This window comes from Gallinula chloropus (assembly GCF_964237585.1).
Source record: "Gallinula chloropus genome assembly, chromosome: 4".
Taxonomy (NCBI): Eukaryota; Metazoa; Chordata; class Aves; order Gruiformes; family Rallidae; genus Gallinula; species Gallinula chloropus.
In genome coordinates, this window is record NC_140088.1 from 47929964 (window position 1) to 48074142 (window position 144179).

At 41.4% G+C, this 144179-nt stretch overlaps 1 protein-coding gene across 1 annotated transcript; it reads right to left on the bottom strand.

The window, feature by feature from the left end:
• Positions 1–27282: 27282 nt before the first annotated feature.
• Positions 27283–116244, bottom strand: LOC311191690 (bifunctional heparan sulfate N-deacetylase/N-sulfotransferase 4; the record flags this gene model as incomplete). The annotated part of the gene is made up of 13 exons (XM_084263952.1): positions 27283–27402; positions 27711–27813; positions 33876–33985; positions 35795–35965; positions 36940–37114; positions 38845–38968; positions 39859–39955; positions 41657–41839; positions 66497–66625; positions 68269–68454; positions 77001–77155; positions 82200–82287; positions 115264–116244. The coding sequence occupies 13 exons, from the start codon at positions 116242–116244 to the stop codon at positions 27283–27285; spliced, it is 2622 nt and encodes an 873-aa protein (XP_084120078.1).
• Between the last annotated feature and the right edge of the window lie 27935 nt (positions 116245–144179).

Sequence of the window (144179 nt, forward strand, 5' to 3'; positions counted from 1 at the left end):
AACATTTTAAGTTGTGTATTTGTTCATTCTGCATATAAGTGCTGTATATTAAAAAACAGTAGATGGTACCAAGTTCAACATGAGAAGTGAAGAAATTCAGCTTTAAGATTGCTCGAGCAGTTTGGTTTCCTTAGTTGTATGTATTAGGTTGCAATTCTGTAATTAAAGATTTTGTTGTGTGCAATGTGCTCAGAAGGAAGAGAGGCTGTGAGTGAGTGTAAAATTGCTCCAAAGGGAATCATTTCCCCAGCGACTTCCCTGTGGTGAATATCCTGACATACATGACACTGCACCACGGCAACTGAAGCATCACAACAGTATGTGACCTCCCTTGCAGGGGATGCTTGCTGTATGCACTGGCTACTTTCGTTTGACAATGATTGCTGTTACTCACACTGAACTGATGTTTGAAATTAGCTGATTCATTTTGAGAATCAAACAGGGATTTCATTCTTCAGTGAGTTTTGCTTCGTGTAGCTTGCGGCCCACAGTGCAGCCGCGGGTTGTGTGAGTGGGGATGTCTTCCACTTTATCTGGATGAAGAATTGCAAAAGCGATGCATAGCTTTGGTATGGGTATAGACACGGAAGTTTAGTTCAAACACCCCTCTACCCACTGCAGAACTGCTTGGAGCAAATATCTGCTGTGGGAAGTTTCTGTTCTTAATGCTAAAAGCCTGCAAGGTTGCCACTGGTTTTCTAAAGGGAAGTGCTGGGTAACCTCCACCCTGCATTACACCACCAGTCCCAGCCATAGTAAACTGCATAGTCGTAGTGAAGTGCACAGCTGATGCCACTGCTGGTCTGGCAGGGCAAGGGAGGATGTCCTCACAGTAACACTGACTAAGGCAATGGGCATTTCTGGTTTGCTGGTACTCACCCTGTGAAGCTGGTATTCATGTTGCTGTTGGTACCATTTTGTGAAAATGTATATATGAACGACATGAAACCGTGACAGGAGAGGTTCAGATTGGATGTCAGGAAGAGGCTCTTTAATGAGAGTGTGGTCAGGCACTGTTACAGGCTCCCCAGGGAAATGGTCACAGCACCAAGCTTGTCTGAGGTTAAAAAGCATCTGGATGATGCCCTCAGTCCCTTGCTCTGACTTGGCTGGCCCTGTATGGAGCCCAGAGTTGGACCCGATGGTCCTTACGGGTGCCAACTCAGGAGTTTCTATGATTAAGGATTTTAAGAATTCTGTCTTCTCATTAATAGTTTTCTACCTTGGGTGATGGTGCGCATGACCCTGTTATTTCAGCACTATAAAACTCATATTGGTGACAGCTCCTGTTCCCAGAAATTCTAGGCAGATGTGCAACCAGGGAAAGTGGAGCAAAACATGAAGCTACTGAGAAATCAGTGAAGGGGCTGGTTTTCTTGTCTTCTTCACAGCACTTATTTAGTAGAACAGCCTACTTCTACAGGGCATCATGCTCTGCTTAACCTAATGGCCAGCCATAATTTCTTTCCAGCTGTAATTCAGTGTCTTGGCTGCCTGTTGGCACTAAATTACATTAAGAATGGCCACAAACAACAGCATTGCTGCCAATTAATGTTGTAGTGATATCTGTAAAAAAAGCAAAAAAAGTAAGTCAGGTATGTCTGGACCAGGGATCATATGTGTGTGTCACCTGTGGCATGAGGATCGCTCTGGTGTCCATTGGTTTGCCCTCTGTGTGGGGTGGCTGAGAAATCAAGTGTAGAAATTATGGTGTAGGAAAGGTGGAAGAAAATCAGTTGATTTTTATCAGTGAAAGAGCAAAGAGCTGAGTGAGAGGGTAAAGCTGGAAGCAGTAATGTTACCTAAAAGGCTGTAATAAAATGGACAAAAGTCAGCTGTTACCTACAGATACTGGAGAACGGTGCAGAGTCATGAGCTTTTGTTATTGGGTGGAGGACTGGTAGCCATGCAGCTCCCTCTCAGAGGTCTTTGGGCCACACAGCTGCCATGCAGCCTCCCTCCTGTTCCCCCAGGCTCTCTGTGGGATCTTTGGAGAACTGAGAGCTGTACTAAGTCAGGGATCTGGCTGCCCAGGGATGTTGCTAAAAATCCTTTGCAGAGGGCTTACAAAAGCAGATTCAGGCTGACATCTGCTAGAGAAAACCACTGTATAGCTGGTCCTGCTTCTGCAGCAGATGGGTGCCTGGAGAGCCATGGAGGCCCCTTTCGGCACTGGGCTTCTGAGTCTTTGGTTGCACATGAGGAGGCTTGGTGACATTTTAATACCTTTTTTTTCCCCTTGTTCTGCACTGGATATTGCTTGCACATTAAGTTCGTTATAATATCAGTGATACAGTTTTCCTTTGCACTGCTGTAAATGTGAATGGTGTTGTGTTTCGCATCTCAGTGGCAATGAAAACCCATGATAGTCAATTCTGCATGTGTTAATATGTAAGGGCTGGAATGAAATTGTTACTAGGAGTCCCATATAAAACCAGGAAATTCAATGAATACAATAAATGCTGCACTCAATAAATCCACTAAGCCCTGCTGTGCTATTTCTACCCATAAATGCCATACTGAATACGTACTTGGAGCTCTGTTGAATTATACATCTCTGGTTAGCCACCCTGCACAGAGTCTTTCTCAGGCACATCCCTTTGTAGGCACAGCTCTATGCTTCTGCACATGCTGGACCTAAAACCTTCCTCTCTCTTGTGTGACACATTGGAAAATTTTATTTTTCTCTGTTATTTGAGATTGAGAAACATGCATGACCTGTAATCACTTCACCACCTTATGTTACTCTGCTGGGTTTAATGTTAAACTAGCCTATGTTTACAGCTTCCAGAATTTGCATCCTGACGAGCTATAGCTGCATGTCAGCGGCTTTTGGGGAGGATGGTAGAGGAGGTTAGCCAAAGTCCATAAACCACCACATTTCATACCTGGAGAATGTACAGAGCCTGCACATAACAAGATCTTAAGTCATAAGCTGTGCACATGGCTGCTTTCCCCTGGTCCCTTTTAAAATACATATATATATATATGACATACTCAGTAGCTCTTTGAGAGTCCCCTGGGTATTTTCCATCCCGCTCCTCTCATGAGAGAATATAGCTGAAAAAAAATGTGTGTCTCTAACAGAAAGGTAGCTCATAGCAGCACCTGGAAACTTTTACATTCCTGGGCACACTACACATGTAATTAATTCCCTGGGCTGAAAGGGGGAAGTTGGTTATCTGCACCGGGACTGGCTGAGGGGTTTTTTTTCTGGGTCTTTTAAAAAATAGTATCCCTAGTAGGGGAAGTGGAGGGTGTGTATACAGCTCTTCTTTGAAAGAGATGGCTGTTTTACAATGATTGGGCCACTAGCTTGGGAAGGGCAAATTTCTTTCAGAATTTAAGAGCCTGGATCTGCATATCCAGGGTGCTAATGGAGAAACTGAGGCAGATCACCCAGCAAACGGTGTAACAGGGTTTCAACAAGTATAATATTAAGAGGGTAGGTTTGTGGAAGTGTGGGTCTGTAAGTGCTAGGAGTGAGGCTAGTCTGAACGTCTGCATCTGTGTACTTGAGTCCCTGTGTGCTTGGGTGGCCTTTCAAGTCACTCCTGATGGCTTTCCCGTGGTATAACCCACTGCTGGAGGGAGAAGTAATCATTAGTATCTCTGAGCAGGAACGGGGCAGTAAAATGCATACCTGAATGTGGACCTGGTGGATTAATTTATGTCTGAATGCTGGGTTTAGGTAAAGGTACCACTGCCAAAAGTTTTCCCCCTCCTTTTGGTGGAGAGCCCAGAAGCTGTAACAGAGCTGAGCTCTGGTCCTAGAGACATGCCTGCTGTCAGTGGGGGGAGGAAGGCTCTATGTTTGTGCTTTGGTTGCAACCCCAACAACCAAACCGGTGATGAGACCAGAGGAGAAAGGTCTCCTTCTCTGTCCCGTTCCTCTTGCTGCTGCAAAATAAATGGACAGGGTGGCACTGTGGAGCTTCGCACCCTGAGAGCCCAATGGTGAGAGGGGAAGGTACATTTGGCTTTTCTGCTTAATTTACTGCTACCTCTCTTGGCCTTACATGAAATATATCTAAAATACTCTGTTCATTTGGAAAATAAAAGAAGGAAATGCATTTGAAGCTGAATAGATACGGTTAGGAAAGAAGGCATGGCTCCTTACTACTGAGAGCATTCAGGCTCTTAAAGGTAGAGATAGGAGAGCTGAGGTCCTTCAGTATGAGAGGATGGCTATCTCATTAGCAAGCTAAGATAGCATCATAATGATGTAAGCACAGGCAAGGGGACCAGAGGAAGAGTCCCACTCTTATGAGGGCATTTTTGGCCTTTTCCCTGGTCAATTCCTGCTGATTTCCCATTTCTAGTGGGAAAGGGCTCCAGCCAGCCCTGTGGGAGAAGCAGCCTTAAGTCCCTGAATTCATGGAGCGGTTCCTTTCTTTTCTGCCCATGTCTGTGCAGCCACAGAGTTTTGTCCCCAAGTATTTTAATGCGGCTGTGGCAGGAGAGACTTCCACCCCCTGTCGTCATCCCTGTCACTTTCCTGATGTATTGCAGCAAAGCTGTAACTCCTGTGGCTTGCTGCAGGCATCCTCTCAAGTGATAAGGGTTTAGCTAACTCAGTTGCCATCCCATAGCTTCAGAAAGGAGCAGAGATTTTCAGTCAACGTTACGTTCAGAGTTGAATCTCTTGTGCCATGTGTGTAGGTATATATCATGAGGATAATGATGTTGCTGAGTAGGAGCAACACTTGGTGATGCGTGTTGTTAACTATGATGGTTTTCTTGGAGCTGTGTGTGCTGTACTGGTGTTGTGTTCTCTGGGGCAGGGGGGATGAACATACCTATTTCCAGGTGTTCTGGTCTGGGCATAATCTTATATTTAAAGAAAGGAAAAAAATAATTCCGGGGCATGCCTGTGGTCATGGATCAGGCAAGTACTTTGCTGTAAACCTGTCAGTGTTATTTTGTGAGGAGAGATTTTCCACAGAGACAGACTGTATCTCATGCTTCAAACAAAGCTCGGAAAAGAAAAATCTGTTCAATATTCAGTCAGCTAAAATGAGCCATAGTATTTATTCCCAGAGCTGTGTCTTCCCTAAATATCAGATCTCTGTAAGTATCAAAGTTCCTTCTTACCAACATACTGTGCCTTTGACATCAATAAAAGACAGGCATCTATGGATAACTCTTCCAAAATGGTTTTATTGCCTTTTATTTTCTGTTTATACACCACCCAGGATCCTTGTATATAGTGTTGATGCCAGCACAAGGATACAAGAGCTTAGAGATCAATATGAAACACTTCTTCAGGTATATTGATTACCAGCTGCTAAGAAAGGGATGACAATAAATTTCTGTATCTATCTGTGAGCCTGTTAAAGGAAAGAAGTGGCCTGTTTTCCTTTTCTGTTCCTCTCTTCTGAGAAGATGCAAAAAAAGGTGACAAGTTTAGGGATGTTGGGTTGTCTTTTTGGTTTCAGAGAGTGGGTGAATCTAATGCATTTCTTATTTGAATAGTTGTTTTTTCTGTCTTTTGAAGAGAGACAACAAGGGTGACAGCTAAAAGGGGGGGGGGGAAAACCAAACCAAACCCACCAAGCAAACCCAACCCTGAAAACACGATTCCTGAAATTCTTTTATTAATCTAATCCATATTTAGTGTAGTATTGAATTATTGAAAGAATGAATTTAATTTCCATTGCTGTGGAAAGTGGGAGCTGCATACTGCAGCCTTCTGTAGCGTCAGGATGTAACCTTATTTCTGCAAACACTTGAGACCTTTACTTGGCATCATTTTTCACCTCTCAAAATGCAGAAGCTCTTTGAGTGCGGGCTTGCTGGGCATGCTCAGCATAATTCAGAATTAGGCAGGCAGGAAGGCCACACCTGCACAAGGATGCTCATCTCTGGTTTATCTCCTGAATTACACTGCATAACCTGGAATTGTTTCTATCACCAAACACCTCTCACGTTTTGGAGAAACTCTGTGATAAATGAAGGACAGAAATGAAAGAAGGAAAATTTTCCAAGTTTGGTATGTTTAATAAAACTTACAGTTAAATTTTTTCGGGGGGCAGGGGAGAGATGGGGGCTGACATCATAGGGTTGACACTGAAGCATTGCATTGCTTTACACAAACACTGCATCCTGAAGTCTCAGTGCTGCTCTCCCAGCGGAGTCAGGCCTATCTGCCTCTCCTTGCTCTTGGGTGAGACGTTTGTGGGGGAAAGTGACAATCGGAGTAGCATGCAAGCATGGCATCAGGTCCTTAATGCCTGCTCCCTTTCAGAGAAGGGAAAGGAAACAAGTGAGCTTACTAAAGGACATCTATAAAACAAAGCTTGTTCCTCAGATGTGCCACTTGCTTCTCAGCAAAGAACTACTGTATGATCTCTCAAGATTCAGAGTGTGCCACAGTTAACAAGCAGAGTTTCTGAAACCAGGCAGCTTTTGGAAAAGAGGCTCTTGGATGTGAGCTTGGTCTTTGCCCAGCAGAGGAGTCCACATCTGGGGACTGCCGCTCTGCAGCAATGCAAATAGTTAGGTTAGAGAGGAGATGAACCCCCCCCAAAAAAAAATGAACAACTTGCCTAGCAAGGTATCAGGAAGGAAAGAGCTGAAGCTTTGTGCCCTAGTTCCCCATGAAATATTGCCTGTCACTGATGAGTTCCCAACGGAAATGTGTGTGGCTGTGCTGCTTTTTTGCCAATTTACATCTGCTAAACTTTTTGCCATGACAGAGAAAATTATGCTCAGAAAAAAATAACTCACACCTTAGCCCTTGCGGCCCTCCACCCTCCATCAAATCCTCTGTGCCTCCATGGCTGGCATAACCATGGCCCTGTGGTCATGTAACAGGCTGGTCGATGATGGCTGTAAGGTGGCAAGAGAAGCAGCCGCTGGCTCCCCCTGCCTGGCAGAGCTTTGCTGGGGGGATAGGGGGGCCTTCAGTAAAATAAAAACAACCCTAAAAATCTGGGGGGGGTGTGGGGGAAAGAAGAGTTTTCTACATTTCCATAGGTAGCAGTGGAGGCTGCCTGTGGTGTTTTCTGTAAGCCTCTGTCAATCATCCTGTCTATTGAGTTGCATGGTCTTCTAATGTCTGGGGAAATCACCCTGTCTTGGTTTGCATGCATATCCTGAAAACAGTGAAGTGTTAGGAGGAATTTGGAAATCTGGGTGAATGAGAGGCTGCTGCCAAAGCTGAATGGATCACTTTATTTGACTGAGTTGAATTTTGGAATTAAAACTAGAACCAGCCAGGGCTGAGGAAGTGCGCTCCATCTGTCAAAATCATTACCCTTGCAGAGGGTAAAGCCTTCCCCAAATCAGCTTTATCCTTCAAAATGGAGGTATTCGTGAATGCCTCATGCTGTTTGGAGCATATGTATGTGTCTGGGTTACCACCTGTGTTAAAGCCCTTCCAGCATCTGCTTTGTGCAATCTGCCTGGATATCTGTGTTTTGCTTGTATTTGCTTTTAAAATGTGCATTATTCTCATAAATATCACCTGCTGTAATTTTACTTTGAGGGATGCTAGTGACAGTCTAGGAAGCAAGATAGGCAGAGGGGATGCAGTGTTGGGGGGGGGGGGCTCAGCTGGCTCGGGGACCTCCCCTGCTCTGCAGATCCTGGAGAAGTCTGGTAGTGGGAAGAGGTTCATGTTTGGGATAGGGTTTGGGAAAAATCACAGTATTCTTTTTGGATCCTGGGGAAATTTTCTGAGAGGTTTCATGCTCACAAAATACAGCCCTCCTCTGCTGGTGTCAAATAAGCTCTGAATAATGCTCCGTGTTCATTTTAATCCTCCCACCTTTGCTTTTTTATATGCTAAATAAAAAGGGTGGCTGCTTTTTCGTGCTGTAGGTGAGGTAGGATAATTCAGCACAGGCCCCCGGGCTGTTTAACCAGGAATGGAGAGCTCTGTGCCATGTCCCCAGCTCTTTGCAATCAGCCCCATCGGCGTACCCTGACTCTACGGGCAGGCATCCAATTCATCATAGTCTAATCACACAAGGACAAGGGTCTTGCTGCTCAAATAACAGTGAAGCAATGCTGTGCTGGTGGTGTAAATTATGCAGTCCAATCTTGGGAATGCTGAGGGAAAGACAGTCTATCAAAATGCCATTACACAGCGTGCACAACTTGCTGTGGCTGGTGGCTGGACAGACAGGTAGCTGCAGACTCTGTTTAATGACAAATTTAATGATAGAGTCCTGAAGAATTACTGTTGATTACTCTCCTCATATTTGTTTCAACCTTTCTCCCCATGGACACGGACAGGCATGCAGCAACCCTGTTTTAAATCACCTTCCAGCCCTATACAAAAAACCTCTGAGTGCCAGTGCGGCTTGGAAGGCGGGGGGAAGGAAAGTCTATATATTAAAGAGCTAGATCACCTCTTGGGAGAAGGGGATGCATGTGGGGAGTTGTAGGGGGCTGGGGATGACTGACGAGTGCAGAGGGGACCATCCCTTTGGGGTCTGGGTGGGGAAGGAAAGCAGTGCTCTGTCGCAGCCTGCCTTGCCTAGGGGCATCGCCGGGAACCTCCCTCTCTCCTGGCATGACAGCCTCGGCATGGGAGAGGCACACACTAAATCACTTAAGACCATTCTTCCAAGGAAAAAATCCAACAGATGTTGGAGCTCAGGCACGAACTGTATCTGCAAATACCCGAGTTTCCTATTAATTTGTGTACCGAATACTCTGCTTCCCAGGCAGCCCCTCAAATTGGCTTTGCAGAATCAAAACTCTTGGTTGCACCATCCCTGCCCAGGTTTTCACGCAAGGCAGGGCAAGTGAAGGAGAGTGGGATCGCTGGCTCAGGCCGCTGGTTTTCGAAATGTGTAATGGAAAAGCATATACACATATGTATGTATGCCAATAATGCCCATAGCATTCTGTCCATGAGAGAAAGGGGAATTTGAGATACTGCATTTTCAGTCATAATATAGCTATTAAAAATTAAAGCTTTGTTTAATCCTGTAGAATGACAAAATTTTTTTTCACTCGTGGGAGAATCTTCCTCGCATACCTGAAAGAAGGAACTCTTGTCTGCTCTGTGCAAAGAGCAGCTTTTGGTGAGACAGGAATGACAATCCAGCTTAAGCCTTAACCTCCTCTAGTCCTCTCCAAAAAAGGATAAGGGATGTGTATAATTAAGACAGTTTGATCCCAACAGGACTCTGGCCTAGATAGTAGACCACTTGAAATTATTTCATCTTCCATGATAGAGCCCCCTTGAAAATTTATCATCGCTGTTCCTGGTGTGAGGTGTTACTCTTTCACTGCCCCTTTGTATTCCCCAACCTGACTGCTTCAGATAGTAAAAATAAATCATCTGTGTTATCAAGGAATAAAAGCAACTGAGGTATTCTGGGAGCTGTTTCTACCCAGAATAGCATTACAGAATCATAGGGGTTGGAAGGGACCTGAGAAATCATTGGGTCCAACCTCCCTGCCAACGCAGCTCCCTAGCTCATATTACACAGATAGGCATCCAGACGGGTCTTGAGTATCTCCACAGAAGGAGACTCCACAACCTCCCTGGGCAGCCTGTCCCAGGGCTCTGATGCCCTCACTGTGTAAAAGTTATTCCACATGTTGGTACAGAATTTCCTGTGCTCTAACTTGAGGCCATTGCCCCTTGTCCTGTCTCCACAGACCACTGAGAGGCTGGCCAGGCTGGCCAGGCTGGCCATTTCCCTCTGTGCCCCATACTTGAGATATTTATAAACATTAACAAGGTCCCCCCTTAGTCTTCTTTTCTCTAGGCTGAACAGTCCCAGCTCACTCAGCCTTTCCTCATATGGGAGATGCTCCAGGCCCTTAATCATCTTTGTAGCCCTCCTCTGGACTCTCTCAAGGAGGACCCTGTCTTTTTTATACCAGTGAGCCCAGAACTGCACACAATACTCCAGGTGTGGCCTGTCCAGGGCAGAGTAGAGGGGGAGGATCACCTCCTTCAACCTGCTGGCCACACCCCTCCTGATGCACCCCAGGATCCCATTGGCTCTCTTAGCCCCCAGGGCACACTGCTGGTTCATGGCCAACCTGACATCAACCAGGACCCCCAGGTCCTCCTCCACAGAGCTCCTCTCCAGCAGGTCATGTTCCAGCCTGTACTGATTCAAGTAGTTATTCCCTCCTGGGTGCCAGACTCTACACTTGCTTTTATTAAACCTCATCTGGTTTCTCCCTGCCCAGCTCTCCAGCCTGTCTAGGTCTCACTGGATGGCAGTGCAGTGTTCCTGTGCGTCAGCCACTCCTCCCAGCTTTGTATCATTGGCATACTTGCTGAGGGTGGATGCTATTCCCTCATCGAGGTCATCAATGAAGATATTAAACAGGACTGGACCCAACACTGAGCCCTGGGGAATACCACTAGTCACAGGTCTCCAGTCAGACTCTGCTCTACTGATCACCATCCTCTGAGCTTGGTCTGACAGCCAGTTCTCAACCCACCCCACTCTCCTCTCATCTATCCCATAGTCTCTCAGCTTTGCTATCAGGATGTCATGGGAGAAAGTATCAAAAGCCTTACTGAAGTCAAGGTAGATGACATCCGCTGCTCTCCTTCCATCCACCCAGCTGGTGATGAGATCATAGAAGGCTATGAGATTGGTCGAGCACGATCTCCCTTTGGTGAATCCATGCTGACTACTCCTCAGGACATTCTTCTCTTCCAATTGCTTGGAGATGGCATCCAGAACAAGCTGTTCCATCATCTTTCCAGGGACAGAAGTGAGGCTGACTGGCCTATAGTTGCTAGGATCCTCCTTCTTGCCCTCTTTAATGTCCGGAGTGACACTGGCTATCCTCCAGTCTTCAGGTGCTACTCCTGTCCTCCAAGACCTGTCAAAGATGATAGAGAGGGGCTCAGCAATCACTTCCGCCAGCTCCCTCAGCACACGTGGATGTATCCCATCCAGGCCCATGGATTGGTGTGCATTAATCCCTTTGAGACGCTCCAGGACCACCCCCACCTCAACCAGAGGGAAGCTCTTTATTTCCCAAACTCTATTACTTTCTTACAGTGTCCAGGGGTCCTGAGGGGTCTTTGAAGTGAAGACAAAAGAAAAGAAGGTGTTCAGTATCTCCACCTTCTCATCATCCTCCACCACCAGGACACCCACCACATTCAGCAAGGGACCCACATTATCCCTGGTCATCCTCTTACTATTCGCTTATCTAAAAAACCCCTTTTTGTTATCCTTTGTCCCTTGCCAGTTCCATTTCCAGGTGGGCTTTAGCCTTCCTAGTCGTGTCCCTATAGGCCCTGACAACATTCCTATATTCTTCCCAGATGCTCAGACCCTTTTTCCACAATTCATAGACCTTCTGCTTCCCTTTGAGTTTACTCATTAGCTCCCTGCTCATCCATGCAGGTTTTCTGCCTCTCTTTCCTGATTTCTTGCTCAAAGGGATGCATCGTTCCTGTGCTTGGAAGAAGCGCTGTTTGAATGCTAGCCAGCTCTCACAGGCTCCCTTTCCTTCAAACAGCATAGCCCACAGGATAGCTCCTATTAGATTTTGGAGGAGATCAAAGTTAACTCTTCCAAAATTTAGGGTAGCTTTCCTACCTTTTGGCTTGCTTTTTCAACTCAGGATCTTGAACTCGACCATTTCATGGATGCTTTGTCCCAACCTGCCCCCGACCTTCACTTCCTTAATGAGCCCGTCCTTGTTAGTAAAAACAAGGTCCAGCACCTGCCCTCCCCTTGTAGGTTCCTGCACCATCTGTAGCAGGAAATTGCCTTCTACACACTGCAGAAATTGTCTGGACTGCATACGACTGGCCGTGTTGCTTGCCCAGCAAATATCTGGGTAATTGAAGTCCCCCATAAGGACCAGCACCTGGGATCTCGAGGCTACTTGTAGCTGCTTGTATTATCAACTTGCATTATCAAATCTCTCCTCCTGATCGGGGGGCCTGTAGTACACACCCACAAGAGTGTCATTCACATTAGCCTTGCCCCCACAATCTCTCAACTGATGGATCATCCTCCCCCAGGTGTAGTTCAATACATTCTAGCTGCTCTCTCGCATAAAGAGCAACTCCTACACCTCACCTCTCTAGCCTATCTTTCCTAAAGAGCACATAGCCATCCATGACAGTGTGCCAGTCATCCAGGCTGTCCCACCACGTCTCTCTGATCACAATGAGATTGTGTTATGATCCATTTTAGAACATTATTTCATTAATTCATTAATTTCAACACTGACCACAAATTCTACAAGCATGTGTAGAAGATGAAGGCTGGGTGGGTTGGGGGATGCGAGGTCGTCCATGTTGTTACAGGGATGTCTGACCCTGGGTGTGAGAGGGTAGAGTTGGGCCATATGTGATGTCAAAGATGGGTCTGAGATTTCTCGGTAGGATCCTACAGGTCCCTCAGCCTGTATTTCACTGAGCCCACCGGCCCAGTCATGCAGGGTGACTGGTAACTAGATGGATGCATTTAGGTAAAGTTATGCTGCTTTCCTTCTGGGATCTAATACAGTTACTTTGAGTTTATTGATAAGATACAATTTGGAACATAAATTTTTGAATAATGTCATCATCAGTGCTGACAGGGCTCGTATCTTTTGTCTCTGCTTTTTTTGTTTTTGAGGATCAGGCTTTTGCTGTAATGTTGTTTTATGTCTCTTTTTTAAATTTGCTCATTTTGCCTTTTTTTGTAAATGCTTTACAGATGTCTCTGTCATCATAATTTCATTCCTTCTGAAAAAGCTTTGTTTTCTGAGGAAGCTGCAGCGTGTCAGATTAAAGTGCAAATACCCACTTCAAGGCTCTAACAAGTTCTGTGCCACTAAGAGCCTTTGATTTCTGCATTTAATTATGTCTCATTGGATTAAAATAATCCTATTTCTCCTTGTTACTCAAACTTAGTTTTCCATACTCGTCTTGAACTTAATTAAAACTGCTAGACTGGAAGTGAAATTAAGGCCAACACACAGGGGACCTTTGCATCTGAAGGAATCTTATTTTTAACCTCCAAAACTCAGCATCTACGGAGCTCCTGGTGGGTGAACTTTTCTAATACTGTAAAATCTGACAGGAAAACAGTCCCATCTGCATTGCTGAAAGGTTGGCTAAGGTTCCCCAGAGACCTGTCCCAGATGGTCCCCACCTTTCACAGTGCCATGCATCATTCATCTGAGTTTTGCTCTTGAGGCTTGTAATTGCAGATGTGCCCCAGGGCTCACAAAATATCAGGGAACTGACACTGACTGAGGAGAGCCAGAAGCATCAAGATGCTGGGGTAGCAGAGCCTGGACCACCTGGTTACCCCATGGTGGAAGCTGGTGGCAATATGGCAGTCTTTGCTTGCCTCTGGCTTGAACTTTTAATTTTTTTTTTCCTCCCCAGTCCTTGGGCTGCCTCAGACATGCCTCTCAAATGACAACGATTGAAATTCTCAGATATGATTAGGAGGATTTTAGATAGCTCAAGGGAGACAACCTTTTCACAAGTTTGGCATGCTGGCAGATACACAAAAAGGGCAGTTGGGTTTTGACTTCCCTTTTTTGTTTTCTGGGAGCAAAAAATACATCTATTTATCAGGTTTTCATGCATCCCTGTGTAAAGAAATACTCATAACAAGTCTAAAAATATGAAAGTTTATTCTGGAAATCTGCTGTTAAACGTTTTGAAGGTGTTTAGAAGTGCAAAGAAAGAAAAAGTTCAATGCTACGCTAATTTCTAGCTAAAATTGGCTAAATTCTAGGTAATGTCTTGGCAACGCTTCCCCCACTTCCCCTTTTTCTTTTAATAGTATCATTTTGTGATTACTGATGAGTTTAGTTTTGATGTCTCTACCCCCCCCACCGTGAAAGCAGTGCTGTTAGCAGAAATGGAAGGAGCGGCAGCACTTGACCCTTTTCTAAGAGCCAGGTGCCTGGGAGAGAAGGGCAGATCTGCTGGAATTAATTGGTGTGGGGATAAAGAAAAAAAACCCAAACCACCAAACACCTTTGGACAAGTGAAAGAACCAGCATTGTGTTTTGGAGAGATCTCTGTGGTAGGGGTGGGGGGGAAATGGCAAGTATTTGGTATTTCTGCTGAATGTGAAATGCCTCAGTGGGCAAAAAAATGCCATCATATCATCAGAAACACTCGGCCAAATCCAAGCATTGCATAGCTCCATTGCAGTCCAATAAACTCACAGGCAGGGAAAATGTTGCCTGGTGCATTTCAGTGCTTTATGAAAAATATTGATGGTGACCCACCTGCATGATGCTATGAAATCCTTGGCACTACATGCAAAGTTGGCAAAGTTATCTGACCTGTGTGTCTTATAACTGTCCCAGTCTTCTGTTCAGCCTTGAGAAAAGAAGACTAAGAGAGGATCTTTTTAATGTTTATAAATATCTCAAGTGTGGGACACAGGGGGAAATGGCCAGCTTCTTTTATATGATCTGTGGAGACAGGACAAGGGGCAATGGCCTCAAGTTGGAGCACAGGAAGTTCCACACCAATATGCAGAAGAATATTTTTTGCGGTGTGGGTGACAGAGCCCTGGGACAGGCTGCCCTGAATATCTTCTCTGGAGATATGCAAGACCCATCTGAATGCTGACCTGTGTGACCTGTCCTAGGGAGCCTGCTCTGGCAGGGGGGTTGGACCCGATGATCTCTTGAGGTCCCTTCCAACCCCTACAATTCTTTTACAGTGGTTTTGTCCAGCCAATACACAATGTATGCTTGGGAAGGAGCCTGCCTATTTGAAAGAGACTTTAGGTTACCTTGCTAACTTGAACTAAAATTTTGCGAATGCTCTCTTCAGAAAAATAATACCTAATGTGGTGCAGTAAGTCGTTCAGGTCAGGGACTGTGAAACGATTTTTGGCAGAGCTATATGCGAGATGGTATTCTATGGTGTTAATTATTTGATTTAAATGCAGTTCTCCTGTTACCCACCAACACAAAGTGCTGTGAGGAGATGTAATGAAGAAATCGTACTTTTGGCATCATGTATTGTTACGATTTCAGTCGGCAGCTGCTTTGAGGCAAAATACCTTACTTTGAGGTCTCTGTTATTTCTGTCTAACTTATCTGAGAACTTCCAGCTTTTCTTTTATAAAGAAAACTCTTTATAAAATGTTATTCCAAGTATGTGCAGTTATATTCAGTTCTAATCACCTTATTTCAGTTTTACTCCATCTAGCTTTATTAAGCAGAGTGGGTCTATGACTCAAGACCCTTGAGACATCCTGGCTTCTTGGGATCAACGTCCAAAGGTTTTTTAGGGCATTACGCTTCTTATCCCTGAAGCGGTAATTTAGGAATTTTGAGATTAATGCAGCTTTTTCCTTTGATCTCTTATTTTCTCTTTCCTGTGATGCCAGAAGTGAGGATCTAGACATGGCCCTCCTCTACCCCTGCTGTACCCACTGTCACATGGTTGAGTTTTCAGGATGCTCCTCCAAAGCTCAGTCTGATTGCTACTGCCATCCTTGCTTGGGCAGCTAAGGGACAGCATTTAAACTCTGCCACCATAATAGGATTACACGGTTATACCCTAACTGATGCCAGCTTCAAAGAAACATTTTTGAAATCAGATTTGGATTCCCATGGGTTTTTATTATCTTGGTAAGCTGGTGCGTGCTGGTGCGATTCATCAAGCTAATTACAGTGAGGCACGCATAGTGTGGGCTTCACACTGGAAGGAGTAGGGCTTCTTGGACAAAAGCAGTTTTGGCTTTCCCAGAAGTCTGCAACAACAAAAAAAATTCCTCTTGCGAGCTGTCAGAAGGGTCAGGACCTTCAGGGCTGTGCCTTATCTGTGGGGGATGCACACAGTGGACCCCAGGAGCTCCCCCAGCAATGGGAATTCCCAGTCAAACTGCTCAGCTGGTTTCACTCCCCACAGGCTGGCTTGTGGCTGGGACTGGCTTAAGGTCAGACAGCTAATTTGTGTGCTGTTAAACTCCCTTTGCTGGGGACTTGCACTTCATGCTGCCACCGATTTTCTCCTCCTCTGTTGCTTGCTAAAATAATATTTTGCACTCACCTCTCAAATTAGACACAAGCTTGTTGACAAAGTTCATGAAGCCTGTTTGCTGCGAGGAGATATTTTTTAATCTGGGAAGTGCCACAGGCATCAGGCCTGCCAGCTGGCTTGAACGTGGCAACTGTGAGCCTTGCTTTTCCTGAGGTGGCTTGCTAGGACTCCAAACTTTCTCTTTGCTGTACATAAAATCCTCTCTCCAAGACATGCTTGCTGTTTCAGTATGTGTAAGTCCTTTCCTATTCATTACGGTTTCCAAAATGGTTTTGCTGGCTGATGTTATGGTCTGATCTTCATTATCACTTCTCTAGATATGGTGATGATTATTAGCAGCACAGTCCAAACTTGATCTCCTCGGTCTCCTGCTTGTATGGGAGACAACATTCTCTTGCAGCGCTTAGCTTCTGCAGGTAGGATGAGGTCCTGGGATAGGTTTCTGTGATCCACCACACCACAACCTCCCCTCCCCCACACTGGAGCGTTTTCCTTCCCCCTTTTATTTACACAGCAAAAAGGATGGGTGTTTGCCCCAGAGTTTAACTTGTCTTTTATTGGAAAAACGACAAAGCTACAAAGGAATAAATTATTGTGACACTTAATGAACAGGTGGCAAATGAAAAAGGCAGCCAAAATGAAGTGGAATTATCTGTGGGCAAACGAGTAATTTTTAATTGGCTCTTAGCTCTGTAATTTAAGGTGCAAGAGTGCAAAACTCATAACTGGAAGAAAACCAAAATATGGATGTACTTAAGGTTGGGCATTTATGAAAGTAGTTTCACTGCACATTACCAAATCTTATAATGTCTTTATTGTGTCACTGTCAAGTGCCCAGAATTCTTCTTTAATGAGTAAAATAACGTGTTTAATGTGCCAGTATTAAGTAGGTCCATGGGAAAGACAGGGTATTTCTACTTCAGTACTCAGTGTTTTGTCAAATGATGTCATATGAAAGACATGGAAATAGAGAGCAAAGAACAGGCTGTTGGCAAGCGCTTCACTTCATTCCCCTCAGAGCTTAATTCTCTGGGGTGTTCTTTCTGAAGGAGGAAAAAAAGTAATTACTCATTTAGAAAGGAACAGCGGAATGGCTACAGTGAAAATAGCCCATAAGGGTCAGTGTGCATGTGTATCAGCAATTCTCTGCAGAGAGGGAGGTGATAAGGTTCATAGCGTGAGGTTTTCTGACAGTTTCTAATAGCTCTAGTTTTCAGACAAGTCAGGGCTGTACAGTCAGTGAGGTCTTTGTGTAAATTTTATAAACACAGCTGAAACTTCCAAGTGGACATGCAGTTGTCTGTAAGGATTTCCCTTCAAAAGAAATGATTCTCCCTCCCCACCCACCCCACCTCCAACTCCGATTTACAAAATCCCCTTCAGAGCATTTGCCTGATTTCTGCTTCTGTTCTTAGCTTATGTACCAGCTCAGCCTGTGAAAGTCACAGGTGATACTACTGTGGGGAACCAGCTGCAGCAGCTCTGAGCTGTGTACCAGCATGGAGTGCAAACACCTTTGTTTTAGGGTTCAAAGGATGTACATGGCTTTCTCTTACCACTTGCAGTGGGAGAATGGGTTCAACCCTATCGTCCTTTTCCTGTCGCATCACTGCTTGGCCGCCATACACAACTCCTTTACCAGGCTGGAGAAGATCTGGTTATTAATTAATGCAATCTGGTTATTAATTAGTGTGTGATTCTGTGATTTTGGATGCTTTCTCCCGTTGCGCAATTCTCATCTGTGATTAGCGGTTGGCTCCGTGATCTGAATGTGCTAAGACTTAAGTAAAAGTACTTGGGGTTTTCTGAAAATATAGAGCTATTGTAGGAAAAAAAAAAAAAAGAAAAAAGAATCTATAGCTCTACAGAAATGGTGATTTAGGATCCACACTAAAACCTTCAGCTGCTGAGCAGGCTCCTGTGGTCATAAAAATTCTCCATTATACAGATGTTTTCCATGCCAGAGCAAAAACAGTGTTGCAAGATGTCACCAATCTAAAACAGATCTGTCAAAAATTTGTACCTTGGTGTGTTCCCACATGGGAGAAAAAAAAAATTGCTTCTCATGAAATGGGCTTCAGAAAGACCATGACAACACGATCAGTGTTATAACACTTATGCTATAGCTTCCTACAGTGATCCAGGCAGGCCTTGAAATATTTCTTCTTCAGCCAGATCTTCTAACTCAGAGGGGGGAAAAAAACCCCAGTGGTGGCTTCCAGGCTGTGCATCTGACCTTTGGGAAAATGAGTTTTAGCACTGAAGTGCTTGTCTATTCTGATCGTCTTGGCTTCACTTTGGATTGCCTCCCTGCATCTTCTTAAACTGGCAATGTTTTTATCTTGAGGTGCTGGATCATATCTTTTAAGAAGATTGAAGGGAATTAAGTCCCTGGGCTCAATTCCTTCCCCTTCCAAGCAGCTGACATATTTTAGTATGTTCTGCGTGGCAGTTACTGGAAATAGCTGAAGTCTGCAGAGTATGAACCAGGAACCATAAAAATGTTCATCCTGCTAAAGATGATAATTTATAATTTAACTGCAGCCTCCAACTTAATGGTGGCAGATTTACATGTGGTGCTATTCAAGTCTGCCTTGCTTTATATCTCTGTAGCTTCCCTGTTTTGGTACCAGACATCTTGATCAATGGAACCGGCGTGGCAATAATGCAGAAAAGCTAGCAACTTCACAGAAGATCTCAGCATGCCCCTAATGCGTGTTGTCTTAATTAACTTGGATATTTAAAAGTAATTAAAGTGGGCACAGTTTAAAGATGATGCTTAGTTGGGAGATTTGCATTTTTTTTACCTCTCTGAAAGCAAGGAGAAGAAGAAATTAGGGCAGAAAGAAGCACAGTTGGTATTGAAATTAACATGTAAAATAATAGACCTTGGTAGTGAGAAGTAGTCCCAAGGAGGGTGGTAGGTAGGAAGAAATGGAGGGGAAGCGGGCTATAATCTAGCAAGGAAGGTGGCCTTTTAGAAGGAGAGGAAACGAGCCATCTCAGGCAGAAAACTTTCTCCTTAAATTAAGAATTTGTGAGCCCTGTATATCCATACAATAAAGAAATATAAGCAAAAACTATTTCAATGTTTACTTTTATTTTCCTGGACCAAAAGCCCTTGCTTCAGTTCATGCTGTTTTTTATTGCCAAGTGCATTTTAGAAATCTGACGTAGCAGTAGATGTGATAGCTCCCGGAGACTTGGCAGTCCTTCAATCTCCTTCCCATTGCTGGGGGGGCTGAGCAGAAGTCTCCTTGCAATAGGGAGTCCACCTTCAGCCCATGGATTTAGGCATGGGCACAAGCAACTGCTCTAGTGACATTTACACCTGGGTGTACTGTATAGGGGCAATTGCTTGCTAACAGAGTACAGGCTGCCAAGTATAGCTGAGGCACTACAAGTAGAACTTCTTAGCCGTGAATTTGCAGTGTGCTCATTTAGATGTGCCCTCAGGGTGCTGGGAGGCATGGGTTGCCTCCTGCCCAGCCGTGAATGTGAGCGATGGCGAGTTTAGCTTTGGAGCTCGATCTGAACATCTCTCCACTTATGAAGTTACTTTGGACCCTAGTCACGATGGGGTCCCTGAAAGGTGATTCTTTGCCTTTTTTTAAAAAAAAAACACAACCAAAACCACATATTGCTTATGAAATTTTAAACACTTCACGTTGCAGAACAATTTTTCTTTGCTTACTTGGTGTGATTACACAAGGCTCTGCAGGAAGATGTGCTGTAACTACAGTGTCATTAAGTAACATTTCCATTGGTGGTTTATTCTTTCCTTCATGAGAATATTTAATTGTTGTTGATACTAATGGGAATTGTGTGTCTTTGGAGGGCATATAGATTAATAGTGAGCTGATTCCCTGGCCAATGCAAACACAGTGAAACAAACAAACAAAAAATTCTGTAAATAAATATCTGCCTTGCATTAAGTTCTGCAAAAACTCATCCCCTCATCTATCCAGTTCTTCCTTGTACTCCAACTCATACTATGAAGTTAAATTACCCAACAGGGAATGTGTCTTACAGATTAGTTCTGTAGACAGCAGAGCATACAACAGAGTTAGGAAAGTAGCAAGTACAAAGTCAATTGTATGGCATGCAATTATCTCCCAAATTATAAAGCGCATTTTTCAAACCCCCATAGCATTTTATAGAATTGCAAGTTAGATTAAGGAATCTCTCTCCACCCACTGCTGACCTTCCTCTGGCTGAAAATAACCTCGGAAAAAAAAAACCCCGTGGTGATTCTAACAACTGGCTCACAAAGATAGTTGACTTTCTGTGAAGAAAACAGATTTGTGTATTAACATGTCACATTCCTGTTCCCGAAGAAATAGGAGTACTATAAAAGTAGTCCATGTTTGGTTAGTTAGCTGTATCAGGAGAAACAGCTCTGTAATCCCCAACTGACAGATACGGGTTTATTTAGGTATTTTAAATGGGTTTCTCTCCACCCAACAGCTGCAGCTGACTGAAATGCAAATACAAATCTGGTTTTCCTAGGAAGTCTTTAATTCTCTGTGAGTGGAAATATGAGTATGAAATTAGCTTGACATGTAATTTAGTAATTCTCCATGTCAATTTCTAACTGGAATTTCAATGTTTATGTGTGTGACAAAGTGGTCTTCCTCTCCTCTCACAAACTGCATATAAAAAGAGTCCTTTTCCCAAATGGATGAGCTCAGAAGTTTTAGTGCTCAGAGATTTCTAGTGGTCTGGGAGGGAACAGACTGCAGAAGCTGGGAGAGGAGTTGCAAAGCCTAATGAATTTAATAGAAGCAGTAAATTTTTGGAAGAACTCTGCTATCCTTTTGCTAAATAAGACTTGGGCAGGAAACTTGACTGAGCCTGGAAAGATTTCTGGTTTAGGCAAAAATCACTCAGGTTCATTGCTGGGTTATAGATGTGATCTCCATGTGGCTTCCTTTCCAATCCTGGGAATATGAAGGAAATTAAATAAGTGGCAAACATAGGATAGGAATCTGTGAGTGTCAGAAAAAAAATGACAACCAAACACCAAAAAACTGGCTTACATATATTTTTTTCAGTAATATCTTCATTTAGATGTATATAGGCATTTGGTATCTAAAGCAAGACAGGAGAATGTCTGTGATGGCTTTTAAAAGTGTCGAACTGTCTTGACTCAATGGGTAACAGATAATTATGATAGAAAGCCAATTGCTTTTTGCTTTCCAAGGGCCTAAAACTCCTTAAAGTCCTATGTTACTTTTCAAAATTTCACCTACCATGTCTCCCTTGACTGAAAGCATCAAGCAGATCCTGAAAGATGGCAAAACAGACATGAAAATGTAATGTCACTTTTAATTTGCTTAAAGATAAAAGCTCTAGCAAAGCATAATTTGCTATTCTGCAAGGCTTGTACTAAGATTCCTTGACTCTAATATGATTTAACCTCATTCTGACATAGATCTGTAAAACAAATTAATATTTTATAATAAAAAGTAGAAGCATTATGATATTTGTGTGTGTTTGTGTGTGAGGAATCAGTATCATTCTGAGTGGTTTGAACCACCTTCCAGGCAATTTAGGTCCTTTTTAAGATTCCTCAAACAGCAGAGAAAAAAATTGGTGTGATAATTAAAGAGCTGTCCAAATATCCACGCCTCTTGCTGAGGCCAGGCAGGTAAGACTTTTCAAAGGCAGGTCCCTCAATGCATGTTATGCAGTGTAGCAAACACGTAAGCGTGAATTAATGTTCCCTGCCTGGGGAGTGGAGGAAGGCAAGGGAGGAGGCAGAGGACGAGGCTGATGGCACTCACAGTGCGAGTGCAGCTGGTGCTCTAAATCCCACAGCACCGAGGATGGGTAAAAGCCTCGAGGAGCTGCTGAGGCAGGAGAAGCTGAGTCAGTACATGGCTTGAATATATACGGTAGAGGTTATTGAAGAGCAAATTTTGCCTTAGAAAGTGGAAAAGAGAGATTTAAGGAAAGAAGAAAAGTGCTCTCCACAATACACCATCAGAAGTGTTTATTCTACAGCAGTGAGAAGAACTGATATTAAGGTGTGTGCACATCAAGTATTGAAAACAATTCCAGCAAATGCAGACTTTGACCTCCCACACCGCCCCCCCAAAAAACCCCACTTTGATCAAAATTCATTTTAATTCCTTTTTCTTCGGCACCAAGTATTTGCTCAACTGTATTTGCTGTCGTCATGTAGGAGAGGAAAGAGAAAAAAAAGAGCTTAGGTAAGACAGTGAAGTTTTTTCTTAGCTCTATCAAGAGGATGTCTTTTGTTTTGAAATACTAGGGAAATAATAAGTCTTATAAAAGTTATCCAGTCACTGGAGCGCTGAACACTTCAGAATCTGTGTCGCTTTCACATCCTTATTTATTTTGGTAGCTTTCCTAGCCTGGATAGTGATGGCGGAATCGAATCTACAGACAGGTCCACACCTTTGCAGTCACGCTAAAAGGATGAACTGGAAGGAAGAAAGAAGAAAATAAAGACTATGTAAGCAATGTTGTCTGACAGGAAAATTCCTATCCCGAGAATGTACGCTTAGACAAACAAAAAAGTTTCCAAAGCAGCAATCACTGGCAGATTTATGCAGAGATTTATAAACTAATGTAATGATGGACAGACTAAGGCTAATTTTCAGGATCTGATACCGGTGAGGACAAATACAGCGAGGTGGTTATATGAGATTTCAGCTCTCAGAAAGAGAGTATCTACTGGTAGAGAAGAGATAGTACTTCAATCCGACAGCTAGAACAGCAAAGCTAAAATTGTATATGCAAACAGAGCTTCTCCTGGCACCAACAGCTGGCTTAATCTTCCTTAACTACAATAAAATTAGACACTTAGTCTCTGCTGATTTATAGACCTATGTTGTACCTGTTTTACACAACTGTCACACGCTCACATGCTTATTATAAAAATCAATTTTAAACAGATTATAAACTTAATTTGCTACTGATGGAAACTAAATGACTAGTTTGGACTTGATGTCTGACTTTCATGTTGTCCCAGCTTAGGGAAAATGAGGGCCCTGCGCCTAGTTTATTCTCGGCCGCTCGTTTTGGAGGTGAATAGTGTTTCCTCATCTCATGTGCTTTTCAGCATGATGGCTCAAAATTTAATGCAAACGGGAAAGAAAAGGAGAAAATATTCAACTTTTGGTTTTCTATTCAGGGCATGTCCCTGCTGCCTTATTATCACATCGGAGAGTCTGGACCCATTGGCACTTTCATTGCACAACATTTTCCTCCCCCAGGAATTTATAATTTCACCATCTTAATTTGTTTTGGGGACACTTGACAGCCTGATTCCCTATCAGAGAGAAAATTTGTTTTATTAGAAAACATCCATGAGCAGTTAATCTGGCAACTTCATTTTAGACCTTGAGAGGTCAATGCATAATTCAGAAGTTTTTGGATTTTATTCTGACTGTTTCTCATTCAAAATCAGCCTTAATTATACCAGCTTAGTTTTCTGAGGACCAAAGTCCTGCTTTACTCATCAGATACACTACTATAGACACTGACACTTGTGTCAGACTGTAGGCTTTTCTATTTCTGGTAGCTGGTGAGGTGGAAGGTTGGGTGGAGAGGGACCTGCATGGTAGGGTGAGACCAGAGATGATGCAGCTGTGTAGGGTGCTGGAGGCACAGGACATCTTGCAGGTCCAACCATGGCAAAGCACTGACTGAGAGATCTGGGTGGAGGGAAATGATCCTTTCTTGGTAATAGAAATCAGCCTGGAGATGGATTTCCAGCTGTGATAGGGCTATGTGATGCTTGAACCACACGGATTGTGCCTAATGAAACCAACTCTTGGAGGCCAACTGGGGTCTGCTGGAATTAATAGAAAGACTCCCACTGGTCTCCACAGGCAGTAGAACAGGTCTTCAGTGCAGCAAGGTTGCTTTGAACCTCTGTAGGAATCTCTATTTCCAGGGGAATGGGAGCAAACTGCAGCTGCAGCTCTCCAGTAAGTAAAACTACTTATTTACAGCCTGCACCACATGGACGTAATGTGGAGATGAATCCTGTAGCTTGTATCTTTCCCAGCTACAGCTTCCTTGCCATGAATAAATGCTTCATTATTATTAGTTTTGTTTTGCTGGTCTTTAAGAATCCCAGCAATTACATAGCCAGTGATATGAAAGGCATAAAAGAAATTGAGATCATTTACAACTAGTCCACAAAGGCTTCTCTATAATATGGTGGTCCAGAGAAATTCTCTGTTGATGGGTCCTATTACAAGTGAAAGGAATAAAACTTTGAAATACTGTTATTTCATCTTTATATGACACATAATGAAGTCAATTGAAATGTCAGTTTTCAGTGGAATACGAGATCTCTCGGAAATGTGATGCCCATTCAAACTTAAAAAATAACAATGAGGTATAAAAATACCCAGAGTGTTTTAAGGACATGATTCTATTCCAGAGCTGAGAGTTGGAAACACGTTTTTTTTTTTTGGTTTTTTTTTTTTTTTTATTCTAAATGAAAACCTGAGAACAAGAAATAACTTTCCAGATTTTATGGTTTTGTCTCATTTCCTTGAAAAACTCCTGAAACCAATTTTATGTATTTAGCTTTTAATCAGGGAGTTATGAAGTCATATTTTAATCAATGATGAGCCAATTCTAATGCATTTTGACAGCTAAAACTTTATCAAGTTTTATCAAGAATTTAGATATTCTTCTCTGACCAAACCTTGCTTATCCAAAGCTTTTATCAGACTAGTCATCTTTGGCATTATCAGTGCTAAATAAGAATGGGAATTCACAACAAATTTGTAACTAATTTCCCTCCCTTGCAAAAAAAGCAAAAAAAGACCATGCAAGGTTCCCTTTATTTGGCATTTAGTTTGCCTTAGCTTGACTTGTCCTGGTCAAAGTATAAGAACTAGAAAAATTACTTTAGGAAAACAAAAAAAAAATCAAGACCTTCCCTCAGACCCTCCCAGCTCCCTCTCGTCTTCAACAAGAGGGAATAAAACACCATCTCCTTTTCTGCTCACCTAATTTTAGACCTATACAACTGAGCTCTTCCTCTGAACGAGTTGTCTATTATCCTTTTACAATTGACAGAGAGGAAGAGGCAAGATTAATCTCGCTCATTTAAGAAGTCTGCTTTGTGATGACATGAATGGTGTCCTAGAAGCACTATCTCACTTCATCACCTATAAAATAAAGCAGATATTTCACTTCTGTGAGATGAATCCCATTTCAATATTTAAAGGCAAACATGAGGTTGAGCGCTGGTTGTCTTTCAGGCTTTCCTGTCTGTTTGTGTACGTCCTTGTGTGCATAGGGTAGTGCAGCACTAGTGGGCTTGGGTTCTTGTGGCAGCCAGCAGCCACTGGACAGGGGGGACCTGACCATGTCCTATCCCCAGCCCTGCTGTGGGTCCTTCCACAGAAGGAGTAAGAGCTGAGGTGGAGAGCAGGAGCACAAGAGGCCATGTAGGGAATTGATGCTGGTTGAACCTCAGCCTCTCCGCTGTGGGCTCTGTGTGTGGGACCAAGGGCAGTGCCACCTCCTCGCATGGATGAGGGACCTGAAGCAGCACTGGGACATAGAAAAGGGGCTGGAATGGTGCAGGAGGAAGACACAGGCAGACATATTCAGACGGGCATTAGTGGAGGAAAGTGATGGAGGCCAAGTGAGAGGGAAAGTTGTGCTGGAGGATGCTCGCTGGCAAGTGCCACTGTCATCGAGCTGGGGAGCAGGATGAGTGGCACTAGAATAGCCCTGAGAAGCACTGGACTTGTCTATCCTAAGTAAGTTAGTGCCATGATCTTGGTGGACAGTCTCACGATTTAGGACTTCAGATATCTACACGTATCAACTGGTCTGAAGCCTAAATTTGTTGCAGTGTCCTTGATGTGCACTGACCTGTGCTCCCCAAGGCTAGCTCTCACTTGTCTGAATTCGTAGTGCAACCACAACCTCTGGTTCTGTCTCCTGAGCTAGGAGGTAACCATCACAGTCATGGGAAGGGAAAAGTCCAAAGCCTCTGCTGCACCTGAAATGGCTTGGGGCTCAGAGCTAAGACAGAGAAGTTTGGAAACATAAACCTACTGTTTCTGCTGCACAAAGAACATGTAGCAAAGCTTTGCCAGCTTTTGTTTTCTAGAGAAAAAGTGTTACAAGCCTTAAAATGCCTAAATGGTATTTATTCCCTCAACTTGAACTTCCCAGTGAATTTCTCCCCAGTCTTGTTTGACCTTGTCCACACAGATCTGAGAAGGCAGCACAGTTCCTAACATCTTATCTTTTGGTAAACCACCCATTCGTTTACCTATGGGCACAAAAAGCAGATATTTAAAACTAAGCATATGTCTGAGCTATATGCGCAGTAGGTATATATGCAGGCATAAAAATATATGAATCACATATGTCTATGTGTTATACAGTGGGTATGCTTGTCCTTTCAGCTCCATTGAAGTCTACAGAAAGAGTTTGATCTTCAGGAGACTAATTTTTTTCATCTTGGAGCTCTGTCACAGCTGCTGTTGGAACCCAACAGATACGATGAAAAACCTTATCAGGGTAGCAAAGTAACTGCATCCAAAAGACAGGTAACTTATTTCTCTGGGAGCTGGGAGGAGGGCCACCTCACTGCTTTGCATCTCAATAACCCACACAACTCCAGTAAACCAGGTGTGTGTTGTGGTGAAGGGGAAAAAACCCAAATGCAAACAACAGAAGAAGGAACACAGTTATTACAGGAGTCCCAGGGAAGATTAGGTGAGAATTTAGCCCACCTCTTTCTGTCGAGAAAGCAAGGATGGTCTGTTAGTATGTCATAACCATTAGGGATCTTGACTGGAAAGTGCTGAATATCCCGCTATAAATGATAGATAAACTTGCAAGGTCAGGTGAAAGACCAGCAAAAACAAATGTGGAAAAACCCCATCAGATGACCAACCTCACCGTCCAGCGAGAGATGTTCCCATCCTTTGCTTGTGTTCTGACAGACTGCAATGTGTCATATACACTGAAGTCAATCTGTCCTACACAGTTTCTGGTACTTCCCGGTGACCAGAGGAACTAGGCTATGCATGAATTCCGGTCTGGATAAAGAGTAATGCCATGTAGCTCTGTGCTATTTCCTGGAAGCTGACAAAAGGGGTTGATGCTAATAACTGTCAGCAGGTGCATATAAACAGTTGTCGGGTTTGGGGTTTTTATTCTTTTGTGTTGGTTTTGTTTGGTTTTCTCTTTTAATAGTGTTATTCATGAGGTCCTCTGCTGACGATCACAAGTGAGTCGGAGAAGCAAGGGGTTTGACGGTGAAGGAAATTGTTCTTATTTGGGTCCCTTGCCCTTAGAGGCTACCTGACCTTCTGCAGCTCCTGTCTCAGCCAAGAGGGCAGGGGCTGCCCCAGCCTGTGCAGCAGTTTGGACAACTCCACATTGTGGTCTCTGTAGTAGCTCGACAGAAATGCTCGAGACTGAGAAGGGAGAAAGAAAGAAAGAAAAAAAGAACAACAACATAACAACCAACAGTTAAGGAAGGAAACCCACCCAACCGCTGATTTCAGGAGGTGCTACTGCCCGTGCTGCTCCCAGGGGGCCTCTTAAGAGTGGGGGGGTACTCATCTCTTGTCATTGAAAACTCATTAAAAGTTGTGGATTTTAAAGCATATTAATCCAGTAGGGGGGAAAATACCCCAACAAACCAACCCGAGTTTTTAGTTTAGGACTCAAGCACTGGATAAATGTTAAAAAATGTTAAATTAAATCTCTAGAAAACCTTTACCTCTTGGTCCATTGGTGGGTATTTTCGACCTTTGCTTTTTCCCAGGCACTTTGTTTTCCCTCCTTCCAATAACTGGCACCAAAAGCCTTTCTGAGGGTCAAACCTATAGAGGATTATATGTTTTGAAAGATCTCACTACAGAAGAATCTCCCAGCTACTAAGACATCAGTGTTAGACAACAATTATCACTGCATGAATCTCTCTAGATGACTGAAATACAGAGGACAGAGTGGGAAACAACTTTCCTTTCCTGTGAAAACTCTGGGAATTTATATTTTCTGCAAATTTGCCTTGGGAGCGGCTTGAGGCAAGAAGTTTTCACATTGAACTTTACCTACACCAGATAAGTCTTACTTTACTTGTCCAGCATATAGGGTACAAGTTTAAAGTGTTAATCCATAGGATGCCAGTCAAAGTTCTGAGCCTCAGTCTGAAGGATCGTAGCTGGCCCCACTCCAAACTGTGACTCACGTTCTTTTGTCTGGTTTTGGTCAGAGAATTTATGCATATCAACCTGCTCCGTGTATCCCTACAGGATTCAAATGTTTTGACCAATTCACTTGAGCAAAGAATGGTTTGTTGAAAAAGTAATTACTAATTGTCTCTTCTTGGAAGTAGATGCGCTATATTCTTATATTCTCAAGCACATTGTCAGCAAAGCTCTCCATACGGCCAGTTGGAGCTGATGCTCTTATAGGTCAGCGCTGTCAAGGTGAGAGATGTCAAAAGGGGCAAGCAGATCTATTTGCTTCAACAAGGGTAGACTCAATCCCTAAGTCTATTTATACAGTAAAGTATGTGATTGTTGCGTGACTATGAAATGGTGAGAAATACAATCCTGAAATGGTTTATGTTGATTTCTGATTGAAATAAACAGTGTTCAGGTCTATTGAAAGAACTGCTGGTTGGTTGTTGATAATTTAACTGCACCCGAGAAGGTAGTTGTTCTGTATCATTAGATCTAAATATGGTTTTCATTCTGAAGATGGCATTTTAGCCTAAACACTGTCTTAGCAGTCTTATCTGAAACATGCAATTTGATCTTGATGTCCAGAATTCACAGATAAAGGAACTTTAGGGCTTTGAAACACGTAGTCACTAAGGAATGAACAACACTCAGCGTTAAGCTTTGGATTTATTGCTGTGTGGGACCTGCAGCATGCATAAAACATTGACAAGGTTCGTGTTTCTGCTATTCAGCAGATGTTTGAAAAGGATGAAGTATAATTGGCTGGAACACGGAGTTAATTAGTTACAGACTACTTTTTTGCCCCGGGTCTGTCCGCATGACACTGGTGCACCTGCAGTTTGCTGCTGTACATGAACAAACTAATTTCCGGAAAAGGGTGAACCTTCTTTGTATTCTTTTTTCTTGCCCAGCCTATTACTACAGGCCTGACCCTTGTTTCCTAAATTCTCTCAGTAGCCATTTCAATTAAAAATAAATAAATCATTGATTAAATGGCTATATCAATGATATATTCATTTCTACTTTGACCTTTTCCATCTGCTCCTTGCACAGTGAAATACTTTAGCTGGCTTGCACTGATTTCCCAAGAGAAGCAGCAATATAGTGTTCTGGGTAAAAGGAAAACTGCAAAATTACGCCCCAAATGATATTCCTGCCTCAGAAGGAGCATACTGAAAGTTACTGAGAGGATGTGCAGATTTGGGAAGGAGAAAAGACAACTGAATTCAACCCTCAGGAGTCTTGATAACATAACTGGGCACAATGGAAGTATTTATTTATAAATAGTGGTTGCCTTAAGGCAAACATTACAAGTGAGCTTTTTAAAGCAGTCAGCAGAAACCTTTCCTCCAGGCCCCATTGTCCTGTCTTTTCTTCCATCACAGAGTAAGGCTGTAGGAGGTGCAGGGTTAAACCTGAACACCCGTATGCTCACCACACCTCTCGGGAAGTCAGTCCCCTGATGCCCAAGGTGGGGAGGGCATCAGTGAGGGCCTGTCTGCACCCAAACCTAGACAAGAGAAAACATTTACTTCAAGAGTCCTCTGTCTTTTCCTTCCACTCCTGTTGTTTACATGTGGGAAAAAGAGGGAAATTTCCCTTGTGAGGCCAGACGTGGAGCTGCCTCTGTGGATAGACCATGATGTGGTGATCTGTGCTGGCGAAAGCGAAATTTTGGCTGCCCTTTACCAAAACCAGTGTCTGTTCTGCCTCCCTCCTTTCCTGCCTGGTGAGGAAAACAAAGGAAGAAGGGGACCACAGGCTCATGCTACCCTAGACCATGAGGATGTTGGGCACGAAATACATCTTCCTAGCGGTCAGTGGAGCTTTGGTAGGGCCATCCTGTGATTAAAAAGAAAAGCCTTTGGTAACTTTAGCCCCAAGTGACCTAGGTTTCTGTTTGTTAAGTTCAGACACTTAAAAAATTGGAACCCATGGACATTTCCTGTGAAAAAAAAGTGGTCAGTGGTTGGGAAACATCTCTTCAGTGCTATAGGGGGAACTTTATGAAGACAACTGACTCATTTCCCTCTCCTAGCACTTTGTGGGGGGATCCCAATGTCTTTCTATTGATGGCATTATGTGTAAAAGTCTTGCAACATTAGATGATTCTCCCCTTTCATTTTCAGTACTCGAATAAACAGATTAGGTCATAGAAAGGTTTGGCTTGGAAGGGACTGTCAAAGGTCATCTAGTCCAACCCCCCTGCAATGAACAGGGACATCTTCCACTCGATCAAGGTTGCTGAGCCCCATCTAACCTGACCTTGAATGTTTTCAGGGATCCATCTATCACCTCTCCGGGCAACCTGTGACAGTGTCTCACTACCCTCGTTGTAAAATATGTCTTCCTTCTGTGTAGTCTGAGCCTAAGTCCTCTTGAGCAGTGTGCATTATAAGCGATGACCTAGTTGTCTGTCTGAGCTGTGTCTCTCACTAACCTGCTGTGATGTGCCCTTCTCTCCAGATGCCAGGGCCTGCCTCTGCCTCCTGCCTGCTCTCTGATTAGTACCTTCCTTCTGCCTGGGTTGATTTTACTTTCCTGTAAGATGTTCACATAATTACTCAGGGTGATGAACTTGTTGCTAACTAGTGTTTGCCGTACTGGGTCCTTAGGCTGCTTTGCAACAACTTTAAAAATGTGTGGTGTACAGTTATTAGGCAGTAATGACTAGGAACGATCCCATGCAATCTTTTTTACTTTGACAGTTCTACCATAAAGCAACTACATTGTTTAATGCATTTTTCTCTCCTACCCTAAATCCATACAGAAGTGTGTGCTTCCAGCATATTTGCATTCTTGATGCCTTTAAACAGTAACTGCATAATTTTATGGATCTGTTTACAATTCATTTTTCCTGTCCAAACAAATAGGAGAAGCCAAATTTTTTCACTGTGTGTGTGTGACTCCACTGACTTTAATTTAGTTAGGGAAAGAAAGATGTGGGTGTGTATTTTTAAAAACCTAGCAGAAGGCGCTGCAGATGTGCAGCAGCAGTTGTTCAAACATCAGTAGTTCAGCTGTGTATTCAAACGACTCCTCTATTTCATACACTTTGGAAACCAATGACTTAAAAAATAACATTCTGACATCCAAGTTTTTTTTCTCTAGGAAATGATTTTGGCAGAGCAGCATTCTGAAGACTCAAAGAAGCACTCAAGTCTCACTTAATATTTGTTATATAAATGACCATAACCCACCCAGCACAGGAAACATTAAAGAATGGTCATAAGGAGAGAGGAGACAGTGTGGGGTAGGTGGAAATTCCGTGGTCTCATTTCCCCCACAGATTTCCTGGTATGAGACTGTAGGGAAGATGACACACAGGCTTTTCTAATTCCCACCCTCCCTGGGCAGGCTCATGCTCTCTGCTTGCACAGTGGCTTGGAAAAACCTCCACTGCAGTGCCAGGTTTCCAAGCCCACGTATGTCCCAGGGCTCTCCCAGCCCATCCCTTCTGGCTGTAATGTGCTGATGATGTTCGTTGTACGGAGAGGCTCAGTGCAAAAGCCTCTTACAATTTTCTGCTGTATTAGGTAGGAAGAGAGAAATCCAGCCCGCTCCTGTCCCTGCAGAGTCTCTGCCTTCCTCCAGGGAACTGGGAAATGTCAAAGAGAGAGTGCCACATGGGCCATCAATCCTCTTTAATGGGGAATACCTTGCAGCTCCAGGTAACAAGGATGAGAAATGTGATCCAGGCTTATCACAGCTGCTTTTGCAGGGGGTGTTGGTTTGGGCTCCTGTGGAGCACCTGCAGTTTTGGCACCCAGACTCCAGGCCATGAACAATCAAGCTCAGTTCTGAGGGTTAGGTGCTTTGAAGGCAAATACACGATTTTTCCTGTGCTCCAGGTGCTGTGTGCTTCAGCCCCATGCTTCCAGGTTAGGGATCTGACATTAGTAGTTTATAATTTTACCAAACTTTTAAGTTTAGAGACTAAATTCTTCTGTGCTGTATGTCTGGTTACTACTAGGTAAAAGGTTGGCAGAATTGGCTCAGCTATCTATGAAAATGGGATTAGGGAATGAGCTATTTCATAGAATCATCATAGAATCATAGAATGTTCTGGGTTGGAAGGGACCCCAAGGATCATAGAGCTCCAAGCCCCCTGCCACAGGCAGGGCCACCAACCTCCAGGCCTGGATCTACACAAGGTTGCCCAGGGCCCCATCCGACCTGGCCTTGAACACTTCCAGGGATGGGGAATCTACTACTTCTCTGGGCAGCCTGTTCCAGCACCTCACCACTCTCTCTATAAAGAACTTCCTCCTAATATCTAATCTAAACCTTCCTTCCTTTAGTTTGAATCCATTCCCCCTTGTCTTGCCATTGTCTATCCTTTTAAAAAGTTGATTCCCCTCCTGCTTTTAAGCTCCCTTCAGGGACTGGAAGGCTGCAATGAGGTCCCCCTGCAGCCTTCTCTTCTCCCGGCTGAACAAGCCCAGCTCCTTCAGCCTCTCTTCTTAAGGGAGGTGCTCCAGCCCTCTAATCATCTTCATAGCCTCCTCTGAACCCTCTCCAACAGTTCCACATCTTTCTTGTGTTGGGGCCTCCAGATCTGGACTCAGTAATCCAGATGGGGCCTCACGAGGGCAGAGTAGAGAGGGACAATCCCCTCCCTGTCCCTTCTGGGCACCCCTCTTCTAATGGAGCCCAGGATACCATTGGCCTTGTGAGCTGCAAGAGCACACTGCTGGCTCATGTTAATTTTCTCATCCACCATGACACCCAAGTCCTTCTCAGCAGGGCTACTCTCAAGGAGCTCTTCTCCCAGTCTGTATCTATGTCTGGGATTCTTCTGGCCCAAGTGCAACACCTTACACTTGGCAGTGTTGAATCTCATTAGGTTCACCCAGGCCCATCTTTCCAGCCTATCAAGATCCCTCTGGATGGCTTCCTTTCCTTCTGTTGTGTCAACCACACCACTCAGCTTGGTGTCATCCACAAACTTGCTGAGGGTGCACTCAATTCTATCATCTATGTCATTGATAAAGATGTTAAAGAGCACCGGTACCAAGACAGACCCCTGGGGTACCCCACTTGTTACCGGCCTCCACCTGGACAAAGACCCGTTGACCACCACCCTTTGGCTACGGTCCCTGCTGAAAGCAAATGATCCAAGCAAACATGCAAGCAGATGAATCCTATCATACTGAGTGCTTCTAACCCAGTTTCTGACATTAAACTCCAATATGAACATGATAAAAATGTCTGAGCCAAACTTTTCACATGTGACAGTAAGCGGTCTTCATCTTCTGGAGAGTGGTTCGACAGTCTGATGTGTGAATGTGCACTGAGCTCTTAGATGCACAATTCACATTAACTAAACAGTTTAAACAGTGCGTCGGTGGAAGCAAAACTAGGCATTCTGAGAAAACAACTCCTGGGCATCTCTGATCAAATGCTCACACTTAGCAGACTTTTAGTTTTTTACACAACTGTATGTTGTGAGAAGTTGAGTTTGCATGTGTAAACGCGTGCAATTGTGCAATTAAATTCTGTAATGTATTATATACATGCAAGTTAAGGGAAAAATGGATGAATGTAAAACATAACTTCAAGAAAACCCTAAGCTTTGCAAAATTATCATTGTTGTAATGTGGGTTTTGTTTCTTTGTCTGTAGTTAATGACCAAGTGTTCTTGGGAGGATGTACACTGTAATCCCATAGGGTAAATAATAAAGGAACAGACTTACGTTAGAGCTTCAGAGTAATTATAATGAGGAGAGACTCCAAGAAACTTCTGCACTTCATCCATCACAGTTGCTGGGTCACTTCTTAGCTGCTGTCCATCAATAATAAGCAACTGTAAGGGTAAATATGCTAATTATTCAGAAACAGGACTAAGATTAACAAAAGAATGACATTATTTCCCTTCTGTGACAACATGGATTTAAATTAGCACATGACTTTGTATGGTGCTAATAACAATCATATGGATGAGCTGCTTTTTAGGTTTACTTTTTAGTTTATTATGTTGAATTTGTATAGGTGGGCACCTTGTAACTCTGTGTATGCATGTTGTTCAAATGCAAGAGTTAAGACTCTCAAGCCAAACCCAGGTCTTCAAAAAAGAGATAAGGAAGGAATGTAAAAACATTGTTGAGGTTTGCCAGGTGTCTGTAGAAAATCTGGCATGGAAGAAGTAAAATAGTAACAAGCTGATATATATCTTAGAATTGACTGTTCAAAACCAATATAAATACGGGTTAAAAAAAAATGCGGAAGTTTATTCAAAGCTTACCACTAGCCTATGAACCATATAGACCTGCAAAACTGTTAGCAAAGGGTTTGGATTTTTGTTTTGTTTTTATTTAAAGATTGATGTGATGTAAAGGTACATTAACTTCCACAAGCAAATGTTAAGGCAATGTATCAAAAGTCTACCCGTGTACCAAGCAGTATTGCTAATAACTATGCTGGGCAGACATGTTTTATGTTTCTTGTGAAGGCTTACAATGAATTATTAAGATTTTGAGTGCACAGGCTGAGTGAATGCACGTTACTGGGTGCCCATTAGTAAGCACCGTGAGTGTGCTCTCTGTGTGTACCTTATTAAGAATGAGTGCATTTGGTTTTGTATCTTGTAAATTTAATCACTGTAACTGTGAAACACAAGTGGTTACCTGTTTCAAATGTGTCAATGTGCCCTGAATGTTTAATGAAGACTGCACTCCTCTTCACTGTGGCAGGGGGAGGAGAAAAATCTTCATGAGATGGAGGAGGCAGCCCAGGGTGAGGGCAGAGAATGAGCACAGGTAACAGAGCATGGAATTTTTGGCATGCTTTGCATGCTCCCAGTTTGCCAGAACAGCCCCTTCTCCTTCAGAGGAGTAAGTTGGGGCACGGTGGTGATAAGATGTGCCCTGTTTGCCCCTGGCACAATGCTGTGTGGGGACGGCCCTTGTTGCAAGTTCAGCAGCTTTAGGCAGCACTCCTTCCCCATTTACAAAAGAGTAGAAATGCCAGAGACAAAAGAAGGTAGTAAATGACTAACTGAGACTTTCTCCTTTCTCCTGGAAATGGGATTGACCTTCTCCTCCTCTTTGTAGTGCAGCTGAGACTGTATGAAAAGAAGATAGAGCTTCTATTTATTTTTGTTTGGGTTTTTTTTTCCGGGTCCCTGGCTAAATAGGCAACACTTGGTTCTACCTGCTTTCAGCAAAGTTCTGTGGCCACATAGAGCAGTCTCTGGAGACACCTGCTCATTGTGCTGCTCATTCAATACCCTTTTGCAACTTCTTACAGTAGGTAGACATAGGAACCGAGCTGTGGACCACATCCACAGGTTAAGAGTGCCCATGCATGTATTTTGCAGTACCAATATCTGTAAACAAGACCCAGAAGCCTTCACAACCTTGGATGATGCTGGAAGGAAACCCCAAAGTCCCCCTCAAACCCATGGGGCCACAGTTCATAGCATTTTCCCATCGCGTCTTTTCCATCAGAAGACAGAAAAATCATCACACTTTCACGAAATATCCTGGTCTTGTCAAATCTGCACTTTCTAACAGCTAAGAGTTCCAGTGGGAAATATCCCATCATCTCTAACAATGAGTGTACTCATTTTAGGATGTAAAGAGAGTTGGTGACCTTGGTGAAATTTGGAAATTACCTGTGAAGCAGGGTAATGAGTTAACCATCTCTCAATGTGGACAGCATACCATCCGGGTGTCAGGCATCTCTTCTGGAGGTTTCTTATCTCTGAGGGTGCCCAATGGCTGGATGTAATGACTTCATAAAAATTGAATTTCAGGGCAGTGGGGTCCTCATGGGATCGCTGATGCTGATGGGAGATATTTAGACAGATATCACGAGGATGCCGCAGAGTGACCTGTGAGCCTCACGGAGCTATCAGGATCCCACAGCAGCTCCTCAGCTCACCACCAGTGCTGCTTCTGCTGTGTAGGAGTTGGGACAAGGGGACGGGGAAAGAAGCAGGATAGAGCCACCACTGAATCAGTGATCCTTCTGGGACAGGATGGAGGGGAACCAAGGAGCTAAATTCTGCCACATTTGGCACAATTTTTCTTTTAAATGCTTTGCTTTGCATCCTGCATCAGTAGTAGCAAAGGTGCAAATGAGCCATTAAAAAGAGTGTAAACTGCAGCCCTAGGCCTTTTTTTTTTAATTCCTTGAAGAACTTGTAATCACAGCATCAGAAATAGTTTATGCTTATTGCAACATTATTAATTTGTGTCTGTTTTAACACTGCTCCTTATATTTCATTTATAGTTTAGATGAATGCTTAAATGTCTCTTTAAAAAAACCTATTTTTTTAAGTAGAGCAAGCTTTGTTATGGAAACAACTCTCCAGACACAGTGCTTTTAAACTCCTTGGAAACTCTAGAAGACATTGCATACATTTGTACCCCAGCATATACTGAAGGATGGGATGAGGTACCAGATTCTTAGCATCAAGAGCTCTGATTTTCTAGCTAGGCCATGCTCATTTTCCCCCACGCATCTCCCTGGGTGAGGAGCACTGCTTTTCCTCTATGCAGTGTCAGCTGTAATTGAGATTAAACTGTTTGTTTACAGCTGGTGGCAGCTCTGTGCTGAGAAGTTTCATCATGTATGACATTGGTGTCACAGATGGCAACTGCAAAAGCTGGCATTCAGCATTCTTCCACTTCTACAGAGTGCAAATGCTTTTGCAATAAATCCCATTCTTGCTCAAGGACACAAATTCCCACTGATGTTGGCCATCATTCCCTGGCATTGATTTCACTGTCCATTTCTCAATGGCAAGGTCCATACCTGGTACCAGGAATACGCCCGATCGGATGGGTCGATGAGGATGGTGATGATCTTGGCCTTGGGGATGAGGGAAGCAGCTCGCTTGGGAGCTTCCTCAGAATGGAAATAGTTGGCACTTTTCTCAAAGAGGAGGTTGGTGGTGATGTTGGAAGGAGTGGGGAAGAAATCCATGTACCTGGGAAGTGAAGAAACTTATTAGCAGTATCATAAAAGGGTCATATCCCTGTGCTTCCTAATTATCGTAGGTGAAAAGGTGAATTTTCAGACATAATTCTCATGAAGCAAAATTGAATTTCTTAGCTCACTCCAGAAATGGAGTAGGAAGAACACATCTTGGCTCTTACACGGCGCTGGTAATAGCTAAAGCCTCCATGGACTCAGGTTGATTAGGTTTTTCCTTTGATGGATGGGATTTTTGCTAATAAGTTTAATGTCAAAAGTGATATCTTCCATCAGTTTGGAGTGAGTTCAGTTTTAGCTGCAGAAAAAATGGGAAAAGTTTCAAAATGTCAACCATTTCCTTTTAACATTGTTGAAATATTTCATTTTGGAACAGACTTTTTCAGAATGCAAGATTTGAATTTTGGCTTTGGATGGTTTTTTCCACTTAAAATTGACTGGAATAAAAGTAAATAAAGCAAGGTTCAACTGAAAGGTTGAAGAATTCAAACAAAGAAAAGTGATTTGAGAGGCTGCCCAGAGAGGTGGTGGAGGCCCCATCCCTGGAGATACTCAAGGTGAGGCTTGATGGGGCTCTGAGCAACCTGATCTAGTGAATATGTCCCGATGTCCCTGCTTACTGCAGGGGGGGAAGATGGCCTTTAAAGGTCCCTTCCAACCTAACGTATTCTGTGATTGTATGAGTCTATGATTGTTTTAGAGACATTTTTCAGTCCCTTTAGTCTTGCTGAACACTCAGGGAACTTCCAGCTTTGACAGGACTGCTTTTGTGTCCTTTCTATGGAAATGAGGTATGCAAGGCCTCAACTTGCGCACAGGACCCTTCAGGCTTTTGAACCTGCAGGCCAATTTCAGTGAAGTGTGGCCAAAGAGGTCTCCAAGAGGCCAACCTCTTCCTCTACCTGTTGTACAGAGAGTTGCAGAGGTGACCTCCACTGATCACCACTCCTTCTTATCTGAGTGTAATACATCATGTACTCTACAGTAGCCATGGGCGAGGTCTTTGTACAGCGTGGAAAAACAAACACCCGGCATTTATTTCCCTTTGGTTTTTGTGACACCTTGAATCAAGAAGCTGGTCTTGTAGTTGCTGGGGCAGCCTGCTTTTATTGGTTAGCCTCATTTGCTCTGCATGCTCTCCACGGCCTGCGCAGGCAAGGAAAGCCTCTCTCAAGATTAATCTCTTCTGTGTAGTGTGATGTTTGTCTTATATTTCAGTGTTCACACAAGGATGCGAACTGCTGTTCCCCATGGAAACAAAAACATTACAAAAAAGCTTTTCTTAAGAAAAATAGTAAAAGGAATATTTAAAAATAGTGATAGGAATGCCAAATGAAATGCTTTACAGTGTATTTCCTTTTTCTCATGAAGAGATGACTCAAATCTTATTCAATGAGAAGCTGCTTTTGAAGAAAAAGAGTATAAATCAGAATAGATGCAGTTATGAAAAGATTGCTATTCAACATGAAGACCCATCATAACCGAGCTGTCTATTGTATTCATTTGTGGAAAAAATAAGGACATTATTACTATAATATCTAAACAAAATTAAGGACTTAATTAAATGCCCCATCATTATAAATTAGTTTCTCTTTCTGTCTGATAATGCCAAGCATAACAAATCCATCTAGTAATTATGTAGATGTCATACATGCTTCTGTAATTGTTCCATTGTGATTTACCACGTATCAATAATGAATGCTTCTTTTTTGTTATTCTTCTTACCAGTCAATTCCCTTGTGATAGTTGTTTCCGTTGAAGAACTGAACTTCTTCAAAAGTTTTTGGACTAGGGAGATTACTGATAATGGAAGGATGCATCAGAAGAAATAAATAAAGTGCTGTTGTTCCTGTGACAACAAAAGAGATGCCATTACGAAATACAAAAAAACCCTACCCTTTATTGATTCAAGAGAGTACTTTAAATTGATGCACGCTGAGATATACAAGAAAATTAGATTACCTTTTTTAAGAAAGTTGCCTATTGATAAAAGGCCTACATATGTAGAAGGGGCTTTCAGAGGGAGGGGGGAACCCAGGGGGTGTTGTGGAGTCTCCTTCTCTGGAGATGTTCAAGACCCATCTGGACGCCTCCCTGTGCGACCTGTCCTAAGGAACCAGCTTTGGCAGGGGTCTGGACTCGATGATCTCTTGAGGTCCCTTCCAACCCCTACAATTATGTGATTCTGCGACTATCTGTTGACTTCTCTGCTCATCAAACTTTTCCTATTTCCAAACTCTGAATTCTGCTCTCTGATGCAAGCTCGATATTGTTGCTGATGACCTTGCTTGCTGGGCTGGGTATTTAACCGTGGGGGAAATTTGGCCTGAACTTCTTTCTTTTCACATACATTGCACACAGCTCTTCAAAAGCACTAATTGTGAGAGAATGCATTTGTTGGTCCCAGAGCTGCACTTATGTCCTCTGTGTCCTTTTCCTGGGGGTCTGCTATTGTGGAACATTGTCGAGTTGAGTGCTAACGAACTTGTATGTAGTAAGTATGCTTTAAAATCCCACTTACAGTACTTTTTTATTCTTTGATTGACAAAAGCAACAATAATTTATATTCTGCAAGAAACAAAATTATGGAGAATGTATCTTTAAACTTTCTTTTCAATGATGTCTTGCTATGCGAGTAAACCATCTCTATAGTAGGGACATGGCTTCAGTTTGCAGGACACAAATACATAGATACAAACTGGGGGAGCTAGCTTCGATTACAAATTCATTGCTTCTTACCTGTTTTCTGGGGTCCTATCACAAGAAATTTGGGTAGGTGGTCACAAGTTTTGTCCCGGGACCAAATATCCCTATGTCGTTTATCATCACATGGATTCTGAAGAAGAAAAAGCGGTTGTGTACATCACACTGGGGTTATGTTATATCCTAAATGTTTGCATGCACATGAGCCTTTGAAGGATCTAAATGTTATGCATTCATGCCTGAGCCTTATAGTAACTAGTAAAATCCCACATTTCCTCATGAGAGTTTATTCCTGACAGATCTTGAGGACTCTGGTGTGGATCCATGGAAGTATTCATGTAAGTAGGGACCAAACTCCTGGGTATCCTTCAGGGTCAGTCCTTCTGGGAGTCCTAGAGAAGTCAGTAACTACACAGTTGTGTAAATCCTGGAAGGATTGGTGTCAAAATTCACACCCTGAAAGACTACTGCATTTCCTTCTCTCTGTTAGTCAGCCTGTTTCATAAATCCACATAGGTAGGTGTGTATGTGGTCCCTTTGACTAAAATTCAATGTGTATATAATTGTTTTGCATGATTGAGGATTAAGTTCATTCATTAGAAAGAAAGAAAAGAAGGAAAAAAACCCATGAAAACATTGATTTAATCAAGTCTTCATTTGAGGTTAAATGGAAACCTCTGTTTGAACAGCTTCAAGGCATGGTTTCTGATGCATAGAACTTAATGCCAATTTTAATTTACATAAAAACCTGAAAGGAAGGGCAAAATAGAAATGTGAGATATTATTCATCTCCTTATCTTTCTACTACTTACTAATGCAAAATTAAAATGTGTGAACAAAAGACCATGCAGACAAGGTTAGGATGACTGCTTTTTACAGCAGTTATCATATAGATACTGCTTTTGCATAGTATTGGCTGGTAATAGAAGACAGAGATTGCTAGTGAATAAAGTTAGGAAAAAATAATAGAGAAAATCATTAACTGATGTGAATCACTGTAGCTCCACTAAACTCATTGGAAACATTACAGAACTGGACTTCTTTTGCATCTGAGCCAAAAATAATAGGGAAACTTTCTGCTCCATTTTGCCACTGTAAGCCCAAAAATAACTGCGCAGATCTCCACTGTGTCCCTCTGGATTTATGCCTGCATAGTTAAAAGTGCAACGTGGCACATCACATTCTAAGTAAAAGAGCCAGATATGTGTAACAATGATTAGGGAATTACAGTGTTGAGATTGCAAGCAGCACTATTTTGCATTTGAGCTGGAGACAGAAAACAGACTGTGCAAAAACCCTTCTCCATTCTTGAAATAGCTGTCCACTCTGTGTTTGGGTCACTGACCCCTCCTGCCCTCCTTTTCCTTTGCTGTTTCATTGAAGGGGGTTCAGATGGTGGGGAATCCTCCTTGTAGCTCTAATGATCCACCATTAGAAGTTCCTCATTAAGGGGTGTGATGAATCTTCATCATTTGCCTTGAGATGGCTCTCACTGCTGGCTGGCTGTGGGCATCTTACCGACAGTGCAGTGCAATCAGTTAATGCAATGTGATGCATCAGCAAAACTGCAGATAGGAGGGACTGGAAAGGAAGCTTTTTCCCATGTAAATGGCAATTAGGTGCTTCTATCATCCCAGATTTGAGGGGAGTGGAAGTTAATCCATTTCTAGTCAAAAGCAGTGGTTTCTTGGAAAAAATTTCAATAATCTAAGAAGGCATGCAGGAAGAGATAACATATCTGAATATGAAGTGAGATTTTCTTTTTTTTACAGGAAAAGATTCTTATTTCCAACAAGTGGATTGTAATTGGAGGAAGGAGTGGCTATGACATTACCTGCCAAAGAGGGTCCATCTGCTCTGGGAAGAGCTCAAAATACTTCTGGGCCAGCTGAACTGGGGGCAGCGTCTGCAGTTTCAGGTTAGTTGAGCTCTTAACAAAGTTGGCTAGGTTTGCAAAGGTGTATAAACCCAGGCGGTCATTCCCGTAATTAGACAAATGGGTCATGAAGATGCTGATCTGAAAGGAAGAGAAACCTTTCAGTCACAGGACATCGAGATAGCAGTGTCTGGCTGGAAGGGCAGGCATGGGGTTCCCAGGAGATTTGCCAAACCCTCTCTCCCTGACCCAAACCAAAATAAATAATGTGAAGAATGTATTTCTCAGTATTTTCTTTATATGAGGTTGTCAGACTCAGTTCCATGGCCTGGTTTATGTGTAGATTGTCATTATTTAGTTTTATGAAGAGGCTATCAAACTAAGTGGTGTTGTCCATTTGACATGTGCATTGGCCTAAGATAGGATGCGCAATGACAGTGGAATTTAATTGCACTGTTATCATGAAATAACATCATAGTGGTAACCAAACAGCATATATTTTTCTTCTCTTTCATCGCCATCTCTGAAGTTGATGGTCAATGACATGCAGCAGATCACAAAAAGTACAGTTTAAGTAACGTTGCTACCACAATTAAACAGACCAGCATGTCAGGCGGCACACTTCTTAATAATGATGTCACACTTCAAAGAGGCCTTGACGTGAGGTAAAAAAATCAGGTATATAATTGTATAGTGTCGGTAACAGCAAACTCCAGAACATGGCGATGGGGAATTTAGCAGTTTGTTGTACTGCCATCATGCCAGAAATTTATGGAAAAGGAAAATAAAGCATTGTCTTTGTGGAAACCACTGACAGCAATCCATTCACCTTCAGGTTAGACTGGGGTGGGAAGAGGGATGACAGCTCAGCATTCTCTCCTAGACCTTTTGTGCCTGATTTTGGTTAGGTAGTGGGCTTGTAATGCCACGTGGTGGGGTTGGTGCCTGAAGACTGGCATGAGCAATAGATGCTCTGCCCAGCCACTTGCATTACCCGCATTACCCAGCAGGTCTGGGGGTGGAAGTGATGTGTATTTTGGGGTCTGGAGAGAGTAGTCATGAGCAGGGAGGACACCTGTTTCAGAGTTGAATCACCTGCTTTGCAGATAGGTATTTATGTCCAGGTCAGTCTCCCTTTGGATGATTTGGAATGGGAACTGGCAGCAGGGTTGGGGGCGAGCTTATAAAGTGATGTGCAGGCAGAGAGGAGGTGACACCTCCACCTTCCTCCTCTGGGGCTTGTGGATGGGGGTGTCTGGCACCCTGGATGTGAGCTTAGGTCAGTGAGCTTTTTCTCCTCCCTGCGTGTCAAGGGAAGCTGGTTGTAGCTGGAGTCGTGTCTTGCACAAGCCAGGCATGTTTAGGCTGCAGTCCTCTGAAGCCTGAAGTGTATGCTAAATATGCTGGAGATGTCAAGTTGTGTGCTGCAGGTGGCTGTCCTGGCACCTTGGTCTCTTAGTTAGAGCCTTGGGGACACCGTCTCAGTTGGGTGGTAACCAAATTGGTGAGAAGTTCTGTGTCTGTAAACTCAGCCTTCATAACTAAGATGACTGCAGAATGCTCAGGCATGTCTTAGGAAGGCAGTTATCACTGACCCACTGTGGGTCCTGAGCTTTCCAAAACAAACTACTGCTGTCACCTGAAGATGAACAATACCCTTTCTTAGGTTGCTTTTTTGTTGTCCCAGGCTTGAAGTAGAGCGGAAAAAATGTGGCTGACAAAAATACAGTGTCTGTAGCATACCATGCTGTTCTGACTTTCAGAATAACCACAGAATAACAAACTACAAGCTTTCTGCTTTTGCCATCTTGCTCTGCCAATGTGGCACTTCTTTAAGCATCAGCCCACAATGTTTAAAAACATGTCCATTAGCTTCTTAAATTATTGATAAGGCTTTTAGTACTCCTATAAGGTGAAGATGGATGGAGCTTAGGAGAAAGTGTCCCATATGGCAGATCTGCTGTGCACTTGCACTGTGCTTACTGTATTCCACAAAAGGTAATTTATTCTTCATTTTATTCTGCTCTGAGCCTCTGTTGAGCAAAGATTGACAACTGTACAAGATCTTTTTACTGTCAGCTTGACTTTGTGGATGCTGGTGCTTATGTGCTTTATGACTGAAGGTGTTTGACGTAACTGGAGCGAACACTAAAATTGCCCTGAACTTCGTGTGTTTCCACATGCAGCACCCCAGAAACTTAAAAGCAAGGTAATGAATCTTTGGGTTTCCAGTCTACTGACCTTCTCCCCGGTCTCCCCCCTAAAAAACCCCAACACAATTGGATCCTTTGTAGCTGACACTTCAACTGCTCAAAACGTGGTAAGTGCTTCCTACAAATGTTGAAAAGGAGAACACTTATAGGGAATGTTGATAGACAATATCATCTTGTCTCTGAAGTGTTTCTTGATAAGTGCTAAAGGGTCCGTCAGCAGCACTTAATATTGTTGCAGAACTTTAATAGAGTATATTAATATAAATAAAGTCTGTAAGTAATGAGTATTTACTCATTTTGGTGTTTTACACTTGAATTCAAACAAAATTTTTTAAATGCAAGAAGTTACTTGTAGGATACGGATATTAGCCTATTTAAAGAGTTTCATTATGCTGCTGTCCCATGCAAAAGATCCAATTGATCAGTCTTTATGGAATCAAAAGATCTTGACTATCACATTTGACTTGTTTTGCTCTGTTGACCTTTTTTTATACATGGGATAAAACTATACCTGATTTTTTTGCTGTCTGTCTCTAAATCAGTAGAAGCAGAAGGAGATGGGTATTAACTGTTCATGTTTACAGCATGGCTGGACACAAAAATGTGTTTTCATGATGATGCATCAATCCACAGAAAATGCAGTCATCTAGAAATGTGCTGAGTTAGTGTAATGCAGCTGCGTGCCTTGAGGCTGATGCTGGGATACACAACACTGTCCTGTGCTTTTTTTGGTGGGCACAAAAAGGCTTTGCAACCAGCCTCAAGTGTGAGAGGGAGGAAGCCAGTGAAAAACCAAGGACCTTCTCCTCCTGTAGTGCTCTGAGCAAAATTGATGAATAAAGGGTAAGGAGGCTTGCTTTCATGCTTTCTGTGACAAAAAGTAAGCCACAGCATACAGAGTGACACTAAACAGCAGGCAGTACTTCATCAAGGTGAGGATAATGCTTTTAGGAGGGAGGCCAGGATGCTGCTCTGTGCAATGGTGCGGTACAAAGGCAATAAATTGTTTCAAATTCCTGAGGCTGGGGAAAGGGCTCTGTCTGCATTGCATTACTCTTGAGGTTAAACTAGCATGAGCAATGTCTGTTACACAAATGCACGCTGAGTACAATCCCTCCCTGCCATTATACAATCTATAGCCATGGAAAACCAGGTTGGCTCTGTGTTATGTTGGTGCTGGTCGTCTTCCCCCATTGGTGCTGGAGCACAGGCACTTTGCAAGACAGCAGCGTTCAAATGATGCTGATGCAGTATCTTACCAGGCTTTGTCACTTCATCTCTCCCTCTATCCCCACTGCTGTGATCACTCATATTTTGAGAGAGGCAAAGGGGAAAGACTGCTGAAGTTGTAGGTAGGGAAGCTTGCTTTTAGCTTTCTTCTCACTTTTTGCCATCTGCACTCTCAGATCTCAGTCGCTGCCTCCCTCTTGTACACCATAATAGTTTTTCTCAAAATCCCTTTCCCTTTTCTGCAGCCAGTGTCCTTTTGCCACAGGAACACTGGTTTTAATTATTTTTTGTACCCCCTCATTTTATTGTAAGAAACATCTACAGATTTCAGCTATGGCTTTCAAAGACTTGCACAACAAAAGAGAATTCTGAGATTTATGTTTTGCTGGTGATAAACCCGAGGCACAGAGGGATGGTGTGATTTGCAAAGAATTAATCTGCAGGGGAGCTTGCTGCTGGTCTGGTCTGTCCTCCCTAGGGCGACCCATGCAGCGCTTCCAGGAGCATCTTATTTATATCTATATTAAATGGGAATGAATAGAGCTATGGCCCACGGACTGTGGAAACTCAGATCTTACCATTGTAATGTTGGGGTTTTTTTTCTCTTGGTTCGTGTTGCCTGCTTTGTATTAACATTTCAAAGATGTCCACAGTAGTCTGCAATTTCTCTGTTCTAAAGAAAGAGGTGGGAGGGGAATGGTGGTCCTAAATTTCTCAGGGTAACATGTGCAGTTAATATGCCATTCTGGCTGATAAATCATGTTATTTCCATTAGGCTGGGCAGGCAGGGGAACAGAAAGGTTCTGTCAGAGAAGGAAGGTTAAAATACCCTAACAGAAGCGATATCCTGCATGTGGCTATTTACTGGCTCCTCTGCTCCTAAACCATAATATTTAGTTACTGACAAGCCTAACAAACCTGTACTGGTCACACCTATGATATTAGACTGTTTGTAAATGACTGACAGCACCACCACACCATTTTATGACTTGGTTCTTGTTTTCCAGGGATTTATAAAATTAGTTATATCCAGAAATTAAAGACTAATTCTTTATATGTAACACTTGTATATGCATGCTGGTGTTAATATATAGAGTGAAATCTAGATTAGCTAGTAGAGAAAAAGAAAAGGTTTGGTTTTGAAATTATAGGAATTAAACCATGCTAGATCTGCTTGAAGCACCCTGAAATTGCATTCTGTGCTCAGAGTCTGTGCACTTTCTCTAGATGCACAGCCCTGCGTACCTCTTAATGCAGAATACAGAGGTTTATTTCCTCCTGCAAGTGCCAAACTCAGTACAGCCCTAACTAAAAGCATTCTGTTTTGAAGGTTAGCTGCCTGTCTCCAGAGGGCACTAGGATGCTAGTCTACTCTAAGACTGGAAATCTTATTTCTCTTTTTTTTTTTTGGAGGGGGGACAATCATCCCAGAAGACTACAAACCACTGTAGATCCTGTGATGCCAGTGTATCTTTAAAGGGAAGTTTGCAAAAAGTGTTGAACTCCAGTGGGATTTTCAGGCTGGCTGGGTGACCCACATCACGCTAGCATTAGTCAGGTAGCTAGGAAGATCCTGTTAGCCACTTTGCTGGGCTAAAATTCCTTACTGTATGTCCCCACCAGAATGCAAGTATTCTGAAGATCAAAGGGTAAAAGGACTTCTAAAGCCAGGACATAGTTCCTTTTAAAACTCCATCCTTTGTGCGCACAGGTGTTTGTTTACTGCAGCTTTGAGTGCTGGAGGGTTTCAGGCTTCTCTGCAAAGCTGTGCCTTTGGGTGAGTGAGGGTGAGTCCTACCCTCAGCTGATGTGAAGCCCTCCAGCCTGAGTGAAATCTGCGGCTGTGCTGATTTGTACAGGAGCTGATAGTAAATACGGCTGCTCCCTCTGTGTTCACCAGGAGCCACAGTCACCAGTGTTCTCACTGTCTATTCTAGTGAATTAAACTAATTATGAAATCAGCACAAAGTTTCTGGTTTCTCCTTGAGAATAATTTATGCCTACACACTAGAACAGAAATTCCTGGGAAAAAGGACTGTTTGTGCTCCAGCTTCCAGATGAAGGGTCACCCACCCAATCTCAGTGGTGTACCTGGCCAGTCTCAAGGATGGCTATCTAATACTGGGAATCAAATCGTGTTGATATTTGATACTATGTCTATGCAACAATCTAGCACTTGCAATGAAAAAATACATTTCAAAACTTAAGTAAAAATGGGCTCCACCTCATCCTCAGCCATTCAATAATTAAATAGGATCAGTGTTCCCATTTAGGTCCTTTTCTCCCACTTGTCCCCTGGCCCTACCCCATTGCTGGAAATTTTATCTTGCAAATTTAATTTGAGGTACAAGAAAGGAAGAACTAATGCATGCAAATAATCCAGGGGTGTAGCTCAATCTAGTGCAAAACAAAGAGACATTGGGAAATACATCATGAAGGCACCCTGTTCTTGTAGAAATGTGGTAGCATATTTACTGATCCTCTCTGCTCCTCTCTCACATGACTCTTTCCCAGAAAAATGAATTTTCCTATTCCATCTTTTTCCATTGTGCTCAGGAAAGGCTGTACCATTGCACCAAAAGCAAACTCGTGTAATTGGATCTAGATGGCAGCATGTTGTATTTCTGAATGTGTAAATGGGATGTCATGGCTGAGAAATGCAAAACTGTCAAGTGTCCATTTGCTAATACCAAGTAGCTCTATGCTAGGCTGACCACAGAAATACCTCTTTCAGTTTCAAGTGCTTAATATATTTCACATCCTGACAGCCTCCTGTTATGGATTACAGACTTTTCTTGTACCTTATGAGCCAGAGCCCCATTCACTGATAATGAATCCCAGAACACTCAGGCCCTTAATGCAGCTGTTTGTGCAGCAGCACAAAGAGGAAGCCAGGAATGAAATTTTTGTGTTGACAAAGCACTAATTTTAATAATGACAAATTGTTTCTCTAGAATTCAGCACTATTCATATTCATGACCCTTCTGCTACTGAAGCAAAATCATTTATATGCCTGAAAATAGCTTTTTACTTTTACTCTATTTCCACTCTGCACATCTTTTTATATTTTTACATTCTTGACAGGATAATCAAATATTTTCCAAACATGATATCTCTAAAGAAAGCAACAAAAGCAGTGTTTGGAAAGAAACGTTCTTGTCTTTGACTGAAGGGGAAACAAAAAGTGTTGAATGGTGTTATATTTCCCATACCCGTGCTCATTACAGTGTCTGTATTGCACCCAAAGTGCTCCCAGCGATGGGAGGGGATGAAGCTGTTGTGCGGGACGTGGCCTTGGGACAGCTATACAAATGCTGGTGTGGATCTGTGTTGTTTTAACATCCCCTATAAAAAGAGCAAAAATTGTTTCTCATTTACGCAGGAACTCTTTCTCCTTTTCCATTGTTTAGTTGGTATGTTTAAATGAATGACAGAAAAATCCTCTCCTTTGTCCCTTTCCCCATAAAAATAAACTTGCTATGTTTCTTTTTATTTTCTAATATCTACCCAAGTCTAACTTCTAAAAGAAAGGCTAAATCAAAAAAGGGTTGTTTTTTGTTACTATTAGGGCATATCTTCAGAGCCTGTGAAAAAAATAACTGCTGCTGATGATGACTTTATGCAGTCAGTGCGTAGCTGCATTAGGCTGGAGAAACCAAATGGAATTTATGTCTGTTCATTTGTCACACTTGTGTAAGTGATCAGCAGTACATCTAATTGTGGCCAAAGTTTAATGAATTCTGTGTAAATGCAGTGCTACCAGTTACATCTGTGAGCCCTGTGAAGCCTTTGCAGGAATTTGCAGCTATTCTATCCTCCTATTACACACAAATGTTTTTAAGTGGAATTTATGATATAGGAATTTGTTTTGTCACCATCTGTGTTTTCTTATTGAAAATACTTCCTTTAGACTATAAACTTCCTCTAAAAAAAACCAAACCCAAAACAACCGAAAGCCAAATAACTATTAAGTTCAGGCTCAAGAATAAACCCAACTTCAAATTACACAAATGAACCAGAGGAAAGTGGATTTGGATGCTGTTGTCTTAAGTCAGATGTGTATGCCAACCATTTCTGGCAGAATAATAAAAATATCATCAAAAATACAGCTCTGAATCTCAGAGGGTTCTGGTCTTCAGTTTTCAAAGATGATCAAAGGAGTTCATATAAGGAGATAGCCATCAATAACCCTTTTCCTTGATGGTATATGTTGCGTGGTCCTTGTTAACTTCAATCAAGCAACTACAAAATACTGGTTGAGCCTGTCACCCTCTTTAGTCATAATCAGTCAGATAAAAATCAGTTTGGCTTCAATTGTTCTGTGCCACTGAATAATATGAGTGTTCCTTGGCATCATTTTGTAATCCCAAATTACATCCCGCTCTGGCTGCATCTACAGGAAATGTTGAAGCTTTCTCTGTTGCTGCACTGAAATAATGACAGTTCTCCCTTTACTGTTCCTGATGTAACAAATGTTGTCCCAACAGTACTTCCATCACAGCAGGGGGACTGGCCAGAACTGACGGGTGAGGGACCACCATGGGACAGCATTAGTATGACATCCTTTGCAGTCTCTTTGGTTTACCATCTTACAAGCCTTGTATTTAGTACAGCATGGAAAAATGCAGAAAATTATCCTAAATAATACACTGTGCCATGCCTGTATAGACTGGTAAAGTAAAAGTTTTGCTTTTAGTTCTGTGGGAGTGAAATAATGGTGTCCCTCAGACACCTCATGCAGACAGACACTGAGGTGATGGAGCTTGTCCAGAGAGCAACGAAGCTGGTGAAGGGTCTGGAGCACAAGTCCTATGAGGAACAGCTGAGGTACCTGGGACTGATTAATCTGGAGAAAAGGAGGCTGAGGGGAGACCTCATTCCTCTCTACAACTACCCGAAAAGAGGTTGTAGCCAGGTGATCTCTTCTCCCAAGTTACAAGTGATATGACAAGAGGAAACAGCCTCAGGTTGTACCAGTAGATTAGGATGGATATTAAGAAATATTTCTTCACCAAAAGGGTTGTCAGTAACTGGAACAGACTTTCCAGGGGAGTGGTGGAGTAACCATCCCTGGAGGGAATTTCTAGATGTGCTGAGGGACATGGTTTAGTGGTAGACTTGGCAGTGCTAGGTTTATGGTTGGATCCAAAGTTCTTAAGAATATTTTATAACTGATTTAGAACTGATTCTGTGGAAATATGTTACTCAAATATAGTTTCTAAGGTCTGAGAAGGAGCAGGTCACCAACTGAAAGGGAAAGACACTGGGCGATTACAAGAAATCTTATGGCTGCCTCCAGTATGTCCTGTGCAGCATGATTGCCCAATCCTTGCCAGCACATCATTTTGCTGAATCTCAGGTCCAGGTGAATGCTGGATCTAGACCTCTCCATAGGCTGCCCAGGGAGGTGGTTGAGTCTCCTTCTCTGGAGATTCTCAAGTCTCGTCTGGATGCCTATCTATGTAATATGAGATAGGGAGCCTGCTTTGGCAGGGGGGTTGGACCCGATGATCTCTTGAGGTCCCTTCCAACCCCTAAGATTCTGTGATTCTGTGATTCTGTGAATTACTAGGAGATGGTGCTAATTAGTGCTGCCCAGCAGATGTGAGGAGGTGGAGGAAAGAGCCATGGCCAGCCCTGTTCTTTGTGTAGGGGCATGGTCTCAGGCTGGAGGAAAGCCCCAAGTTTGAGGCTTGAAAGCAGTTGCCATCTTCTTATGTAGCTTAATGTATCTTCAGCGGTCCCAGCAGAGAGCTGTTTAGGCACAACATGGGGACCAGCCCTACCTAACCCTGTGGAGATAGGGATGACTGTAGCCCCTTGCCCTGGGCTATTGCCCACTTGTCTGCATGAAGGTGGCTCTGCAGTAGAGGGTAGCTGACTGCATCTGTGCAGTTCCTGTTTTTATTTCTTAGTTGGCATTGCCCAGGTGACAGGGACTGTACACAGGCAAATATGTCACAAACTCTGCTTTGCAATGTGGAGCAGGGCTATGGTGGACAAGGGACATCAAGCAAGGGTTGTGAGAGTGACATTAAAACGCACAGGCTAGATCAAGTTCAGGATTGGATGTGGGTCAAATAATTTTGCTCAGCATTGCACAAGCATTCATGGGGTGCCAACATGATATTGGAGTGCCATGTTAGAGACATGACCATCAGCCAGGCTGAAGGCTCTGCTGTGTTTGCCCTCACTGGGTTTTCCCACTGCTTGGCCTTATTTCTGGGGAAGGGTCAGCTTTACTCTCTTATTTGTTCGTGCTTGTTCATAAATGCCTGATATCTAATTAATGGCATGTTTTAGTAGCATGTAGATATTACAGATAATTCAGGAGGGATCACTTTTTAATGTAGAGTAAATATCTTTGCAGCAAAACTAATTACTTTTCCACAGCTTCCAAAATATCTTATGGGGCCTCTTATTCATGTGAGTGGAAAATAGTCAGAAAATTTCTTCCTGTTTGGCTTTTATTTTAATGGAAATAAACAGCGCGCTCATTACTTTGAAGAAACCTAAATACGATGCTTATATTTTAAGCAACATTAAACCTTTTTTACATAGACCCCAGAGGAAGGGGTGAGATATAATCAAGAGAGAGTTTTCTCTACACACATAGAGAATGGCTGCAATTCGTGGATAAGAGGAGGAGACTCTGCCACTCAGGAGTCAGCAAAAGCACCTAGACAGCATTCAACCAGGGGAGATGGCAGTGGCCAGGTTGCCAAACATCTAATAACAGAAGTAATAAATATTTACGAGCACTGCATTTGAGCCAAGATGTGCACTTGGCTTGAGACTCACTGGGTACACACTGCAAGTCACCTGGGAATGTGCTGTCAGGTTTCTGTCAAGGGCAATGACCTGGGTTTAAGTTTTATCATTTCGCAGCTCAGAGATGTCCCTTGGTTACTTGGGCAGGTTTCAGGGAAGGAAGTGATTCCAGGCAGCATGGAACTAGTCCTGAAGTAAACATGGACTTTGAGGTTGGCAGGCTGACCACCTCAAGAAAGGAAACATTTGCTATAGCGCCACCGGTGCTTAGGAAATTGCTGGCAGGGGGCATGGAGGGAGAACTGTTGGTGTTAATACCCACAGAGAAAGCACAGTACTGCACAGGTCAGTACCACAGGCACAGAAGCAATCTGCCCTGTTCCATTCAATAGTTCAGTAGCGACCTGACCTGGGGACACTGCTGCTTTAACTGGATCTTCAGTCATTTTTTGGTCTTTTTACTCTTCCAGTCAATGAGTTAAAAATGTAACCGCCTAAGTCAGCTCAGCTCTGGGAGGAATGTGCTTGTGTATCAGCTAATGGCAAATACAGTGAAAATTGCTATTAATGTGGATAAGCATCCAAAAATTACTTTTTCTCTGACATTTCTCTATATAGGTGTGCTTAAGTAAGATCTGGTTTTGACTATGGTTTTGACTGATGGACTGAATGATGCGTATTATCATTAACGTGGCACTTAATAATCTCCAGGTAAGGAAAGTAGAAGTGTCTGAACCATACTGATATTCCCTATGGAAATGACTGCTCAGGATGCTGCACAGCATGCAGAATTGTAGGACAACTGTAAATCATCCTGTTTAAACTGGACCCTCTTACAAACACTGAATAAGAGTTCTCACCAGGTTACTTTTAAACTGCAAAGAGAGAAATGCCAGCCAAGTTGATATAGGTTGGAGATTCAGGAAATATATCATTTGTTTTTATAACTGTGCTGCTGTCATGTTGCTATTCTAGAAGTTTTATGAAGAGCTGACTGCTCCATGTTAAAGAGTATTCATAAATGATGATTAATTAATCCATTTTGGTGGCCTACTCTGAGCAAACAAACCCCAGAGTTAATTTAATTCTCCACTCCTGGTTTCAGAGGAAAAAAAAATACAGCATTTTCAGTTCACTAGAGGATATAATATTCTCAAATCAGCCACTTTCCAATTAATTTTGAATGGCGAACACAGCAAGGAAATTTTGTTCTTGTCCATTTACTTCTATTAAGGATTCATTTTCGATAATCAGAGAATTCTGAGTCAGCTCATTTTTACCTTAAAGGCTTGTTCCTGACACTTTAATAAATTATCATATGATGTGTGCTTGAAGGTAACAGATTTTTTTTCTCTTTACGCAACAACCCTCTTGTTGACACACAGTCATTTATTGCTATTTCTGGGAAGTAGTTCTGATGAAGTACCAAAATGCATGGTGTGGAGTATCAGCTTTCATAAAGAAGGAAAATTTCATGAAAGAAAGGAAGGAGATGTGTTATCCTCAAAATATTTTCTTCATGCTCTGTGTTTCAAGCTAATTAGGTTCTCAATATGGTGCTGAAGGCTTGAGTTTTCATGGAAAATATTTTCTCATAGTGGGACTTTGCAGCTGGGGTAGCAGTGTCGGACAAAAGAAAAAAGAATGCTTTACAAAGGGGGGAGAGAGGGGAAGATTCAAAAGCCTGCGCAAGCTTGGAGTGTATTTAATCACACACCTGGAGTTGGGAGATAAAAGTGGCTTCAACTTTTATATTTGTATTATAACATTTCTATCATGCTATCAGTGCTCACAGGGCTTCTGGTTGCAAAAGGAGATATTTTCGGGGAAGTGGTGATGGTGCTGTAGATACAGGTGGCTTTGTAGCATGCTGTCTTTCAGTACAAATGCATGTTGGTTGTATTAAACCTTAATACATGCTGTGTCAGGAAGAAAGTGTTTACAATACCAAAAGTGTATGGGATGTAAGTATTCTTCTGAATAGAGAAAAGATACTGCCTTCTTCCTCGAGCGAAAGCTAATGACTGTGTCCTGCTGTTACGCTGCCTGCCCAAGCAGCTCTGGCTGCAATGCCCTGAGATGGCAATATCCTCTTTACAGGGATGAGTGAGTGGCTACTCTTGTGCTTCTCTGTAACATTAATGTCATGCAATAAAATGGTTCTTTACAGTGTTCTGGCAGGTTAGCGGGTCCCTGTACAAAGAGGAGCAAGGCCCAACTCCCTCTCTCTTGTTGATTCGGTATATTTGTGTGACCATTAAGACAAATTCTGATGTAGCTGGTTAATAACAGAACTCCCTTTTAATTTTCTAGAACAAACATATCCCTCTTGTCATGTTGGAGAGGGACATGCACGTCCCTCTAGGCAGTAGCCTGCTAATTAGAGCTCAACAAGTATTGACATTTTTGCAGCGAGGAGGTTGCTTGCTTGCTTTCCTTTTCCCTGCTCCTGCAAAGTGCTGTGATGCTCTATTCACAGAGCCCTTAGAAGAACTGCATTATGAATTACTTTCAGATTGCAGTGTATTTCCTACAATGCCCAAGGTTATTTTTTATTCTTTCTACAGCTATGCTCAGAGAAACAAAGCAAATAAAAAGAAAAATATTAGTAACACTCAAGATGTTTCATAATAACACTCCCAAATCTCTCATGGAGATATAAATTAACCCCTCTCTGCATTTACTTTTAATATTCTGAAGCAGAAATGTATGATTCTCATATGGTTTTGTGATGAATGAGGGCAGGAAACAGGAACAATACATTCAAAGTAGGGCACATCGGGGACATGCAGAATCTAGATCTAACAGACTGGAATTGAACAATAAACCTTTAATTATGGTGAGAGGTTAAAAATGTAAATGCATCTAAGTGGCCTTCAAATCAAAAGTGTCCCACAATGCTCTCAAAGAATTTGACTATCTCTACAGCGTGTGATCATGCCTTGTTCCAAAGGGAGAATAATAATGTACCTTATTATGGACCGTCTGTAGCTTCTCCTGGGTTGGGTTCAAAGTTACCTTTCATTCACAAGTCTGATTTCACTCTCAACAACCAAATACCCACAAAAGAAGCTAATCTTCCTGAAATACATATACCACATTTCATCTCAGGTTAAAGCTTCTTAGGGATATTTGATTGAGTTTTAAAAAGTGTTTAGCTTTTCCTTTTTTGGTCTAGGGTTTTTTTTAACTTTAAAAAACGCTTGACCTGTCAGTTGCAAATACATCTTCTTTTGTTGGCTTTGCGAACAAAACCTGTTTTGTGTAGGGTATGTGTGTGTCTCTAGATACTATGTGGTGGTGTGGGTATTGATCTAGAGTAAGGAGGTTTATATATATATATATTTATACGTAAATAAAATGCAGGAATGGCTGGTACAAGTTCTTTATGGTGGAACTATGAAAAGGAGAGAGTGGGAGACTGAGCTAAAATACCCTGCAAGAAGAAGGGGAAGAGTTAGCCCAGCCAAGTTCACATGTGTAACAAGGAGGAAAATGAAGGAGGAATAGGAAAAGAGAAGCATCTTGCTAATTAAGACCAGATATAATTAACAATCTGATCCTTGGTAGAGATCTTTGATTGAGCCACCTCTGCAGGGATATCTGACCTTCTCAATTTAGGCAACAGAATCCTAATTCAGCAGCTGTGACCTGGGCAGAGATGAGAATGTCTTGAGGTCGTGAGGGTCTCATATTAGGTTTTGTTTCCTGCAAGCTTTCCCACTGCTTGGATGTGGCCAAACACTGGGTCATACTTTGCGAGCAAATTTGTCCTTGCGTATGAAGCAAGGTCTGCAACTACTTTGGCTGCAATGTTAACTTGACACTCTCTCTTTGGAGGAGTTGTGTCTGCAGGCCTGAAATGGGGCTAGAGTGGAGCAGGAAATGGGAAAGGTGCTGCAGGAAAGGGGGTGATGGTATTAAAGGTTAGCCATTAGCTCTGCAAGGTGAACAGATAATGAGAAAAGCATGCACCAGACTGGTAAGTAAATCCAATTAGCTGATGACTGAGCAAGTAGGTCTCCCTGGTTCTTATTTTGACTTTAGTGTTCGACTCAGGAGCCTTTTGTGCTGTCACTTTCTGGCTTAATAAAAAGCTCTCTGGTTTAAAGAGATTTTTTATCTTTTTTTTTTTTTCCAGGAGAAATGACTCTCTTGCTCTTGTTTGTAGGGTTGATAACATTTAGGGTTGTATTTATTAGTTTATCTTGGCTGTTAAACGTTTATGATTGTTTTTTATTGTCTGTGAAGCAGGAGAGTAAAGAGATGAACTAGAAAACAGATACTGGAAGACATTGTGGATGCTGAACATGTGATATATAGAACAATTTGTAAAGGTGTGCTTTAAATATGTCAGAGTATTTCTCGGGAGACTGAATGAAGGGCAATGGTCAGAGAATGTGGGCTGAACCCATTTAGTTTTGAGCCTGACATTTGGATGTGGAAAACCCTCCTTAAATTTGAACTCTGATGGAGTTCCCTAACTTTTCTTGTAAGAAACCAGCTTTTTTTGCCACTGAAAGTATTTCAGTTTGGGAACCATTTGTTCTGATTTTTTTTTTTTTTTTAGTTATAAATTTTTGTGGTTTAAATTTTGAAGACATGAAAGAGATTTTCTCTGTTCATCCTGTTTGCTCACTCAACCTCATGCTCCATGTTTGTTCATGTTTGTTTGGGGGATGACCTGATGGAGAAGAGCTCTGTGGAGAAGGACCTGGGGATCCTGGTTGATGACAGGTTGGCCATGAGCCAGCAGTGTGCCCTGGTGGCTAAAAGAGCCAATGGGATCCTGGGGTGCATCAGGAGGAGTGTGGCCAGCAGGTTGAAGGAGGTGATCCTCCCCCTCTACTCTGCCCTGGACAGGCCACACCTGGAGTATGGTGTCCAGTTCTGGGCTCACTGGTATAAAAAAGACAGGGGTCTCCTGGAGAGAGTCCAAAGGAGGGCTACAAAGATGATTAAGGGCCTGGAGCATCTCCCATATGAGGAAAGGCTGAGTGAGCTGGGACTGTTCAGCCTAAAGAAAAGAAGACTAAGGGGGGGACCTTGTTAATGTTTATAAATATCTCAAGTGTGGGGCACAGGGAGAAATGGCTAGCCCCTTTTCAGTGGTCTGTGGGGACAGGACAAGGGGCAATGGCCTCAAGTTGGAGCACAGAAGTTCCACACCAACATGCGGAAGAACTTTTACACAGTGAGGGTGACAGAGCCCTGGGACAGGCTGCCCAGGGAGGTTGTGGAGTCTCCTTCTCTGGAGATATTCAAGACCCGTCTGGACGCCTATCTGAGTGATATGTCCTGGGGAGCTGCTTTGGCAGGGGGGTTGGACCCAATGATCTCTCTAGGTCCCTTTCAACCCCTATGAATCTATGATTCTATGATTCTATGATAGCAGATGATGTGACCGTGAGTGTGCCTTAGCAAAATATGTTGCTCTGATTGGTACATCACAGTTTTTATGCCAAATATCTCTTTCAGAAGAAGCCTTAATGCAGGTTGATTTTAAAGCCATTTAACTTGTCTTTCTCCGCTGAGTATGACAAAAACAGAAGTAAGTGTAAAGTTGGTTAATGTTTGATAGGAATGTATTTTAAAAAGGCAATGAAAAGGACTGTGGTGCAGCACTGGTGAAGTGAAGAGGAAGGGTATTTTAAAAATATATCCTGGGAATGCGTAAAGTTATTCTAAAGGGCAATTAAGTAAATAATAATTTTAGTAGAATTAAAAAGAAAAAGATGAAAGTTACTGAAATATTGAACTACTTGAATGCCATTTTTCTTAATACTTATCTAACTCAATGAAACCGATGCTAAAATAACCCAAACCCAAATGTCTTTGAAAGCTCATCAAAGCAGTGCAAAAAGGTTGTAAAGAAATGGCAAGGTTTAGGATGAGAGAAAAGGGAATTATGCTGTTTTAAATGGTTTAAAAAGTAAACAAACTTTTAAGGTGACTTTGTTTTTTTCTGTTGAAGCACTGGAATGCCATACACCATAGAAAACCTAAATATTTTTTCACAAGGGACCAGGTTGCTACAAAGCTGGTTCAGAGATGGAGAATTTGTGTAGTTGGGTAGTGTTATATTCAGATTAAGAGCATTTATTCTTCTTGTCTGATACTCTTTAGTATTGAATTCCTGACTTTGAAAATATGTCTTGAGTAGCAATGCACTTTCTTAAGTAGTAATGATGTACTGTCTTATTTTAAGATCTAACTGCAATTAACACAGACATCTGAGCTGTTGCAGCACAGTGGTAAGAATTTTATTCTTAGTATTACAGAAAACCCTTACTTCACTGTCATAATTAGATTAGACCAAAAAGCAATTTTGTAAAACTTGTTTGAATTTTTGGTTGGTCAAAATTTTAGATGTCTGGGTTTTTAGGTTGATTGTTGGGGGGGGAGGGGTGTCCATCCTTATTTTCATTAACTGTGGTGGTTTTGCAGCTTTTTTTTCACCGCTGACATCAAAGTGCTGATGCCATGACTTCAAGGAGTTCTGTCCTAATTAGGATTTAGGGAATAACTGATTTTTGATGTTGTTTGTCAAACAAGAAAGTAAATGACAATAACATAACAGTGATTGAACAGTTAGCTTTGGTCTGACAAGGGAGAGAAACATATTTCATTTGAATGTTTCATTGCTTTTCTTGTATCAAACACTAAAGGAAAACCCCAACAACCACATTAACGTCTTGTTTTCCATTCCAAACAGTATATGTAGTTCTTATTTGCAAATAAATCTGAAGCTCCTTGTTATTGTTCTAAGCCTTCAAGTGAATGAAAGAATGGAGCTAGCTTGATACCTTTGGACAGAGTTGCACTATTTAGGTTTATTTCAAACCCAGTCTGTGCACTGAGACTTTTCTCACTGACTTTAATGAGCTTTGCTATGAAGTGTTTATGCAAAGAGTAAGTACCCTAAACTCTAGACTTGAGCAGCCTTCCACATTAGCTGGATCCTGGAAAGGTCTGTCTGGGTTTCTTGTAACCCTCATTAAAACTCAAAGGAATGTTGATTTCTGTCTGTCTTGGTGGAATTTATCCCTCATCTGCATACTACTAAATCATCTCTGCCAGACATGATTCATCTTTGAGATCCATAAATTAGAAAGTGAAAATATCTATGAGCCCCAGAGTACTCAAGTAGAAGCCATTTAAAAAAATAAACCCACTGGAAGATCCTCTTGACAATCTCTCTGCAAACTCTTTTTCCTAATGTAATGTCACTTGGGAATTTTCTAATTTAACCATCTATGTGGCATTACTTCATGGAAATGCAAACTTTTTTGGTATATGATTTTAATATATATTTGTAATACATTTGTGAAATTTGCTCCAACTTGTGTAGTGGATGGGGTTTCTATAACCCTTTTCTTTGTTGAGGTTTGGGGGTTCAGGGTGGGAGGGAGAATTTGCCAATAGCCTTCATTAGTGGCATATTTTAAAGTTAGGAAAAGCCAGCAGATATTCAGTTCTTGCCTTTTACAAGTTTTTGCATGAGGTAGATATCTTGAAAACTTCATTATCTTCCACTGCTATCTGTGCAGGACACACGTGAACTTCTCACATGTGAAGTACATGGAAAACCTACTCAAAGAAGGAATAGTGTTGCAGTCAATGTATTGCAACATCAAAGATCTGTTACTGCTCACCATTATCACTGAGTCTTAACCTAAATTCATTCTTCCTATTTGATATATTATTCCTATTGAGTAAACTTGCTCCCCCACATTTAATCATTCTTGAAATATGCTTCAGTAACTAAACTAATTGAAAAAAATGTTTAAACAAAACTTAAGTTGTCTTCCTACTTGCATTTGTCTGGGGGGATAGGATAAAAGATTACAAATGGATGTCATAATAGCCTAAGGAAACATGAACTTCTCTGGGCTATCTCTTACAACCCATCTTCACTGAAGAAACCCTGTTAAAAACACAACTACAGATCAGGTCATTGCTTTGTGCCTGGACACTTTGGTTTACATCATCTAGGCATTTTCCTGAATAAAGCAGGATTGTAGTGCAGATGCCAGGCAATGGCAAGCACCATTGTTTTTAACTCTGCTGTGGGACTCTGTTTCAGTTGATGTGACTGACCTGTTCAATATGTCAGTGACAATACAGAGAAAGCATATAGTGTTGAAAAGCAGGCAAAGTCCTCCTGGAAGCTGGTGTTGATATTGAGTTTGCGTCTGTTTTGCTTGTGCTGTATTCATGCTAAAGTTTATTCATCCTAAAGCTTATTCCTTCACTTACTGTGCATCTGTGTCTCTTCAGAACAGCTTGTGTCATCACTTCTTTGCAAACTTTCAGGTTTCTTTGTCCCTGACATCTTAAGCTAGAAGGCCAGAAATAGCTGGATTTTAGTTTGGTTTTAGATGGCTAAATAGCTGTAATCCCCAGCAAAAAATGGTGGTGTGCACTATGATGGAAACAGTCTGAAAAAGGCTGTTGAAGTGTGAGTATATAGGAAACCTGTAATGTTTCTGTTTACTGGAGACTGAAGCATGGTTTTTCACTTCTGGAATTCTTGCCTCAAAAGAGCTCTGAGCATGGACTGAACTGTTCTCAGTTATACTGTTGTCATAGAATCACAGAATACTTTGAGTTGGAAGGAACCTCAAAGATCATCTAGTTCCAGCACCCCTGCTGTGGGCAGGAATGCCTTCACTAGATCTGCCTTAAACACTTCCAGGGACGGGATTTCCACAGCCTCTCTGGACACCCTGTGCCAGTGCCTCACCACCCTCATAGTAAAGAATTTCTTCCCAAGATTCAATCTAAACCGTCTTTCAGCTTAAATCCATTGCCCCTTGTCCTATCCCTGCACTCCCTGCTGAGCAGTCCCTCTCCCACTTTCCTCTAGGATCACTTTAAGTATTGGTAGGCCGTTATTAGGTCTTTCTGGAGCCTTCTCCAGGCTGAACCAGCCCAACTGTCTCAGCCTGTCTTTGCAAGAGAGGTTAGGTCCTCCCTAATTCTTGAATATGTATGGTACTGGTTGGTGGAAAGGGGCAGCTGTTGGACTGGTAAGATGAAGGAAGCTGGTGCTGGATTGTGAAGGGAAAGATCAGCCAAACTGTGCAGCTGGTGTTTTTAGTTTTGATAATAGATTGACCTACATGTCCCTTCAAGGCAAACTGAAAATGCTCCCACCACATAGCATTTGGGACACCTTTGGGAAGGTGTCACTTAACTGCATATCTTGCTTATCTTTTTAAATCTGCATAACTTTTTGTTTAAAAAGTGTATTAGCAATTATTTATGGGTTGGTTTGTTTCCATGGGGAAAGCACCTAGGTTTTTCAAGCATTTAAGGCAAAAATGCTGTTATATATTGCATCTCACTTGGAAGTGTTGCCCAACTATCATGAGGCTCATCTGTGGAAGTGGACCAATGCAAAAACTGACAAAATGTAAAAAAAAAACCCAAAACCTAACAGAAATGAGACAGGCAAGGGCCACAAACAAAACTACTCAGATACCCTGACTTCTAGCATACTTAATGATCAAGTAGGTACCTTGTAAAATGATAACAAAGCGAATCTGCTGTAATTATAGAAGGCGTGCTGTGCCCAGATATTCGTTTTCCCTTTGTCGGTTGTGCTGTCGCTCCTGTGCTTTTCAAACAGGTGGGAATAGGGAAAGACACACTGCACCACAGGACAGCTAAGTAGCTGTGCAAGGAGATGTCTAACCCAGTCTTGGACTCTGGAATATGATCTTTTATGGTAATAACACTCATAATTTGTATGTAACTTCAATTGTCATGGTAGCCCAGCAGTGCTGTGAGCGAGTACACGCACATGTTCGCTGTCCGCAAGCAGAAACAGTGTTATACCATATTCATGCTCCAGAATAGCCCATGCGCCAGTGTTCCCCTTCACCCCCACTATATACAAATAATTTACACTAATACTGGCAGCAACTGCACAGCCCCACTTGGGATCAGAGCCTGATGAGCAGGAGACTGGGCAGTAGAATTAATAGGAGCTACTTTGCAGATCTCCTCCCTGAGAAGTTTTCCCCAGAAAAGAACTTGGCTGGTGTTTTTAAAAGTAAATGGAAAACATGTTTTTGTGAAACATCAGTAATGCAAAGGTAAACAATGGTACGGGCCATCCCTTTCTTGCAGATCTTGAAGTAGGATAAATGCAATGATATGTAAAGGAGCCTGCATGTTAGGGTGGACAGTGTATTCTGGTTAGGAGTTTATTGTATGGGTATGGTTTCTATCACAGAACATGGACTGCAGGAGGGATCTCACTCAATGTGACTCAGCAACAACAACATATTGAATTATGGTTTTGAAAAAGCCTTTACATTCCAGACAGTTCTTTTCCATAACCCATATGGAGAGCGTACGCTGGTTTACACTGTACTGCTTGTGGTAGGTTCCTGAACCGTGCTCTCAGCAAAGCCCTGAACTGCCCAGCTTGATACCCAAATGCTAAAGAAGCTTATTAATGAGAGGAAGTGTATGCAAAGCTTCTAGAATATAAGATGGGAAGACTGCTGCTAGATTGGAGCACACATCATGTTCAAAGCATGCTTCTGCATTCAACTGAACTGGTGACTAGCTGGTGGGATAGGCATACTGTTGAGCTCTTTAAGAAGATACCACTGTCAATCTGTAAACTTTTTGAAATTAACCACCAAGCCACCAGACTTTCACTTACACTGAATAGCAAAGGGGAAAACCTTCCTGTTCATTTATGTGCTGTCCAAATTTGATATTTAAAAAAGAAAGGAAAATGAGTGTGTGAATATAGATGATTTTGTTTCCTACTCACACCAGTTTCCTTCTGAGATAAGGCTAGAGTTTGCTTTTACTGTTGTGACTCAGTGCATATTTCATAGGGCAGTGTAACAGTCTGACTTGAATGATGGTGGGGTTTTGTGGTATATCTTACTTCAGCTCACACATGATTATATTATATTTCTTCCTGTCTGAATAAGCACTTATATTGAAACAGATTCATATTTAGCTCGGGGAAGTGCATTTCAGTATTTCACTTGTGTTGCTTAGCTCAGTAAAATATTGGTATCGATGATGTAAAGATAAAGAAGTGTGTGTGGGGGGCGGGAATCAAACAGTATAAGCACAGTCAAATGATTGATAAATTTTTAAAACGTTACAAAATTCAAGCACCTGAACTCATTTTCTTATTCCATTATTTTATCTTTAAGCATATTTTTAATCATTTAAAGCTGATCAATATGTCCATGTCTGGATGATGCACTCAGTCCCATGCTCTGCCTTGTCAAGCCCTGTGTGGAGCCAGGAGTTGGACTTGATGATCCTTATGGTCCCTTCCAATTCAGGAGATACTGTGATTTTATGATTAACAGTATACAAAAGCTCAGAAAGGTACTGTCTCTGCTGCATCACTCCTGAAAACCAAAAGGCAGGTGGTAGAACTGCTTCTCTCAAGTATTGTGTGTTACACTCAGTGGGGCACCAAGAGCATGCATATGTGCTGCAGGACCTGTCTAGGGAGGGGGTTGGTCTTTTCCCAGGGGAAGCAATTGGACCTGGCTGGTGGCAACCTCCTGCAGTACAACAGCTGAGGGTGTTGGAGATCCCATATGGAAGATGCTTCAGCATCTCCAAAGCTGGTCCTGCAGATGCCTCAGGAGCTGCCCTGGAGAGCCCAGGTTAATGAATTATGGACAGCATAATAAACAGTGGCACAGGTCTATCTGATTTCAGAGTTCAATAATGGCCTTTAAAAGGATTTTTAGACTAATTGGAGAGTTATCTTCCCCTTAGCCTCAGCCTGCCTTTGGAAAGAACATTTGGATGCACGCATTTAAAAGATCCAGAGGCTGAAATTTCTATTAAGCAGCTGTAAGCTTTTGCCTGTTTGCTTATTTGCTGTCAGTAAGAGAGAAAAAGCTGAAATTAGGGAAAAGGCAAGGGGTGGCCTGAGCCTGCTCACAGGTGATTGACTGAGGGATTGGGGCCTTTCTCATGGAGTAAGAACAAGCTCTGCTTAATACTTAAATCTGAGGAAATCTTCAGAACAGTGAAAGATCATAGAATCATAGAATGTTCTGGGTTGGAAGGGACCCCAAGGATCATAGAGCTCCAAGCCCCCTGCCACAGGCAGGGCCACCAACCTCCAGGCCTGGATCTACACAAGGTTGCCCAGGGCCCCATCCGACCTGGCCTTGAACACTTCCAGGGATGAGGCATCCACCACCTCTCTGGGCAGCCTGTTCCAGCACCTCACCACTCTCTCTATAAAGAACTTCCTCCTAATATCTAATCTAAACCTTCCTTCCTTTAGTTTGAATCCATTCCCCCTTGTCTTGCCATTGTCTATCCTTTTAAAAAGTTGATTCCCCTCCTGCTTTTAAGCTCCCTTCAGGGACTGGAAGGCTGCAATGAGGTCCCCCCGCAGCCTTCTCTTCTCCCGGCTGAACAAGCCCAGCTCCTTCAGCCTCTCTTCTTAAGGGAGGTGCTCCAGCCCTCTAATCATCTTCGTGGCCTCCTCTGAACCCTCTCCAACAGTTCCACATCTTTCTTGTATTGGGACCCCCAGATCTGGACCCAGTAATCCAGATGGGGCCTCACAAGGGCGGAGTAGAGAGGGATAATCCTCTCCCTGTCCCTGCTGGGCACCCTTCTTCTGATGGAACCCAGGCCTTGTGAGCTGCAAGAGCACTCTGCTGGCTCATGTTAAGTTTCTCATCCACCATGACACCCAGGTCAGGTGTCATGCAGCAGGGCTGCTTTCAAGGAGCTCTTCTCCCAGTCTGTAAATATGTCTAGGATTCTTCTGGCCCAAGTGCACAGGTACTGATCAAAGCATGATAAAGTTAAGGATAAATTCCAGCAGCATCCTAACACAGTGAAAAGCTAAGTTACACTTATGGAAACTATGGGAACAAAAGCCAGTGTGAGAGAATGGCAGTTTATGGAGAGACAGGATAAAGAACAGGGATATTTTTTACACTCAAATTAGGTATCACGTGTATGATACAGAAAAATTCCTAATAGAAACGTCCCATTTCTTTAAGCCCACTGAATCTTTGACTCAGACAGCAACTTGGCTCCCCAGCCAAAATTTTCACCTAATAATACCAAAATCTATGTTTAGTTCTCTAAATAAAAGTGACCTGGATTTGAGAGTTAGCTGCACCTGAAACTTCTTTAACTCTGCAGAGAAATCAATGAGCATTGCAATTTAAACCTGCTGAAAACTAGGCCACCTGGCAAGACACGAGACATTTATCTTGTGAGTAGTAAAGCTTGTTTGTGTGGGACTGGAAGGGAGGGCAATGGCAAAAAATTATTGATAAATTATTTTTTTGCACTTATCATTCTTCCTTCCAGTTCTAGGTTGCTGTCTTAAATGGCAGCAGACTTGTTCACAGTCAAGAGATTTGTGACTTCAAATTAGAGCACTTACAGTCAGGTAGCTTTCCTCCTTTGAGCCTTGGTAAGTCCAATCACATCTATGCACCCACCTGTATCACGTTGTCATGTCACGGACAGGGACACCCTCTGCTAGCCCAGGGTGCCCAAAGCCCCATCCAACCTAGCCTTGAACACTGCTTCTCTGGGCAACCTGTGCCTGGGCCTCACCCCTCACAGTGAAGGATTTCTTCTTTAATATAAAATTTAAATCTCCCCTCTTCTAGCTTTAACCCATCACCCCATCTTGTTCCTCCCTGTCCCTTGTAACCAGTCCCTTCCCATCTTTCCTGGACCCCCACTGGAAGGTGCTTTAAGGTGTCACTGGAGCCTTTTCTGAACCACCCCAATTCTCTCAGCCTGTCTCCACAGCAGCCCTTGGATCATCTTTGTGGCCTCCTCTGTGCTCCCTCCAACAGCTCAGTATCTTTCTGGGGATCCCAGAGCTGGATGCAATACGTATGTATCTGTGTATATATTAGTATAGCGCAGATCAGACCACTTTATTTGTTGAGAAAAAATCATCCTATAAGTCTGTGGCACTTCTGATTAAATTATTTATGTGTGTGTTGTTTGTATGTGCATGCATGCATATCTGTATAGTTCATGGTTCATGCAGTGTGACAAAGCAAAAGAAATGCAGCACTGAGTGAAGCAGAAATGTTCACAGGAAGGTTGTGTGCTGCTTGGAGTACTTTTTAGCTGCACAAAACCTATTTTTAAGAGCCAGTGGTGGGGGAACGGTCTCAGGCCTGAGCCCTGCTGTTTTAACTGAGTGATATGAGGAGTGCCTGAGGAGCCAAGCTTATGGATAAAGAGGACAAATGGAATAAAGTCACAGAGTCTTCTCTACCCTCACGGGCTTCTTTCCGTCTGGGTTAGACAAGACAGTACACTCTTCTTTCATGGGGACCCAGCTTCAGGTTGGGCAACATTATGGAGTGGAAATCAATGCATTTTCCTGTAACTTGTTGTGTATGAGCATAGATAGAAATTAGCAGAACACATTTTTCTCCTTTCCTCTTAAACTTAATTTCCCTCTAAGCAAGTGGTCTTGTTTCCTCCCCTCCTCCCAACAAGATCAAAGAGATCTGATCTCCTTCCCTTCCTCCCTCCTTCCTGTTACTGTGTCCAAAAAATAGTAAAAGAAGGTACCTACGGGATTCAGGAGAATGGTGAGGAAGAGTTCACCGCCACAGATACTTTTGTCCAGCTCCTGAGGACCCCCAGGATATTCCTTGTAAAAAATAGTGTGAGTGAAAAGGCCACAGGTCTGTCGGGGAAGCACCTGAGAACAAAACAACACCAGAGTTGTGACATTAACTTCTTTCTGCAAACTGACCCTGGCATAGCCACCCAAATCCCTCCAGTAATGCAACAAAACAGAACTGCCACCCTTTCTGTCTCCTGCGCTGGTTAATGGGCTCCTTTGTTTGTGTATGGGCTCCTTTACGCCTTCTCTGTTCTGGTCCCACAGATGTGGCAATTTCCAGATGCCAGCTCAGAAACATGCAGACATGCATGCTGAGCTTTCACACAGACTATTTTATTCAGCTCATACTCTCATAAGAAGTGCTTGTTTCCTGGCATTTGGAAGAGGAATAAGACAAAAAGCCAAACCTCTCCTCACGGTTTATTATGAGATAAATAGTCCTTCCTACCAGTCTTTGCTGTCTCAGGCAATTAATCTAACGTTCTTGTGACATTTAATTTGTATTCAAGGCTGTGGATGAGAAAAAGACCTGTTGCTTCACACTTTCCTCAGTTCTGTAAAGCATACTGAGTGCCCCTTCCCTCCTTGTGAAATGTGTGTGGTGCTGGTGGGATGATACTCAGCTGAGCTCAGCTCTCTGCATTGCATTAAATCAGGAAGCTGTGTGTTAAACCGCTGAGCTAGCAGGAGGGGACAGCAAACTCATCTTGGAGAATGAGATGGTTTAGTTAAGTTTGTACTACTATCAGAGGGCTCTGGTAAAGTAAAGATGACAACTCTTGGGGCTTAAGATTATCACTTAATGCATGCAGGGATATAATTCACCTGGGGAAGACCTTTTGTTTCCCCCCAGTCACTGCTTTTTTTTTTTTTTTTTTCAGTCAAAGCAACAAATCAAACCTACATTCAGCAGAGTATGTTAATACATGTGCAAATGCACTACTGAATTTGAGGCTATTTCAGTAGTAATTGGACTCGATGCAGTTGCTTCTCGGTTTTGATTAAGATGTTCCTTTTGGCTTTTTTAGGGGATCACAACTTTAACCTAATATACATAGGCAACATTCAAGTCAGCTGGGACTTTAGAACATCCTGAGATCTGTCCTTGAAATCTTCTGAGCTTCGTTTATGCCAACTCTGTGTTTCACCACCCTGTGTAGTTGCAGGACAAATAATTATAGACATGTTCCTGCCCTTTCTACATCTGAAGGGTGTACATGAGGAGCTTTCTCTCTCCTTACACAAACGTGTGGTCTGGAAGAGCTGGGCACATGTCTGGTCCCCAGCTCTGGGAGCTTTGGGAGTAAGCTCGGAATGAAACCTCAGCCAGTGTCATCCTGGCTGGAGGAAATTACTTACTTCTCCTCACCTTCCCAGGTGGTGGGTTTCTAATCCTTCATGCATGAAGACGAACTGGAGCTTGAAACCTAGGTCTTAGGCAGTTTAATTAATTTTGAAGCACTTGTTTATTGTTTTGTTGATAGTTGATGGGACTACAAGTGCATTTAGTTTCTGAAGATTAGTTAGCAGTTGCCTGGGTTTGTGTGACTTTTTTTTAAAACTGGCTGCATAACAAACGCACCACTTTGGCATCCTTACAAATCCTCGATCACAGAGAATTTTAATGATTGCTGTAAAACTTGAAGCATTTGGTAAAAATAGCAGACTTTTGTGTCACTTGAAGTACTATTGCTATGAAGCATGGAAATGCAGTGTACCATGATGCCACTGTGGATGAAGCCCCGTCTGTACCGTGCAGGCTTCAGGTGTGGGTATTCTTCTGTGCTGGTCACTTGGATGTGCCACACCTTCTTCCAGGCCTCGTAAAGCTGGATGTGAACTGGGTAGACCCCGGAGTGGTGTGGAGCGACTGCGTACCCCATGTCAGTTGGTATGCCGTGCTCCTGCAACACAGAAGAGGGAAAGAATATATTTAGAGTCAGGAAAAAAACCACACATGTAATTATTCAAAGATTATTTTTCCTGCAGACAGCAACATCGGAGAAGCTGTTGTCCTTGGACAGACTTGTGTCTATTTGTATGTAGCATATGCTAAAAATGGCGGGGAGATGAGGGGGACTGGAATTACAATTTGATAACTGCCCAGTGATAAATAATCCTCTTGGATTATGTTGTGTTACTGTTATATGAAATAGATTTGCCTGCCTGTTCATTACATATTGCATGTATTTTAATATGCATCCTACTTGCCTGGTTCTTTTTAAAGGTAATCTGGTAAACTGATGCTGCTTATTTACTAAACTATCAAACAGCATTAGAGCTGTAAACAGAAGGAAAAAATATTGCAGTGACATATGTGGGATTGTTTTTGTCTCCTATTTCTGGAATAAGAGCAAGACTGCTTCCTGATTTTTAAAAAAGTAAATAAATATCCCCCCCCTAGATTCTGAATCTTCTTAATCTATGGTATTAAGGTACTAGCAAAAGGAAAACAAAAAAACCAACCCCCAAAAAAGCTGGTCTTTGACAGACATCTCTTTCATTTCATAAATATTTAGCTCCATTTCTGAGGAATATATGTGCATTTTCATGAACATAATACATAGGTTATTTTGAAAATATCTTCCAATGTGCAGGCAGAAGGAATTAAAGAGGAAGCTGACTGTTAGTGTGCTGGGCATGTTCCTTTTACTTTTGATGCTCTTCTGTCTTTGTTCTGCTCCTCAACACTCCTGCTCTCCACCTAGCATGGGCTGCCTGAAAACCCCATCTGATGAGGAGGCCTAATAACCACATCTATAGACCGTGATGCATTTAAAAGAGAGCAAATCATTTGAAGTATGATGAAATGCATGTGAAAATGAGGTAATTAGTTTCATTGATCTGGATGACTGTTGAAAGATGCATTCAGTGTTTATCACCAGCTACTGGTAGAAAGTCTGTACCCTTCCTTATCTGCCAAGGACAATTTCCAGCAGGTTCAGCAAAAGCATTGCTCTCCCATGGCATCTCTGGGTTGCAAGGGGCTCCCATCGCTGTCGCTCTTGCCGGATCCCTTCCTCAAGTGCAGGTATTCACTGAATTCATTTTAGTCCCAGTACTACTACAGGATACCTCAGCTGTTTTCTGTTCACATAAAATTGATGTTCAGAGGGAAATAACTAAAATGTGAGATAATGTTTTTTTTCATGTTTGTTTTTTCGGGTTTTTTTGTCCATCCTTCTGCCCACATTATCAAAGAACTTTTTATCACTCTAATTCCGGGAATGACAGGTTCTCCTGGGCATCTGCAAGTGCTTTGCAAAGAAAGGGTATTGACTGTTTGACAAAAATGAAGCCAAATCCGTAGGGAACACTTGTTCATACATCACATAATGCAACCTCCTTATATTATCCCTTCCTTATTAGGAAGGATCTTAAGTTATTGGCTGATCTTGGGGGAAAAAAAAAAAAACAAACCAGTCTCACTATTTTGTAATTTCTGTGAGGGAAGTGTAATTTCTGCTTGTTTATGTTGTTACCTATCTGAAAGACATGAGTCAGTTTAAAGGTGAAATGAGGAATAGCCCTAATTTTAAATAGATTTTAAAATGTTAAATCAAACATTTCTCTGGTTTTTCCCATCAAGATATATAAAGGAAAAAGTTATATCTAAAGGTTTCTGAAAAAACTGACCATTTATTACTCTGCCTGAGTAGTATGATGCTCAGGCTGCCATAAACAGTGTGTTAATTTAAATATACAGTATTGACTTGAATCTACAAGCCTTCACCAAACCTGTGTTAGGGAGGTATATGGCCATGGAAATTTAAGGCAAATGTGTCCTGAGCTAGGTAATGAACACTGCTCTGAATCCTATGTCCAACAGTAAGTATCGGGATGAATACATGTAAAATCCTGTTTATCTACTTTCTATTTACTGCTGGTGTTGCCATAGCAACATAATGGTGAAATGGTAATCTGACATTCACCAATATAACATAAGGCAGCTTTTCATAAATTCTCAATATTAAAAGCTAATTAGCCTCTGAATAAATCCTGTAAACTATGTAGTTCATCACATAAATACATGTCAGTCAGATATTCGGTAGGACTTCAAGAAAAAACAACTAGCTAACAATCAGATTTTCTTTGGTCAATTCTATGTTCAGTTTACTTGGGTATATTAAATATTGCATGTCCTCTTTTTGGGATTTCTGTTGCTGTTTCCCTTTTTCTTCTCATTTTCTTAGTAAATTTAGCTTGGGATTGAAAATTTGTGTGTTATAGGAAGAGCATCCATTTGAATCCAAGCCACTGGGCAAAATGGGAGATGCCTGTAGTGAGCATATTTTCTTATATACTCTAAGGAACAATTTCCTACAAATTTTATTAGATTATTTTTACATTAAAAGCTTCCATTGATTTCTTTTTCCATTTCAAAACTTTTTCCAAAATTTTGTGCATGTGTTTGTCTACCTCTGAAATTTTCTGCACCTTTTTGGCACTGAGAACAGCAGTGTTATGTTCCTTTTCACGCTTAAGCTGGGACCCTAGAGCCATTAATTTTGGACAGGTTGATTTTGTATTCCTATTTTACTTGTGCCTTAAGAGACATTCAATTCTAATTTAAATTACAGTAAACTGAAGCTGCCGTGGTGCTTGAGTTCCATATTAAAGGGGAATCGCTGTTACAACCCATGAAATGGGGAGGGGGGAAAGACAATTAAAACAGTTGTTGGACTTTTGACAGAAAATTCCCCAAGTTGTTGCTACCTCCCATGTGTTGTTTTCCATCGTGTATTAGTCTGGGAACACACAAAATGACTTGTTTTAAAGGCTGGACCGGACTAGAGGAAGGTCTCCAGGACTAGACCTTATGTCCTCCAGTGAGTACGTGGTACGTGGATTAGAATGGTACCAGCTCAAAATTACCCACCCCCTGATGCCCATGTGTGGCCAGCACATCTGGCAGAGCCCTGGGAGTGAGTTGCTGTCTCATGCTCATGCACACGAGCCAGAGCGATGGGATTTGGAAACTCACAAGTCCTGCCAACACAGCCTGACTCCTCACCCTCCAAAGTTACCTCGCATGGAGCCCAGGCACAGGACGGTTACTTCGCTGAGTGATCTAAAAGGCTTGAGCAACCTGCCAGGGCTGCTTATCTCTCAATTATCAGCTTCATTCAAGCAAGTGAAGATTTGCTTGAAACTCCTAACCTCTTTTGACCTTCCTATTTGTACAGAAATGAGCGGTGTTTACCATGAGTCAGCATGTACGGCATGTACCTATTCCACATTTGCAAAAAGCCAACCCCTTCTGCTAAAGAAAGGGCAGGCAATGCAGAACAAGTGCTGCTCTCCAGCAGAAAGTATATTCTCAAGAAGTAAACTTGCATTCTGATATCAGTTCTTCTGCAAGCAGATGTTGGAAATTTGAACAAAAAGCTCCCTGTGAAAGATTGACTCTTTCTGTTACCAGTAGGTATTTTCACACAGTCAGATGAACTGCAGGATTTCCTTTGGAAAGACTTATGAGATGAAAAACCTAACAATGCAACGTCGGATAAGTTTGCTAAACTTTTTGACTTTGTCCAACAGTAGGTAATAGAGTAAATGTAGTACTTTTGAAGATGTTACCTTCTAAAGTTAAAAGCTTTATATAAGCTCCACATATTTTTAACAATGAGATCTATTTCTAATACTGCTCGTGTGGGTGAGATTTTCTGTAAGAGATATGTTACGTTGTCACTTTAAAATACTTAGTTTCTCTAATTTGGTAAGTGAATTTCCTGCACTCTTGCATGTTGGCATTCAGTGTTATGTTGTATTTTATCCTTTATGGACACAAGATTGTTTTGTTCCCAAGGGTTGAATTTCTGGATGATTTTTAGTGAGTAAATATTTCAGCCTTCAATTACTTTTAGTTTGATTCTAAACTTTAAAAATCTGTTTAAGAGCTAGATAAGGTAGTTCAACAAACAAAGTGATTGTGATTGAGATACAAGGGCTCTGTGTGTTCCTGTTTGCTCTCATTGTTGTTTTTTCATCTCCTTAGTGTGCTTCCTTACCCCCTTGGCTCTACAATGTGCCAGGCAGATGGTACAAGTGGTCTTAATGACAAGGGTTTTCCGGTGTTGGTGTAAGATCCGGGATTAACAGGGACACTGGAAAAGCCAGCTTTTAACCAGTCTTATATAAGAGTCTCCCAGACACTGTCATGTCTCCTGTTCTGGGCATATTTCACACTGTAGCAGGCTACAGGTAGGGGAGATGCTGCGGTTTAAGATCTTAATTTTCTGAGGATGTGGAATGAAGAAAGGCAGTCCAGCCCTGAGGAACCTATATGTGACTAGGAAACATGTAGTCTCTCCATGCATGTGGTACCAAATAACAGCTGAGAAAGTAGAGGCGATTGTAGAGATTTGCTGTCAAAGCACACTCCTGACATAGATAAAAACACTAATAAAGATAGACTATTTTGGAAAGACCTTAAATTTAGGCAGAGTAAATTCATCCTATCTGTACAGGACAATGTTATTGTGCAATGTTAGTGTGCAGACCACTTAGAGAAAATTTTAGAAGCAGTCTCTAGTGGGCATCTCTCCTTCCCAACATTAGCTACAGATATTAATAACAGGACAAATTAGACTCTCTTTTCATTGCACGTAGATAATTTGCCCTTGATCTGTGGTCACTGCTATTCATATTCTTGGTATTTTATTGGTATTTTAAAAGCTCCTGGTTTGTGTGTGGTTTGGGCAGCTGAAAAGTTGTAGGCAGAGGAAGAGCTAATGTCCCTCTGTAGTTGGTTTATAAACAGGAGGTTGAAGCCAAGGAGTGTTACTAGATGGGCTCTGAATCGATTTGTTTCTTTTGTACATGTGTATCTTTGAATCAATTTGTTTTGTGTATGTCTCACTTCTTCATATCAGATCACAGCTACCTTCTTACAGCTGAGGATAGTTTTTGCCCTATCTCTGCTGTGCTTTGGGCACATATTCTTGCAAACAAGCAAAGATAATCACCGAGCAAATAAATCAAGGGACAAAATAAAGAGCTATAGGCTTTGAATTAAATATATTCTACTTGGTTTTGTCAGATAAGAATGTACAAAAGGGGGAAGGAAGGATATCTTGTGATGAAAGGATGGCAGTGGAGACTTGGTTCATTTTATTTTTGGAATATATATTAATCAGAGACTTCTGCTTGCGCAATTTGTTTACTTTTTTATGTATTTGCATAAGATGGCAGTGGGATAGCAAATTTCTGGTAGATAAGTTGCAGACTGCCTAGAGTTAAAATCTTTGGCCTTTGCTTCTCTAAGGCTGGGGATATCATGACCACTTGAGAAGAGATTTGGCATTGAAGACTGTGGGAATGGTACTATGGATGGGGGCAGCTGTGGGGCTCACTGCTCAGGAACACGTGGGAAAAGATTTTGCCAGCCAAAACTTCCTGTGCTGCTGTTGGATCCAGAGCAGTGTGGCAATAACATTTGGGAAAGATGTAAGAAAGTCTCTTCCTCTCACCAACTGGATATGAAACAGCAGAAGTGATAAATATCTTAGTGGCACATACAATAATCTGTAGACAGTTAAACACAGCCTCCTGGTTCACAAGCAACTCATGTGTAAAGGAATCCTTTAAAGACTTTACTAAGCCCCTGGTAGACAGATGTGTATGTATCTGCACTGAAATCAAGGTGGTCCAATACCTAATCAGCAGTTTGTTGTATGCACACCAAACTGTATAGGTAGCCAAGTTCTACAGGTATTTTGCGATGCATCTGTTTGAAGCTGGCACAATTGTAAGCCCCCATTTTCTAGAGCATTATTATGAGGTATGTACATACCTATGTAAAATAGAATGAGGTCTTTTATCTAGTTGCCTGCTGTAACACCTGTATTTCTTACCTGTGTCCTGACTGTATGTGTACTTGAGCTCATACAAACCCAAGTTTGTGCATACAGGATAAATAACAAGAGCCAATAAAATTTATGCTTATGTACATTCATAGCTCCATGGGATAATAGCCATGAAATACTGTTTCAGGTGCAATGGCTTGTGTTTATTACATTTGACTTTAATCCACAATACTCAAGAGAAGGATATTCCTTTCATGACACCTTTTGCCCCAGTGAGCAATGCCAAGTCTGATACTCTCCATGGCGAAACTGCTGCCTGTGATGATATTTGGGTGTAGGTTTTCTCACAGTCTGATCTATTTTACCTTTTTTGTTGTTGTTGTTGCAATATTTAGGACCTTAAAAGCAGGCTGTTCCTCTCAGGCATACCAATGTGTTCTCTCACCTTGAAGACCCTGTTACCTTCCTACCTGTGCATAATGAAATGAACAAAGAAATCCCACATTAGGTGAAGGATGAATCTGATCATACTTCCAAATAATTATTGCAGCTTTCCTTGAAGAAACTGACAAAAAATGCCTTGTCTCTCAGCAGCTAGAACAGGAGGTGGGGAGATACAGTCAATAATTGGGAAACATAAGAGAAAATGGCATCAGCATCTGGCTTCATTCCCCTGAGTATGGTACTAAATAAAGGTACTAAGAGCACGACTAACGCATCATCCCCATTTTCTATGTATTGTTATGGATCTCTAATTTAAATTTGGATCCACATTGTGAAGTCAAAGAATAATGAAAAGAAGTTTGCTTTAACTTTGCGGGACTTACAGAATTGTAGCTGTATAACAAGGAGTTCCTTTCCTAATAAGATATGATGCTGAGGAGGAGAAAGCAGGGGAGGATTCAAAACTACTCTGAAGTCATGGCTGGGACCTCTATGATAGCTATCAGGAAGGTTGTCATATCAGGAAGATAAATTTCTCCCATAGAGAGGATTTCACAGGAAGCCTTTTGAAAAGAAATGTTCTCATAAGTAAATTGTACAGCTCATATAGATTCAAGGTTAAGAGGTTGGTACAACCCCTGTCCAAATCTTAGCAGGAAATAAAACTGTAATAACAGCAGCCTTTCACTGCCATCAGCTCCTTATTTATAGGCACCCTAAGGAATGTCTACCCTTCAGTGATGATAGGGACATGGGCTTTATCTTTTTGTAGCTGAAGTTGCAAACAGATTCTACTACAAGCCCTGTTTTCAGGCTGTGCTATAGATCTTACTTCTAAAGGTGGTTTGACTTGGAGGACTTCATGTTTCCTGGAACTACTAGGAAAATTTCCCCATAGGTTTAAATATGAACAGGCCATGTATTTTTGAGATACAGATTATTTTAAAAAAATTACTTTTGCATTATTTAAAAAAAAATACTTTTGCATTTAAAAAATTACTTTTGCATCTCCCCTATATTTGGGTCTCTGGGCCTGGCTACACCAAAGGCATGAACAGGCCATGCCAGACATGAAGGCTGATGGTAAAGCAGAACAGTAGAATGGAAAAGAAGTAATCCAAAATGCCTCTGTACCAACACCCAGCGAAACAGGGGATGGGAAGTGGGGATGGGAAGTCTGGCAAGAAGAGTAAACAGTTAAGCCATTTTTAATGAATTTTCTTTAAAGGTTGTTAGGAAACTTTTTTTTGTAAACAAGGGAATAAACTGCTTCCAACTGCTTGTTCAGGCATCTGCCTCTGCTTGGTTTCCTGATGTGCCTTGGCTCATGTGAGGGATGGAAAGAAGGGGCAGCTGCTGGCTGGCCTTTCTGAGCTGCAGTAGGGCTGAGATTTGAGTTCCCTGAACAGCGGCGAAAGCCCCGCTGTGTCACTCTGCTCTTTTGAGTGTCTCCGGTTGCTTGGTATTTCTACACCTTGTCAAAGACCACGTAGTGTCTTTTCCAAAGTGAGCATTTCTAGATTTAAGGTTTTCTTTGCCATGTTCTATAAGCAAGTAGAACTACACTGAAAGGTACCTGACCTCATACAATTACTCTGAATTCTTGGTGGTGCTAGGAGAATAGCTCTTGTAAGTTAACACAAATAAGCAAAAATGAAACATAATTATCTATAAATATTAGAAGCATTTTTTTTAATGTAAAAAGCATATTTTCAAGCAGGTCTTCTAAACAGAACCACAATGAAATCCAGCAGCTTCACTTATTTGCTACATAGCTTTAAGATTTCTCACAAACCATACACAACATTTAGGGTTCGCTGCAACTTTCTCCCTCCCCTATTGAGGATGTTTGCACCAGACTTCAGGAAGCTGATAAGCTGTGTACAAACTCCTTCTTAAAACTTAAAAGGCCAGCTAATATCTGCTGAGATTTCAGTGCTTCTGATCCCTGCAGTCTCATAAGGTTGTTTGGTTGAAGAGCTGATACCTATCCAGAAAGCCCGTGTCAGTGAAAAAGGCTATGACAAAATTCAGCCCAAGGTTGAGTTACAGAAAGGGGTTTTTGTGCTGAGTTTCCAGTCTTGCAGCATTATTTACAAATCTGCATGTATATACATGATAAACATAAAAACAGGTAGTAACGCATAGCTGTAATATGCAGTGGTGTCTTAGCGAACCTCTTGGTAGCTGTTACTCACTATTGCAAATTCTTTGTTGAGGATCATCTGCTCTACCAGTGATGACTCATTGTGGAAGAGGTGAGGCTGCATGTGACTCCACATATGGGGAAACCACCAAAACTCATCCACAGATTTCAACAGCAGGTCATCACCTTCATCTTCTTCCTCAGTGCCTGAGAAAGAAAGAAAAAAAGAAAAAGCGGCAATAGCAAAACAACAGCAGAAAATGCTTATAATTGTTTGGTGTTTTCTTAAACACAGAAGAGGCTGATATCAAATCTAATGCCCTTGACATGGGTGTCTCACCGCTGCTGCCATATCACAAAAGGAGCAAGGTAAATTACTACTGGTCGTGGCTATCCCTTTCTATTCCTGGCACGGTCTTAAATGACTTAACAAGAATTAGTCTCCAAGGGCTGATTGTGGTGCTACATAACACACATGTAACACATGGAGTGTTTAGAAGTTCAGGCTACCCGTGATGGTAAAAATTGGATGGACTTGCGTACCCACCCACTTTGGTCCTGCCAGACACTGTGCAGTAGTAGCTGGCTAAGGTGGCATCTCAGAGAGTCTTGCCAAGTACCCCGTTGTGAGCACTGGTAAAGTCGACTTCTGGTAAAGTGTGAAACAAGTTTGCAGCAGTCTTGAAACAGCATTAGGTGGAAAACATGATGCTGCAAAGGGTTCCAAATGTTGTTTCTTATGGTTCAGCGTTCAACTTTTGCCTGTTTTAATCTTTAAGAAGTCCTACATTAGTGAAGAGTATCTGCTTCAGCAGAAGCAGGTGTGTGTGATTATAATAAAGAAAACCTTCTGTTTTGAGAAAGGATACAATTCTGCTTCCACCATCTGCAGACATATTTTTTCAAATCGGAAAGGCAAAATTACATGTCAGTAACTTCACTCTCAGATTACTCAATGATTTTCAGTTGTTAGCAGCCTTCCTCCTTGTTCCTTTACATTTTAAATGCTTTTATTTAGTTTCAGCCAAAGAAATAATCATAAAATTCAGTCTACTGATGCAAACATAGATATCTTTTCCTTTTAGAAGCCTTTCAAAGTTTTGCAAAGCTCATTGGAAGAGAATGTTCCACGGATGTCACCATTTCCTTTTGTGGCACGAGGCAGGAACATACGGAGGTGGCTGTTCATTGCCTGCACTTCACCTCTTCATTTTTATTTTTCACTTCTGCAGTGTTTTTTGAAGAATGGCACTGCACAAAGAGAGCATTACTTTGAAACTTTCTCCTGGTGTAACTGAATCACTTTACTCCCCTTCTGTGCAGCACACTTCAAGTTCTAAGAAAGTTGCTCCTGCTGATGGGAGTGCTGCTGGAAAAAGAAAACAACCATGTTTTCTAGGTAATTATTGAAAAGAAAGGATTGATGGCTGCTCTTTCTGTGAATGTCTGCTCCTTCATGCAAAACTGCTGTGTACTGCACCTGTTGAATGACCGCTCATTTGGTTTTGGGGGTGTCTGTGGTTCACTTGCAGTCACCCAGGCACACACAAGGGAAATGAGATTGGGGGAAGAAACATAACATATAATCTTTCAGAATAGGACAGGAAAGAAAAGAACGGGAGTTTCTGAAGCTATTAAAGATCACTTTTGTAACCTAAAGGTAGGGATGAAGAAGAAAAAATGGGTATTTGAAATATATAAGGAGCTACAATGAAGATTTATGTCCAAGTGTAATTTAGTGCTTTTTTAACACTTGAGTGTGGTTCTTGAAATAATTTCATAGAATCATAGAATTGTTAGGGCAGAAGGGACCTTAAAGATCATCAAGTTCCAACACCCCGCCATGGGCAGGGACACCTCTCAGCAGACCAGGCAGCTCAAGACCCCATCTAACCCAGCCTTGAATGCTTCCAGGAATGGGGCTTCCTCCACCTCCCTGGGCAGCCTGTTCCAGTACCTCACCAACCTCGTTGTGAAGAAGTCTTTCCTAATATCCAATCTGAATCTACCCCCTTTCAATTAAAAAACATTCTCCCTTTCCCTATCACTTCATGCCCTTCTAAAAAGTCCATCTCCAGCTTTGTTGTACGCTCCTTCAAGTACTGGAAGGCCACTGTAAGCTCTCCCCAGAGCCTTCTCTTCTCCAGGCTTTCATTTTTTAAAACTATATTTTAAAAGCCAACCGTTTTGTACTAATTTCTTTGTAAATTTACATAAAACTAATCAAACTTTGCTTTTTTTTTTTTTTTATATTACAAAAATCATACAACTCCACCCTGTAATGGCAGAGCTCAAACAGAATGTTTGGAAGTTTAACATCTGACAGAGGTGTTTTTCAGGTTATTTACTTTCCAAGCCTTGAAAAAGAACATTGTTTGAGTTTATAAATTCTTAAGAAGCTTTTTGGCAAGTGCTTATATTGTTTAAATATTTTTGCCAAATTCCTTATGCAAAGTATTGGAGGCAAAACAAGGGATTTTGAGGTTTTATTTTCTTGTACAATCAATGTTCTCTATGTAATTTTCTACCTTTATTTTATTGTGAAATCTGAAAAATGCAGTAGATCACCTCCTTGACTGAAGGACATATATCCGCTTTGAGATGCAGCATCATGTGGGTAAGAATTCAAAGTTTGTTTGCACATCATAACCCCACATTTTTAACTAAAACCATAACTACTTACAGGTCTCTTCTGAGCCCAAAGCTGAAACTAAGTTTGAAGCTGCAACCAATAATCTTAGAAATCTTAAATGCAACTCCTGAGAACATCCGAATTTCTATTGCCACAGCTTGAGCAACTAGAAAGTGTTAGCTAAAACTGCGTGACTAATAGGGTCTACTCAAGTTTTTTTGCTGATAGCATTACATCTTCAGTGCATAGTTTTCCAGTGCCACGGAAGGGAATGTTGTTGTTGGTGGTGAGATGATGAGCAGTGAGGCTGATGTGTCAGCTGTTGTACTTGTGTGTACTCCTGTAGTTTTAAAATGATCCAAGTTTTGGAAAGAAGAGCAAAATCACACATTAAGGAAGTCAATAAGGCACAGCGTTTCCAGTGTGCTAATAAAACATGTTGAATATCTGATACTAAAAGCCTCTCTGGGTAAACAAGCCACATTTACTGTAATTAAAGAATACCTTTCCATGTTTTATTTACGATGAGTCAATAAAGTAAATATTGCATGGAGAATACTTTGAAACCTTTACACTAAGCTGATACAACAAAATTCCACTGCCAACCTGTAAAGTGTTTGTTCACTTAAAACCTCAGATGCATCATAGAGCACAGGCAGCAGCAGGTCCGTTAATGGAGGCAATGACATGCTTCAACTCATTAAGTAGTTGTGTGCTAGTTCTGTGCCTTGAGAGCCTTAGGAGGACAGGCACACTTGCATGTTCTCCTTTTTATTTTCTCTACAGCACTAAAAAATCTGAAATTGGTCAGTGTTGTATCGGCTGGGCAAGAAAACCTGTGACAGCAATGTGGAGGCTGTTGGAATGAACAAAGCAAAAACGTGTTGGCAGGTCAGGGGTTTGATTTTGCAGAAAGGCTGTGTGTTTTGTGCCAGCCACTCTTTGGTGCATCGTAGTATTTATAATAAATGATCTCCTTCTCCACCTCCTCTGCTCCTTGAATTACCTTTCTTCTCAGTGTACATGGCAATGATGGGTACCATACAGAGCTTTACTCTGTAGATGGCCACAGCTGAGCAGCATCCTACTTTAGAAAGGCTGAACCTTGGGCTGTTTTTGTTTATTTTGCTGGGTTATGTGTGTAGTCAATTAATCTCCAGAAGGAATAGCTACACAGATAGGTCAAGATGAAGTGAGAAGAATACTGAACTTCTGCCTCTGAAGCTGCTCTCTAATCACAGGTCTGCAACTGGCTTGTTATATGACTCCGGGCAAGTAATTCCATCTCTCTCTACCTCTCATTTTTCTCAGGCTCTCCAGCCTATATCTTTAGTCTGTAAGGTTTCCTGGGCAGCAGTTGCTTAGCATTATGTGCTTGCAAAAGCGGAAAACAGCCTGGACAGTGGTAATTTTGGTTTCCTTCCTGTTTCCATCCCACAAATTCTTCCTTGCCTCCCCATCTCCCAGTGACTTCTGTACTCTCCTAATGGGTACGGAAATGGAAACACAAGAGCTGGGTAAGCTCCTATGTTGAGTGTTCAAATACAAGCTTATCTCTTTGGTGTTCTAATGCTGGCAATGAAAAGGGGAGTAATGCACCTACACAGACAGGGGCGACCTGCCTTACTCCACAGCTACCTCGTGCCCTGTGACAGCATGGTTCCTAGTTTTTAAACCTACTTTCCATTCCTCTTGCTGCTGTACTGCCTCTGCTCCAGATAAGCTTCTCAGCTCCTCTAGCATCACTCAGCGAGTGTCACTAAATGTGGGTAGCTGGGTTGGCAACTGAGGATTTTGGTCTTCAAGGGTGGGAAAGGGTATGGAGTTTGGAAAGGAGAAAGGAGTCGCTGAATATGTCTTTTCTTGTATTAGTACTAAGGAGGAACATGACTCATTGGCAGCAGAGGGAAGCTTGAGTGAGGGTTCAGCAAAGTATTAAGGAGACGGCAGAGGAAGAAAACAGATCTTTAAAAAAGAAAAAGAGCAAAAGAGAGAAAGGGGTCATGAAGAGGAGATGTAAAAGCACCTAATCTTCAACTTCTGCAACTTGTTACTCTTTAGAGTGTGAAAGGAGCAGGGTTTCAATCCAGATTTCTTTTCATCTTGTTTTCCTTTTATCATCCCTCCTGACTTGCAGACCACTGATAGAGGTTACCTTCACAGTCATAACAAAAACTTGTGCATCCCATTCAAACACTTTTGCCTCTTCAGAGGTTGAGATGTGATTTTTTTCCCCAATCTTTTATTCTTCATCATACCTAACACTCTGGAGGAAAAAAAAACCCCAACAGCTTAGTATGTGTTCTGTGCTGTCCTGTCTTTTGTAGAATTAGAGATCTTAGCAGCTACTTCACCGCCTTTATAACCCTAAGATTTATGGCCACACATCTTTCAGAAAAGCAGGAAGGACATCTATGTGTTCCTGAGAAGCTCATCCATAGCATACCTTTGTCACTGTGGACACTGAATTAGACACAGGATGCTAAAACAGTGAGGCATGTATTTCCCGTTGCTCCACTTAGTCGATGTGTAATTAAAAAAGGGCACATTTAAAGCTAGTTTTCAAATCCTGTCACCTATTTAACTGCAGCTACCTCAGAGGATGAAGTTCCTTCTTACCTGTGTGGTAAAATTTTCCTGAAAATCCAAGGTTGAAGGTAAAATTTGCAACCTGAGTGCGCAGTAAATTTTGAGTCTCTAGTAAAGCCTGAAATAAATAAGAAATTAACATGCATTTAGAAAAATTAATATTAATTTTTGGAATGCCTCATTTAAAAATTTGTGTCTAGCTGAGGAGATACAAAAAAGAAGATCCTGTTAAATGCTTCACATCTTATTTTGGGATCATTCTTTTGTATAAGACTATTACAGTGATCTTTATTTGTTCCATCAGAGTTTGATGGTCAAGCATTGCTAGTAATAATACCTAAGTATCAAAGTTAGGTGATGGTTCTGTAATGTGGGCCAATATACTAAACACTGTCTGCAGCCATCTACAGCAGGATTTGAATCCGGCCATTCAGAGGCAGCAATATACTAAATCACCTAGGCTTTGGGTTATTAATGTAGCTTGATAAAATGTGCTTAAAACCCAAGGTAAAATTAGGAATGCTATTTGCTGTCCAGATGTAGAGGCATTGGGATTTACTTACCTGCACAAACCTTTTTGGTAGTGTCTGAATACTACATTCAGGCTTAAGTGTGAATAAGAAAAACTCTCATTTTGACATATGGTAGAAGTAATGTCCAGGTCAGAATCTAACCCCCTTTTTCTTTTTATTCTCTCCTCCAAGGAAAGGGCAATCACAATGAAATGGAAGAAAAAGGTATTGCTAATAGGAGAAATAGGCATAGCCTTGGTCATCTATCCATTTTTTTCCCCTGGATATATTTCCAACCACTAGAGGAAGAGAAAAGATGGTTCAGACTGTGTGAGCTATCAGCTCTTACTGTTGTCAGCTCTGTACTGCTTCTAAAGATAATTCTTGCTGCACAGATATCTGTCCACTTTCAGGCACCAGCCCACGTAATTTGGACGTGCTACATGAGAGGAATAGTGCATTTATCTCCCTATTGGTCTTGCCAACATTGAATATGTTTTAACCTCTATTTTCATCAGTTTTCTATGTCTCCATTATGTGGCTCTTGAGAACTTTCCCCATTATCTATTAATAACATTTCTATTGATTGAATGTTCATGTTCTTGCACAGTTCAAAGACAAAATGAACATAGTGGTTTACACACAGTCCATGTCCAGCTAACATTTCCTTTCATTTGAAAAAATTGCATTTTGTAAGGTCATTAGCAATTTCACTCAACATTTCAGGAAAATAGTGTTACTGTTTTGTGCAACCCACTCATCTAATTTAAACAACAACAACAAAACTCATGATCATAAACCAAAAGTATTGCCAGTCCAACGGAAATGATGAAATCAGGGTTTAAGCAGCTGAGATGCAGATGGATGGCTTGTGCAATCCTAGTCCAGAGCAGAATTAAACTAAGCAGGTCAGATTCTTGTGGCCCCATGATTTATTTTATTTCCTTTGCACTGCAGTGGGTTGGGAGGTGCTGTCAGCTACTCGTTGGCGTTGCTGTAGAGCATTTAACTACTTAGTTACTGAGTCCTTCCTAATTGCACAGATATTTGGGCACCATGCATGTTGGAGCACAAGCTTCTCCTGAAGCATCGCTAGCTAACAGACACCTGCTGAAGTGGCATCATTTGTGTGCCAGGCAGCTCAGGAGCCGAATACAAGCGATTGTCAGATGGTGTGCATCTGCCTCCATCTTTTCTTAACTAGAAACATTTGTCAAGTGCTGAAGATAGTGGTTATCAGCTACAATAGTCACCAAACAAATACCTTTCCTTGCTAAGGAATCTAATCACAGCGAATCTTGTGCTGTAGCATTAAATATTAAGATAGCAATATGGTTTCTGGCTTATCTTCCAGGCATTTCATAAGTTGATTATTTCAATCTTGTGACAAATGTGGGACTATATTTACATAACATGTAGCAACTAAATGTTCACTAAAGGGTAAAACCTAAGAGATCAAGACCAGTGATAGCTAAGACATTGAGGAAAATCTCCAGTTGGTAAAAACTGTTACTAAATTAACAGTATTAAAGTCACAACCATAGAATATGAGTCATTATAGTTTAGAACATAATTTTCCAAGCCATCTAGAGCATTTTATATGTGTTGAGATAGACTGATAGGCTGAGCAAAGTCAATTCAATTTTCCTTTGAGGAAAGAACATTTTGAGGAACTATCATCACTTAACATATAGTGTAAGAAGGTACACGAAACAAACACCATTATATCACTTGGTTTTCTCTCTGATGTGCTTCAGACTGAAGTCTCAGTAACATGACTGAACTGCAGGATAGGCAGAAACCTCCCAGCCCAGTGAGGTCTCATTAAAAACACAGACCAAGGATTAAGATGATCCTGTAACATGCAGTGTGTCAAGCATTTTTCTCTGTCTAAAGGGCAAATCTGTCACTCAAACTGGATTTGGCTTGGTCCTAAAGACTTTTTTTAAATTGCAATTTTCATATACGCATATTAATTTATATAATTTGCAGCTAAACTTAATTTTCAAGAGCTCGCTGAATTTTAATACTAAACAGATATTGTCAGATGAGTCAGTCCGAAGTTATTTGTTACTACTTAACTGTTTCTAGAGGGAGGGAAGAACATCTTCCACATCCCTAATACGTAAAAAAAATGTCTCTGGTTTGGTGATTAGGGTCTGCTTTCCCTATTTTTAATAACTATATATTAAAAAACATTTGCTAATATATCATAGAATGTATTAGGTTGCAAGGGACTTTTAAAGGCCATCTAGTCCAACCTCTCTTCAGTCAGCAGGGACATCTTCTCTAGATCAGGTTGCTCAGAGCCCCATCAAGCCTGACCTTGAGTATCTCCAGGGATGGGGCCTCCACCACCTCTCTGGACAATCTGTTCCAGTGATCTACCACCCTCATATTACAGATTTTTTTCCTAATATCCAACCTAAATCTCCTGTTTTCGAGTTTAAAACCATCATCCCTCATCCTATCACTACATGCCCTTGGGAACAGTTCTTCCCCAGCTTTCTTGTAGGCACCTTTCAGGTACTGGAAGGCCATTATAAGGTCTCCCTGGAGCCTTCTCTTCTCCAAGCTGAACCAGCCCAACACTGTCAGCCTGTCTTCATAGGACAGATACTCCAGCCCTCTGGACACACTCTGTCAAGCCCATGTCCTTCTTGTATTAAGGGCTCCAAAACTGGACACATTACTCCAGGTGCTCCCCAGAGTAGAGCATAGGGGCAGAATGACCTCTCTCAATCTGCTGGCCACACTTATTTTGATGCAGCCCAGGATGTGGCTGGCCTTCTGGGCTACAGATGCGCATTGGTGGCTCATGTCCAGCTTCTCATCCATGAGTTACTCCCAAGTCCTTTTCCTCAGGGCTGCTTTCCAGCACATGATCTCCTAACGTGTATGAATAACGGGGGTTGTCCCAATCCCGGTGCAGGACCCTGCAATTGGCTTTATTGAACCTCATGAGGTTCACCTGGGCCCACTTCTCCAGCCTGTCTACGTCCCTCTGGATGGCATCCTGTCCCTGCAGCACATTAACCTTACCTCATTAATGACTTATACTGCCTTCACTGATAATTTTGCATAGTAAATTATGAGAACTTTTGCCTCCTGTAGGCACAGATGTTAGCAGCACACAGCATAGAAAGATGCTGTCGCAGGAGAAGAGAAGACAACTTTCTTCCATCATCCTTCTTGTGCCCTTCTGGGTGGGTGTGCCCCTGCTTGCTTGCCTGTTTGTGAGGATAGCTGCAAACACTGCTGCTTGGGCAGTGCTCTGGCTCCTGGATGGTGCAGGGTGGAGGAGCTGAGCATCCCTGGCATCCAGTGCAGAAGCCACTCTAGGACTTGTGCAGTTTTTCACCCAAGGCAGAAAGTATTTTATTCTAAAGTTTTCTGCAAGATGGAGAAGGCCTATGGAATTTTAATAGCTGGAGATGCTACCCAAGGCCAGGTGTGAATTCAGTTACTCACTGATCTTGGGACTTTGCTGCCTTCACTGAGAAAAAATGGTAGGGACTGTCCACAGCCTTAGCAGAAGAGGAATGTGGATTTTCTTTTTAAATTATTTTTTTTAATTAAAAAAAATATTTTTAAATGAAGCATGACAAATCTTATTCTGTAGAGAAGATTTTTTCCCCCGGGTATTTCGTCTAACTACAGTATTTAAGTTCTATCTGCCAGTGTGTGTCTTTTCCTCAGAGTTGGTGGGATTATTTTTTTCCAAGTACTGGGGCTTACAAGAGCTTTAAGTGGAGGAAAGCTATTTGCATGGAAAATACAATTAGCATTCCCCATTGAACTCATAGGTAGGGGTGTGTGAAAACAACAGCTGGTACTGACTGTTGTTTTACTTTTGGACAGTTAAATAGGTCATGCTAAATAGTTACCTTTCTCCAAGGAAAGAGCTGTGTAGCACACCTGCATATGGACAAGCAGCCATGTCTCATGCCAGTCTAAATAAAATGCGTTGTTTTGTTGGGTTTTTTAGTGGCAATCCAAGCTGTTCTTTCAAATATAAAACCTTAATTGCCTGGAATCTCTCAAAACTCATGGGTTTAACTTTATTAATTGATTCTTTGCTTTGTCAATGGGGCTTTTCTCTGTGACATCCGCAAGATACGATTTTTCCCCTTTATACTGCATTTACATTCAGCAGCCTTTTACATTAATCCATATAATTACCTTTTGTAGATTTGAAGCTACCGTGACTTTATTCTTCATAATTGGTGCATCTATATACACAGAAGTGATATTTTCCCACTATGTCCTTGATAATTATAACTCTATTCTTCATTTACATAATAAACTTTTTTTGGCAATTTCTGCAGTAACATTTCATGCCTAATAGGAAGCAATTTGCTTTCCTTTATTAAGTACATTAAAACTTCATGCCCCAGACATCATTGACTGTAAACATTTGATTCTGCTCAAATTTAATGCACCAAGGCATTTTGCTCTGCCATATTAGGTTTATTTATGTGCTATGTTCTGGATTGTTAGCTGCTAATGAGACTTCAGCTCTTATTGCTCTAAGGCCTGAACAGTAACCTCATTTTAATGAGTTCATTATTTGCTGCTTTCTGAATGGAAGACAACAAATTTTCCTTTTAATTAAAGGTCAAAACACCTCTGGCTAAGGGAAGTGTAGAGGTTATCAAATCCTTAGAGAAGGTAAAAGAACGACTTTTTCTGATTTTGATGCTAAGCATGGGCAGGCCAGGCTGAGGTAGAAAGTGTTTCTCTGGGGACCAAAACTCCAAATCTAAGCTAACTCATAACAGTGCTACAACATGGTACTATTCTTCCCAAGACATTGTTTTAAAAAAATACACAACCCCCCAAAAAACCCTGAAAGTCAGCCAAAGAGATTTTACTCCTAACCCAAAGGTCTATGTGGATCAATACCTCTGCTAAAGCAGGAGCCTTTCTTTGCATGTCCAATGATTTATAGGGTGCAGAGGACAGATGCCAGATTAATTGAGCCAACAAAAACTAATCGCATATTTCTTATTGGGGAAAGTGAGGCAAATGGGATCAATATTGAGGGCTGTTTGTAGTGAGACAGAAGTATGTGCAAGCATGTCTTTTTGTGTGTATGTGCAAATATATGGGAATGGAATTGGTGTTCTCTCTCTTTGAAAAGAGAGTGGAAACTTCAGTCCAACTAAAAGAGAATTAATTACAGGATTTAATACACAGATCCTTGTCCTTTGCCTAGCATTTTATACCAGGTCACTGTCTTAAAGGCAGGCTAACTAACATTGGTTCTTATGCCTCTCATTCAAGAAGCTGCTCACATTGCTGGTAATAGTGTTGAAGACAGGAAGGGTATTTGAGAAAGAAGGGACCAATGTCTATGAGAACAGGTGGTGAAAACTCAAAAGTCTGTGAAACATAGACCATGCTGATCATGATAACTGAAACTGTCAAAATGTCCTTATGACTGCTCTAAACACTTCTGCAAAACCAAACCAAATTCCTGGCTCTTTGGGTAGTTCATGGACCTTCCCAGAAATTGCTGAATATGTCTGACAGCATCAGGAGAAGCCTTGGAGGGGTCCAATATTTTCAGGACTCAGCATTTACTCCAGTGTGAAGCAGGAAGCTCAATGTTTCATTCAGGCGCCTGATCCTACATGTGGTTTTCTAGAGTCAATAATGTGAATGTGAATTTTGAGAACCAGCAAAAACTCCAGATCTTGGAGATTCCTGTCGCTGTGGCAGGTGTCTTGGTGGTCCTGTTGCCCAGGGTCCCCAGCCTTTGGGGCACACCACTAGGTAGAGCTGCCCAAGGAAACATGATCCCAAATTACTATGTAGCCTGTCCATGAGGACTGCACAACATGGAGGGCAGATGAGAAAGGATATAATTCTTCATTTAGTTTGGAAGGAGATCAAAGAAAGGAGGGGAAGTTAGATATTTCTGCTTTTCAGTGTATTTATAATTTGCTGTCATTGTGAATTATTTTATTTCCACAGACTCATTCTAGGAAGTGCTTCTGGCATGGGAGGATGTGCCAGTGTCTGGCATCCCAGGCCTATATGGTCAAGGTTATATTGCCCCATCATCATGTGAGGGATGTGATGAAGAATCTTGTCAAAAATGGGCTAACTTGCCATTACTCAAAGTCATCATTCATTTATGAATGGATCCTAGTGCTGGGTAGTGATTCCACTGCTGTAGTTCTTTTTCTTGCCCATGTGCATAAAAAGTGTATCTGCTCCCTATACAAATGTTGCTATTTGTATGCACCGTAGATATAGAATATTTGCAAATGCGTAAATGAAGACAATCTTCACAGCAAATCTTTCTATATGTGATGTTTATATACACTGCTTCATAAACAGGATTTTTATGGGAGGGAGGAGTGATGGGGGGGTGGACAGACAGGTTGCCCGGAGGGGCTGAGGTATCTCTGCCCTTTGAGATTCGATCTGATCTAACTGTGAAGTTACCTCTGATTTGGGCTTAGACCAGATCATCCCTTCCAACCACAATTATTTTAAGAACTGATGAAAATTTTCCCCCTGTTTTTCACTTCAGTACAGTTTTCTCAGGTTTCTATGGTATGTCCTTGTTATGAATTTTGTTCATAACATCTGTACTTAATGCTTTTGCAGTTATATAGCCCCAAGGTCCATTCCCAAGCTGTTCTCTGCAGCAGTTTGTTGGTGGTCTGTGGAAAGTTGTAGGACTACAAAGTAGTAGTTGTGCTCTTGATTTCCAGCTGAAAATTTGTTGAGAAAAAGAAGCAAGGAATACTTTCAGTGATGTTTCTTTGCATTGCAAGCAGCTGCTGTCAGGATGTGATTTTTGCCTCTTCCTGCTCTTGCACCCTCCCTGAAATCTGCGCTAGGAAAAAAAAATCTGACAGTGCCTGGTTGGTTCTTGGCAATCTTTAAAGCCAATGCAATCTTCATAGAACTACTGTTTATTAAAAAAAAAAAAAAAAGATAATAGTGGAAATACCACAAGGATGATGTGAAAGAAACAGTCACTGTTTTTCTGATCAGAAAACTGAATTTAAAAGAAGTGATGTCTAGCCTGACATGTCTGACAGGGTCACTGCAAGACCAGGACACTCCAGGATCCTTCGTTTCAGCTTTCAGTTTGGAGTACAAATTTGTGCCGTAAGGGGAACAATCAAACCAGCCGTACCAACACTTCTTAAAACACAACTAGGTGAGAAATTTATAAACCCAGTGAAGCAGAGTCATTGATTTCTGTGTGTTGAGGATTTCAGCTCACTTAACATGCTTATAACAGAATTTTAATAGAAAATTATTTAATACTACAGTGTAGGAATGATAAAGAATTCACAGTATTGATTTACTGGCTAGAATGAGAAAGGAGTTTAGGGGTTAAAGTTAGGTAAATCCTTAATGAGATTTTGAAATCTCTTGTACTATTTAGCCTATGCCAACACTGGTTTGAATAGCTGTTATCCAGACCCCAGATCATTGGGCAACTGTCAACCCTCGTAGATTTACATTCTCACTTAAAGATGCTTTTCACCCAGAGCATTATGCAACTGGTGAGCAATCTTTGCCCACCCACCCAGGGGAGCAGGGCTTTGGAGATTGCCCTCCCTTCTTGAGGTGTGGGACTTCACTTCTTTTTTGTGTTTGTTTCTGTGAAGTTCTATGCTAATCTATCATGCAGTATAAATAATTAATCAGAAGGTCTCTGACGGTGCTGAACACAGTCAGCTATGTCTGCAGATCTATTTTTTATTATAGAGCTATTACTTGAGTCTGTTCAGCATTTCCCTCGAGTAGCTGTCTTAGTGTGAGGTCTGAGAGGATACGTGGGTTTATTTGAAGCAAGTAAAAAGTTGTGTTTTGCCCTCATATGTAATATGTTTATTGCAATGAGAAGAATTTATTTTTCCTTCATGACTGGAATACCCAATTTGTGAGATCTACTTCTGCTGCTGTTTTGTAACTCTGTCCTAAAGTCAGAAAAACATCAGGACCCTAATTGCATTTACTTCAGCGTGGAGGAATGCATCTGTCCCAGTGAAAGTTAAGCTAGTTTTAGCTGAATGAGTTCAATGGAGTGCTATCACACCAAATTTACCAGCTACTCATGACTATCTGGCTAATAACATCATCGAGGACTCAGAAGGTGGCTTTTAGTTAAGTTTTTTAGGAGAGATGATGTTGCAACAGTGACACAGATACCACAGAATCACAAGGTTGGAAAAGACCTTTGAAGATCATCAAGTCCAACCAATCCCATCCTAAGCTAAGCCATATCCCTAAGTACCTCATCCATCCTTCTTTTAAACGTGTGGGTAGGGTCACATAACGTCAGGAGGAGGGTGAGCTTTGGCGAGCTTCTGGATTGTTGCTGCGGATCGAGGGAGTTGCACGGGGTGCCCTGATCTAGGGAACCTCTCTGTACAGCCTGATCACTCGCACAGCCCCTGAGCTTACCTCAGTGATCGCTGTCGCCGCTGCTCATCACTCGCTGACTAATACCCTGGCAGTGAGAGAGCACCTTGGCCAATCGCAGACATTTGTGTGTGAGCAAATAAATAGCCGTGGCAATTGCTCAGTCTCTCTTCTTGCAAAAAAAGAATTTGTAGCTAACCATCTTGTACTCATTAGAAGATCTAGCAACAAAAAGCTCAAATGAAGAGTGAAGGGCAGCAAAAAAGTTTAAATTAAAAGTAAAGACCATTAATAAAAAGCAGGGTTTATTTTAGCCAAGGACACATAGGCGAGTAAATGCAATTCTTCAGTGGCATCTGGCTGGGGAAGATGAAAGGTGTTAGGCACAGCAGTGAGCAGCCGAGAGACCTGCTGCTGGTACCATTGGCGCAGTGGCTACCTGATAGAAGTGATTGCTGTTCTGTGTGGCGTTACTTGCTGGAAAGATTTACAGCCTATTTGGGAAATCACTGAGGGTCTTTAATATAAATCACTACAGATTCTACAGGGGTTTTCAGGAATACTAACCAAATCGGCTGACAAATCCCGTAAAAGGAAAAACCAGCAGGTGCCCAAGCTGAGAATGGGTGCCAGTTCCCTGTGGGTGTGTGGGGGGAGAGCCTGCTGGCACTAGTCCTGATGCTCACCAAGGCCCTGCACCCCAGGCTGCATGCAGCACGGACAGGAACCTGTGGCTCTTTCAGCAGGGAAGTGAAGGGGTTCAGATGCTTATTTTTTATCAATTCTGACTTTCCAAAAAGCTTAACCAATTTCAGCAAAAGAAATATCTCAAAGAAAAGCTATTCAGGCTTGGGAATCAGGAGGAGGTAGTATATCAGCTGTAGATGAAAGATTTTTGGTCCAGTTTTTAAAACCAGAAACACAATCCAGAAGGATTAGTCTGATTTAAATAGCTCTTCCATCTTCTCCCAGGCCACCTGCCCACTCTGTGGAAAGCTGTGGGTATTTTGGTCTCTGAAGGAGATTACAAGCCAGGTACAGTGTCCTTGCAAGGACATGGCCTTTTCTTCCCTGTTTGAACTGTGACAGCAATATCAACATCAGCAACATTGCAGTTAACTATCATTTAAGCCAGAATTTAACAGCTGTAGTAATATGTCAGTTTCCTGGGACGGAACTGAAAAACCTAAGAGATGTCCATCAGCCTTTCCCCCTCCTGTTGTTGTAGGCCATGCTGGAAAATATGCAGAAATATGAAATTTTGATGGTTTGTTTGCCTCCAAGCAGAGTCAGTAATGTCAGCCTTTCATTAAGAGATGCTCATTGCAAAAACCCTAAAATAAGTACTGAGCAGGAAAGCCATCTTCAGGCTTTAAAGGATCAGCATCAAGATTTAAAAGAATTTGCTAATGAAAAATTAATATTCAGTGATTGCGATCCTGTTGCAGCAAACTCTATTTGTGTCAGTCATTGTGCTGCATGTCACAAACATTAAAACACAGAGACTGGTATTTACAATTCCTCTCAAGTACTGTTTAGGCTACCAAAAAAAGATCGAAGTCTCCCCTTCTTTTGCATAATACAAATGCAGAGTAAAGGACAAGTAACATCAACAACTGCATTTTCTTTTAGTTGTATACGCTATCTTTCTTCCTCTTGTTTCTTCGTTGTTCAAAATTGCAATTTGCAATATTGCAAAAAAACCAACCCAACAATAAAAACTCCCAACCTGTTATAGGTAGGCACTTAGTTGCTATAAATTATTAAAGAGCTGGACTAATGGAGGCTACCTTATTTATCTACTTTATTTATGGGTTTGGATGTACTTAGGTTAATCAGAGTGGTTTTCTGCTCCTTTACTGCCCTTGAAAATCATTTACTTGGGTAACTTGTCACAAAAATAAAAATTCCTTAAAATTCTCATCAGGGACATTTATCTCAAAAGTCTGAACTCCTATCAGCAATCTCAAATTTCTACTTTCTACTGTCAATTTACTGCTTAAAAACTAACTGATGTATGTGTTTTGTGGTGGAATTAAGTGTGGGTTTTTTTAATACACATTCAATCATAAAGGAGAGATTGGAAGAGAGGTGATATATTCAAAATTCAGGTCTGTCCTTCGGTTTTCTGAAGGGGCATGTTTGCATGATGATGGATATAACTAGTGGCTTTAAGAAGATACTTCCATATGTTTAAACAAAGAGCTCTGAAAACTTTGGAACTCGGAGTGGGAATAAGGAAATCATAGCAGTTACTAATTTCTCTGTTCCTATTCCTGCTGTCCGTGGTAAAAAAATTGGGAATGTCCAAAATATCCAACCACAGGTGGGTCTGTGGTCCATTGTGTTTTTTCCTTTCGCAAGTCTGTCCATTGCCCACCCTCTCCCTAAAAGTCACAAACCAATCTAACTTAAATGGATACCAAGTAGCACCATGGAATTATAGAATTATTTAGGATTGAAAAGACCCTCAAGGTCATTGAGTCAAACAATTAACTTAAGACTGCCACCACTAAACCATGTCCCTAAGCACCACATGTACATGTCTTCTAAATATCTCCAGAGATGGTGACTCCACCACTCCCCTGGAAAGTTCGAAGCAGAGGTTGTCAGGCACAGCACTTCTGTCAGCTACAAATACCCAAGTCCCTGTGGACTCCATAAACACCGATGGTTGTGCTGAGGTGCCCTTAAAACCTTTGGAGGTAGGTGCGAGCAAGAAGACAGGCAGCAGTCATTGTCCCTCCCCAGCCTAGCCTTGCCCATCTTTTTCACTGTGCTGTATGTGGGGGAGAGGGAGGTAGATCCTCAACAGGCAGACATAGTCACTGTAAGTGAGAGCATACCTTGCAGCAAAGTGATAAAACCATTTCCTCATGAGCAAAGTAAAAAAAAAAAAAAAAAGCCTTAAGCTTGGGAAAGGATTGTCTTTTAATTTATTGAGGAATATTTCCCAACTGAGTTAAAAGTAACATACTCATATTGCACAGTCTGCTTTGCATTTACTTTCTGTGATCTAGGGAAACTTCTGCTTTAGAGAAAGCCCAAATCGTATTTAATTAATCTGTTAGTTTTATAGGTTCCCTTTTATCCTCAATGGATTGTAATTAGACACCTGGCTGCAGTCTGTAAAAAGTGTAACTATGCTAGAAGTGGAGTCCCTAAAATTGGTTAAGCACACTGAAGTTTGTGCCAGCATGACATTTTCTCTTGTTCTCAAGCAGAAGGGTAGCTCACTAGGAAACAAACTCCTGTCACATAGGTTTCCCTGGCTGTGCTGTGGAGACTTCCACGTTTTCTTCAATTATTCTGAAAAGTTATTCTGTAGTATGCAAAATCTTGACAGGTAAGGATGTGCTTTAAAAAAACACTAGGATTAAGGGTTGCTTTTTAATATTTTTGAGATGTTTGATACTTGTCTAGCAGAGCTTAACTTTTTTGACCTTTCCTCCTTTGTGGCACTGTCTTGCATTATCTAGGGAGCTCATTTCAGTGTTTTGATCATGTTTGTTAACTGGCATTGGAAGTTTCTGTAAAATGACAAGGGAATTGCAAGGCAAATGTTCTTTCTTTATGCCATGCTCATCTCTTTTACCAGAGGTCAGACTACTTCTGCTACCCCACATCCTTCAAGTTTAGAGTAGAGGGAGACGGAGCCTGTTTTGTCCTTGAGGATGGGTTCAAAATCCCCCTGTCTCAGAAAATTCTTCTGCTTCCCACTTCTTTATTATTCTTCCCAGCTTGAGTCAACATAGTAAATTGTCCAGAGAAGGAAGCTGGAAGATCCAAAGCAAAATGGCAACACTTATGGTTTCTACCCACTGCTCTTCACAGAATCACAGAATCACAAGGTTGGAAAAGACCTTTAAGATCATCAAGTCCAACCATTCCCATCCTAAGCTAAACCATATCCCTAAGTACCTCATCTACCCATCTTTTAAACACATCCAGGGAAGGTGACTCAACCACCTCCCTCAGCAAACTGTTCCAGGCCCCGACAACTATTTTAGTAAAAAGATTTTTTCTAATATCTAATCTAAACCTGCCCTGGCACAGCTTGAGGCCTTTTCCCCTTGCCCTCTCTCCTGTCACCTGGCTGAAGAGACCATTGCTCACCTCTCTACAACCTCCCTTCAGGTAGTTGTAGATGGTGATAAGGTCTCCCCTCAGCCTCCTCTTCTCCAAACTAAACACCCCCGGCTCCCTCAGTCGCTCCTCATAGGATTTGCCCTCCGGCCCCTTCCCCAGCCTGGTTGCCCTTCTCTGGACTTGCTCAAAACCTCAATGTCCTTCTTATGGTGAGGAGCCCAGAACTGGACACAGTACCCGAGGTGCGGCCTCACCAGTGCTGAGTACAGGGGCACAATCACTTCCCTAGGCCTACTGGCCACACTATTTTTGATACAAGCCAGGATTCCATTGGCCTTTTTGGCCGTCTGGGCACACTGCTGACTCATATTCAGTCTGCAGTCAACCAACACCCCCAGGTCCTTCTCTGCCTGACAGCTCTCCAACCAGTCTCCCCCAAGCCTGTAGCGCTGCATGGGGTTGTTATGTCCCATGTGCAGCACTCTACACTTGGCCATGTTAAACTTCATCCCATTCGACTCAGCCCATCTGTCCAGTCTGTTCAGATCCCTCTGAAGAGCCTCCCTACCCTCAGGCAGATCAGCACTTCCTCCCAGTTTAGTGTCATCTGCAAACTTATTGAGGGAGCATTCAATCCCTTCATCGAGGTCATTGATAAAGATGTTGAACAAAACTGGACCCAGGACTGAGCAAAGGAGGTCATTAATCATTTCCTCCTGAACCATGGGAACTTTGTTATTCTTCCCCTCCCTGTCAGCCAGCTCATGAGGATGAGTACTCGGGGAATATTCATCTTTACTATTAAAGACTGAGGTAAAGAAGGAATTAAGGACCTCAGCCTTGTCCTCATACATTGTCACTAATGTTCCCCCTGCGTCCAATAAGGGCTGGAGATTCTCCTTGACCCTCCTTTTACTGTTAATATACCTATAGAAGGACTTTTTATTATCTTTTACAGAACTGGTCAATCTGAGTTCCAGTTCAGCTTTAGCCCTTCTGACTTTCTCCCTACATGATCTCACTCCATTCCTATAGTCATCCCAAGACACCTGCCCCTTCTTCCAAAGCTCCTATTTTTCCCTCTTTTCCCAAATATGTTCCTGGATCTCCCTACTCAGCCAAGCTGGCTTCCTTCCTTGCCGACTCCTCTTCTGACAGACTGGGACAGCCTGTTCTTGTGCCCACAAGATTTCCTTCTTGAGGAGCATCCTACCCTCTTGGGCTCCATTGCCCTCAAGGGCTGCTTCCCATGGAATCTTACCGAGCATCTTTCTGAACAGTCCAAAGTCAGCCCTATGGAGGTCTAAGGTGCTTGTTGTGCTGTCTCCCTCTTCAATAGAAACATCAAAAGCCAGTATGTTCTCCAGTAAAACCAAGCCAGATTGTCAAATACATGAAGCTGAAACATTTCAAACCAACCATTTCAGAGGTTCCAGTAGGCTACTTTTCATAAAACTAACTAGATGTAGGAAATATTGAAAACAAATCTCTCTAAGAGCCAGAAGAAATGCTTCAGATCATAGATGTATGCTTAAAAGGTATCAACAAACCTTTCCAAAAAGTGGGAAAATTCTATTCAGAGAAAAACATGAAGTACTGCCTTTCTTCCACTCTCTCTGGATTAGAGACTTAAAAAAATCTTAAACCAGAACCCTTGAGAAGTTCAAGTATTATGATGGAATTATCAAAAAGTATGAAGTCTTTCATCCCTTCTAGTGACTTATACCTAGCATCACAACTCAAGACAGACTGAGGGGCAGCAGATAAGTTCAGGCTTCTATGGTTTGTGACAGATGAAGCTGGATGCCCAGATCACTGGATGAGTTTTTACAACCCATGTTATTTAGGATGTCACACCAAATTATCCCAGTGGTCCCCACTGGCCTTCCTAGCTCAACCTTCTGTAGGTACTTGTGGCAAGCCAGTCCACCCCAAGCCCCCTGAGCAGGGAAAAGGACTGGCTGGCTCGCTGGGCTCTGGAGAAGACTCTGAGCAAGGATTGTAGCTGCTTCCTCACCCCATCAGTGGGAAGTCCGATAGGAAATTTCATCCAGCAGAGAAAAAGAGGTTCTGTGTGAGTTTCCTACCATCTGGTGGAGCTCATCCCTTTCTAGATACTGCTAAATCATTCTTGACAGTGATGACTTATCCCTAGGGCTTCTAAAACTGCTTCTGACAAACAACCTTTTTTTGTATTGGAATGGATTGCATTTCCCCAAGCATGGTGCATCTGCAAAGTATTTCCTGTTAGAAAGGGATGCTTGTGCTCTCTTAGAGCTCCTGAAACCTCGATGCCCCATTTTCTAAATTGCACAGGACGAATGCTGTGCTATGCCATAAGTACACAAAGTGAATTATTTGGCAGGGAGAGTACACATTTCTAGCAAGCATTTTTTAATCAGAGGGTGTTAACGGATTTTTTTACAACATGTTTTTTAGCTGCTTGGAAGAGAATGGGAACATAATTTTGAAATTTCTTATTCTTTTCCCCAACTTATCATTTGTATGAGAACACATTCCCGAGGTATATAAGCCTTCCACAGGGAGTTGGTGAAAGATTCAGCCCACACCCCAAAAGAAGGGTATGTCTTCTGAGCACAATAATATCTGTTCCAATTATAATACAATGAAAATCAGCATTTCTAATGTTTGTGATCCTTTCATAAGTCTCTCAGTAGTTGAAATCTTAATTTTTTCTCTGTTCTGCTGTATATAGGAACACTATCTGCCAATCTTTATGGTGAATAAGTTTCTAGTGCTTAGGAATGGTGAAGAAAGTCAGTCTCACCAATACATTAAATGCTTGCATGGTATTATCTCAGAAGAAAAAAAGAGGCACAGAAATATGGTGGTGGTAGTGGTAATGTTTGTTTTGTTTTTTACATATTTATTCCTATTTCAAAGCCTTTTACATATACTTTGACAGCAGGCAATGGCATTACCAGCCAGTTAAGTTTTAAATCTAGTTGGGTTTCATCTTAGTCATTACTATAGGTAGTACTTTTCCCTTTCAAAATTCCCACTGAAAACTGTGTAGCTACTTGCAGTGTGAAGTATGAATCCATGTAACTTAAGGTCATTAAGCCAAGAACAATATGTTCAGAAAACTATCAACCTATCAACAAGCTTGTTGTCTTACACTGGATCAACACAGAGTATCTCCCAATATAATAGCAGAGAAAAGTGAGGACAAGTACTTACGAAAAAACATGATTCAGCCAAAAATTTCCACCCAACACATATAGTCAATTAAAGGGTCTGAAGTAATTTTACTCTAGCCTGGCAAGCACTCACAGGATTTTCAGCCACCCTCATACCAATGGATGAGCTTTTTATTTCCAGTACAATATACAGGGGCTTGATGGCCATGCCCCACAACATAAATCATAACAGCAATGGTAAAAGAGTAATAAACTCCCTTTCCTAAAGACAGTTTCTTTTACCTGTGGCTAAGCCCACTGTAATATCAACTTTAAACATGTGGGGGAAGAAAAGGGAATTTCCTTTTACCCTTCACAAAATCCTGGAAGGAGGAACAAAGCATAAGCTGAGCGTAGATAATTTTACATCCAAGTCTCAGCCAAGATCCTGATCTTTGGAAATTTCTGAACCTCCCTTTGGCATTTTCCTCTGCTCCTGAAATCACTGTGTGTATCGTCAACTCAAAATGTTTCCTTATATTACACAAACAAAATACAAGTTGTCACTAGTCCAAGGCTTTACCTCTTGTTACTGAGCTTTGAAATCTACCTCTGTTTTAAGGCTGAGAGTAAACCCCCTCTGGTCTTTACTACAGAGCTGTTCTGTAACACCCACCTTCCCACACTTACAGCAGTGATTGGTAGCTTTTATTTCTTGATAATGTACTGGCAGCATGTTCCCAGTTACAAGAGAAATAATAGTGAAAGCATATGGGACTCCTTATTCCCTTTCCTAATAACAAATACAGTGTAATTACACTTTTTAATACCACAGACATATTTGTTTATGATGCACATAAATCTTGGGATATGTTACTAGGAAGACACATGCAGAGCTTTTATATTAAATAATTCACATTCTGCAGCTGAACCTATTTAAAAAAAATAATGCACTATTATTATTATTAACCATGCAGAAAGTAGCCACAGCAGTTCACACTTACGCCTATGCCTGAAGCTCCATTAAAGTTTTCTGAAATTAATTAGATTATAGAGTAGTTCGTCTCTATTAATTATAGATGCATATAGAGTGATGTTTATTTATCCATGTACATGCAATTAATTTCCAAACATTTGTGCTAATATTTTGAAAAACCTACAGTAAATATTATTCCAAAGGAGATCTTCAGTCTTTATAGCCCATGGGAATTAAATATTACTGGAATATGGAGAAAGCATAGCCCTGATCTGGGGTCCGCCTTGATCTTCGTTGCTTGAGTCTCTTTGCCACGTCCACTCTTCACCACTCTGCTTTTCCTCCAGTACCATCTGCTACCCGTGGCATCTTATGTCCCCTTTCCCATCTGGGATTCCCACCTTCTTTTTTCCCTTGAACGTTCACAGCAATAAACCAGGCAGAGCTAACAGGTCTGGCCTGTCTTCTCTGCTTTGTAGCTATTATATTTGTGCCTATGGCTATAGAGGAGAAGGTGGGAGGGAGCACCCAGGCACCCAGAGATCTCCAGCTGTGGCCTCCTCCAAAACCCTGAGATCACAGTCAGAGATGCTCTTGCAGAGATATTTTTGAGGCCAAACCTCCTTGATATTGAAATCAATATAAAACCCAATGATTCTCATCTTGGTTTTCTATATACACTATTAATGAGCAGGCTAATGTACATACCTACAGACTTCTGAGGAGTTTAAAAACCCAGGGAATGGAAAATTATACTGTGATTTACTCTGTTGAAACAATTGTACCTCAACCAAAAAAGCACTTGTGCTTTCAAGAATCATTGACAGTTTTAAGAGCCACTATTTCATGAGTTTTGGGGAAGGCAAGCAAATGTGGTATGCTGTCAAAATTGTGGACTCAGGCATTATTTATATGGCCTTTATTTGAAGGTCTGATGTTTTGGGGTGAAAAACATAGGTCCTTACAGCCCGTGTCCTTGATTCAATCTGATTCAGTCAAAGCATTTCAAGTATAATATTGTGACAACTTTTAGAAATCACTTAAACGTTGATATTCTGGATTTAACATGTAATGTAAAAAATTATATTAATAATTCTGGCTTTTACATAAAATGAAGAAGCAGTAAAAACCTGAAATATCAATTTTCCTGAATAATCTTATATTAAAAATGTCTCTCAGAAGTGTGTGTATTTGCATTTTTTTAATTTCTGGAAGATCAGCAGTTCCAAAGCTACATTTAATTATGAGCTTTTGGATATTTTTTTTTTTTAAATATTCTTCAAACTGCCCATTTCTCCTTCAGCCTGCCAGAGCAGACAGGCTGGCAGAATATAATTTTGTTTAAATAGCATTCCGGTGGAACATTCTGCATTTAATAAATCAACATTTTGCCACAGGAAGCCGTTTCACTGAAGCAGTCCAAGTTGAACGAGTAAGAAAAATACAAACTTCATTATCCCCTGCTTTGCCACTTGACTGTTTTGAAGGGAGTTTTTTTAATCCATTTAGTCCAAGGATAATTGGCTAAACAAGTTGGAAAGAAAGAAAACTAAAATCCTAATCTCTAATTCTTTGAATTTCACCATACCTGGTATTGGGAAATAGACTTAATATTTTAATGATTTTTTTAAATAAATTTTAAAAAATCAATAAAATTACTACATCAATTAAAAATTAAACTTTCTTGGGTAACTTGTTCAGCCCTTTCCAATCAGAAATGTAAAAATTGTCATGGATGTTGTGCTAGAGAGGCTGAGTGGATATCACACCACAGATCCAACTTCTGTTTGGGGGCTGTCTGGATGAAAATGTGAATAGTGGATTAAAAGAGTACTGGTAATATGAAGAAAGAACAAAACTGTAGAAAAGAGTAAGGTTTACAGATATTTAGAGAAACTGTTGTGGCTTGGTAAATGGTTAATTGGGTCAGGGAATCATCAGTTGGTTTAATTTCCTCAAGAAAACATCTTATCAGAGGTTAACATTGAGGTGTTATTTTGCTAATGAAGTATGTTTGGTGATGTGGAGGCATTAATTTCTTTCAGGTGAAAGTTAAAGCAGCCAGTCCTTGGTTCTGCTTTTCTAAAATCAACTAGAGGTGGGTTTAGCACTCAGATTTAATGGCCTCAGAAAGGAACAGGCTATTCTAAGCTTTGCTACTTTGTTGTAAATCTTACATCTATTTAAACAAACAAAGAGATTTTAAAATAAAAAAAAAATAAAAGAAAGCCAGGATTTAGGAGACCATGTCCCTCAAAAAACAAATCAAGGAAAAAAAAACTTCATTCAACTTCAAGAATTTAAATTTGAAACTCATTGAAACTATTTTTTTCCCAAAACTGTATCCAGGTATACTTTAACCTTCCCACAGAATAACGCTTGTGAGCTCCGTGGACTTTGATGACAGACCTGGGTAAGGCAAACTCCAGACTTTAACCAGATAAAGTCACTCTTAAAGAAACTCTCAGATTTGAAGGACACTAGGTTGCTTTAGTAGTCTTTCCATGCCAACCTTAACTGTAAATACAAAAGCTTTTTATCATATGCTATACTAATCAACGAGAAATGCTTGAGTTTTAAATCAGAAAACTTTAATACATGCAATGTGCTGCATTAAATCTAATCCTAATGAAAAGCACTGTTCGGAAAGCGCCAGAGCACTTTGGTTAATTCACCTGTCTCTGGGAAATGATAACTTCTCATTTTCTTGTTAATACTGAAAATTAAAGCCTATTAAGGTAAAAAAAAAAAAAAATTGTTTTATTTTCATCCTGGCATTTCTGAGATAAATTCTTAACTTTTCGAAAACTTTGGCTCTATTGAAATTGTAATTTATCATATTTAATATTTCAATTAAGAAATTAGAAATTTTGTACATGTGAAGTGACATTTTAAATCACTAAATAGTCATAATAATATAATTGCCCATAAGACCAAACAATTGGTTTATGCTTTTTTGGGGGAGAAATTAATAAATAACCATAAAAATATTTTTATGTAAGTATTGTAGAACTAGCATGGGTTTTTTTTACGATGTTGTATTTAATAGTAAAAGCAAAAATGTTAAAGAACTATGATTTTAATAAATGAAAGGACACTTGTACTGTAAAGTCCTATGCAGATGACCTCCAAATCAGTTAGAAACCTTGATTTTAGGACCATTGCGTATTCTGGCATAGATAGAAGACTAACCGTAGTGAGAAGTATTACTTTATTATGACCATATTTCCAGAATAAAATGGTTCCCAGAATAAAAGGTTGCCATCAAAATAAAAATATTACATGTGGCTTCCTCTCCATGGGTGATGATGCTCTATGGGCAGTAGTTCTCAAACTAATTTTGTTTCTTGTCTCTAAGAAAATCTCCATAGAAACATTGCATTATGCATTTGGCCCATAAGGAACAAAGTTTTGTTCCTCTCACCTCCTATATTTATGTAGTAATTGTGTTGCCTGCCTGCAGAAAATTATTACAGTTGGATATATCTGAAAGGTCTTTTCCATCCTTGTTATTCTGTGGAACAAAGCAATGTTACATCCATGTCCATCACTTGGAAAGCATACTGGCAGCAAAAAGGCATGAGAGAAGCAAGAGCATCTCTGTAAGGAGGTTCAGAGGAGTGGTGCAGCAACCAGTGATCTCTGCAAACAGGGTCAGGGTGCCCTGGATAGTGAAGTGAAGGGTGTGTTTGTGAAGTGTTAACATCTAAACCCCACCAGGTGCTTCCAGGCATGCCTGCAGCACACATCAGGAAAACATAGTAATCTCATCGCATTCCTAAGCATGGGGGCTCTGGGAGGGGAAGATTTTTCAGAAACTTCCCAGCCTGATGGTGTCTGTATTTTCACCACTTTGTAAATTCATGTGAATGTGGGAAAGGTCTCATGGGTGCTGCAAACTGCTGGCCCCATATAACATCAGCACTGTTGGTACAAATAGCCTCAGTCAACTCTAATGTGGAAACCACCAAGGCACTTAAAAAGAGCTTTACACTTATGGATGCAAGCACTGCCCCACTCTCTGGGCGCAATGAATAGGCTGCCTCTCCTCCTGGGATGTGGGCAGTGGCATGCACCCATGTTACCCTTACTCAGGAGATTGACATTGCATCTGGAGAATTTCATTTGAAAGCCAGGACAATACTGCATTGCCACAGGGTCTGGTATGAGGCAAGAGATCAATGGACACTGTTTGGTGCCCAAGACTCACAAAAGCATACCTGTTACTGTTATGATAAAAGTATCTACCGGACCTTCACAGAATCACACAGAATCACAGAACATTCAAAGTTGGAAGTGACCTCGAAAGATCATTTAGTCGAACCCCCCTGTCAGAGCATGATCACCTAGACTAAATCACACAGGAATGTACCCAGGTGGGTTTTGAATGTCTTCAGAGAAGGAGAACTCTTCAAACTCTCTGTGCAGCCTGTTCCAGGACTCTGCCACCCTCACAGTGAAAAAGTTCCTCCTTATATTGACATGGAACTTCCTCTGCTCCAGCTTGCACCCCTTGCCCCTTGTCCTATCGCTGGCCATCACTGAGAAGAGCCTGGCTTCATCCTCCTGACTCTCACCCTTTACATATTTATAAATATTAATAAGGTCACCCCTCAAGATGATTAATAAGGTCACCTTCCTGAGACAGCTGTGAAACACTAGCAAATAATGAATGGTTTACCCATCACTTGCTGTTGGTGCCCTTGGTTTTAAGCTGGAGAGCTTTGTTTTATGTCTTCACAAAGGGTTGGAGAGTTGCTATGCCAATGGTCAGGTCAAAATTGACCATCAGGTCTAACTAGTTGGCATCTGATGGAAAACCACCATGCACTGTACAGTGGTGTACTACAGTTCGCACCTTCACAGCAAACCCTGAATGCTTTGCGTGATTTTATCTTCTTGTGCTTCGCGAGTCCACGTGGATGCCAAGTATTATCTGGTGACATAAACGTACAAGGCAGGATAATTTTCTTATAAAATTTGATTATTTTGTGTGTGTTTATGAACATTGCAAAAAAACTCAATAAACGCTCTGATGCACAGACATCCCCTTCAGCAGTGAAATAACTATATCAAACTGTCACAATTTCAAATGCTCAAAGAAATAATTCTTTTCTTATTTATCAAAGTAGCTACACACAGACCATAAGAAATTTCCTAAATAAAATAGTTTCTTGCAAAGCGAATTTCACCAGATGAATCAATGTGTTTGTATGGAAAGCACTATTATCAGACCAACTCTGCTGAAAGCAATATATGACTCATTCTAACTATTCCAAGCTGTGCATGACTCATGTTGAACAATGGAGTCAGAAGGTCATTTGTTCTTATGTCTCTGTAGAAATACATGTATATGTCCACAGGAAAATGAAACCCTTATGAAAATTGTTCAGCCCTTTGGGGAAAGCCTAAATCTTCCCATAGATGAATGCACAGGTCACTAGAAGCAGTGGTCACATCCTAGATTTTGGCCAAAGGTGTTTTCTTCTTAAATGAAGCAGAAGGCTTAGCTCAAAGGTTATCCTATTATCTGGTATCATAATCTGCTGATGATTTACTGGTTTTGAAATTCTTCTTGCTGGCATGTGATGTTTGCCTTCAGGAATGACAATAGACAGTGTCCATCTACTAGAAAGCAGTCTTGTGCTTTAGAGGGACACCAAGCCCAGCGTTTGAGTTGCAGCTCTTGCTAGACACATACTCTGTCTTCTGCATTAAGCTGGAATGTGGTAACTTTTTCTGCCTTGCACAGAAAGCTGACGGGTGGAGACGTACAACATTAGAAGCAGAAGTATTAATTGAAGGTGTCTATGGCCATATTCAGAGAAGAGACAAAGATGATCATAAGATTTAATTCATGTGAATGTGTGCATATATAAGTAGGTAGATCAATCCATCAGTCAGAATTTGAAACTAGGCATAGGCAAATATTTGTTTTCATCCTATATTGTGATACAGAGAGGGGCAGAAAATGCCTAGCTAATTACAGCTAAATATTTTAAGTTTCAGAGTTGTTTTTTCCTTGAGATTTTCTCTACTATCTCATCTGTATCTCTCTATTCCGTCTATTAACCTTTTTTTTTTTTCTGATCATTGCCCTTTTCAAATCGTTTAAATAATGCTAATGACATTAAATTGAGCTTTTGCTCTGTGTTGTTTCTTCATCTTGCATTTGGATGACAAAGGCATATTTAAAGTTACTTAAGTAACACTGCTACTTAAGTAACTGCATTACATATGGCGTTAGTAGTAATGTGTTTATTGTTGCACCAAGTGCTTTTAAGGCAATAATTATGACTGGTCTTTACGTCTGCTTTGGCTAGCCTTTCTAGAAAGGTATTTGATCATTTCAGAGCGTGTTATTTTGCTATACAGAAAGCAATTGCTATCGCTCCTTTTAAAATAATATATGTTGTTTTAAAACTCTTGAGAGGTTGATATAAAGCAGCCATGTTTTTTGGCTTCTATGAATTCCCTAAATGTTATGAAAATGATTTAAAGTAACTTAAATGAAGCTAAATTGAGAACCACCTATATCCTGGAAAGATACTCCAGTATGATATAACCTATGCCTTCAGGATTATTTTGGAGAAGGCATTCAAGAAATCAGTACAAATCCAGAAAATCAGCAATAATGGAGATAAAGGGTTGTGTCAAAGGACAATGATGCTGAGCATAGGTTGTAAGCGCTACATATTTCTGAGTTAGACCAGTAACTAAAAAACCCAGCCTTTCTATATTTTAAAAAATTACTGTGCTGTTTTCTCAAATTTCCAATTAGTTTACCTTTTCCCACATTAAGCTTTATTGAGTTTTTAGAGCTAGTCAAAAAGCTCGAGGAGAGAAGAATCGTTTTTCTCTGTTGGTTTAGTTTGTTGGGTTTTTTAATTATTTTTTTTTTATTTGCTTGCTTTGTGAATGATTAAATTTTTTTTCCTTGAAAAAAACCCATTCAGAATTGTGATAATTCTGCAGTGCTCGTGCAAACAATATCAAATTGCACTGCTTGGACTGAGAAGATCGCTGTGCTTTCTGGAATAAAACCCCACGTGAGTTTTCAAACATTCAGGAAAATCTTGCTTAGCCTGTGTGATAGAGGTAGTCATTAAATGTGTGGGACATCGTTTAAAGGATGCCCCACATCCTTTAAGGAACATCATTGTCTAAACTAATGAAGTTAAAGAACTGGAAAATTAAAGCAAACAGAATTTTATATCTGCAAGACTCTATAAATCAAGACCTACCAGGTCTTCAGTAGGAAATCTGGCTGATGAGAGAACCCCCAATTTATTATAATTCAGGCAGGGTACTTGGTCAATCTGCCAGGCCGCCAAGGAGAAAAATAAATGTTTTGCTGATGGCAAAGGAATAATGTTTTTTAACTACATCAATACTGAAATTCTGAATAACAGGCTTTATCGAAACCAAAAAATATGAAACATTTTGTGTGATGCATCTTGACAAGGCACTTGAGCAGTATTCCACATTCAAATTATTGCAGAAAGAGTTGGGTGATACAAGAGACCTGAACAAAGAAAATAGTGTCATCTCTGCTGAAGCAGAATGGATTAGGCACTCCCATTTTTAAAAAGATTGTCTGATTATTAATTTTGTCTTATAATGTCTTCTCAGCTGCTTTTTAAATTCATTTTTTAAAAGATTTTAAGACCATCCAGAAGTGGGAACTCCAGAATTTCGCTTCACTGTGTTCCTCACCGCCACTCTTGAATGCTTTAAAAGGTGACATAAGGGTAACACTGCCCATAATGACTAATGCTGGCTGTCTCCTCTAGCTTCTTATGCTCATACATCTTTTGTTTTCAGTTTCTCCCTGTAGTGTCTGTTGGTGTGGTTACTTTACTGGCAGGAGTTTATTATAAAAAGGCTGTAGGGATGACTATTGTATCCCACATTATTGGCAAGGAAGTGGTGGCTTTTGCATCTTCTGCTGAAGGAAAAAGCTGCAGATAAGTGAACAATAAAAAATATGAGATTTGTTTCTATGTGCCCTCTGTAGCATTAGGAGTTTCAAATATTGCTCAAGCACTAGAGATTTTGGGGATTGATATTAAGCACCTTTGGAACTACCTGTGTGCCAGTGGAAGTATTGCATTGCTCAAACTTCCATCACAATCCTCCCTGACATTGTGTCTAGGAAGTTGTGTACAGGAAGGGTAAAAGAGAGTAGAGTATCCACAGAAACTCTTCAGAAACCTGAAGTAGAAATCCAGGTATCCATTATAATCCTCCTTGACTCTTAATTCTGGTCTTGACCACTGCTGGCAAATTTGTACAGAAAGCTGGGTATATTCCATGACACCAGATGCCAAATTACAGAATCATGAAATCACACAGAATCACACAATGTTATGGGCTGGAGGGGACCTCAAAAGATCATCTAGTCCAACCTCCCTGACAGATCATCTAGATTAGGTCACACAGGAACACATCCAGGTGGGGTTTGAACATCTCCAGAGAAGGAGACTCCATAACCTCTCTGGGCAGCCTGTTCCAGTGCTCTACCACCCCCACAGTGAAAAAGTTTTTCCTTATGTTCACATATGGAACAATTCTGCAAAGGGATACAGAAATACATTATTGTCTGTTGTTAACTAGTTTCTAAACAGCATGAGAGTGGCATCACAGCAGAACTGATGTTGGAATGAACGCTGGTCTACAAACAGTTAATTAAATTCCTTCTTTCAAAGGGCATTTAGACTTTGCATGGACAGGGAGGAGAGTTTGCACACAGCAGCACAGAGAGGTCTATCCACCCTGTGCCTACCTGCAGCTCCATACCGACTACAGTTCTGTCATGCCTGGTGATGTGGCCACGGTTTTTCTGATTTTTTCCACCTGACAGCAATTGTCCTTGCAGGAAGATCAGAAAAAGCACATGCTGGAGAGATTATCTTACTGAGCTAGTACTCTTTCATTTGGAATTATCAGAAAAGATGCAACTCCACCATGAATTTTTGTCTTTAAAATCCTCAAATAAGCAAGAAAGCATAGCCTTTAAGTATTCAAGGTATTTTAATGATGGTGAAGGTCAAAGACAAAGTGCAGATTTGTGGAAGTGAGGAGGTGTCAGAGACCAATGTAATTCTTATTGACACTGAAGTAAATGAACTGAAGCTCAGAGTTGAAGAAGCAGGGAGAATGTAGACGGGATATTCAGTGCTGCAAGGGGAAGGAAGGACTGCAGTCAGCAGCAACGCAAAGGACATTCCTGAACATTGTTCCTTCATTTTATTTTATTCATCTTGGAAAGCACAAAGATGCTCCTGCCTGTATAGTGGCAATTAGGGAATACAGCAAAAGGAAGCATAGCTTTTAGAGAAAGGGGCTGTGTGATAGGGACCAGTAATTTCTCTTTGATTATCAGCTCCAGCTGGGAGAGTGGGGGAAGAGTAGGAAGCAGGTGGCTCCTGAGACAGTCCACCTGGGAGAAGGCTAGAGAATGGGAGCTGTGTTGCAGTGCAAATTCTGAAGTCAAAAGGAGGAGAGAAGCTGAAAGGTTAATGCTTAATAATTATTTTGTGGGCTTTAAAATTTATTTATTTATTTATTCAAGAGTCAGGTCCTAAGCTTATGTTGTGATTTTGTGGGGATTTTTGAATTAACAGTAACTCTCAGAAGAATATTTGTGAAAGGTGCTCCAAAAGCCCTGGTCGCTGCATTAAGCTCTTCCTGGGTGAGTGAATGTTGTATTAGCTTGTAATATAACATCAACCATAGAAAAGATTTTAGCAAGTTCTTATTGCCTGTTTGAGAAATGTTGTTGTATTTGTGCTTAGTTAAAAGGAAGCCTTAAAGGTTGTATCCTTTCTGAAGGGCAATCCTAGGGAGATCCTAACCAGATACTTCTAGGGGTTTTTGCTAAATCATTGGTGCTAGTGATCCTGGGCCTGTTCTGAGGTTGGAAACCAATAACATTTGCAAGTATATGAATTCAGTAATTCTGCAAATTAACTGATGAGTTCTTAAGTCTTTTGCCTTCTAAAATCAAGTAGTGAGATAATATATAGGCAGGAGGGAAAGGGAGAAATTAATTTACAGAAGCTCACTGGGCTCAAGATAGATCTCCGCAAAGCTTGGGAAAATAGCTTTCTGTGGCTCAGCTGAGTTCCTGTTTAATTACTTAAGCAGATATGACCTTGCACAACTTCTATGATACGAGGACCTAGGAGATCTTTTGTGGTATACAGAACCCATAATAACTCTGTTTGCTAATCTCTGGTTCTCTAGCTGATGCCACCTCTTATAAAACTATATACATATCCCTGAAGTACCTAATTGAGAAATGGCTCTGTGAGGAGATAAAAACGTTTGAGTTGCAGGAAGTAATTGCATAGGAACAGTGTTACTTGTCTTTTCTTATTGTTACATACGAATACTGTTATTAGCAGGCTCATTTCTGGTTGTGTGTCCTTTGGTTTTGCTGTTGCTGTATGTTTGGTCACTGGAAGGAAATGCCTGAGAGACTGAGCGGGGGTGATGATACTTAGTTGTATTTTTCATACGGTTTAGGTGTTTAATTTGTTCATTTGTAGCTTTCCCACATGCGCCTGGGAATCTGCCATGTGTGAAAGCATTCCCAAGGGACATGTGTGTGACCTTAGGAGAGACTAGCAGAGAGTCTGTGTGACTTTGCAGTGCGAACCTACGTTTCCAGTAACAAATGCTGAGATCTGAAGGAATTGGAGAAGTAGTGACGTGGCATAATGCAGTGGATTGTACTGTGTTGAGAAATTGCTTCATTATGAGCACCGTTCTATATGGTTCTCTGGGTCTTGAAAGCACTGCAGAAACAACAATTTCTTTTACATTGGTGATGCACAACTAGCATTGTGGGGGATGGGTTGGAATAAGTTGAGGTGTGTAACATTGTAAACATGAATTGTGAGGGTTTGGGGTGTTCTAGGTTTTTTTGTTGGGGTAGGGTTCGTTTTTGGTTTTTTGTTGTTGGTCTTTTTTGTTGGTTTCTTTTTTGTGCTAAATACACCTGTAATGGGCAGTTCAGGAAAAAAAGGAAATGGTCCAAATTCTGCCACGTTCCTGTTGCAACATACAGAGCCTGTGGTATCCCTTTAGCTGTCAGAGCTGTTCAGACTTCTGCCTTTACAGGACAAGCACAACCTCAATCTCAGCCTCTCATCTGTGGTGAAGTCACAACCTTCCCTGAGCAGCCAGCCACTACTACTGCTTCAAAATGCATGGTGATGCTTTGACATAGCTTCAACACCAGCCTTTTAGATACTGTCTCCCTTTGCTATTTTTGCCTTTCAAGCAAAGAGGTTGGTTTGCCTTAAGGGTTCTTAATTGCCTTCTTCCCCAAGTGACTCAGGAGATTGTTCTCTAACTGGCTGTAATTATCCTTTATCGTAAACTAACCAAAGTACACTCTGATTTCAGTATTATGTTCATTAGCAAGCATCCTGTTTTGAATGTTAATGTGTTCTGGAAATGTCCAGCCTATATGAATGGTTTGATTTGTGTAGCAAGTGTTTGTGAAATGCTCTAACAAACAAATCTGTGCTGGGTGTCTTATGTTAAATGAAATGTTAAGGACAAGAGTATCAATGGATGGTCAAGTTGCAGAGTGGGTTTATGTGTGAACATCATCTAAAAGGGAGATTTATGGGTTTTTTAATTTTTTCCTCGAAAGAGCCCTTGATGGGAAGGTTGGTTCTTAGTCTGTGCCTGCCAAAGATTTCTCCAGATGGTTGATGTTTGTGGCATAATTTATTGTCTGGGGCGAAGATGGGGTTTACCTGGCAAGTGGCACCATTGGTGGTTTTGCAATGGGCTGCTACTTTACATTGGAGAAATGAGGGAAGAATGAAAGCTTCCCTTCATACCTTTACTCAAACATAATCCATAAAAAGAAGACTCGCCACACATTCCTTTAAAAAATATTTTTTAAATAAATCTGAATCCTAGCAGGTGCCTTCCCTTGTTATTTTCAAGGGATTCAGCAGTGTATACTGCTCATTTTTCAGATGGGTAAATGTGTGCAGTATTTAAAAGGGATGCTGAATGCTTTTAAAAACTACGGTCCTGCCATCCTACTCCCTGGATCTGGAGTTTTTGTCTGTTTCCTGTAATGAGCAATGAAGTGTGGCTGCTTTGCCAAGTCCGGGTGTAAAGGTTTGCCTAGTCATGTTGCCGACCACTGGAAAATAAAGGAAGTGACTTGGGTTTTTTTCTGCCTAGTGAGATTATTCCAAGTCAAAAGTAAGATTTGAATTTCCAGGTAACTCAATGTGGACACTCTTCTTATAGTAATACGGGCTCTTTAACCAGTGTGGAATAATAGACTTCCTTGGTGGAGCAAACAAGCTCAGAAAAAGATGGTCTCAGAAGTGAGCAGGCGGAAAGCTATTTCTGAAAAATTTCTTCTACAATTGCCTTTTCAGTTAATTTCCTCTTGTATACAAGCCCTTTCTCAGAGCATTTTACCATATATTTCCAGAGAGAGAGCACTTGATCACTGAGCTTGTGCACAGTGCTCAAATCTGAAGGCACCAGGCACTTGTAGTGTAGAAATCAGCCCTGATGAGCATTCATACACCTGGCTTGGCTAATAGAATTACCCAAACTCTTCTCTTGTGCAAAGTAGTCTCACATACAGATAAAACAACTGCTTTTGCAGGGTATTTTGATACCTCGCATAATGATCTGGATGAGGAAGCAGATTAATATAGAAGTTATAGAGATGGAAATAAGAGTTAAGAAATGAAATAGAAATCCAAATTTGAAAACGAAAGGCTTGTTTGTTGCTCACAAAGGCATTAGGGTATTTACAGGGAAAAAAAAACCCAACTCTATAATAAAGGGTTGAGAATGTGATGTTACATGCTTAGGAGCTTCAATTAATTTCTGAATATGATGATTCCCACATATGGAAAATTGCAAGGAAATAACTGTCCTGCTATTGAGCTCTGTCTAGTCTTTCCAAGTTGTGAACATCTTTTAAAATTACTCTGAACAAATCTATTGGTGTCCCTGGATGCTGCAGACTATGTGTAAGGTACTGGAAATATGCCCTAACAATCGCTAACAGAATCGTACCCCCTCTTTTTTCCTCTCATCTACCAACACCTACCAAACCTCATTCCTACCACCACCAGTCAGGCTTAAAGTGGCTTGTGACAAGGACCTAATGACTATGCAATGAAGGACCCTGAAGACATCAGGAGAGCATTCCTTCCACATTCCACCCAAAAGATATCAGGAGAGGCCAGGAGAAACATCAGGAGCCATTCACACATGGGGCCTTCCATCATCCACCCTGAGGCATTCCCACAGCCAGGTGGAAGGTTGTGGCTATGCCAAGGATGAGTACAGAAAGGGAGCATTCTGCCATGGAAGGGAAAACAAGCAACCAGGGGAGCCAAGCAACAGGGGAACAAGACAACCAAGAAAGACATGGAGACATCAAGGAACATGTCACCCCCCATTGGACCTGGAGACACTGAAGAATACTCTGCCATTGGATGGGATGCCGTAGCTCCGTGGTGGTAGATATACCCTCCCCCCAATTCCTCTTTTCCACTCTATCTCTCTCCCTCTCTCTATCTCTCTTTTCCACCCTTTTCTCTTTCTTGCCCCCTTCTCCTGCATGTTTATTGTGGGCCAAATAAAGCAACTTTAACCTTGTCTCCGTTTCGAGTCTCAATTCTGTTCTCTGAGAATTGATAAGAACTGATCATAATGAAACACCTAGTAATTAGATGTCATTCAGGGGTTAAGTCCAGCCCCCTCCCCCCCCAGCCACCCAGAGCAATCTGAGATCGACTGGAAAGCAAGGGGGTTTAATCTCTGACAAATTAAGTCTTGTCCAGGTTGTGGATCCTGACACTATGAAAGTAAGTTTAAAAGAACTGAAGAATAGTCCGTGGGCTTTTCATGTATCAGATGGTTTTGGCATTTACTAAACTCTAGGATAGTCTTTCATCCTGTCTCTGGTAACTTTAAACGCTTGTCTGCTAATGAAAATTATCCCCGTAATTCTTGTAAAGCAAAATGTGTCTATAACTTTTTAAGGCGCTTCTCCTTTTTGATTTCTTTTGTACTTTTTAAATATAGTGATGATGTTGCAGTTTCACGTAGCTGGGTGCTGGGAGAGACCGGGGGTGGCAGAAAATGGCTGCTGTAAGAAGCAGCTAGAAGCTCTCTGCAGGCCCCGAAGAGTAAACATCGGCCAGTTCGAGGCCAAAGTTGCTGCTGACCAGGGCTAAGCCAATCAGTGATGGTCACAGCGCCTCTGGGAATCAATATAGGAGAAAAAAAAACCACAAGCGGCTGCATTTTGCCACCAGAAAAGGGAGTGGGAAGATGTAATAACCTGTGCAGACGCCAAGGCCGGGGAGGAGGTGCCCCAGGTGCCAGAGAGAGTAATGCCCCTGAATCCTGTGGAGAAACCCATGGTGGAGCGGGTGTCCCCCCGCAGCCCATAGAAAAGGCCGAGGCCCCACCTGCAGCCCATAGAGAGGTCCCACGCTGGATGGAGCAAGTGGAGACAGACAGGAGATGCTGTGAGCTGCCTTGGAGCAAGCCCCTGCCAGCACTTGCAGCCCAAGGATAGAATCACAGACACAGAGATGAGCGAGAGAGAGAGATTTGTGCTGGAACAGGTTTGCTCGGGGGAGGTTTGTGACCCTGTGGAGAACTGGGGCTGAGAGACATTGTGATTTATTACTGCCACCATAGCAGTCACCCATGGCAGGGCAGCTGGTGAAGAGCTGAAGCCCTGTGGGAAAGGACTCATGCTGGAGAAATTTGTGGAGGACTATCTCCTGTGGGCAGGACCCCAGGGTGCAACAGGGGAAGGGTGTGTGGAATGAATGCCTCCACCCCCTGCCTCCAAGAAGGAAACCAAGCTGCAAGGAACTAACAGAAGCCCCCATTTTCCCAGTCCCTGCCCCTCCATGTGCCACAACAGGGGAGAAGAAGGGTGTGAAATCATGACTAGAGTGAAGTCTGCTAAGAAGGGAGGGGTGGGGAGAGGTAGAGGTGTTTTAAGATCTGGAAAACAGCTCATGAAGAAGTGACTGAGAACCCCAGTTCCCTACTCCCTGCAAGGTCATGACTAAAGGGGGAAGTTTGCTAAGAAGGGAGAGGTGGGGGAAGGCACTTTAAAATCTGGTTGTGCTTCTCATTATCTGACTGTGGTTGCACTGTGTGTGTGTAGTGTAATAAATTAGAGAGTTTCCTTTCCTTCACTCTGTTGAGGCTGTTTTGCCCATGTTGTTGATTACAGGATGATCTCTCCCTGTCCTTGACTCCTAAGCCTCTCAATCTGTATTTTCTCCCCTGTCCAGCTGAAAAGGGGAGTGATAGAGTAGCTTTGGTGGGTGTCTGGCCTCCAGCCAGGGCTAAACCACCACAGATAATTGTGATTTTTAAAAAACAACTGTATTATATTGTTCTGTCTTACTTTTAAGAAATAGTGCAAGAAAGCATAGAGAAAATGCCTATAAATGGTATTATATACTTATAGCCCATACATACCTCTGTATGCACATAGTGGGGCAAAAAAAAAGGCGAGTAAAACATGGTGTTACCTAAAAATTCAGGTATATCAAGAGGAAACTTGCTTCAGATACAAAGATCATTTTACTTAAAGAGGTATAAAAAGTATCCTTTGTGACCCAGGTGCTCTGGGTAAAGTCCTTGAGCAGAACCTATGTAAACAAGAGGCAGCCAATACCTTCACTATATGCATTACTATATGCGGATGTCTCTATATGACACTGTATCCATACACATACATTAATACAGCTCTGTATGTATGTAGATAAACAGACTTCTGAAGTAATCTTAGGTTATGGCTGCTGTTCCTGCTAGCTGCCCTTGTGACCTGTCAACCTTTAGTGGGGATTGGAGCTTGCTGGCTTTGCCAAGTTTTGTCCCCTCTTCAATACCCATTTGTGCATACATGTGTCTGGGATGGTATCCCCCAGTTCTTGCCTTACCTTCACATCATTGATGTTCATTCTCGTTCCCTCCTTCCCAACGAAGATGTCATCTATGTCAACCAGAATGTACCTATCCAAGGACAGCATGAGCTTCTTCCCCGACAGGAAAGAGATGGCATCAATAAAGATGAGTTTGTGCAACCAGAAGGTCAGGTTGTTTCCAAAAAGCACTCTCTGAATCCCATCATGAAGCCCCAAGTCTTGGATGACGGTTGGATGCAGAGCAGCCTTTGGCAACGTGGCAGGAGGTGGCCTGGAGGTCTGCAGTTCAGTTAAAAGCACAGGTTGATAGGTGGAATGGTTAAACTGGAAAATTGTCCAGTCTTCACCGGGCAGTGGACCTTTCTGAACCCTTGGTGCTTTGGTAATGTGCAGCAGGGGAGACTGAGGGTTTACCACACAGTCTTTGAGGGCTACGTTATTGTAAAGATGTAAAGGCAGTCCCTTCAGTTTTGTACTTGGGGAGCTGTTCTCATTGGCTTTATGAAAACCAATTATGCTAGCACTGTATTCCACACAGTATTTTTCCAGAAGCTCTCTATTCCACGAGTCCATGGATACATACTTTAAAATATTCTCATATATAACAATTGTGTATTTTCCTCTTCCATTGTCTGTGAGAGGGGGGATATCCCCCTTAGCTGGTGCAATGACCATGTGGTACTGAAACCTGCTGGACTCAAGGATGGCTATGATGTCTTGTCCCAGCTGGGAGTACTGGCTTTCCACAAACAGGAGAATAGTGGGATCAGTTTTAGATGGATCAATGGGCTTAGCTGTTTTCAGCTCCACAGACCTGTATGGTATAAGATTGAGGTCTTCACACTCTGCTTCTCGTGTTGTTTCCACAAGGGCCACTTCCTGCTTGTAGCCAGTATAGAGGTAATAGGCTGAAATGATAATACTTGCCAAGCAGAATGTTGTCAGGAGAATGACCAGTGTTCTGAAACTTCTGCGGACCTTCACGATTAGATTCATCTTTTGCAGGACTTCCAACTTCTGTTGGACTTGCTGCCTTTTTGGTTCTCTTTTCCTAAAGTGCCATAGGAATGAGGATATGCAGAGGTGCTGATTCCCCTCCCAAGGTGCTCATGTGACCATTGCAGTGCATTTATGAAGCTGGTGAGGAGGTTTATAAAGCTGTTGGAGCAGGAAGTCAAAGGATCCGGAAAGCTAAATTGAAAGAGGTTTTCTCAGAATGCAGCAGCTGCCAATAATCAATGAAGAGGACTCTTAACATTATCTACAACAAGAAGTAAAAGAAGAATAAATAAAATAAAATCCATAAAGCAATTAAAACCACACGTTAATAAAGGGGGTGATTGATACCAGTAATCTGAGTGAAGAGGGAAGTTTATGAACAGTTCAAGAAGCACTCAGCATCACTTGCTTTCTTGATGTATTAAGATAAGCTGCATTAAACATCTCTCCCATATTCTCAGGGTATAAACATAAAGTCTAAATTTTTGAGGACAGGTATTTCTTCATTTATGGGCATTCCTTATGAAAAATGGCTCATTGCTATTGCCAATGGGAATGACTGGATATTGTAGGGCTAAATTAAATAAAAGTTAAATATTTGGCTATACTCTATGTTGAATGTGAGCTATGTAAGTGTTTTTAAAGGGGGGGGGGAAATTCTGTGTTGGACTGTGAAACTAATGAATCCAAAGTGAAAAACGTGAGAAGACTCTTAGGAAAGATTTGTAGGACTCTTCTCTCCAGTTTCGATTCTGTACCTGGAGTAATCAGTACTTTACAGTCTGTTGAAGGACTGTCTGGAGTGATAAAGCCTGGAGATGGATTTTCCAAGTGAATGAGTAGGCTGTTATAACTGCAGGGTGGAGCTGTGTGTGCCTCTGCACCTATCAGGGATGAAAGGGAGGTGGTATGTGCCAAGAGAAGTACCACTGGGGAGTTGTTCAGTGGGCATGTATGTGTGAGTGCTGTCCTGTGGCACCTCCAGCTAAAGGACTGGGGCTTTGGTCTGTCCCTCCTATTATTACCGTTGGTAGTAATAAACCATATGCCTTGGAGGCAATTAAAACTAACTGAATAAATAGCACATGCTGCTCTGTGGATTTAAATAAGCATTAACATCTTTCTGAAATATTTATGTTGTTTACCTATTGGAACATTGTGATGCTGTAAAGAATGGGTGGGTTTTGAACTGCAAGGAAGAAACACTTTCTGGGCAGCTACTTGCCAGTTGATGTGTCTTGCTCCATTAACTCAGATTACACTTTTGAGTTTCATTCTGAAAACTATTCATTCATTTTAAGCTTTACGTCTAAAACTGGAAATTTCTTGTAAGAGAGGTATTGAAGGAGTTTATCTAGCAGTCTGTTTTATGACTCTGGTGTACGGTTCTAAGGAAGCTCTTGATTGTATCGACTGAGGATCATAAAAATGCAAGCAAAAGGTTTTAATTTTGATTAAACACTTTGCATACCACTCTCCTAGTATTACCCTACTGCTTTTTGGGAGCTTACCAAGCAGTGAACAGGATGCTGATGTAATTGTGAATTATTAAGTCAGCTTGCTTGGGAGAGGCTCGTTGCTGCTCTCACAGTTTTAGAGAAAGGGAGCTGTTGCTGACACTATTTATGACTTTGCCAGGCTCAGGTTTTTATCTGCTTTACTTCTCTGTTGGAAGCTTGCTAGGCGATCTGTACCCCTGTATTGCAGGTTACTCCATTGGTGACCCTGCTGTTGCACAGGAACTGACCAAAATGTGAGCAAGGTTGGTAGTTTATCCATGGGCAGAAGTGAGCAGAAATGAGAAAAAATACTCTGTATTTTGTAATGTCTTACGCACGAGAGAAGAAATAAAAAAGAAATTACAGCTATCAGTAGGAAACTAAAATAATCCTGACACTTGTAAAGGTATTTGCCCCCACTTTGGCGCTTCCCTCATTCTGTCTGCTTACTGTGATCTGGCTTCTTAATAAACCTCCAAATAAGATTTTATCAAAAGATAAAACTGGATCAACTCAGATGTCCTCCTTGAGGCCATGTTCAAGTTTTGGTGACGTTGATGAGTCACTCAGGCCAACCCTGAGGATTTCTCGGATCAGGAGGATTGCAGGGCGGCCTCGCTGGGTGTGCAACCTGCCCACAAAACAGTTAAATCACAACACGCTTTTGTTTTGTTAGCATGAGGCAGGTATTTTGGAAACAATAATTAAACCCCCGCCTTGGCCTCGGCATCCTCTGCTTGCATTCAGCACTAGAGGGCAATACGTTCTTGCTTTTTAGCAGGCAGCACCTGCTCTCGCCTCTATTTACAGAGCAGGCAGCCCTGCCTGCAACCAAGCTCTTCCCAGAAGGGTCTTGGAAATACTCAGCAGGTAAAACCACCTAATTAAGACTCTTATAGATAAAACTAAATTTACAAAAAAAACCCCAAACCCGGGACTTCTGCTGTAAGAAATCTGATGCTAAATCACACTGAATACTTACTGAACTTCTCAGCCTACAGCTGTAGCACAAGGAAATAGCATGCAAGGAGACCTGTTCTGTCCCGCTGGATTTCCCAGGTACTGGTATTGCAAGCTGTCGAAGTACTACACTTCATAAGCCAGATCTCTGCTGCTGCTGCTTGTGTTACATGAGAAGCTCCTGATTTTTATACTAGCCAAAACAAAAATGTGGTCTTCATCCCAAATTAGTCGATCCAAATAATATTGGTACAGCCTCTTCTACTTAAAATATTAATAATTAGATTTAATACAGATTACTGCATCTGATGTCTGCAGTTGTTATAACAAGTGCAAGTATTCACACTTATCTAGATGTCTAAATATTAGAACTGATGGAGATTTTAAACTTGCATATAGAAACCTGGCATTGGAGCAAATATTTTTAAATTTGGGCACTTTGTTTGAACTGCTTTCTTGAACTAATTTCACTGTTCTGTAAAAATAAAAAAAAAGTGTGAAGTAATTAATGTTTATGAAAATAAATCAGCTATACTAGCCATTAGTGGGACATTTTCCACAGCATAATTGGAAGTTAAGTGCCATTTGTGCCTTTGAAACTCTCCCCCTTAAAGTTCAGCAGCTTTATACTGCAGAATTTCAAATATCTTTGGAGTATTTTAATTTGAAAAAGATTAAAATACACTATACTTCATAATTAGCTTTACTAATGTAGTTTCATTTTAGAAAGGGTGTTCAAGGTCCTGTGTCCCTATGGTCACTGGTCAGCATTTGTTGATTCCTCGGCCGGAAGCTGAAAGCTGTATACATTTGATAAGGGAATCAAGGGTACATTTATCCAGTGCTGGTCTCAGTAGGTCTTCAATCTGGCATTCAGCAGACTTCCCAGACGTATGGCTTTTCCCCAGAAAGAGCAGACCTCCGCAGTGTAACTCTTTTGTGATGTCATAGCCATCTGCAGGAACTGTCTTTTTTCTTTAATTCAAGAAGGCAAATTAAAACATTTAAAAATCTATGCCTTCTTATTAAATAATACTTCCTAAAATACTTCCTGAAAAATGCCTTTGTTGATTAAAGCTTACTGATTTTGAAGATGACTGATCAGGACTCAACTATTTAAAACTGATAGAACAAAAGTGAAGGGAAATAACCTTTTATTAATACCATGTGTTAATGTTGCATCAGGAAGTTAAAGCTGATTCTCTCATGGTCCAGTTCCTATACATGGACCTTCTTGTAGGGTATAGTGGGTTAACAATTATCTTGACCAAATTAAGTGCAACTAATCAGTGGGGGGACTACAGAAATTGCAGGAACATGTAGCAAAGGTAGCTGTTAATTGCTAGTGAGGGATAGCTGAAAAAAATGAAGTTAGTGCCTGGGTAAGTAGGGAAAACTCCATTAACAGTGATGGTTGCTGCTTTCTGTCGTCCATCAAAAGAAACAGGTGAAAAGTGAGCAGTTTGGATCTGACAGATGAGTGCTTGGTGGTGTGCTGCCAGCCTGCCCCCTGGGCAGGGCCAGCACTGCCTCGCAGGGCTGTTGTAAGATCTTCTTCCCTTACTTTTTCTTGTATCTCCTTGCATCTCTGACCTAGATCAGCTTATGGAAAGCAGAGATACTGATGTCAGGCAAACGGTTGTGTTTATCCAACGACGGATGGAGCCAGTAGACTTCATATCTGCAACATGTTAAGACCATATTGCTGATTACAGTGCTGAGTAGAGGAGCAGGATGACTGCAGCACTGTCACTGCTAGTCTCCTGTCTGCACCAGAGTGCAGGGCTGTGTGGAACTCTCTGCAGGTAATTCATCCAGAGGCAGGACAGGGGCTTCCTCTCATTCCAGCATAAATCAGAAGTCAGAATGTCTTTCTTTTGTCTATATAAAGCTTCCCTTTAGGCTAAAATATTAATGTAAACTCTTTCTTCTTTTCCTTTCATTCTAAGCTTGTATGGCTCTGCTGTTTATTAGCATCCCAGTGATCCATGATACCTACTTCCTACTCCTTACATCTGACTGCTCATTCAATACAGAAACCAGCAAACTGATTTGAGTGAAAAATTACTCCTGTTGACCATTAGCAAAAGTTCAGGGTTTTTATTCACTGAAGAGGAAAAAAAAAAAAACAAAAACTTTCTCCCACGCTGAAACACTTACAAGAGACTTTTTACTAAGATCATGAAAATTGAGTACTTCTTGAAAGCATTTTTTTCTTTTTGAAGGTTAAGAATTTGCAATATAATTTAGTATTTATAAATGTGGCTTTTCTTGTGAGGGGTGTTGAAGTCATCTGTCTGTAGCTTACTACAAGGTTTTAGAAATCTCTGTTACCAAGGTTAAGGACAGCTGCTCAGCTGGTAAAAGCTGTTGCAGGTCTAACTTTGTTCTACCTCTCCCTTACAATTTCTGCATGTAGAAGCTGCACAGCACTTTCATTTCTTTTGTTTGTTTGTTTTTGATACATTATCATCTGTAAGCTAAAGCAGGGATTTTTTTTCAGTGGTTTCAGATATTTGATCAGTCTACAGTACAAGTATCATCCAGTGTGATTCCAGAAAGCTAAATGATGCCCGAGGTTGAAGTTAGTAATCAATTAATTATAAAGCTGAGTGTTTGAAATACCTCAATTTGTGCACCCTGTGAAATCTGGCACAATCTTGCACATGAAACAATACCTGGAAGGTAGCTATTTGACTCTCTTAATATCTATCTATCTGTGGCATTAAACTTTTCCAGATTATTTCAGAACTTGGAGCTTTGAAGTAAAAAGGCTCCCTGGTGGAAAGACAGCTATGGGCATATTTGAAGAGAAGTTTTACATATAGGCAGATTCTCATACGTGTTTACACATGCACACACACACACACACACACTTCTTACAATGTAAATGAAATAGTTGGGAAGCATGATGTAAAAGTACCTAGGGAATCTGTAAACTCCTTGCTCCTGATAAACTGGTACCATCTAATTGCTGTGGGTAGATTAATGCAAAGTTAACAGTTTCTCTTCAGGACCACCAAAGTTGATCTGCCTTTTTTTCTGATCTTAATATTGCCAATTGGAGCATACTAATGGTTTCTTTATTTTTTGTGTTTTACTCATCTTCTGACTGGGTGGGGAAATTGTGATTAGATAAACCCTCGTAATTATTATTTCTATTCCTTTAATACTTCTGAAGGTATACAGATAGCTACTACTGACTTGTCACCAGTCCCACTTTCTCGAACACCCGTGATAAGTGTACTGTCATAACAGCATGTAAGCAAGTGTATTTTGTTCTCATTAACTCATATGTGTTCTGAAGTTGCTGACTCATAAAGTGTTTGGGTGGATTTTTTTATTGATGCTTTTTGACAGGTAACTGTAATCTTTGCTGAGGACACCCTCCCAAAGACATTCTATATGAATTGGTGGGACATGTTTAAAAACATGAACTAATGAGACTATAAGGAAGGTCCTGCTCTTTCTGCAAATCATCACTCACAGAATCGTTGCCTCCTTTGATTCCCCAGCCCATACATAACACACCACACTGATTAACTCCTAGGAAAAATTCTAAGATATAGTCAAACTACACTTCTGGTGAATGTTGTCTGCTCTTCAGCCTCGACACTTCTTTCTCCTGACCCATTAACTTCTAATAGTCCCTTGGTCATTTGGACCACCCAGAAATGCACAGAAATCACTGCTGATTTTTCGTGAGTGTCAAGTATGGAAGCTCCTAGAAATCAATAATAATTTAAGTATAGTCTTAGGAGGACCATGCATGAAGAGTGATACGTATTTGTTTCTTGACAGAGTGTCTCTAGTCACCATCACAATGAGGGGGTGTTGTTGATCCCATTCACCTTCTATGCAGCTCCATGTGGGGGGATATTGTGGTGTGATGTCAAAATACGTTTTATCAAAGTATAGATAACATTTTGATGTCAATGGACAAAACACCTTAGCTTTGGGGCCAGACTTAATTAGGAAAAAAGGTTGTCTCAAAGTTGTTTCCAATGAATGTGTCCATCTTGCTTGAGTGATGGTAATAAAAACTATCATGTTCCACCAGTAACTGACAAAAAGTTTGAAAAAGCTAAATCACATTGTTCTTGGGTACGTGTCTGACTTTTCCAAGGTCATTTGGGGCAGACCCATGGCTGAGCTGGAAGCAATAGCCACTTGCTCTTGCATAATACCCTTCAACAGATAGGTGTCTTTACAACCCTCGTGACATCAGTAGGAAACTTACTGAACCGCCAAGGATGAAAAGGTTTTGAGAGTTGACCTCAATATCAGAAGCTTGCTGCTTGACCCATGATGATGGAGCCAAAATGGCAAAATTTTATGGCTGAAAGCAAGCAGAGATTCCTGTGGTAGAAAGTTGTGTGTGACCTACAGGATTGAGTCCTTGGAGTTGATGCTTCCCTTTCCCAGTGGGACTAATGGAGAATGTGGATACAAAGAACATTCTGTGACTGCCCTGGTCCTTTTGACTGCAGCTGGAGGATAAAAGCAGGCTTCACTTGTTTTCCTGAGGCAGCCTGCAAAGCATTCTTCCTGCCTCCATGCAACAAATCTTCTGATCTTGCTTGGTTAATGGCTCTTCATCACTTTTCTATTCATAGTTTAATGCTTCAATAGAAGCCAATTTGAATTCATTTAACTTTTCAAATAAAACTTTTGTGAGGTGCTGTATCAGATGTTTTATTGTAGTCCATCTATTCTGTTACTGTTTTCTGCTTTTATAAGGCTGTCAATTAGCTATCTAGTTTCAATAGAATGATTTGTGTTGTGAATTCAGTTGAGAGACAACATTTGTGCAATATAATGGCTGCCTAACTAGAACTCCTTAGAATCAATCAATGCATTAGTCAAACTCTGTACATCTTGTTCGATCATATATAAAAGCTAAGGCATAAAAAACTATAAAAAAAATAATCACAGAATTGTAGGAGTTGAAAGGGACTTCCAGAGATCATCGGGTCCAACCCCCTGCCAATGCAGGGTCCCTAGGACAGGTTGCACAGGGAAGTGTCCAGATGGGTCTTCAGTATCTCCAGAGAAGGAGACTCCACATCCCCCTGGGCAGCCTGTCCCAGGGCTCTGTCACCCTCACTGTGAAAAAGTTCTCTGGATATTGGTGCAGAACTTCCTGTGCTCCAACTTGAGGCCATTGCCCCATGCCCTGTCCCCACAGACCACTGAGAAGAGGCTGGCCATTTCCCCCTGTGGCCCACAGTTGAGATATTTTTAAACATTGATCAGATCCCCTCTTAGCCTTCTTTTCTCAAGACTGGAAAATCCCCAGTTCTTTCAGCCTATCCTCGTAGGGGAGATGCTCCAGGCCCTTGATCATCTTTGTAGCCCTCCTCTGGACTCTCTCCAGGACATCCCTGTCCCTTTTATACTAGGGAGCCCAGAACTGAACACAATACTCTAGGTGGGGCCTGTCCAGGGCAGAGTAGAGGGGGAGGATCACCTCCTTTGACCTGCTGGCCACACCCCTCCTGATGCACCCCAGGATCCCATTGGCTCTCTTAGCCACCAGGGCACACTGCTGGCTCATGGCCAACCTGTCATCCACCAGGGCCCCCAGGTCCTTCTCCACAGAGCTATTCTCCAGCAGGTCATCCCCCAGCCTGTACTGATACAAGCAGTAATTCCTTCCCAGGTGCAAGACTCTACACTTGCTGTTGTTGAATCTCATCTGGTTTCTCCCTGCCTAGCTCTCCAGCCTGTCCAGGTCTCACTGGATGGCAGCGCAGTGTTCCTGCGTATCAGCCACTCCTCCCAGCTCTGGATCATTGGGTACTTGCTGAGGGTGGATGCTATTCCCTCATCAAGGTCGTTGATGAAGATACTAAACAGGACTGGACCCAACACCAAGCCCTGGAGAACACCACTAGTCACAGGTCTCCAGTCAGACTCTGCTCCACTGATCTCCACTCTCTGAGCTCAGCCTGATAGCCAATTCTCAACCCACCTCACTTTCCTCTCATCTATCCCATACTCTTTCAGCTTTGGTAAGAATATTGTACAGTTCTATTAGTATCTAAATAGCTGCTGGTTTTCTGTATCTATTTTGAAAATTTAACAGGGATTACAGAACTGCTGGATAGCCTTTGGAACTTTACTTTTTAGAGGTTTCTTGCACAAAGAAGCTCCATTTTAAAGAGGCCCTTGGCCTATAAGACATAGTCACAGGCTTTGGAATAGCTTATTAGAAGCTAAACTCTTTGCTACCATGCAAGGTAATTAAAATGTCTCCGCCCTCATGTCAATGATAGTATGTTCCACTGAATAACATTTTTTGTGGTGTCTGTATCCTGTCACAGGGACCAGTTGTGAGAGAGCCTGATGTGGTCACATCTGTGCTAGGAATTAAAAGGAGACCACTGACTTTCTTTCAGAGAGACTACTGCTGTCACATAGTAATGATCTATTAGTACTGTAGAGGAAGTGTATTTAAACCCATACAACAAAAACTCTACCTAAATCCTTAGAGCAGCACATCTACTGCATGAAATTTAAACAGAGGTTTATTCTGAGTTTACTCAAGCCAGGTTTCCAGGCAGACAGAGACAGTTTTCATGTTCCAGGTACATTAACTCTCATTATATCAGCTTCTCTGTATTTATTCTTTAAGTAAATTCTACTGGAGTTCCCTCTCCCCATCTTCACCCTCTCTAGCTGAAAGATTTTGTTACACTGAGATTTGGTACAAAAATGGATGGGATGCATAGTGAGTTTGATCCCAGCAACCTCTGATCAGAGCTAGAGCATCATCTAAGCCACTGGTGCTGGTTACAACCTGGTAGGTCTTAGCCAGCAATGGTAATTGTGTTCTAACATAGCAGAGTGAATGCAAACAGGGTCACCCTCCATGTCTTTGTGCTCCACCTGAGTATTGTGTACAGTTCTGGGCTCCCTGGTATAAAAAAGACAGGGACCTCCTGGAGAGAGTCCAGAGGAGAGCTACAAAGATGATGAAAGGCCTGGAACATCTCCCCAGCGAGGATAGGCTGAAAGAACTGGAGCTGTTCAGCCTTGAGAAAAGAAGACTAATAGGGAATCTGATCAGTTTATAAATATCTAAAATGTGGGACACAGGGGGAAATGGCCAGCCTCTTTTCAGTGGTCTATGGAGATAGAACAAGGGGCAATGGCCTCAAGTTGGAGCATAGGAAACTCTGCACCAATATGTGGAAGAACTTCACAGTGAGAGTGACAGAGCATGGGGACAGGCTGCCTGGGGGGTGTGGAGTCTCCTCCAAGCCTTGTCTGGACACCTCCCTGTGCAACCTGTCCTAGGGACCCTGCTTTGGCAGAGGGGTTGGACTCAGTGGTCTCTGGGGGGCCCTTTCAACCTTCACAATTCTGTGATTCTGTCTTTGCTTGGTTGTTTTTTCCTGTGTGTGCTTCTTGGACTTCCAAACAGTGTTGTTCTAAAGAGAAAAACTCAAACAGACACTTCCACCTTGCTCACAAAATACTTGCATTTATCACTGCTTTATTACATGACAGTTTGGGTGCAGGAAAGGTTTATAATATCTCTCCTGTCTTTTCCACGTATATTTAAATTGCTGAAGTTAGAGCCTTAGTCCTAGACCAGGTTCCAGACAGCCCTTCAGAAAACTCTGGGTCAGTTCTTTAAAACTGGAAAGATTGGATTTTTGTAGGAACCAGTTATGGCTGCACCAATTACTGTTATCAGTAAAAGTAATCTAGACAGAGAAACTTTGTGTGCTAAAAATACTATAATACCCAACAGACTATATCTCACTGTAATATATTTAAGTATTTCAGACACTGCCAAGCAGACAAGATAGTCCAAGGCAGTTTTATGGAAGATATTAATACAAATTCAACATCTTTTTATCTAGAAATGATTGGATGGGTATTGTTTGCCTATCAAGAGCAAAAAATGCCAAGCAATGAGAAGATAAGGCAGGGAGCTGGAACTTTTGAGTTCTGTCCCTTTCTCCTGCCCACATTATGGTATTGTCCTCTGGAGGCCACTGAGTTTGGGGGTTTTTTTTTGTTTGTTTGTTTTTTTAAATTCAATAATTATACCCTCTTCTACCTTTACTTGGGCAGTAGCTGTAAAATGTTCTAAGATGCTTCATGTTTGCTTCAAACATACATAGCATGGATGTTGCAAACAGTCCATTTAAGAAAGCCAATGCAAAATTCATACTTTAATATGCAGTTAAATGCACTTGCAGTGCTTGCTTCCTTTTTCTTATTTGTATCCTAGTTAAACTTCTCTGTTTATTTCTGCCATGGCTTATGGGGTTTCTCAGAGAAAAGCCACTTTGTCAGTCAAGTGAAAGATCTCTTTTGAGATTTCTGGAGTTTCACCTGTGACCTATAGATACTGGGTTTTTTTCTGTTCGAAATATAAACAAATGTTTCCTTTCAAAAGATCTAGTCTTTGTTTTGTTTAGATAAAGTTCAATTTAGAAATGCCACTGGTAGGATAAGGGTCCTACTTGGGAATTCAAGGGATTTTTTTTTTGTTGAGTCACGCTAAACTCAGACACTGGAACTACAACTAATACTATTAGAGGTTTGTGATGGAAAAGTGAAGCTTTGATTAACCTGTTCTCTTTCTGAAAATTCTTTGTTTATTGAACTACTGAGGCATTAACTATAGTTTTCGAGGAGGTGGGGAGAGGGTGATTAAAAAAAACCCTACAACCCAAGCTGTTGTCAAAGTCTTTCAGAATATACCATCCACACCAGGCTGGAATTAGTTATGTTTCTTTACATTCCTATTCTCTTCCATGGACACGGTGCGCAGCTACACTGTGTTTACCAATATGTATCTTGGAAGAGGAAATCCAGCCTGGCTTTCTGGCTTATGGAAGAAGCTTACAAAAAAAGGTAACAAGATGATGCCTCGTTGGTTGACCTAGTGATACATTGTAATCCACAAAGACCTGTTTTAAATGATATTTAATATTTAATTTTCTGGCACATGGATCTTGCTACATCCAGAACTGAAGGGTGAATCTTATGGGAGTTTGAGATCAAGTGTTTTGAGGCATGCACCACTCATTTATATTGTCATTTGACATTATGTACTGCAGAGGTCTCCTGATCTTTAATTGTGATGATTTTTTTAAGGTACAAATTCTATTAACATGCACCCCTGTGGGCAATTTAGAAATAGTAAGGTATGGGGAAAGAAGACTCATCTGATGTTGTGTCAGAAGGTGAAGTTTCAGATTCACTGCTTTTCAGTTACTAATGAGATAGAGCAATCATTCCTTCTTACACTCTATCAACTCCCAAAAGACCTGGAGCTTCTGTTGCTAACAGCATTTACTGACTTGTACAGCCCCCTATGTAGTAGGGGATTGTATGTACACTGTGGGTTCATTCATGGCTCTACCCTTAATGATACAAAGTGTATGGGCGTGTAGATTAGCAAAACCACTTAAAATGGCACAACAAAAACAGTCCGCTGACTACTAATGAGCAAAAATGCCCTGGTTCATTCTACTAGCTCTTTAGGTAGGTAGAAAGCAGGTAGTCTGGCAAAGGTATCAAAGTTGCCCTGCTTTTGTTTAAATTGCAAAACAAAACTAAACAGGAGGTATAAGTGCTTTAAAATCAGACATGACCAATGTTATTTCTTACTCAGAAACCTAGGCACTACTGCCTTTTCCCCTCATATCAAAAGAATTTCTCTGTGAATCACCAACCACCTGCCCTCCCCTCCAGTGGCATAAGGGGTGATAAATATCCAGTGATAGAGAATAAATTCAAAGAATACCCTGAGGCTCTGGAAGTCGAGCTCTGGCCTTCTTGCAAAATAAAGTCCCATGCAAAAGGAAAGGATGTTGTATAAAACATCCCCTGAAACTAGAGCATAGAGGTGGGTGCATATTTCATGACACTGTTTAAACTTTTCAAACAGTCGCCTTTTTTATGGCCAGCAGCTACTATTAATTATTTATCAGAACACTTATTTATACACTAAAAGCTAAATGCAATCCTTTCAATGGAAGCCTGGCAGAGTGTGGGTTGAAATAAGTAGCTGTGGATAGTCCTTCAAGAGGATACATTTCGTGCACAGTTCTGCTCAGGGAAGAGCCCGTTCACATTATTCTGTCTGCTGAGTGTCTGATAATGATATATACGTATGGGAGTTTAAAACCGAGCCGTTAGTAAAACTCTAGCTGTAGATGCATCAGCCCTGAGCATGGGCTGTGCATGCATTTGTTGTAGCTCTCGCAGGCTGTAACAGGATGGCAGATGTTCCTCTCATCCAGCTGCTGTGTAAGGACTAACTCTGAAGTTGCAAACTTGTCCTCGCAGAAATTCTGTAACTGAAGCCTTGGGTGCAAAAGTTTAGCTATACAATGGTCTGGGACAAATGCATCAGCACACGTATGGGTACGGGTTTTAAATTGCTGTCTGCTTGGTACTGTGTGTTTTGGGGCTGTGTTATGAAATACCATGTCTCTGTGTATTTTGGGGGAGGAAAGAAACTTGTGTGGTAGCCTCTGCATGACACGAAGAAGCAGGGAAAACAATGACTTTCCAAAGTCATGAGAAGCAAAGCAGCGATTCATCATGTTTTCATAGAGTAAAACATGAAATCACGGAATCAGAGACTGGGTTAGGTTAGAAGGGGCTTTTAAAGGCCATCTAGTACAACCCCCCTGCAGTAAGCAGGGATATCTTCACTAGATCAGGTTGCTCAGAGCCCCAACAAGCCCCCCAGGGATAGGGCCTCCACTACCTCTCTGGGCAACCTGTTCCAGTGAACTACCACCCTCACATGGAAGAATTTTTTCCTAATATCCAGCCTAAATCTCCCCTTTTTGAGTTTAAAACCATCATTGACTTATCGCTACATGTCCCCAGGAACAGTTCTTCCACAGCTTTCTCATAGGCACTTTCAGGTACTGGCAGGCTGTTACAAGGTCCTTCTGGAGCCTTCTCTTCTCCAGGCTGAACAAGCCTGTCTTCATAGGAAAGATGATCCAGGCCTTTAAACATTTTTGTGGGCCTCTTCTGGACCTGCTCCAACAGGTCCACATCCTTCTTGTGCTGAGGGCTCCGCAGCTGGATGCACCTCTGGGTGAGGTGTCAGCAGAGCATAGGGGCAGAATCCCCTCTCTGTCTGCTGCCACACTTCTGATGCAGCCCAGGATGCAGTTGGCCTTCTGGGCTGCAGATGCCCATTGGTGGCTTGTGTCCAGCTTCTCATCCACAAATATATACCTCTTTCTCAACGTGGCATTGCGCCCAACATTCCCTGACACCAGGGAACTTGGCTAAGCTATGTAACCCAAGTACAGTTCTTATTTCATCAGCTTGCAAGGAAGATGACAGAATCCTTCTCTTCTTGCATCTTTTCTCATGAAAGAAGCCCACCCTGCCTTCACTCCTACTTTTCTGTGTTTGTTCTGGCTCTGCAAAACTCATCCTTGCAGCAGGGGAAGGAGAATTACTTGACTCCAGTTGCCTGTGCTTGGGGGAAAGCAGCTGTGACCCTTCCTGTAGCCAGAGGGAAGAAAATAGGTTTAAATACTTCTCTGCTCCTTTCAGAATTGAATTTAAATCATCTCATTGCAATATGTTACTTCTGGCGCCAATGTGTTTTCTTCATCAAGTACTGACATGGTTTCTACACTGTTGTGCTGTTGCCATGTGACTCTGGTGGTGTTACTGTTTAGATAAAATATTATTAGTTTTCTATAGCAACTGTTAATTTCAGAAGAATCTATGGTTTCATTGTAATTATTGCTGACCGTAGTTATAATAAATGTTTTGGATTGACGTGTGTGGTTTTCATTTTTTTCCAGCACCTGATTTATTTTTTTTTATAGCTGAAAATTTTTCTAATTTAGATGTTGACATATACAGCAAACAAACTCTGTATTTGTATCTATTACTCTTCTGGGTGGCTTATGTTTCATGAGGGGCATTACTTGAACACCTCAGAAAGAGAAGTAGACTTGTTGCTGCAATATGAGCATTCTTTAGGCTTTTTCAAAATGTGAGATGGGACATTTTAAAGCTCCAAGCAATTTCCAGCACAGAGACCCTCCTTCTCCCACAGTTTATACCCTCTAATGGTACTCAACTGCATCTCAGGCTTGAGAACAAGGGATTTACTAAACTGCCACCTTACGCTGCACTACTTAGTTTTTGCAAATGGTTTCAAACACAGGTCCCCCTCACCTTGGGAAGTGTGGTGAGCCCTTGGCTCATCTTAAGATCGCTGCCTGGTTCCTCAATGACTCCACAGGCTGGGGAAACTGCAGCTTTCCGCACAATTCTGAATTATCCTTTCTTTCAAACACCCAGGCCCTTGCTTTAGATATTTTGCTGCTTTCAGCCCAGGGTTTGATTTGTTCAGAAAAGCCCATTTTGCAGGTATTGGAAGTAGTTCCTTGGATGCACCTAAGCAATATGAAAGGTTTGCAGACCAAGCGCCTGGTGGAAGGGAAACATCAATCTACACATGAGCTGAAGCTCAGCCAGCCCTATGGTCACAGAGGCAGTCAAATCAAAATTGTTTGTGGGCTAAATTGGAAAGATTCAGAACAGAGGCGATGGGATTTTTTTTTTTTTAAAGATACAATATTCTTTCCCTTATTGCTTGTAGAAAAATAAAATTATAAAAAGTTACACTTAGCGATATGCCACCAGAAAAAAATTAGTTTATCTAACTGAAAACTCAGTCACAACTACTAGTAACTCATTAGCATTTTTTCTGATCAGTATTGCCCTGGGTTTGCAGTATGTGGCCATAAAAGCATCCTGTTGTACTTCCGAGAGAGCTCCTGTACTGTAAGTCTTCAACAAAACGACCAAACAAAAACCAAACAAACTTTACTATTAGCATATTTTTCTTCCACTTACACTGAATGATAGTTGGACTCTAGAGAAGCTTTTCACTCCCTGCATGCTGCCACATCAGCTAAGTTTGATCAGCGGAATTACAAAGAGTGATATAGCAGATATCACAACCTCTAAACATACATAAAATTTTAATGGGACTTCCAGAATTTTATAGTGTGAGTTAACAGGGTGTTCAGTCTGAGAAGGAAATAAAGTGGGGGCATATGTATGTGTGCACAAGTGCTCAGTCACTCAAGCATCCTGCTCTGTGCTTCAGTCTAAACCTTTGGATTTGATTTACTTCCACAAAATGAAAGTTAAAGGAACATTTTTTCCAGCCTCACACCAAACAGCAGTGTCAACAAGACATTAAGATACTCCTGCTTTAATTCTGAGGCTTTCAGACACTAGGCATTTATTATGAATCAAAAAAGGGCCATGTTCTGAGGAAATGGCACAAAAACTAATACACAATCTTAAAATTCTGCACAGAGCAATGTCATTAGGAATGCCTAATCTAATAGAGCAGATCATATTATTTGAATTGATAAGATTCAGAAGAAAACTGGAAGCCAAGAATATCCACAGTTAAATACAACTTGGCATTTCCCCCCCCACTCCCCCTCTTCCCCCCCTTCTTCCAAGCAGCATTTCAGAGAGCAAGTCAGTGCAGCTCAGCTGATGGCAAAGTGTAAAGGATGAGAGTATACAGACATGATGGGGCAAGGCAAGGAAGCACCTGGCAACACTGCCAACTATTTAAACTTTACGAACAAGGAGATTCTGCTATTCTTCCACAAGCTGTACATCTCATGGCAAGAGGATAGTAATTAAAAACTACTGAAGAAAAGAGGTGAAAAATTACTTCTTTCTCTCTTTATCTTTTGCTCTGATAATATCTGGAGGTGGAAAAGGCAGAATAACCTGCTACATGGGGTAGGCCAAATTCTGCAGCATTTATTCACAGGGAGGGAGGGTTCAATCAATGTGATTAAGAGCTGCAGAAGTAAGTAAAAAATGATATGGTAAATCCCCTGGGGAAAATAGAACTTAATGAGCGTGGGGTTTGCAAGTATGTGTGATTACATTAGTGCAGTGCTTGTAGGAAGAGACTTATTCACCTCTCTCTGTTTCTCCTCTGAGTGTTTATTCCTAGCAGCAACGACTTGGTGCCGGTGTGTTAGCTGTAAGATAAAAACACTGGGCTGCTGCTGTGCTCGACTCTGTAGTTATCTGAAGAGCACGCACAGATTTCTTCAGTTTACCTTTTGCGACCTGAAACAATCCTTGCTTCTACGTTACTAATGATCTTGATGTTTAAAAAAAAGTAATAAAAATGCTGCTGACAGATGTTGTTTGGGTATCAAAACTGGCGAAAGAGTAGACTGGCAGGTCTAGCCTTCCTCGCAGTACAATTACTCTTGCTTTAAATAGTGCATGCTTACTCCATTGACTTGGAAAGCTTTCACATCATTTTAATAGACTAGTTTTGCTTAACTTTACTAGATGGCAGCAAATAAAAGCACGGTATACGGAGTGAACTAAAGAACTGTAACCTTATTCTCTTTTTTTTTTTTTCTTCCTGTAATCCACTATGCTCTAACTCCTGTGGTTTTCATATATTTAGTGAGACAGCTCTTTTCCCTCGGAGGGCACGCATCCATTTACATTGAGGGCACTTGCATGCAAACATGGCAAAGACCATCTCAAACTTTCAATTAATCCTTTGAACACCAGGCTCTAAGCAGCGTTCTGAAGTACGTTATTGGCAAACCGTTTTACACACCATGTGGATATCATACCTGCTCAGGAACTGTTTTCTTGTCTCTGAGTACAGGCAGCGTCTATATACTTGCATAAATACATACCCCGAAGTACAGGCTAATGTAGCAATATGTGCAGAAGCAGAACAATAGCTTACCTAGAGAAGGATTTATCTTCCTAGCGTGCAGCAAAGAGACATCTGCTATTCAAACCTCTTCACATGGTTCCAGGTAAACTAGGGAGAGTTTTCAATTGATAGCAGCTGTCTGAACGGCATCCCGGAAAGGTTCCTCTTGCACCAGCCCCAGAAACTGAACTCTACCGGCACAGTCACATCTCATTTATACACAGACTGTCCTTTTCAAAACAAGCAGCCAGCTGGAATGATTCAAACCTCTGTTCAGCGCACCGTTAAAAATGCAGCTCCTTCTTGGATGTGGGGATTACACCAGGGAGCAGCCAGGCTACAGGAAAAAGGCTGTGAGAACTATTTAATCACCCGAATACCAGCTGCTCCCGTTACTACTGCCGGTGCTGCTGACGTGCCTCCTATTTGCTGTAGTCAGCCTCCCTCTCCCTCATATCTACAAGAGTATCGAGGCGGCTTTGCAGGGTGGTGATTGGCAGAAGCGGCCAATTCCTCCAGCTAATCAACCCCCAGACTTTCAAGGACTCGGAGCTGCTCTGATGTCATTCCAACCAAGGGGGGATACTTCACGCGAGGATGCAGCGACAGAGGCTAATTCGGAGATGAGCTGCATTCCTCTCCCACTGCTGTGATTGATTAGATGCTTTAGAAGGATTTGCATAATCTGTCATTGTGCAGTTGGACCACCTCCCCTCCTGCCCAAAATGTGGGAGGAAAATGCCACTTGCAGCTTCTGATTTTTACACCTGGAGTCCGCAACTTAAAACCTGGGAAAAAGGAAAAGTTGAGAGAATTATTTTCTGGCAGGAGAATGCTTGAGCTTCCCCACCCCCCTCACCCCACCCCCATCCCCAGATACTGAAGGAGGCTTAAGAAAGTCACAGTACTGGAAGACTTTCTGATTTCTACTCCTGTTAGGTGACAGATAAGATCACCTAGTACAACTCAAGGTTGTTTTTAATGTAACAGCGTAGCATGACCAAAAACAAGCAGAGGTTGCCCAGTAAACTGGTTACAAACAATCCTGCTGATACTTGCCTCTGGGTGGGTAACAGCAAATGTGTGACACTCAGAGGTGCAAAGTATTTACCCACTGTATGTGACACAAATTCCACCAATTTGTTGCATAATTTCTCATTAAAATCTTCAATCTCATCCAGCTAGAGACGAAACCTACCTCCATAGCCAAGAAACATGATTGTTATGTGATTTTAAATTACATTAGAGGGAAACGTAAACACTTTCTACATTAAAAAAAATTACATTTTATACCAACCTAATTTCAATTTTTTGCCAGCTTGATACCTTTCACTCCAAAAATATTCTTTGTACACCTCAGAATTGAAATTCAGCCAATTCTGTGCAGCAAATGTGAGGAGAAAATAGTTTTGTTCAAGGAGACTGGAACAAACCCACTCTGAGATGATGAATGATGCTGTAAACTCAGATTTGAATCATAGGAGGGTCAGTTCAACCTTCCATGTTTCCAAAATAGTGTAAATAAATGGTGTTCCATACATTTTACCATTTACATACTTCAGCTGGGACCTTCTACGTGAAGAGCTGTTTGCTCTCTCTGAATATCCAAGTTTCAAAGATGGTAGATATTCCTAGCTGGGGACTAATTAGAAACTGAGGGAAAATTAAAATTCAAAGTATGTCTGAGTCATTTCCTGCAATTTCTTATTACAAAACACTTGCTGGGGGGGCTTTTAAAAAGTGCCTTGAACCTATGACTGACTCTGGATTTGGGATTTGTGTTGCAAAGACTGTTGCAAAGGTTGGGTGTGGGTTTCCCACAAAAAAATAGTGACGAGCAGTGTAACTCCCTACATCATCCTGTGTGAATATCAGAGCTTAAATCAGGCTTGTAAAGTAAAACCTCCAAATCACATAAGAGAGTCTCCTCCCAACGTAAGGAAGACTTCTAGGACAATTGGTCAAAAACCACAAAAAAAATGTGACCACTTCCTATTGCTAATGGGATTGTGCAAAGAGGAAAAAAAGAAACTCGCTCTTTTCTTCTCTCTAGTCCAATACTTGACTCCCAGCTATATTTCAAGCACTGGAGACATCCCTCTGAGAGGAAGGGTATGGCTGCGGGATGCAAGCATGCCCCAGAATGGCTCTTGGCTGCCACCAGATGTAGTGGGCGCAGCAGTCTGCCCTTTGAAGCTGCTGCCGCAGATGTAGGAACATCTGGCCCCGGGGCAGGCCAGTCACCAAGTGGTTACGCATACCTTTGAGAGTGTATTTTAATTTAGATGCTAAAGTCACTCTTTGAACTTAAATCCTTGGCTTAAGAGCATGCCATGCTATATGAATTCAACATGAAAAAGTATGTCTGTTGATCCACACTGCCTCTATCTGTTTGCTTTGTTAGCAATTCATTTTAAGTGGAGAATCAGGCAACTTACTGTGCTAGGGTCTTCCCTTCTTAGAACATAAAGAAACTGTTTGGTGGGATTGCTTGAACTCTATGTAACAAAAAAAGCATGCCAATCCCCAGAAAAAAGACAGTGCTACTTGAATCTTCTCTCCCCTTTGGGTAGTAGCATGAATTGAACTCTTCCTGCTTGGACACAAATGTACTCAAGTTACCTAGGATGTCCTTCTGGTTGTGACATTTTTCTCATGCTCTGTTTTAGGGAAAATTTATACATAAAAGAAAATAGGAGACAGCAAGAACAGTGATGAAGTATGGATGGAGGGAAAAAGTAAAATAAGGAAAATACCAGTAATAAACCACTACAGTATGGAGGTATCACATTTAAGTTGAAATCCTTGCCGCAGAGTGTCTGTTTTCTGGGTTTTACCTGCAGGAGGGGTTTTTGAAATTCTGTATTAGTTAATCCTCATGGGATTGAGTTCTTTCCCCCCTGTGTAGGAAGGCAATCACAGCTGACTAGCCCTCCTATCGCAGGAGTTCAAAAGTTATAGGTGAAACCTACCAGTACTTTGCCCAAAACTAGTATTGCCTTTCAAAATCTTTTGGGTTTTATAAATGTCGGTTGTTTGGGAAGTTGTTTTGTTGAGTTGTTTTCTGTTGTTTTCTGGGGGATTGTTTCTGTTTCTGATTTGGTGGTTTGTTTTTTTTTTTCTCTTTACTTTCAAACTCCCCAGTAGAAGTAAGGAGGGTTGCTTTTTTTTCTATCCAGATTTTCTTGGAGCATAGACATGTTACAGACACAAAAGAGTTTTACTTTTTAAACCTACTGCTTTCACAGAAACTCTCTGCTTATCCCTGTGTAAGTTAACAAGACTTTGAATCAGATTTTTTTTAAAGAGGCATCTGCTTTTACACAAAGGGTAACTGCTGAAAATTCAGCATCTTCCTCCTACTTCAATGCTTAAATCCACACTCTGATCCTTGGTATTTATATCAAGTACCATACTCTCACTACAATGTCCGTGCACCTATTTTTAATGTATACATCATGAAAGCACTTTATGAGGTAGAAAACCACAATTCCTGAAGTTCTTTGCTTAGAATTGTGATACAGGGCAAGCAAATACTTTCAGAAACTAATACACGTAATATATGGTATTTCTTTTGTTCATTCTCTTAGACTGCTTGGAAACTTCTGCTAAAATATTTCGTGTTCTGTTGATTTTATGCAGAGCGTTTGTTTTCTCTCACTGCCCTGCCTTTTCTCACCTGTTACTACAGTGCTTTGATGACACACTAATAGATATTCCCTACTTCTCCCCAAACCTACCTTGCAGCACCAGGGCCGTGCTTCAAAATTAATTTGACTGCTTCTGTCACTTTCAGCTAAAGGCACCTTATGGTCTGTACTGAAAGAAAGATGGCTTTTGATTCTTTAAGTTCATATTGAGTTTAAAAGAACAAAACATGACTGTTGCTGAAAGGACCAGCTTTTCCTTAGGCTGTGGAGACTTTTTATTAACTCCTTTATAATTAAACAACATCGTGTCTTTTATTAAACATCCAGTTCCTTTGCTGGTGTAAATTGTTAAAAAAAACATTGATTTCAGAAGAAGTATGACAACTTGTAAGAGTTAGAGATTAGTCTCTAATTCTCTAGCAGCTCCTCAAGATACGCAGAACTTAATTACACTGACATCAAAAGTGCAAGACACACAAATGCATAGCATAATGTGCATTTTTTAGAGTATTCAATTATATATTTCATTAAGAAAAGTCTGGGTTTTTTGATATCTCAATAAGCTGTTACGTTTTTTTAAAATCTGAATATTTGGCTCTGACTCAAAATCTATTAGAGGTTTTATATGAAATGTATGGATGGAATATAGATACACTTGGAGCCGAGTTTCATGAACCACAATTCAAGACATTCCTGTCTTCTACTGAAAGTGCCTGCCTTGTCACAGGTTATTCTTATTTCCCAGATGACAGTGGAGAATATAATGTTGGTAGTCCACTAAACATGACGTACTGATTTGAAATAACATCAGGAGCAAAAATGACGCAAAATCCTATAAGCAAAATATAAACAAGAGGAACAAAACCCACCCCAAAACACTAGATTCTTTGACTGCTGACTTTCCATAGCTATATGGTTTCTATTCAGCTTCTATTTTTCTCCTCTGTTTATGGTTGGACATGTTTCTGAAATGATAATGCCAAACCAGTTCTGTAATGACCTTTATCTTAAATTTTACTTCCTTTGTAAAGTGACTTTGATATCCTAGTGTGTTTTTGTCCTCTGAGGCTTTGGATTTATTAGTTTCAGAGAATCTGTTGATACAAACTAGCATTGAAATATCTCTTAAACCAACATACACTCATGAACATCTAACATTAGAGCTGCTCCACATCTCTCTAATTACATTATTATTTTATGTCTTAAGTGCTTACTCAACTATAAAAATATAAACTCTGGTCTTTCAAGTACTGTTATCAAGATACTATGAAAGCAAAAAGTGAGTTTATTCTGCTTAATCACAGGCTGGTCTTTGTCACCACTTCCTGAGGTATCAGCTCACTTTGAAGGAAGGGTTCCTGTTGTGTAAGAGAGAAGCTTGTCTTTGTGTATCCAGAAAGCCTTTTGGACTCTTTCCAACAATTTTCCTTCCAGAATCCTTTCTGGGTTCAGCTTTGGCCTGAAGTCAGCAGAAAGCTCCCAGAAAGCAAATGAAGCTTAGAAAACAAAAAGCTTTTTCCCAATCTATGCTTTCATGCGTTGGTAAAGGCTGAGGCACCAGAGAGGGTGCCTTGTGATTTGTTTGCACCTTTACCACCTCAGCAATACATGGGACCTGCTTCTCATTTGGTCTGTTTCCATGAGCACTGTTCTTGTGACCTCTCTGCTGATAAGGAAGCCAATCTGTATTTATAAATCCTCACAAAAACTAGACTAAAAGCAGGTCCAGATCAACAAATGACCACCCCACTCAGAAAAGCTTTCTGTAAAAAAGGCTTCTATAGAAGAAAAGCTTCTTTAGCTACTTCCACTGCATTGTGAACTGACACAAACATGGATGTTTGTTGATCTTCAAGCTCTGTCAGAACTCCCGTTTCCCCTTTCTGTGGAAGTGTGAAGAATTATTTACTGTATTTTTTTCTCCTACGTGACTCACAAAGGTTATCCTTCATCGGAAGTCAACATAGAGTTTCTTTCATCCCAAGTATTGCAAACAGCAAAAGTATTGTCATCCCATTGTGCAACAGCTGTGCTGCTGTTCTCCAGTGCCCACTCTCAACCTGAGTTTGGGCTGTGGGAGTAACTTATTATAATGGATAACATGTTCTGTGCATCATTGTTTTACAGCAGTGTGAGGAATTCCTTGTAAGAAGACTGTTTGGCCCTTCTTTTCTCTGACATGAACTTTTGGCAGACCTGTTTCCAGCTCCTGATGATCTCCAGGCAACCCACCATGATTTGCATTGATTTATGATCTGCATACAATACAAAGATTCCCCATTGATTTGCAGATTATATGCTGCAATGAGGAATCATCAAAAAATGGCCAGTTCCGCTCTGCCTTTGGTGAGGTAAGGAGCCAACCCAAGAGACTAGGCAGTGCTGCTGCTGCGGAAGGGCTGGTCCCTGCTGCGCCACTCTTCTGCTGGGGTCTGTGAAGTCTTGATTCTTTCCCTGAGTCCAAACTTAGTGGGGCTATTTTTGGAAAAAAGGGAGGAAACCAAAATGTGCTTGAAGCAAAGGTCTGTAACTTGACCATTGGGCAGTAATAGGTGTACTTCTCTCCTCTCCCCTTGCATTTTAAGGAGCAGTTATCCAACAAATTATGGTATTACTTTGGGAAAGAAAAAGATTTCTTGCTGCTCTATCACAACACATGGGACCCTGAGAACAATTATTTCTGTATAATACCAACATTTGGTTGTCATGTGCCAGCTGCATATCTGAGCCTCAGTTACTTAATAAGTAAAGAGAGAGAAATGTGGTTTCATCACTGCTGTGTGTTGTTTTCCTGATGGACAAATCAGGAAGCCAAAGCCTTTTGAGGCTTCAATGGTTAGCAGCTCATCAAAAAAAACAAACAGTGCAAACAGTGAAGTTGTTGTAAACTGGTAAAATGCCTAGAGGAAGGTAGCTTCAAATTAAGAGGAATCCAAACCATTTGCAAAACCTTTACATAGAACATTATCCATAGAACTAAGTGACAGTGTATAAATCTTAATGCTAAGTATTTCTTCCTTGATTATTCAAAATTAAGAAGCTTGAACTCTTGGTGTAATGTATTAAGTGATTTTTAAAAAAAAAATTTGAGTTATTCGAACTGTGGAATGATTCATAAAGTAGCTTAATTAGACCATAGCTCCAACGGGAGTCGCCTTTAACATGTCTACAGAGGCTCTTTAAATACTCTAATCCACTTCTGAATAAGAGGTGAAACCAGAAATTATAGTTTCAAAGGAGAAACTACAAAGGGCATTTATCTTTTGCTTTTTTACTTTTCTGTCCCTGCTATCTAGATACCAAGCTTCCATTACATTCTGAGGATGACTTTTTTCTAGGTTAGCTCTCACAAGCATCGCTTTTTATATACCCTAATTTAAAACCTAACCCCCCCACAAAGTGAAATATCTATTACTTGACCATTTTCAAAGCAGTATTCTCTCAGTAATGTAATAAATGGATCCTGTAGTACAGACTGTTTTGTTTAAACTCGTAGCAAATTTATTTTCGATAATCCCATTATCATTTGTTTTCTGCTTCATCTAGTCCTACAGGAGGAGGCCTCATGTTTATGAGCTGCTTTGGTTAATGCTCCAGCTAGTGTGGAAAATCTTGATGTTGAACAAAGCCTTTGTAAATCCATTTCTGTTCTCTTCTGTGCCCTTCTCCTTTGCAGATTGCCACTGCTCTGGAGCATGTCTGTGGTACTTGGTTGGACTTGGTCTTTCATTTTTCAGGGAAATTGATTGATTGAATATTTGGTACATGAACATTCTGGGCTTCAAGGGTTTCCAGAACCTGTTATACAGCCTTTTGTTTTAAGGAATTCTGTTTGTCTTTAGGTGTGTGAAAGTGTTTGTTTCCCTAAAATGGGTTCCTTTGTTAGCTTCAGTAGGATTGTGTAGCTGAGTATTACTCTGGGTGCAATGGATTTCTTTGTTAGAGTAAGTGCTAGCTGTTCATTACCTGAAAGCTTTCAGTATTATAATTTACAAGGCTATGCTGGGACTTTGGCAGCCTCTACGGTCTGGCAGAAAGGCTCTGAGTTCCACTGTTAAACATTTGGAGTGCTGTCCTTGTTTCTCTCATGGGTCACAACATGGTACACTGAACTGCGTCACTTTACAAAAGCCCCCCAACCTGTGAAACGTGACACACCACACTAAACTGGGAAGATGGTTGCATTCCCTATGAGGTCTGTTTTTAGACTGATGTAACCATGCTGGGTGTCAACATTAAGAAAACTGGGTTCAACAAAAGGGATGTTAACGTACTTCAAAAAATTGTAGTCCGACAAAGGAAATCCAGATCATGATTTTATATTTCTATTGCACTTACTTTCTTTGGAAATGTGAAATTTCTCTGCAACATCTGCAAGGAGAACAGAGTTAATAAGCTAAAGAAAGGCTGTTAATGTCTAACTGCTATTCATTCATTTTTTCTTGAGGTAGAAATTACACAATTTCAGCACTGCTCTCTTAAATCAGGAGGGCAGTGGAAGGCATTTTTTTGAATACACGGTACAGGTCAGTGTGAACAATGCACAGTGATCATCATTCTTCAAACAATCATTTTTGGGCTCCGATTCCTTTTAAAAATATATTTGGATCATGGGAAGGAAATAAAGGTGACAATTAAAATGGTCAAAGAAAACCATGGGTGTAGTAATCAAGAGTGAGAGCACTCGAAGTGAATAAACTCTTGATAATCATTATACTCCTTTATGATGCTCGTTCCTTCTCTTCTCATGCTGCTCACACTCAACAGGTTACATTTGAGAGTATCTGCTTCTATCTGTAATGTTTTAGAGTTGCCTTTTTGCTCTCTGAAGACTTCTAAGTGCTTTAGAAATAATGTACAAAATGTTGTTTGCATTTTTACACCACTGATGAGACTACTGAATTTTGAGCATTTTGGTTTAAGTTTGGGTTGTTTTTTTCTGATTTTAACTATGAAAAAAACACATCTACAATTTGAGCAGTCACTCTGTGAACTGAAATTACCCCATAAAAATGGAACACTGTCCCTTCCAACCCAAACCATTCTATGATTCAGTTTGTTACAGTATAAAATGTAGGCTCGAAAGAAAGGGATTAAATGATGAGAGGGTAATAGGCTGATTTTCCTGATGGCATAAAGCTTTTATGTTAAAAAGAAAAGCTTTTTATGAAAGTAGATATTATACTGAAAAGAAAAAAAAAGGAAGACAAAAGAGCAGCAGCATATTTATTTCAAATCTGTTACATCTTGTGCTCCCATAGAGGGCAATATTGTATAAAAGATAGCTTTAAGCCATGTATTAGGGATCTGCCAATTCACCTGTGCCAATATACTTTAAAGAAAATTGCTATTACAATAAATTTGGTGCTGCATTTCCCTTCAGTCAGGCTATGACTAATACACACAATAATGCACACCAAACCACATAAGAGAACCTCATTAAAGGTGAAGGAAATTAATATTGTATATTACCTAATTGTAGGTTGTAATGGAAAAACTGTCACATTTTGCCTTACGATTTTCTATTCGGTAACTAAGTCCTAGTAAGGGCTCTCTTTTATTAAAGTTGCTTGAACAAACTCATAAGAAAAAGGACACAGGTTTGTGTTGTCAGTCATAGGAATAGGATTTGTAGAGATGTGTCCTGGGTACAGTGAAATCATCTGCATTTCTGTATTGTAGCTGGTATTTTTTTCCTGTGGAATGCATGGGTGAACTTATCATAATGCTTTAATTTACTTTTGTGCTTCTCTGGTTTTGATGTGTTGTCAGCACAAGTCCCTGGACTTCAATCTTTCTCAGCCTCCTGGGTAGTTGATGCATGTCAAGATCCTTGCCCCATTAAAATAACCTCACATATTAAACTTCTATCCTATTTTACCTGCTTCATGAGCACTACTGTAGAGTTGTGTCTCAAGAAGTTGTTCACATTTTCTATGGTGAATGCTACTTAGGGTACGGGGGTCTAAGTTCATGTTTAGTGATTGTAGAGAGGCGAGTTCCCCTGTAGGGAGTGGGAGCCTCATAGTCAAATGTCTGCGATTAAAAAGTAGTAAGTGTCCCCAGTGTTTCAGGTAGTACTGTTTCAGGCAATCACAATTAAATTTATATGACGAAAAATCCTTTACAAATGTCTTTACATTATTCAGTTGGTTTGGAGATGAGACTAAGTCTCAAGAAGTGATAAATTCCCAGATTTCAACTTAAATCAGATTGGTTGATGTATTGATGAGGGCATCCTGAATTAAACAATAATAATTATTGCTTTGAATTGTGTACTGTTTACTCTCAAACTTCCATTAAAAATTAAGTTTGTTTAATGCTTAATACTTAGGGGAGCTATTCTTTCAATTCACTGCATTAGGTTTAGGCAGAAAATGAAGTGTCTTCTCTGAAGTGTGTGTAGGTCACTTAGGGCCATCATTCTGTATTTCTGTTAATGTTAGCATGTAGCATTTTCTAAGAGTAAAACCACTGCTAGTCTGAGCCTAACTCCTGATGTGAGCATACCTCACCTCAAGGTCCTTTCGTCATTTGATAGAAATGTCTGCTGGAGGCTGCTGTTTTGCTTCCCCATCTCTGCTCAGGAGTTAGCCTGCAGTTGAGCTCACAGCATATGTGTGTTGTGTAAGGACAGTGATGTTTACAGTCTTTAGAAAAAATAAATCTATATGCCAGAAGTGATAGTAGTGACAAGCCCCACTGTAAACATTATACTCAACCCCGGACTTCAGTCAGTCCATAGTATCACTTGTTTCACTTGTTTACTAACATGAGTGGTCCAGGGAGGCTTATAGTAGTTTCTTATTGCTGTCAGCTCAGAAATCTTCATGGAGTAGTAAAGAAAAGCAACCAACAGGAACAGATACAGAAGTAGTTCTTCTTCCCATTGCATATGTTTCACTACCCCTGTAGGGATGTGAAGCCTCTTTCCATCTGCCAAAGAACTGCAGCAAGACAAAGGAGAACAGAAAGTGTGTTTTGGGCACCTGTGGTATGGTCTTGCTGGATGCCATAGCTCATTTAAGATGGACAGAAGGTGCAGACTGAATGCAGAATACTGTGTGAGACTTGACT